This window comes from Sphaerodactylus townsendi, linkage group LG05 (assembly GCF_021028975.2).
Source record: "Sphaerodactylus townsendi isolate TG3544 linkage group LG05, MPM_Stown_v2.3, whole genome shotgun sequence".
Lineage (NCBI taxonomy): Eukaryota > Metazoa > Chordata > Lepidosauria > Squamata > Sphaerodactylidae > Sphaerodactylus > Sphaerodactylus townsendi.
The window spans coordinates 88,701,091-88,845,269 of record NC_059429.1 but is presented as its reverse complement, the minus strand read 5'-3'; the positions used below and the strand labels follow the sequence as shown (position 1 = coordinate 88,845,269).

At 42.7% G+C, this 144,179-nt stretch overlaps 1 protein-coding gene across 1 annotated transcript; it reads right to left on the bottom strand.

Moving 5' to 3' along the window:
- Nucleotides 1-29,613: 29,613 nt before the first annotated feature.
- On the bottom strand, nt 29,614-126,036 carry MAPKAPK2 (MAPK activated protein kinase 2). The gene is made up of 10 exons (XM_048497596.1): nt 125,414-126,036; nt 43,733-43,872; nt 41,831-41,895; nt 40,740-40,819; nt 38,485-38,611; nt 35,406-35,481; nt 34,036-34,160; nt 33,085-33,170; nt 32,867-32,947; nt 29,614-31,480 (listed from the first exon to the last, which is right to left on the bottom strand). Exons 1-10 carry the CDS (start codon nt 125,675-125,677, stop codon nt 31,337-31,339), a joined length of 1,188 nt encoding a protein of 395 aa, XP_048353553.1. The 5' UTR covers nt 125,678-126,036; the 3' UTR covers nt 29,614-31,336.
- Between the last annotated feature and the right edge of the window lie 18,143 nt (nt 126,037-144,179).

Sequence of the window (144,179 nt, the reverse complement as noted above, 5' to 3'; positions counted from 1 at the left end):
TGCAAAATCTTCGAAATAGAAGCCAACGTTACAGATATGTATTTATCTGATAATTCTTATCATTACAGTAGTACAGTGGTGGCGAACCTTTGGCACTCCAGATGTTATGGACTACAATTTCCATCAGGAGGCAGGGGCTGATGGGAATTGTAGTCCATAACATCTGGAGTGCCAAAGGTTCGCCACCATGGCAGTAGTATGATGGAATCTCATCATGCAGCAATAGTGAAAAGGGTAAACTCTATGCTAGCAGTATTCAGGAAAGGAACTGGAAGTAAAGCAACTGTGCAGAGATCTATGGTGCAACTGAATTTGGAACATTGTGTACAGATCTGGTCAGGCCACTTCAACAAAATATGAAATTGGAAATAGTGCAGAAAAACAGCCAAAAGCTTGGAGGATGTTTGTTACACAATTATGTGTGGCATTGAGAAAATGTCTTTCACTGTCCCATTGTGCAAGAACTCTGAGATATGTAATGATGTGAGTGGGCAATAGATTAAGGCCAGGCAAAAGGAAGTACTTCTTTGCACTGTGCATAATTATTTTGTGGAGCTTACTACACCAGGATGTAATGATGGTATGGCAATTTTAAAATGGGATTTGGTAAATTCATGGAGGATGCCTCCATTAATTAGCTTTGAGTCATGATGACTAAATGGAACTTCAGAGTCAGTACATCTCTGATTACCAAGGAAGATTTTGTCCTCTGTACGAGGCATCTGGTTGGCTAGTATAGGAAACAGGATATCTGACTAGATGGACTATTAGTCTAATCCAGCAGGATTGTTTTATATTCTTACAGAAATAATTATCTTTTTAATTCATCCTCAGCTGCAAGAAAAAGGCATCTACAAAGCTATAGGAGAATTTGATATTTTCATTAACTATATCGAAGAATATCTGATATTGAAGACAAGAAAGTAAACCTATTCACAACAGAAAAACTGCCATATTTGAAATACTGTTCTCTCTAAACTGATTTAGAAGGAAAATAGTGTTACCCATTTTGCAAAAAAAAGGGATTTTGGCAAATGACTAGCAATGGGAAATACTGTGGTTTTTGAAAACAAATTTAAGTATTTATTATTTCAGATACCTCAATTTTGTTGATGCTTGAGTTCACAGCCTTTTTTATCGAATGTTACATAAACTATTTATTTGTTGATATTTCAATAGTGTGTCTGCTTCTCTTTTTATTTTTGTCTTATTGAAGAAATGATCAGGGTTGTATTGTTCCAGTAAATCCTCATAGGAAGTAAACAACATCTGGGGGAACTTCTCTACTAGTTTAACTTTTATCGAAGTTTAAACTTGAACACTGTGATACAAAGACTTACAACATGTTGAGGATCTTGGTATTACTCTAACAACCTCTAATCAGATGCTAAGAATTGCTCGAGCCAGTTGACAAACATGGATCAAAATATTTTAAAACACAAGGCAACAGGTTTTCCCCATGCTAAATTTAGGCATATATTTGCAAAGCAGTAATGAATGTTTCCTTGAAGGCTATTGTTCCTTCTTCTCCTACTCTACTAGCACCACAGCCACACACATATATTCTGTTGTCTATGCTTTAAAGCACCATTTGCTTAAGTGGTTTTTCCACATTTGGGTCATTGTTGCTTAGACAAACATGACATAATTACTGCCTCTCTTCTCCTTTTAAAAAAGGAACTAAACATTTATCCTGCATCAAGATGACACTAAAACCTCAACATAAGTGACTAACCGTGCTTCTTATTAAAGAGCCTCTTATTTTTCTGAACATATTCTTCGTCATCAATGTATGCAGGAAACCTGGAGGGTTTTGCCTATGTCAAATATATTCTAACCTCATCAGGAAACTCTGTGAATGACATTAAATGTGATAGATGTTGCCTCTGCCCTCCAAATGGACTATTCAGTTCTCCAAGAATAAAAATGCACATGTGACCTAACATATAGAAGAGTTGAGTGTTGCTCTGTGCAAACTAAATCCAGCACTTGTGATACATAAAGATGCTGGGCAAAGTAGAGGCAAAATGCATTTTATTTCGCTCCATTCATCACACTGAATTCACTGTTATACACAGTATATCAACAGGTTAAGCTAAGGACAAAAATCAAAGGATTCTTGTGTACACTAAATGCAAACCTGTTATGAGAAGGTCTTTTGTTATCCCATTTATATGATCGAGGCATTTATCTATGTATGTATAAAGCACCACTATCTTACACAACATTAAAAAGAAAAAGACAAAATCAAAACAAAAATCCATGACCCTGCTTCAAGGAGCATAAAGCCAGGAGATAATAGCTATTAGTTTCCACCCGCACAAAACAGAATGGATTATACTCTACATTTCTATATGGAGGATGCAAAGGGAAAAGACAGCTAGTAGTAATCTTAATGATTCTGTAATCCTGGGCAAAAGTCCCATTTGTGGTCACAAAATCACTGCCACTGCACCCTGCCACTCCCCCGAGTCCAAGCACCAGGGGCAGCCTGGTCCAAGAAACATGTGGCTTCTGCAACTATCCCAAGGACTGGGTGCCAGCAGCTGCCATCACAACAAGCAGGTGGTTTGAGTCCTGAACATGATAGGTGCACAAGCCAGTGTTGCTAACAGGCAAGATGACACAAGCAGCCACTATCACAATCATACAGGCAGCAGCAGAAGAGCTGCTGTTTTGAACAGACAAGAAGCAGCACATGGATGGCCTCTGCAAACAAGTGGTCCCAGCTCCTGATCATCTTCCTATCCCCATCTAGTGGGGGGGCAGGGCTCCCAGTTCACCCTGAGTCCAATGGCTGCAGCAACCAGGCTGCTGCCCTGAAGCCACTACCACCACTATGCCTGCAGAAAGCATGGAAGCAGTGGTGGTGCAGCCACTGGGCACTAAGGTGCCATCATGGGGTGGACCCCTTGTGATGTACTGTCTCTCATAAAGGCTATATGACCCTTTTGTGACAATGTTCCCTGCAGAGGAGGACAAGCAATACCTCAGAATAGGGAGGGGCGGGGATGGCACTTCCATCATTCTTTTTTTCCACGTCCTTTGCTCTCACACTGTGCCTGGGCAGGGATAAGTCATCCTCCCTGACCTGCTGCAGATCCTCCTCAAATCACCTCACTAGGTTGGCTCCTTCCTTCCACCCATCCAAGATGTGTCCTGGAGGCTGGAGCCCTATTATAGTTGAAGCCACCTCCTGGATTTTCCTACCCCAAGCTGGGCTTGATGTTGTTATGTTGTGAGCCACCTGGCTGTTAAATTTGATTACTTAGCCCAAAGTCTGCATCTCTACCCTGCCTGTTTTGGAGGCATCCTAGTTTAGCTGAAGGCGGCCAGCTGTGTGAGACTATCCTCTACCAAGATGAGTTGCATTTTTGTGTTTGGGGTGAGTCCGGTAGCTGACACGCTGCAAGAATGAGCATTTAATATCCTTCTTGATCCAGCTTGTTATTTACCTTGATTAGAAAATTGCACACAGATAGCAGTCCAATAGTGATGTTGCATTTACCCTACGATACACTAACCTTTACAGTCACTTTATGTAGTCCTTTAATGTAAAGGTCAAACTAGATAAGACACTGGGAGATCTACTTGAGTATTCAAACTCTCTTCAGTGAAATAATTCCATATTCTAATCAAAGACATCTTTCATAATTTAGAGGTGAGGATCTCACTCATTTTCAGATTTGGTTCATCTTCTTTCCTTTTTTATTACTCCCTTTATTTTTGTTATTATGTTAGTGAGGTATGGTGGCTAGAGGGTCAGACTAGGATCTGGGAGACCCAGGTTTGAATCCTCAATCTATCATGGAAGTTTGCTGGGTGACACTGGGTCAGTCAACCTTACCAACTCACAAAGTTGTTGTGAGGATACAATGGAAGAATAATGTAAGTCATTCTGGATCTCCACCAGGGAGAAAGACAGGGTATAAATGAAGTAAATGCATAAATAAAGCATATATTTCCCTCTACATATTATTCATTTCCATTAGTTTCAGTAAGAAGCACAATTTTAGCTATACTTGTGTGAGAGAGAGAGTGTGTGTGTGTGTTTCATTCAACTGAACAGTGTTTTGAAACACAGTGCTTCTTCCCCATGAGATCCCATGTGTCAGATTTTAGTCAGATGTTTTATTTTAATCCTACTGGCCTCCCATACCGACAGTCATGTCAAGTTACAAAATAAAATATACATAAGCACAAATATTAAGAAAAATACACAACCCTACAGCCCCCAATCCAAATTTAATATCAGTAATGGACCACATGCATGTTCTGAGCTGGTGATGCTTTCTGTGATGTCACTTTCACAGGGCCACAAGAGCAAAGAACCCTTTCACTCTTGCCCTTCAACTTCTGCCCAAGAAAGCTCATAGCTCTGACCAAGCTCAGACCTTAATTTGCCTGCAAAATGGAGTGGAATAAATGCACAGTCTTATTAAGCTGATTCAGATGTTCCCAATTTCCTTCCTATTTTACAGAGAGTTTAAGGCAGAACTCATCTCTAGCCCTTTGCATTTCCCTAATTTGCTATGATGAAGTTATCTGGGATTTTACCTTCACCCAAGGGATTCTCCTACCAAACTTGAGGCAAACAGGAAATTTCTATTTGATAAGCCAAATACCCAGTAATTCTGGGGATGCCATCGCTGATGGAACACGATCCAACCATTAAATGGGTGGATCGGGTTGTGCAGTTCACTGACCCGCCTTGTGGAAGCCATGTACACTCCAGCCCTCCCTCACTTGATACTCCGCTGAGGGAAGAGGGGGTGTCCACTTCTCTGGAATGCCAATTGGGACCTTCACTCAGCATTCCCACGGTCTACCGAGATCTAAACCGGGTACCTGAGGAAAAGGAATGTGACAGCTTGGCTCTACATCGCAAAACTGATTGTAAAATTGAACTGATTCCTGGAGCCAAGTTTCCCAAGGTGTGGCTATACTCCATGAGCCCAGCAGAGGACTCCACCCTTCGGGAATTCCTGAATAAAAATTTGGATTGGAGGCTTATCCGGCAAGCTACTAGTAATTCTGCTGCTCCTGCATTATTTGTTAAGAAAAAGGATGGATCTCTCAGCTTGTGTACTGACTATCGTGGTCTCAATGCATTTTCCACTTGTAACAAATACCCCCTTCCTCTGATCAAGGACTTGTTAGCCAGTCTGGGAAAGGGGCACATTTTCACCGAACTGGACCTGAGGGAAGCATATTACAGTGTCAGAATAGTGGAAGGCTTTGAACATTTAACTGCTTTTAATACCCACTATGGTCAGTTTGAATATCAAGTAATGCCCTTCGGGTTGAGAGGAGCTCCCAGAGTATTCATGAGCCTTATTAATGATGTGCTTCAGGATTTGTTGTTTAAAGGAGTTGTGGTGTATTTCGATGATGTGCTCATCTACTCCCAGGATGATGAGTCCCATGTACAGTTGGTGCAGGAAGTGTTGAAAAGACTTTTAAAGAACTCTTTATTTGTTAAGTTATCTAAATGTGCATTCCACCAAAAGGAATTGGATCATTTGGGCTGTAGAATCTCAGCAGATAATTTAGAAATGAATCCTCCTAAGGTTCAAGATGTTTTGCAGTAGCAGCCACCTGTTACCCGGAAACGACTGTAATCTTCTCTCAGCTTTGCCAACTTCTACCAAGACTTTATTCCTAACTTTGCTGAACTCGCTCTGCCCCTCATGGATTTACTTCACATCAAAGGGAAGGGTGCAGCAGCCACTCAACCCAGGGCACCCCTTAGTGGGCTGATCATAAAAACTTAGCTGCGCTTAGTACTCCTGGTATACTAACAGTCAAACAACTCCGTTGTGCTGATTTTTTTCTCTCATTTCAACTTCACCATTCATTTCTTCCAGGGCAAAAAATAACCATTTGGCAGACGCGCTTTCCCACCTCCCAGAAGGGATGTTGATGGGGGTGGAGTTAAGGGCCCCTCAAATGATCCTTTCCTCCTCCCAGTTGGACTTGACAGTAACTACCAGGTCACAAGCCCGCCTTCACAATGCACCAAGTGCAACCCCGTCGGTCCAGCCTCCTTCCGAACTTCTCTCCGCCTTTCTAGAGATGGGTAAACAACCCATTCTGCCAGAGGAGGGTGGCGACTCCTTGAGCTTACGTGATAAATTGTGGTGGAGAGACAACCTGCTTTTTGTACTGCCTTCTCTTCACAGTGCAATCATCCAGCAGGGGCATGATTCCAAAGCAGCTGGACCACTTTGGCTTTGTAAAAACTCTCCACCTACTTAGGTGACAATTCTTGTTTTCCAAACAGGCGCATTTAATTCCCTGCTCATCCATTCCAAGTGCCCCCTTCATTCAACATATTTATCAACTGCACTCTGCCCTGGGCAAAGTTCTGGAGGGCATTCCTTAAGCTCCTGTGGGTGGAGCAAGCTTTATCTTCAGCTTATCATAGCCAGTCACACCAATCAGACTCTGGAACAGTACCTTAGATGCTACAGCAACTACCATCAGAATAACTGGGTGGATCCATTGCCATATGCTGAATACACCTATAATAATACGGTGCATAGCAGCATGGGATGGACCCCCTTTGAAGCAGTTTTGGATCAATCCACCAAGACCCTCCCTTTTGGGGGGCAGCCTGCTGTCAACCCTCCTGAGTTGAAGGAATGGATTCAGCAGATCGTTGATGGCTGGGACCCCAATCTTTGAGAGTTACAAAAGGCTAAAGACTCTCACAAAAGACAGACAGATAAGCATTGCCGTCCCATCTCCCTCGCAGTGGGTGATATGGTGTACCTATCCACCAAGAATCTTAGGGACATTCATAAGTACAAGAAGTTGGGTCACAAATACATTGGGCCTTTTCAGGTTATTCACAAAATCAATGAGGTGACTGTGCAGTTGGACTTGCCTAAGGCTTTGCATAAAATACACCCTGTTTTCCATTGCAGCCTACTCAAGAGAGCCGCCTCCCCTGATGTCTGGCACCCTGCTCCATCTCATCCTCCTCCAGTTCTGATTGATAGGGCCAAGCATTATGAAACCCAGGATGTGCTGGATTCTTGCATCTATAACAACCGCTTGCAATATTTGGTTTCATGGAAAGGTTATTCACCTGGACAGCTTCTTTTGGCATTCTTTTATCATATCAGTTATGTTTCCCTTGGTGTGAAAAACATCTTGCACTGGTATGGCTGAAAGGACTGAGAAATGTGTTTCAATGGAACCTCAAAGGCTTGCTAGGAAAAACTAGAATTTTGAAAATGAAAACTAAAGTAAGCATCCTTTTTTCACTGAGCGATTAACATAATGTGGAATCATAAGAACACAGTTATAAAGAAGGAATAAGCATTCAAAATGGAAGTGTGCTGATAAAAAAGAAAGCTACCGCTGCAACTATTGCATAGTGAGACTGAAACTGGGCATATCTCTTTTGTGCCTCACCAGGAAATCACAAGATGGGTGTAAGTGGACAGTCAGCACTAAAATTCTTTCCCTGTCTTAGAATTACTGTTACTGTCGACGTATGGAGAGTCATTTATCTGAGGGCATTCCAGCATGAAAAACATACAGAAAAATGACCCCCTTGTGTGTCTCACATCACCAATGCACCAAATGACATTTGTGTTGTTTCAGTGAACTGTGTGAAAACTAGAAAGATGAGGATGATAATGAATAGCTGCCAGATTTTCTGCTGAAGTGAAATTTTGGCTCAAAGATTGCACCCTCAACACACTTTATGTACTATTCTCAAGGGGGAGCATCTGGATGCGATAGTAGGAGAGCCACTAATAAGTATTTAGAGCAGGGGTAGGGAACCTGCGGCTCTCCAGATGTTCAGGAACTACAATTCCCATCAGCCTCTGTCAGCATGGCCAATTGGCCATGCTGGTAGGGGTTGATGGGAATTGTAGTTCCTGAACATCTGGAGAGCCGCAGGTTCCCTACCCCTGATTTAGAGCCTACTCAACCAGAACTTTCAACCACAGTTCAATAGAATTTTTTTACTTCTTGAATTACAATCGAATCAAAATAACTTTGGTTGCAGCTAACTCAAATTATTGATTTTAATGAAATTTAAACATTTTCTCTGAATTAGGACCACATTAAGCAAACTCAAAACAGAACTGCCTAGATGCACACACTAGACCTGATCCAAGGCTGTTCATCTTGATCTTTGGTTACAGCATGCAGTCCTTTCCATACAGCAAATGAGGAGTGGGGTTACAATGGCAGACCCCACTGCTGACCTCAGGGCCAGCCTCAGCATAGCCTGAGATGGAGCAACTGCTCAGGCTCAGTGCTTTTAGTGAGCCCACTGCCATCCCCCAACTGCTAGCCTCTCATGCTTGCTTGAGAGGCCTCCTGCCAGCTTGGCAATTGTCTCAACTGCACATGTAACCTTATCTTGTGGGTTTTGTGGGGCAGAACTTGGAATTAATCTTGCAAACAATTTAAAACAATTTTTCTGTTTACTTTTTGCTTAAGTCGTGTTTCAACATAGAACTTATACTCTTTTCCACGTAAAGATCAAAGTGAAATTGTAAATTAATCTGCCACATGCTGGACTGTCTTTGTTTTTGAATGCTCTGGCTTGGGTCTTAATGCCTATCAAGTTCAGTTAGATAATACAACAGTCCCGTTATGTCCCACTGCACCTTTGCTTCTCCATCAAGGGAGATTTGAAGTTCTCCCTGTGGGCAACACATGACAGCAGGCTTATTGCAAGGGAGGAGGGACTTGGAGATTGTTGCATATCTTTGAGGTCGGCTGGGAATGTTTTAAGTGTGGTGGAATAAACATTCTGTTGTAACTACATAGATGTTTTCAAAGCACTGTATGATCAGGATCTTTGTCTTGGTGACAATTACTTTTGGCCAGTGTATGATCTAAAAACATCTGTAATCCTGGCCACATAGCCTCTATCAGTAATTATATCCTAAGAACCAGTAGCACAGCACCTCTAATGGACAGAACTTTCCTCCTAATATCTACCCACATTGCACATTTCTGTAGATAGGGATGTTGTGGTTGAAAGCTAGGGTGCCAATATCCATAGTTTCCACAGAAATGTTCTCTATTTGCCCAAATAGTCATATCCTCATGCACTGTGATCTCCTATGAAAATCCTTCTGTACTCCTAATTCAGGCTAACCAACTAACCCTAACCTTGTGGAACAGTCCCTGGAGTGAAGACTAATATATTGTTGAAGGCTTTCACGGCTGGATTCAACTGGTTGTGGTGGGTTTTCCAGGCTGTGTGGCTGTGGTCTGGTAGATCTACCAGACCATGGCCACACAGCCTGGAAAACCCACCACAACTTGAAGATGAATAGTTTGTCACAGTCGGAGAAGGCATGTTGTCCTGTTCATTGATGTTGCTAGGTAACTGTTCCAGCAGGCTGCAGCAGAGGCTGAGAGATTTGAACAGCTGCAAGAAGAAGCATGACAGGAGGCCAGAAGCAGGCATGCATCCATGCTACAGCATAGCAGTGAGCAAGGGTGTCTGCACAGAGAGTCTTTGAGAGGGCAATAGGGAGCAACCATAGCCTGATGTCAGAAGTTGTCGAGGCCATAAAAACCTTAACTTGGATAATGGTCCAGAGGCTGTCACAGCAGACCATGCAACAACAGGACCCTGTAGCTAACCCCTCCGGACAACTCACCCTGGCCCCAATCCCATTAGCCAGAGACCCTTGTGCACTCTTGGCAGGGAAGCCTACTCTCCTGGAATCTGCCAACCAGGAGGTGGGAACACACAGGGATGCGCTCTGCCTCCAGGAGGTGCTCTATGCTTCCATAGAACACCTGGCTTGGCACTTTATCAGGTGAAAAAAGAAAGTTTATCCACAGGGATTCCCTTAAATGGTGGTGATTTCCCATTAGTCATGTTTGGAGATTAGAACAAAATCAGTTCAGTTACTCTTGCAACTCATCCATTGTTGAATACATGAATAAGAAGGAAATGAAACAGGTGACAACATGCATGCGCAGATGTCTGTATATCCTTAAAGGATGATGCAAATCTAGTGCAGAAAATCTCCAGACTATCTTCTAAAGTAATGACAACTGTACATCAGGCCTGCACTTGGGTCAAGTTCACTCAAGCAGCAGATGAGGAAGTTCAACCATTCTCGGAATGTACTGTTTCATAAAAAGTTCAGAGTGTCAAGCTGGTATGACTGTACAGTTCATACTGGGAGATGAAAGACCTATGAATGAAAATTGAACTCATACTATGGACAAAGGTTATACTAAAATTTCCATTCATTGTTATCTGGGAAGTATTATATTGTTGGGCTTTATTTGTAATGTGGGAATGCATTGCACCATTCGATTCTTTCAGCCACAGTCTTATGTGGAAACTGTTGAATTTCTTTCTCCAATTGTGCACAAAGTTCCCACCCTTCCTCTCATAAGAACATAAGAACAAGCCAGCTGGATCAGACCAAAGTCCATCTAGTCCAGCTCTCTGCTACTCGCAGTGGCCCACCAGGTGCCTTTGGGAGCTCACATGTAGGATGTGAACGCAATGGCCTTCTGCGGCTGTTGCTCCCGATCACCTGGTCTGTTAAGGCATTTGCAATCTCAGATCAAAGAGGATCAAGATTGGTAGCCATAAATCGACTTCTCCTCCATAAATCTGTCCAAGCCCCTTTTAAAGCTATCCAGGTTAGTGGCCATCACCACCTCCTGTGGCAGCATATTCCAAACACCAATCACACCTGCGTTCATTGAAGAAGTGTTTCCTTTTATTAGTCCTAATTCTTCCCCCCAGCATTTTCAATGAATGCCCCCTGGTTCTAGTATTGTGAGAAAGAGAGAAAAATTTCTCTCTGTCAACATTTTCTACCCCATGCATAATTTTGTAGACTTCAATCATATCCCCCCTCAGCCGCCTCCTCTCCAAACTAAAGAGTCCCAAACGCTGCAGCCTCTCCTCATAGGGAAGGTGCTCCAGTCCCTCTCTTGGGCCTTCAGATCACTTATTGCTGGTGGTGGTGGTGGCTAGGCTGTGGAATATCCCATAAGCTTTGTGTCACAAGCTCTTCCCCCCGCCAACAGTCTGGGACTCTTGCGCAGTCTTGGCAGGGAAGCCAGACTGCCAAGCAGGAGGTGGGAACCTATAGGGATGTGTCCTCCCTGCAGGGTTGGTGCAAAACATCCCAAAAGGTTTGTGGCAGCCCCCTACCCTCTACAGGCAGAGACCCTTGTGCAGTCTTGGTAAGGAACCCCAACTCAAAATCTTAACCTCAGTACCAGAGGGAAAGAACCAAAAGATTAAGATAAAATTGTGCCTTTTAAAATGGAAACTGCTATTAGCAAAAATAGACATGTGTTTATTCAAATTAAAATCAAAACATCATAGAAAAAACAGCCCCCCAACCACTCACAGAAACCCTTATCCCCTTATATTGTCCCATCCACCTATGCGTGACAAGTGGGGTGACCAAAGAACACACAGTTTTGCAAAACCAACTATTTCATTTAGCAATCTTCTTGAAAAACAGTTTCACAACTACAACCTAGTGCAAAATACTTTGTGTAAACAAATTTACTGTAACTGCACAGTGCAAACTGCAAAGCACACCTTCACACAGCAAAAGTGTGCCAGCTCAAGACAACAACAAACTCCCCCACCCACCCACTTCGCTATCTGGGCCTATTCCTGAAAAGGAATTATAGCAGAACATCCCTGACTGCACTTCTCGGCAATTAGTGTCATCTCTGGGGCTGTTATCGCTCAGGAGCTGGAGTTCTCACCACTGTCTCCTCTGTTCTGTGAGATATGCCAGGGTGAGTCTGGCTTCCCCCTCAGTCTCTGGCACCATGTGTCCCATCACTTCACAAATGTTATGAAGGATTATGCGGGCTGTCACTAGTGGGGTCACATTCTCTGGGGTGACTGTGAGCTTGGTGGATAGACACTGCCACCATGCCTTCAGTCTCCCAAAAGCGCACTCTCCCCCACAGTTCTTGCCCAGTTCAGGCAAATGTATTGTGTGATGGTGCATATGGTTTCATCAGCCACTTACAGATTGGAAAGGCACCATCTGCCAGGATGAGAGGAGGCACACAGATACCTTCCACAGTCATTGTTGGGTTTCCAGGAATGTAGGTGCCTGAAGGCTCAGGAGAAGGGAAAGGAGGTTGCATGCCTCAGCACACTTTGCTGTCTTTCTCTCAAATTGGTCTTGCTGCAAACTCATTCCCTTGCTGCAAACTCTCATAAAAATTCATCCATCCATCATTATAAATTCATCCATCCATCATTTGCCATATAAATGGAACCAATCTGAATGATAGTGAACACATTTTTCAGTACAAACGGGAGGAGGGTTAAAGACTAATCCCAGTTCACAATATGAAACATTGATCAGTGGTATTCAAACATTTTGACCATAGAGAGCTGAATTTGCTGAAATTGCATACATGAATCAGTCTACCTTTTCATACATATGGACACAAAACAGATCAAGAACATTACTTTTTGTCTCAAGGAAATGGAATAAATAGAATTATCACTGGTACTGAGGGCACAAAATCAAAGGGGTTTGACCAACTTGTCACACATCAAGATGCCTGAGTTTGTGGTCAAGAGGTCATTTATGGTCCATGTTTTTTGTACTATGATAATTAATCAAAGTGAAAAAATATGAAGATATAAAGATTGTACTATGATTTTCCCCTCAGCTAGTAGTGGTCTTTGCAACCATTTGCTGTACAAGATATTGTGGCATTATTTACACAAAAGCCTCCTTTCAGTTTCATAGTTTCATGTTATCACAAACTAAAATAATGCAAGAAGTAGTGACAAAAAAATTACTGAAAATGTGTTCCAGCATTTGAACTAGAAGGAGGTTTGTGCTTCTTGTGTATCATATTTGGTTCTATATCAAAGGCATTGTGGTAGCTGAGGTGTGTGACGGTAGGTCCGGTCTACACACATTTAAAAAGCCACTTCTCAGAAACTAGCCTGACTTAAATTAAATTATTTGTAATGTAATTTCTTTATGCACATTGGTTTACCTCAGCCACTGAAAGGCTTTTATCACATTAATAACTGAAACACAGAAGAAAGACTATTCTTGGACAGCTCCTCTGACCAAAGGAAGTCTCACAAAGCTAGGCCTTTGTGGTTGTTAGCTAATAGGAAAGTAACTTTTTCATTCAGAGTTTTTAAAATTTGTACAGGTGGAGTCACAATTTGAATATATTTGCAAAAAATTGGTATATCTAATAACTGCACTTGATTTTAATAAAAGGATGCAGCTGTAGAGTTTATATTTATCTTGCTTAACCAGATGATCAGCCCTTTCACATATTACCAGTGGAACTGGAAAGCTAATCCAGGTATACTTTAACCACAGCAGCAGCCATATCTCAAAAGTAATGTAAACTGACCTATACGTTGTTATTATTGTCACAGTTGCCAGTTCTTTAGCTGGTTGTTAACTTTTCATTACAACTTAAGCCTTGCCCAGAGGCCTAGAAAGTTGTAATGTATCAGTGTAGTATCCATGTGGCTCCCAGCAGGGCTACCTTCTGAATCTGACAGATGTTAATTTTGTCAATTTGACGATATTTCAAATGTTGCCCTGGTGTTTTCGGAATGGCGCCCAGGGTGCCGATTACCACTTGGATGACCTCAGCTGGTTTGTACCATAATCGCTGAATCTCGATTTTCAAATCATGGTATTTAATGATCTTCTCATGTTCTTTTTCAGTGACCTGGCTGTTACCAGATACCGCTATGTCGATCACTGTGATGTCCGGTATATTATGTGCCAATACTTTGTCTGTTTGGATGTGAAAATCCCACAAGATCGTGATCTTCTCATTTTTCTTGGCTTTCTCTGGACAATGTTTCCATCAGTTTTTAGCTATCCTAATGTTTAATTCTTGCATAACCTTCTGTGGTGAGTGACAAGGGTAGCCTTGCGTTCTAGAATCTCAAATCCCAGTGAACTGTAGAAACAAGGGAGGAGTGTCAATATAGGCCTTAAATTATGGATGATTCTCACATCTCTTTACAACAGAATGAATGCAAGGCTGAGAAAACTGTGTGCTGAGAGATGCACAATACAATAAAATACAATAACCTTAATTAGGCATAAATTGAAAGTTATTTACGATCTAACCAGAAACCTTTAATCAGAGGTGGCAGTAAATTGACAAAAGTAAAACAAATTATCAAAAGAAAATAAAAGTTAAATCTTCTATAAAATATTTTATATTAAAAATGGATAAAAGCATAGTTTTACAATGTTAAAAGTATAAAAATGTGTTAAAAGGTTATATCTCTTTTGAGGAATGTGCAAATACCTGTAAAAGAAACTTCACAACTTCTTCAAGAATGAATGAATGCAAGCATACACAAACATCCCTAAACTTCCAAGAAAGACAGCAAGTGCCTTCCCTGCTGGTCATTACTGGTAATGACAACTGGAAAGCATTTCAAGCATGCATGCTATCTGAGCCTTGGTCTACACCAGTGGCGGCGAACCTTTGGCACTCCAGATGTTATGGACTATAATTCCCATCAGCCCCTGCCAGCATGGCCAATTTATCAGCATGGCCAATTCATCAGCAAAGGCTGATGGGAATTGTAGTCCATAACATCCTGGAGATGCTCAAGAACTCCTCCTCATCGTCTGATAGTAAAATTTACCCTGCTCCAGGTGGTGATGTGGTCTTACAAGATTAATTGCCAGAAGTATTGATCACTGCACAAACTAATCTGAGTTGCATGCTGTAAGGGTTTTTTTTAATTCTCAACACACACACACACACACACACACACACACACAGAAAAACTCTAACATTCAGTCCAAAGAAGATGTATCTGACAATTCGTGGATCCCCTATTCTGGGTTATGTTACTGGGAGTTCCTCCTAAAGGAATCACTATTTCAAAAACTTCGTGTTCAAACTGAAATTAGTTTGCCAGCTAAAACTATTCCTTAGAAAACCTGAACTGGCTACTGTGATTCAATCCCTAGCAGCCTCCAGGCTAGACTATTGTCATGTGCTCTACATGGGCTGCATTGAAGACTGTTTAGAAACTTTAAAATGTTACATTTCCATGGTACTGAATGAATAAAAGTATATATTCTATATAAGCCCTTTGGGAGGCAAGGCAGCATGATATAGCCTGATCTGCTGGATTGCTAATTTCCAAGCAATAGAGATCAATTCACCTCGGGGGGGAATGGCTGGTTTTGAAGAAGAATTCGTTTTTATATCCTTCTTTTCTCCACCTTAAGGAGTCTAAAACCGGCTATAACCATCTTCCTCATCCCCCACAATAGGCAGCTTTGTGGAAAGGAATTAGATATTTAACCTTTCCAAAATATCTGACTATAAGGTTAACATGTACCTGCGTTATTAGCTGATCATGTTGCATAGGAAATCATCATCATCATCATCAAATCCATCATGCTAAGTAGCATATCGGGCAATAAGTGCTCTCTAGCATTTCTGGTCTTGGGCAAGGGTTTCAACCTCTTCCCATGCCTTCAGGCCTTGCTCAAATGTTCTCCTCCAGGTGTTTCAGGGGTGACCTCACTGTCATTTGACCTCATTGCCATTTTTGGGATCTGACTGTTCTCCATGTGAAGGACGTGGCTAGCCAGTCAAAGTCTTCTGTGTGTAACCATGGTATGGAGTTCGCATATGCTGTTCCTTTGGAGCAGCTATTAGTTAGTGATGTGATCAAAATATCTGACCTTCAGGATTCAGTGTCGAGCCTGTTGTTGATACTTGTTGATGCCTTTGAGGACTTGTTAGCATAAATGGCTGTCAGGATCACAATGGAGGTGAATAGGCGGAGCTTGGCCTTTAGAGTAATGGTTGGTTAGCACCAGATCTTGTTCATTCTCCAAAAAACGGCTGCAGCCTTCCCAATGCGGCACCTGACATCTGCCTCTGCATCTCCATTCTGGGAGATCACACTGCCCAAGCAGGTGAACCTCTCTACTTTCTCTAGCTGCTGTGATCCAATTATGATTTCAGGCTGTGGAGCTAACATACATGATCTTTGATTTATCTGTTCTTATCCTGAGGCCAATTTTGATCTGTCAGGTATTTGAGAATCAGTTCCCAAGCTGATTTATAACAGTCAATTTATAACATTCCATACTAACAAACTAATATTATTCCAGTTACAGAAGTCATCAGCTATAGTTTGACTCTCTGTCTTTTAATGGGATGAAAGTTTACAGTTTTCAGTGATGAACTTTTTTTCCCTGTACCTTCATTTGGTAAATTTGCGAAGTGCCATCAAGTCACTTGCCACTCATGGGGGTTTTTTTCTGCACAAGTTCCCAAAAACGTCGGCAAAATGTTTGCAGAACATTTTCAATCCCTCTCCCCCAATTTTCCACACTCACCTTCTTGGAAACACTTCCTGGCTGCCATTTTGTGATTGTTCCTTCTAAAAATATATATTTATAAATTTGATGCTTCAATGCCTCATGATGTAGTTCTCCACAGCTACAATTTCACCCCCCAAAATGAAAAAGAACTGTTGATAATAAACGGGTGAAATGGCCAGAGCAAGCTCAGAAATTGATTCTGAGGAGGAAGTCTGAGGATTGCAGAGAGGTGTAGGAAATGTCATAAGAGGTTGCACAGCAAGTCAAAATGTTTTGAAAACATTTCACCAAAGAATTGCTACAAAAGAAGATGTATTTAAAACATTTTCAGACTGGAAATAAAATGTTTTGGGGTAAAAACGTTGCAGAACTCCTCAGAGGAAATGTTTTATTTCCTGCCTCAAAACATTGTAAAGTGTCTGTGTGGAAAGGGCCATGGTGAGCCTATCAATAAATTTCCTCCATAATGTTTTATCTTTAACAGCCTTGCTCAGGTCTTGCAGACTGAGGGCTGAGGCTTCCTTTAAACAGTCAATTCATCTCATGTTGGGTAATTTCCGCTGCCTTAATTTCCGCTGCCTTCAATCTTTCCTAGCATTATTATCTTTTCCAATTCCTTGTCATCTCATTTTGTGACCAAAGTACAACAGCCTCAGTTTAGATATTTTAGCTTCTAGAGACAGTTCAGGCTTATATTGTGCTGTTGGTATAATTATCCTGCTAATAAAAATGGCTAAATTGTTTAAACTATAAGCCATATTCACATTTGATAAATTGTCTTACTAATGTTCTAATCAACATTTCTTTTATCTGTTGGAAGCCAACTTCTGTATCATTTCCATTGCCAAACTAAAACAAAGTTTCCTATTTACTTCTAATTGTTAAAGACACAAAACAGCATAACAATATAATTTATTTCTGTTATCTTCTGTTATCTTGCTCCATATAATCATTAACTTCCCACAGAAGGTAAAGACCCATGTTACAAAGTTCTTGTAACATGAATTATAGATCAACATGAATCCAAAGTACCTTGTGCTCCAACAGAGACAGTATCTTCTCATATCTGAAGGGACTGTGAGTCCTGTCAAACATATACACTCAAGCTCCCAACAGTAGCACTATACTGAATGCTGTCCCAGAAAGCCCTCCAGCCTTCATGAGCAACATTCTAGGGCAGGGGTAGGGAACCTGTGGCTCAAGAGCCGCATGCGGCTCTTCTGTCCTTGCACTGTGGCTCCATGAGCCGAGCCGCCGGCCCCATCTTTGCCCGCCCTGCAGGCAGCAGGGCGGGTGCACCAACTGCCCACGGTTGGCTGGGCCGCGCCGTGGGCTTCCCCTCTCGCCCGCCCCGTTGGAGCGGGGCGGGTGCTTTCCCGGCGGCCGGCGAGGCCAAGCCACCGGCTTCATCCTTGCCCGCCCTGCAGGCAGCAGGGCGGGCGCATCCATGCGCTTCTCAGAATGAGCGGAGTAAAAGGTAAAAAAAAACCCTATATATATAGTGTTATCTTTATTTTAAATGTCAAAAATTATTTGCGGCTCCAAGTGTTTTCTTTTCCCGTGGAAAACGGGTCCAAATGGCTCTTTGAGTGTTAAAGGTTCCCTACCCCTGTTCTAGGGGCACAAAGTGTTACAGAAGGAAAAAAGTCCTAGAAATCCCCTGTGCACACATGGTGCTTCTTTGGATCCAAGTCTGTTTAACGAATCCATTTACAGCACTGGTTCAGCGTGTTTAAAAGGAACCTTCAACTGCTTATGGTGAAAGCTGCCTCAAATCTGCTTTTGGAAGAAAGGTCGATAGAAGAGTTTAAATAAATGAATAAATGAATGAATGAATGAATGAATGAATGAATGAATGAATGAATGAATGAATGAATGAATGAATAAATGATTAAGCAATGAGTCAGAATTAAATTCCTGAATGTCAGCATAGTTCAGATTATCATATATCCTCCAGCCCTAAAACAATAATGTAAGGAGAATGCTTAGACTCTATGTCATTAATAAAAAATGCATCTTAAGGCAAATGTTTTCAGAGTCAAAATGCATGGCATGAATAAGTCTGAGGCTTTTTTCAGGTTTTCCAACAGAAAAAAATGGCATGTTTTGGGGAACACAGACAAAAATTCCTATGAAGTACCTGAGTAAAGCATTTCACTCATTCAACATATGTAGCATGAAATAGTCCAAGGTCTTTGATAGTTTTCTCTACGGGGAAACTGGAAAATTTGGAGAAACTGAAAAAAAAAACTTCTGTGATATTTTTCCCCTTTGGGGAATAAGTGAAATGAAAAACAAGGTTCTACTCAAAATGTGCAGCATAAAAAATTTAATCAAACAAGTAGATCTGACATTTTTAATTGACACAGCTAAACTGCAGATACTGGTATGTATATTTTTTTCACTTGATTTACTCCCATCCCTCAGCCGTCCCAATAAGTAGGGCTCAGAGCAGCTTCCAAAAAATGCAACAGAACTGTTAGCTGAATACATTAAAACCCCAGTAATAAATATACTACAAACATATACCTTATTCTGAATAGTAGTTTTGTTTAAATGTAAATTATTTTGACAATAATTAGTGTGCTATAATGTCAATATTACTATTACCAATAATAATATCTTAATCTTAAAGTGTTCAGTGTTTTTTCAATTTTGTATTTCAATTTCACAAGGTTAAACTTTATATCCAAATAAACTAATAGCCCTACCTATTAATTGAATGAAAGTGTTTCTGTTCAAATAAGTTTCTTTCATTTTCCTACATAATTTTTCTACCTTCAGCTTTTTTCCACCCACTCAAATGGGACACATTAAGATTTTATTTTATTTCATTTGGTTTGCTTTTCTTTTATTTGTAACCTGCCCCTCCTGACAAAGTCAGGCCCAGCTGTCAATGATGTTGACAGACAGACAGACAGACAGACAACACTACACTTTACAGCAACCGCCCCATTGTAAACACAGGTCTCTTCCACCCAGCTGAAATAAGATGTCCTGAGGAAGCAAAAAAGGTGTCCAAAGAAGGCACTTCACACAGCCTTATTCCCAAGATTTCCTCAGGACGCCTGATTTCTGCTCATCTCCTGCCTGGCTGGGAGGAATGCTCGAGTGGGGGGGGGGGGGGGGTCTTATGTTTCCTGCCTGGCAGTTTTGCTCTCTGCTCAGTTTCACCTACAGCTTGCGCCCAACATTTTGCATGCAACTGAAGGGATTCTCCCTGTCACCATTTGCTGAAAATTGCCCCAGGACATTTGCCCTGCCAGCTCTGATCCTGGGTGCTTTTTCAGACCAAAATGTACATAGTTGTACTCAGCTTGTCCTGCCGATTCCATCAATATATAGTTTACCTATTTCTTTCCGAGGAGCTATCTTTGTAGCTATGAAGACACGCATAAGATAATCTTAGCCTCTCAGAAGATCTGTCTACCTCCCATTGAAAAGCATTGGGTTGACCTGTCCTCTGCGGACCAACTTTGCTTACTGCATAGAAACACTAAGGCAACTAATAAATAATAAATAATAATTTTAAAAATAGGGAAACTGTATATTGCCAGAATTGGCAGGATCAGCTGAATGGAACTGTGTACTTTTGGGCCTGAAAAGGAACCCAGGATCAGAGCTTGCAGAGCAAACATCCTGGGACAACCTTCAGCAAATGGTGGCAGGGAGAATCCCTTCAGCTGCCCACAAAATGTCAGGTGCAAGCTGAGGGTGAAACTGACCAGAGAGCAAAACGGTTGGTGGGAAACAGTCTCTTTAACTCTCTGATACCTTTGCTGTCTGGAAAGCATACCAAAAGTGACCTCTTTTGGGTGCAAAGAGTGAAAAGAGGCATTTGCCTCTTTTTAAGATGTTCCACTATGTGGAATGGACCATATTTGTTCAGAAATAACACTGACAAGTAAGATTTATACCCAGGTATGTTTCAAGCTGTAGTAATAATTAACAATTCTAATTTAATTCTAAATTAGTATTCTGTTTCATTGTTAAATTATTTTTGTTTTTATTACTGTTGTTGTCATCTCTAAGGACTATTCAAGACGAATTTATCTGAAAGGATGACAATAAGTGATTCTTTCTGGATGAGTTTTGTAGAAAGAAATCCTGTACAGATGTAAATATTTGCCTTTTACAGCATGATCAGACTTCAAGATCAGGAAGAAAAAATCTCCCTGAATGGAGATGCAGACAAATAAAATTTCAAATTTGCGTTTCTGTCTGTTAAACATTTGTTAAAGTTACAAGAAGCCAGTCAGAAATAAGGTAACTACTACTGGGATGTTTTGCTTGCTTGTATGTCTGAATACTTATTGATTTTACCATGCTCTTTATATATCCTGGGGTTTTTTTTTGTTAATATTTTTATTTCAACTACCTGGCAACAGTGTTGACTAGAAATACGTGTTAAAAATTTAGAAATAAATAAAATGTGTATTTTCTTCTGCCTTTTGGATGCCCTAATCGTACTGTCACCTATATTTGAGTTTACCTGGAATTTTTTAATTTAGAAAAATATAACTGTGTTTGCTTTTGAGATCAAACCATTTGCTTGTGAGGTTTCCCTGCAAACTCATTGAATCTGTCAAATGAGCTCATCATTTCCCATTCATTTGTAAGTTCCTTTTAACAGCAGTGTTTTCAGAGAAAAGAGTATTTGTCACCTCTCTCTACAGGTGTAGGTTACTATCAGCTAAGACAAATCATGAGAAAAGGGGTGTGTTTCTCCTTACCACAGAAAGTTGCAACTTCAGGGTTTTAGCCATTTTGACTCATAGCTTCACTTCCATGCCGTGAAAAACCACACATAACATGCTGAAACTTCAAGCCTATAGATGTATGCTTTCTGATGTGACAACTAAGAACTCTCTTCCTCTTTATCTCTTTTCCTCCTGTGTAGGTACTAATCTGATCACCCTTACCAGGCTATGTGGAAATGGAGTTACAGTAAGGAGTACTACCACCCAGTGATGGGATCCAAAAATTTTAGTAACAGGTTCCCATGGTGGTGGAATTCAAACAGTGGCATAGCGCCAATGGGGTTGGGTGGGGCACGACGGGGGCATGGCCAGGCATTCTGGGGGCGGGGCATTGCTGGGCGGGGATGTGGCAAAGACGCAGCTGCTGCGCCGGTCCTTGGGTGGGAAACGAATGCACGCGGGCTGCCATGCACGCCTGTGCACCTCCTGCTAGACTCCTTCAAGTTCTGCGCGCTACTGCTGAGCAGCAGAGGCAACTAAGGCAAAAATCACGTGGCAAAATCACCAATTAGTAACCCACTCTTGGCACACACAAATAATTAGTAACCTACTCTCGGGAACCTGTGAGAACCTGCTGGATCCCACCTCTGATACCACCCGTCTTTACCTATTACATATGGAATAGAAGCAGCAGTCTTCCAACCAGTGCTTAACTATTTTACTGTACAGCCTCTGTCTTCTCTTTCCAATGTGATTAGATGCAAACCTCTTAGTTAAAACCTGAGAATAAAATAAACTAGAGCATGAAAAAACAGGCCTGGGTTAGGAGTCTACCATGTACTGTGGAGCTGTGGACATCTACATGGGGAAACACGAATCAAAGAGCATGAAAGGCTCTGCAGACTAATTCAGCCAGAAAAATCAGCAATAGCAGAACATGTGATAAACCAAGCTGGGCACAGAATATTATTGAAAACACAGAAATTCTGGACCACCATGACATGGTGACAACCACCATGTTAGACTACACAGAGAAGCCATTGAAATCCACAAGCACATGGACAATTTCAACAGAAAGAAAGAAACCACGAAAATGAACAAAATTTGGCTACCAGTACTGAAAAACACTAGAATCAAGACAATGACTAATGAACACCACCCAGACAAAGGATGTTTCCAGGCTGTTAGCAGTTAAAGGGCTACTGAACACCACCCAGAACATCACCCACCATTCTGGGCAGTAAGCAATCAAAGGGATCAAAAGGCCAGGCTACTACAATTCAGATGCCCTCACTAACTGATTATGCTATCTTCATGGTTACTCACATGCTAAATGGGTGGTGGATCCCACCCAACACACGCAAATCAAGCTTGCTAATTGCACCCTTTACACTTGTTAACAGGCAAATGGTTCTTTCTTTCTCCTACCCTGGACATTCCACAGGTATATATACTCCACTTGCTTTACTACCATCAGATCCTCTGAAGATGCCAGTCACAGATGCAGGCAAAACGTCAGGAGGAAATGTTACTAGAACATGGCCATACAGCCTGGAAACCACACAACACCCCAGTGATTCCAACCATGAAAGCCTTCGCCAATACATTGAACAGTATTAAGGGTTGGCAGGTACACTGATTTTCCCCATGGGCAAAATTCCATCATCTTAGTCTCTAAAATTGTGTTTATTTGTTTTCTATAGTACGCCTTTCTCTCTGAATCTCAAGGTTGATTACATAGCATAGTATAAGTCAATACAATCCAGAGGACTGGACATTCAATAAACAATGCAGTAGGGCTAAAATCTGAAACCAAGCAGAAATCTGAAAATAGCTGAGACAAAGCATAAGCATTAACATGACACATTAAACAATGCAGAAATTACACACTAGGATGATGAATACAGCAATAGGCAGTGCAAATTCTGCACAATAGTATACTCCACAGTCCCCAAAGCATCTTTCTGAACCGTCGTTACAGCACCGTACTATTATCTGTCTAAAAAGCTCTCCTGAATAATTCAATTTTGCATAGTTTGTGGAGTGCCACAGTAGTGCAAGTTTTTTGGCCTCATTAGGCAAGTTGTACCATAAGATGGAGACCACAACAAAATATGTGAGCGAGCAGTTGTTCATCTTGCCCATTTGCAGGTTGGCACCTGCAGAAGGAAAGCCTTGCTCAGATGAATGATGCTGGCATGATAAAGCATAGGAGCATAGGAAAGGTGGTTCTGCAGACAAGATGGACCAAGGCTATGAAAGACTTCCTCCTATGACAGCCAGCATCTTGAATCAAACCTGGTAACTGATGGGCAGTCAGTGGAATGACCGCAGAATGGCAGGTATGCTTCACCTAGCTCCTAATTCCCCTCTGAAACCAATAGCTGACCTTCAACAACTGGAGTCTCTGAGTTGACTTCAAGGGGAGACTTATGAAGAGTGTGTTATTGTAGAAGTCTCAGTGTTCCCACTGAGTAGATCCAGGTGGCCAGATTGGCCATGTCACAGTAGGAGACCATCTTCTAGACTAGACTGACTTTGAATACAGCATTTTTTGAAGCTGTGTTAACTTGTTTCTCCAGTTGTGGGTCCAGTATAATACCTAGTCCCGTGGTGGCGAACCTTTGGCACTCCAGATGTTATGGACTACAAATCCCATCAGCCCCTTCCAGGATGGCCAATTGTAGTCCATAACATCTGGAGTGCCAAAGGTTCGCCATCACTGACCTAGTCAGTTGAACCCCATCAAAAGTGAGAGGCACAAAGAAGCTCAAAGTTTTTCAGGATCTCTGCTTTCCAATCAATATTACCTTTGTCTTGTCAGGATTTTTTTCCACCATGGGCTGTTTAACCACCAGACTGAAAAGGGTCCAGAGCAGGTGTGTTATCCAGGAAGAACAGGAAATTGCCCACTCAATCATTTTGCCCACAAAGGGTGGATTTGAGACAGGGCAATAATTGGTCTTGTCATTTTTTTTGTAGAGATGGTTGTTTAAATAATGGATGGACAACTGCATCTTTGAATAGCCCAAGGAAGATGCCCTGAGGCAATGATTTATTTGTGATAAGATACTAAATGCTTGATCAGGTGGTGCATACATGAGTGTAGCAGCCAGGATAGAAAAGGATCCAGGGCACTCATAGAAGTCTTCACAGAATCTTTTCAACATCCACTACAGAAACTGGATCAAAAATTTCCATAAATACATGGAATAGCTTCGAGGAGTTTTACATTCCAAGTCCCACCTCAGTTTCAACAGAGCACATGTTTGGAATCTTAAAATTCCACAAAGCATAAATACATGTGGTATATTAGGCGGTCCTTCTGACTGACCTATGTTACAACTGGCATCTAGATCATAGTGTTTTCACAGCATTTTTATCATCAAAAAGCATTGCACAAGTATCATGAGTAATTGTTTGTTCCTGAGATAACAAAGGCTCAGATTTAAAAATAAGATGCCAAGCTGCCTTGAATAGCTGGGATGGTCTTTGAACCACCTGGTGCAGTGGTAGCAGAAAAGTAATGTTTCATTGCTACAGTCACCACTGGTTCATATGTCTTCCAATGTGCTCTACAGCACAGTCTGTCAGATTAAATTTGAGGTTTTTGCTGGTATCTTTCTAGATGTCTCCTAGTTCCCTTCAGGTCACTCAACTCCAGGGTGTGAGGTTCACCTCAGGGTTGGGAGAGGTTGATGAAGAGTTAAATAGCTTCGAGGAGTTTTACATTCCAAGTCCCACCTCAGTTTCAACAGAGCACATGTTTGGAATCTTAAAATTCCACAAAGCATTCTGGAATTCAGTAGGAAACATGAGTTTCCAAGGGCAACCTATTTTAACTGGAACCCATCTCTAGTGGGGTACAACCCTTCCTTGAGTAGATAGTGATCAGATCTGGGTAGCACTTGCTGAAATCTCAAAAGCAAGACAAGAAGACATGATTTCTAGCAGGAAGTGGCAAGGATTCAGTGTGTAATATACCACTTTGCTCCGTTTCATGTCAAGCAGAAGCAAAATTACTGCATAATAAGCAATTTTATACTTAATTTAAAATATGTATGTAGGTGCCAAACCTCTACTTTTCTCAGTTCATAAGTCTGGGTACATTCATTCTGGTTTTTCTTAAGAACAATATGCAATCTTCATATTTACAGGATACCCTAATGCTCTTTTCCTTGCATCTGTAAATACTGCCATAACAACATTTGATTTTTACATGCTGAATTTGCCGATCATCACTGCAGAAACGGATCTATGTTTTTGTAGCTCTGTGGGTAGCATTTTCTGCAAAACAAAGCAACTGAGGTACAGAACAGCATGTACAATAAATTAACATGAATGTTTGTAACACCAAGAAAAAGGTTTCTCTGGTTTCCTTTTGAGTCACTGTGAGATGACTGAGTATTTGCACCCCATGGTTCCCAAACTGACAACTGACTCTAATTGACAAATGCTGGTTTGAAATGTTCTCTCATAAACAACAGATTGAAGACCAAATAGAGACCTTCACTAAGGAAAAATTACACAAAAATATTCATAGTGGTTGTAAAGACACTTATTTATTTATTTATTTAGTTAGTTAGTTAGTTAGTTATTGGATTTATAGGCCGCCTCACCCCCAAAGGGCTCGTTGCCAACTTCAGTGAGCAGCAGGTATGTCTGTAGCAGCCTGAGAAAATCTCTTTCCATTGGTATCATCAGTATACCTAATTCTCAGCAGGGCTCCATCTGCAGATACTTAAATCTATGGATCCAGGCCATATGAGAGAAATATTTCTGCAAACTTAGAAGACCCCTCCCCCAAGTTTGCAAAATACCATGGAGGGAAAAATAAAATGGAAGAGGGGTTATATTCTCCAAATAATGTGCCTCTGTTGGCTGCTACTGGGAGACAGAGGAGAGGGAAATCGCATGATAGGTGGAAACAGCAACACTGAAGGTGGGTGGGAGAAGGGCGAAAGTAGGAGTAACTGCTATGCCCTCCCAATTGCCTCTTCCTGGAGAAAAGTGAAAAGGGAGATGAACAAACTCACTGCGAGGGGCTAGCCAGAGTGGTGAGGAGGGTGGCAGAGGTAAGGGGGCAAGATTCCCTCTTATCTACAGGTTTATCATGGGGGGGGGGGAAGAGAAGCAGGAGTCTGAGGGCAGATAGGCAAGCAAAGGGAGATATCTCATCTTCTTATGTTATATCAAATTCTCATCATGCGCCCAGCTGCAAATCCTTAAATCTAGAAACCGGGGCAATTTACAGAGAAAGAAGATTTGCCTAAGAACAGGGGGGTGGGGGGGATGCCCAGGTTTGCAAAAAAAAATGAGTCAAGTATTTTTTTTAAAGGTAGTTGAAATCAGAGAAGCACTGTCTGTGCTTGAGCAGATAACATAAAGGTATTGAGTAGTGTTAGGGAAGGCAGGCAGAGTAGCAGGTAGTCAAGCAGGATAAGGAAGGGAGGGCCAGATGATCAAGCAGGGCTGCACTGCTGCCCCTGGGATTCCTCTTCTAATTTAAGGCTCTTGACCAAAAGTTCTAGAAATCAAAATGCTGTCTATAAATTAAACATGATTGAAAGGGTCATGCAAATCCTAGAAAAATTAATCAGCTGTAAAGACAGTCCTTGCCTCACTCCCTAGCTTAAAAAATGTACCTCCACAGCAATTTAAGGATGAGAGAGGGAAGTCTGTCATGCTGGAGCTATCACAGGAGGCAAACAAATGTACTTTTAGGATGGTAGATTGCATTCATTCAAACCATTTCCACCATTCTCAAAATTTTACAACTGATTTATGTAACAGTTCCATCCACAAGAGAGGCTTCCCGGAGGGGTTGGGAGGCCTGCAGAGAGAAAACATCTTTCTGCAGCTGTACAGCCTCTATGGGGCTCCTCAGACCTTTGCCACCATTTTGGGAGGCTTAAGTCTGACTGAAATGCCAGCAGTGCAGCGAGGCAAAAGGCTGGGAGGAAGGAAATGTTGGCTCCTCCCCCAGCCATGCTCCTGCTATGCCGGCAGTGGCAGAGCAAGGACACAGTTGCAGCATCCTGCACTGTGTCCCAGTGCTGGGGAGGGAGCGGCATCAACCACACACCGGCAAAACTCACCCCCCCACCAGGGTAAGTTCCCAGGGAGCGCAAATCCACTGGTGTGGCTGTGCGCCATTTCTACCGGCAGATTCACCCACAACCAGATGGGGCTCTTAAAAACAGATCCTAGAAGAGGGTTGGACAGAAAGCTATCATGTCAGACAGCTGTAGGTGCAAGTGCAGTGAACAGGCCTAACTGCTACCCTCAATATCACATCTCAATGTAACAAATATTTCAAGTTTTGGTGCCCTTTTACATTGAGAAGGAATTACATTCTTGAAGTTTGCATGAGAAGAAAATACGTTACATTCTTGGAAGTTTGCATGTTAGCTAATCTCCAACATCATGTGCTCTATGTAAATCCAACACAATCTCTCAAACAAAAAAATTCAGGGGCTCTTTCAACCAGAGGTTTATTTATAAAACTGTTATGGGCTGTTATGTCTGAAGTGACGTATGTAGCCAGGTGATGTTATTTACCTCCATCCCTTGAAAATCTTCAGCTGCCCATTCCCTCATATTTAAGCCTCTATTAAAGGGGCAGGATATTTTCCTCAAATCCTTTGGCAACTGTATTTTTTCAGCATTTTTAGCATAAAACTACTCATTCACATATATTGACACCACAAGTGGAACAAGAGCTGTTTTTCATATTATGTATTACAATGATATTGTGACAGGGAACACATCTTTCTAAAGTATAAACCATCCCCACATCACTCATGTATTCAAGACTATGGAGCAACTGCTATGTCATAAAACAGAATGCTTTTATTTGCTGTTCCAGTCAAACAAAGCAGAAGTAGATGGATTGTTGAACTGGGCAATCATTCTATTGTTTTCTCCACAATCTTAGGATAAGGTGTTGATTCCACGTGGGAATTTTTCTCCACATGAAATATAGGAAGCCTCTGATTTACAAGACAGCTTCACCTTGATGTGGGGCTCATTCTGGGCACAAGTTGTGTGCCTACCTGGACTTTCCCTCTTCAACTGGATCACAGGAAAGCCTTCTTTGAATCAGATCAAAGGAGGAACTGTGGCATGGTGGAGGGAAGAACATCCTTGTGGACTTTCCACTGCAGCCAATCTGGTGAGAGGAATGAAACTAAGCTCATTTCCTGTCCCCATTTAACTGTTCAAAAGGGCTTTTCTTTCCCCAGATGACTTATGCTGAAGCTTGTTACCATGGCTCAACTGGGAACAGGCAAGGTGGGGAAAGTGGAGTTATCAGACCGTGGGGGCCCAGCCTGATCACTGCCATGTCTGTGGTTTCACACAGATGTAGGGGAAGAAAATGGGGGATGGGGTGGAAAAGCAGTAGCAGCAGCATAGGACCAGGGCACTCCCATCTGCTCCCACACTGCTTGCAGCTTTTGCTGGAACAAACGAATTAATATAGGCAAGGAAAAGATCTTTGTGGCATAACTCAGCTATATAATTTGAAAGACCTGTTCTCACAACAACTGACACCATTGAGAAATGAAGTAACTGAGGAAAATCTTCCCATTCTGGCTAAAATGAACCCTCGTCCACATTTTGTCTGTTGAGTATACCTGCTACAGTGTCCAAGCTTCACCACTTGGTATTTCACTTAAGCACCCTGAACTGGAGTTAACAGTGATATGCCAGTGACAGGGATGGGTCCACATAACTGCCTTGGAACAAGTTTAACAATTGAGAAATAGCACAGACCAGAACTATTTTATTAGTTTTAACTTTGGAAAACTGCCTTTTGTCAATGGGAAGTTGTCAGGGGAAAACATAAATAAATAAAATGCATCTGTAGCCAGCAAATCTCCCAACATTGGCCAGAGATACATGCAATGGTGGGATTCAGCAGGTTCGCATCACTGTGGCAGAACCGGTTGTTAAAATGGTGCTTGTAAACAACCAGTTGTTAAATTATTTGAATCCCACCACCGGAACTGGTTGTTAAATTATTTGAATCCCACCACTGGATACATGGCAGCACAGACTGATTTCCAATTCAAAATTCTTCAGCTCACCTGTTCACGATCCTGTGCAGCTTGGGTTATCAAAGGGAGATCACAGAGGAAAAAAATACTTGCGCAAAAGGTAAGATGAAGGGAATTGTAACTATATGTTTCTTCCTCTACTGTGCCTCCTCCTCCATTCCTACATCAACCACTAGCCACTTTACATATAAATGTGAATTGCTCAGGACTATCCATATTTGGCACATCTACATAAAGGGTAATCTTACAAAAAAGGATTGTTGGATTATATGTGATGTCTAAAGATTCCCTGTTTGTGCTGGGTTGCAAATTTTATTAAAGATGAATGCATGTGAAAAATCAAAAGTGTTAGAGTCATAAAAGCTGGACCAGATAACACTTTCTCCACTGACCTTTGCAGCCAGCTCTATGCAGAACAAAAACTAGTCTTCTTAAATGACTGATAGCAGTAACCCAAACCAGTAGGATTTCTTTGCAATGGATCACACAAAAACATGGTTTGATGTACTAGGTGTCTTTAATCCAAAACAAGGAAAAGCAGACCAGAGAATTTGTTTTCAACAAAGAGACACCAAAAAAAAATCTTCTCCTTGAACAAATTAATTTTTACACAGTGTCTAAAAAGTCATCTAAAAGCTACCATTCTTTTTTTTAAAAAAAGTGTTTAAAACATTAAAACCTTGTGAAACAAATATGGCAAAAGATATTCAGTCATGGATGAAAGATATACAGAAAGGAACAGAAAAATGGACTGACAACCAGAATGAGGCAAATTTTCAGTGAAGGGCCACTTTACCCTTTTCTTCTGTAACACAAAGTAAGAATTGAAATTTGTACTCAGGAGAGCTCAACTTTAGGCAAATACGTTGAAGAAGATGATGAGAATCCCAGCTGAAGTCTGCAGGTCACAGAGAAGCCATTTTGTCTCATTCAAACTCAGCTCAGGCTCTTTGATTTTCTAGGCATTACCACAACCAGTTTTGCCATTTGGCAAATGACACTGAAAGCCACAAAGAAACTCACCCAACAAAACCCCATTTTTATGGTGCTTCCATTTTTCACCATATTTTCCACTTTAGAATGGGTAGGTGGCAGATTTTGCCCCATGCCATGTCCAAGCTGAATTCCAGTAAGATGTATATCTCAGGTTTGCTACAAGCTCCAAACAAATAGAAGGTGTTGTTGTAGATAAGGACTGTCATGCTTAGCTACACGGGAAGACAATAGCAACAGTCACAACACAATGTTCGTTTGTGTGGAGATATGAGCCTGCAATATTATAACATAAGAACTTTTGAGCGATAACAAGGACATCAGCATGAACACTGAATGAGATGGTGAAGGACAGCAAGACATGTTCTGATGCATTTCTCCAGGAAGGCTGGGTCAGCTAATGAAAGTGCTCCATCATCAACATCTTCATTCAACACACATCTTCTCTCCTCCCTGACCTTCAAATACCCTGAGATCATAAACTGAATTTGGGGTGCATCAGAGGCCCTCCCACTACCCTTCAAACATTCAGGGTAGAAACCAAAAGTAGAGCCTTCTTGCACCTTTACTCACACTCAAGTTACATTCTACCATATTATTACATGTAATCCACAACTCACAAGTAAGAGGAAAGCATCCTATGTACACAAAATTCAGAGAGAAGACTTCCAGTTTAAAGGAGACACCTTTCACTTTTGGTATAAGATCACTGTTTCCAAAACCTTCCAATGGACCAAATAGCAATCCTCAAAGGAGCAATTTCTGATATTAAATTAATACAACAGCATCACCCGGAATTTCTTCAGTAGCCCTGGCTCTTCTCCGATACAAACTGAAAGTCTTCACCTCTAAAAACGTAGCACAGGACTCTTACTGTCTGGATTTCAGTTCTACAGTAGTTTTAAATATATTATTATTATTATTATTAACCTTTAAAATGCTGACCACAGGAATTTCCGTGTCTCTGAAAGGAAATTGGGGTAGAGTTTACCAAAAATATTTCCCTACAGGACCAAAGGGGGGAGTGTGTATTGTACAGAGAGCAGCTGTCTCCTGCCTGGCCCCAGAAAGGTGAGAACCACAAGTGGCAGCTAAAAAAATAACTAGTCTGGTACAAAGGTCTGAATTCCATGCGTTTGATATGACAGTCACCTCTGATTAATTAAAAAAAATATAGATATAGTTATTGCTTTCATTCACAACCACCAGGCTTGGCTCCACTGAGGGCTCAGGGAGAAATAGGACTAGGCTCAGGGGGGGTTGCTTTCTTCCGCCTCTTCATAAGCAACGGGTTAGATGAGTCTTCAATTTTCTTAATCTTGATTTGTTCGTAATCTACTCTCATGGTGGCCAAGGCACTGGTCATCTCCTCCTGGAAATGATTGAAAGAGGGAACATCAAATTTGAGACACAGAAGCAAAGCAAAACATCAGTTCTAGTGCAAACTTTACTACTGCCTCCATACACACACACACACACGATCCCAACCCATGCAATTGTGTGAAGCATACCTACAAAAATCTACTTTTTTTCTGAAATGAAATAAATAGACCAAAGTGCTGCTGGGCTGGACCCTTCTGGATTCCAAGACCCCAGTGAAGTGTATTCAACCCTCACCCACACTTGTGCTATGAGACAGAGATGAAATGTCAGCAAACTGAAGGTCCTATAAAAATCCAATAAGAATCTATCAACCCACTGATTTTAAGGAATATTATGACAATATGATAAAAGTCACTCCAGTTCTGATATTAAGTGAAATAATATATAGCAGTGCAGAAATTAGTATATCTTCCAGCACTTGCTGAAGCATAATATTTGCAAATAAAAAGGTAATTCTTGTGCAGGGGTCCCCAAACCTTTTGAACCTGCAGGCCCATTTGGAATTGTTACATGGCATGGTGGTTGCAGCAACAAAATGGCTGCCACAAAATGGTTGCTGCAGGAGGCGGAGCCAGCCATATCATGAGTGCCGCACCTTAACTTCAGTAATACAGTGAAGAAGAAGAAGAAGAAAAGAAGAGGAAGAGGAAGAGTTTGGATTTATATCCCCCCTTTCTCTCCTGCAGGAGACTTGAAGGGGCTTACAATCTCCTTTCCCTTCCGCCCTCACAACAAACACCCTGTGAGGTAGGTGGGGCTGAGAGAGCTCCGAGAAGCTGTGACTAGCCCAAGGTCACCCAGCTGGCATGTGTGGGAGTGTACAGGCTAATCTGAATTCCCCAGATAAGCCTCCACAACTCAAGCGGCAGAGCTGGGAATCAAACCCGGTTCCTCCAGATTAGATACACGAGCTCTTAACCTCCTACACCACTGCTGCTCCTTAGGCTGTGGTGGCAGCAGCTGCCAAAGCCACTTAAAAAAATCTGAATAGCCAATCGAATCATCAGTAGTCAATCAGAAACTGTGCTGGGCCAAAGATCCTTCCTGGCCCCATCCATTTTTTTCAAAACACTTGGAGGGCTTTATAAAAGGAATCAGTGGGTGCTCTAGCATGAATGGTCACTACACTAGAGACCCCTGTTCTAATGTGTCCCCAGCAAGAAAAGGGGTTCTAGATACAAAACAGGTATCTTGTTATTTTTCAGCTGTTCTGATCTTAGGTATTGTCAAGTAGTGAAACAGTCCCTATTCTTCTTTGCAAACATTCCAATAAACAGAAACCCTTACCACTAGGTTAAGTCTGAGACAGCTATCAGTTGCACCTGTCACTTCAACTTCCTCCAGGCTACAAATACAAAATAGATAAATAACTTACTTTGACATCTTCCCATAGGTCCTTCTCTTCTTTTAGAACTCTGCTAGTATGCAGTGGTGTCTGGGGCACCTGCATGGATTGCTGTGGAAAGACAACAAATTGAAAATAAACCATTATGTCACAGATACTCTAGACAGCTTGCTCTCATGCTTCCAATTTAGACTGGAAAGAATTTTGGTATGTTCCTTTTTTTTTCTTCCAGAAAAGAGAATTCTTACCATAATCCAGGGATGATTCATAAATTCTGTTATTGTCATGCGCTGCGTTGGATCTGTTTTCAGCAAATTTCGGATCAGCTGTTTGACTGCAGGTAGGACAATAAACAAGAGGATTTATTATTCTACATCTTGTCATCTCATCACAAAACTAGTATCATTCTTCAGGAGCATCAGACCAGCAAAAGGGAGATCACTCATGCAGGAGCCTAGATCTCAGGTGAAATATAACTTTATAATAGAATGTCAAAGTATGTTACATAATCCTCTAAAACTGTAAAGTGGGCATGTAGAAAGTCTGTGATGTCAGTCAGGTTATCAAACTGGTGCAAACACCATATTGCTGGGATTGATCACCACATTCACACATGGCAAGCATGTGTTTGCTGATGTATAATGAATGAAGAACACAAAAAATAGGAAAAAAATTACAACTCTATGGCATCATAATCAACATGCACACAAACCCCACATTGAATTCAGTTTGCCTGCCACTAGAGAAGATTAAAAATTGCAAGCTTATTTTCTCCAGGTGGTTCTTCTACCAGATAATTTGACACAAGAACTGACAGAAACTGCAAGTTATTGAAAGTTATCAAAGGACAAGCCATTCTCAAGCCTTACTTAAAGCACAAATGTGCCTTGATTACAGGCAGTAGTGCTTGCCTATATACGATCCTCATTCTAGTTACACCAGACAAGTAAAGCAAGGATAACTTGGACAGTTACTACTCAGGGCACACCACAATGGACCTACATCAGTGGTTTAAGAGAGCATCTGCCCAGTGCCTTTTGTGGGACTTAATTTACTAATCAACCCTTTTCAGTCACATAGATAGAAAAAAGATTGTGCAGTTCTCCCAATATGTGCAATTACCATTTTGTCTGAAAGGGGAAACACTCATATTTTCAGCCTTAATACAGAATAGAGAGGTTGCTCTTAAACATTTTTACCTTCTTCAGATACTTCAGACCACTCTGGATTGGGAAATTCATACTGACCCATCCGAATCCGTTTCTTCATGCCAGGAGAAATGGCCAGGCCGTGGTTTGAATAGAAAGGGGGATACCCACACAACCTGAACAAACACAGAAACAGTGCAATGATATGAAGAATGGAAGTCAGAGCTGGATGCTAAAATGATTCAATGCAAATATTTTGACCAACTCAAACTCTTCAGCTTATAATATAAATTCCAGTAGATATATTGCCCTAAACTGTCCTGAGAGCAGCAGTGGGGTAGTTGTTAAAAGGAGGTGTACTCTAATCTGGAGGAACTGGGTTTGATTCCCCCCTCCGCCGCTTGAGCTGTGGAGGTTTATTTGGGGAATTCAGATTAGCCTGTGCACTCCAACACACGCCAGTTGGGTGACCTTGGGCTAGTCACAGCTCTTTGGAGATCTCTCAGCCCCACTTACCTCACAGGATGTTTGTTGTGAGGGGGGAAGGGAAAGGAGTTTGTAAGCCCCTTTGAGTCTCCAACAGGAGAGAAAGGGGTGATAAAAATCCAACACTTCTTGTTCTATTTGGTAGGCACCAGTCTTAGAAATACATTTCAAGCCACACAAAAAGCAGATTGTACACAGACTACACTTATACACAAAGAAAATGGCAAGTATCCTGTAACAGTTTCAGCAATTTGCTATTCCATGGCAGGAATGAATTATCTATTGTGGGTTTTCTGGGCAATGTGAGGCTGTGGTCTGGTAGTTTTTCTACTAATATTTTGCCCACATCTATAACCGACATCTTCAGAGGCATGTCATGGTAAGATGTGTTTCTCTCATGGAATTTTTGTTCAATTTTGTATTCATTTCACAGGTGGAAGGGTGGGTGTGAGGCCCACACGTGCAAATGTGCCTCACACACACACACACACCTCGCAACTGTGAGATGGACAAACCATATACTCCACCGCACAATCTCTCCACACTGTGCCAAGGAGAGAATTGTATCTTACTGTGACGTGCCTCTGAAGATGCCAGCTGTAGATGTGGGTGAAACATTAGGAGAAAAACTACCAGACCATGGCCACACAGCCCAGAAAACCTACCACAGCCAACTTGATATTCACTTTGTGACCATCTTGGAAATTTTCACCAGTTTGACAATATATCCTGTACTTTTTATCCCAGCACTCATGGGAAATGTTCCTCAGCTGAATAAGGGAATGCTGACTCTAAATAGAAATGCCAAGCTTCTCTGTGTAGTGGCTCAGTGAATTCTCAGGTCACGGAATATCTAACTTTGGAGTGTTTTGCAACTCTGCCAACAATGCCAGGCAACACAGCATAGTTCTGTATAGCAGAAATAGCTTACTTACAAAATATACATGATGACACCAAGAGACCACATGTCACAGGACTTGTCATATTTCTCTGGTCCCAGCACCTCTGGGGCTAGAAGGAGGGAAATGAAAGACACAACATGGTTATAATTTCAAAAGAAAGAGAGATGCCACTAAGCTGTGAAGCCTCCTCCATCTTGACAAGGCTCACAGATGCAGAAGGGAGTGGCCTGACAAGTGAGGAAGATGGTGAAGGAAGAAGGAAATTATCAGGAAAGTCCATGAGGGCAAGAAATCCCTTTCTGCTACAACCCTTGACCTTCATGGGACTGGTGACTTACTCATGAGTCAAAATTAAGGTCCGTGAAAGAGGCAAGAGAGCTAGGAAATAGATATGCTTGGAGGAACACATGAAGAGTTAGATGCATGGGAGGGCTAAGGAAGTCAGAACTCACTGTGTCCCCACTGTTAGAAATAGAGGCTGGAATCTTGAAGGAAAAGAAATAACTAAGGCCGATTCCACACGAAGGCGGAAGTTTCCGACGCCGACCCGACGACGCTGGGACCATCAGACCCCGGTCACAGAAGCAACGAACAGCCTTCGGCACCCTTGAGGTACCGGCGCCCGGCCGAAGCATGTCCCCGGGCCTCCGGCGTGTCGCCGAGGCCTGGGGACACGCCCCAGCCCTGCAGCCTGCTCCAGCGGCGCAGGGCGGGGGGAAGTGTCCCCAGGCCACCGGCGATCGCGCCGGAGGCCCAGGGACAAGGTAGAATGCCAGGTGGGGGGCGTGTCGTGAAAGCAGCTGCCCGTTGGCACCGACAGCGGCTTCACGGCAGCGACTGGCACAAGAGCGCTTCTAAGCGCTCTGAGGGAAGCGCCGGCAGCGTTAGCGAGAAGCGGTGCCGCTTCATGCCTGTGCGAATGGCGGCCTGGAGACGGCATTTTTGCCGTCTCCAGGCCGCCATTAATTGCCCGTGCGGAAACGGCCTAAGTGTCTTTAAATTCCTTCCTGAGGTCAAAGAAACTTCAGACCTTTCCTTAGTTAAACTTTCCATTGTCCCACTGCAGAACATTTCACGTTTGCTATCACTGTGCTTCAACAAAGTCTTATACCTTCCTCCAGACTAAGGAATCTGTCCCGACTTACATAGATAGCTATTCTGCTGGAGGAAGAGCAACACACACTGGAGGAAAGCTCTCAACTTTGCTGAGTGGAATGGAAGGATACATGCCCATAGCTCTAGTATACCCAGTATGCTGCAGACAAAGCTATGGAGCTCCCTTTTTGTAGGCGCCAATGGGAGAAGAGCTCCTCTTTCAGGTTAGCAGGAGACACCATAATTATCACGAAAAGTCTTCCTGGAACCACAGGAGTGGCACAGCAAGAAGTGCTGCCTGGCAGATTAATAAAGCGGTGCCTTTCAAGAGCAGAGCATTTTTGCTTGCTTTACAAGAATACAATTTACAGAAATATGTATTGCAGGAGGACAAGCTGTCTATGCCTGGAAGAGCATATTGCCTTAAGCATATTGCCTGCAAGATCTGCAATTAGAACACGATTTACCAGGCACTTGGCTACCCATTATTAGTTGCTGGAAAAACCCATCACACTGAGACACTCAACTATAGAATGTTCCAACATTTGCAATCAAATGATACCAAAGAGACTAAGGCAGGCATCTAAAGCTTTGACCTGTGAAACTCAGTTGTGCAGCTTGTGTTCTAGTTTTTCTCTGAAAACCAGAACAGAACTTAATCTCAAAGATGTTTCAGATACTGAAAGTAACTGTTATTTCCTTCTATTTACACAATTTCAACTTTTTTTCAGAGAAAAAGCAGAGAGAGAGAGAGAGAGAGAGAGTAATAATTCAGTGATGTCTGGATTGATGATGAGGGGATTTCTCCATCTCTGCCCTGACTAGCATTTAGACCATCTTTAATTGACGTGTTTTTTTCTCCAATTATCTTCCTTCAAATTTCACAGAACTTTGATGAACGAACTCTAAGAATTGAGGGTGCTGGATTGGGAAAGGTGCTCCCATATATTACAACATAAACAACAATAAAATAACAGAGGTGTCGTCACTAAACAATTTTGAAAAACTACAAATATAAGATTTTCTCCAAGCAAGGGGATAATTTTGATTATTGGGGGTGGGTCTAGCATATTTGACTTCTACAATATAAGGGGGGGGATCTTGATAATTACAGCTGAAGGTCCTGTAAAAACCCCTTAAAGTGCTTTTTGACACTCACATGGGACATTTTGAAAGAATTTCTATTGCTTTTTCTGTTTGTTAATATTTGCAACACACAGTGTGATTTTTGTACCATTTCTGAAGCTCAGAGTTGCAGGTCTATATTGGGGGAGGTACAGGGGGAGGAAAATAAAAACATCCAAAAGTGCAAATCCCTCCGAGACTGGTCCCCAAATCTTCTACAGACTGAGTCTTGGTCTGAAGTTTAGCCAAACAGGGAAGGCCAAGATGTGACTGCAAATACTACCTCAATAGATGGGTTTTTGTTCAATTTTGTTGGATCTACTGATTTCTCCTACTAGTGCCTCCAAAGCAAGTAACAGATACTGCTCACTCAAGACCATTTTCTGTTGCTGCTCCCACTTTCTGGAATGGGCTTCTGGATGTAGCCCAAAAATCTCTGCCTCTCCCTATCTTTCAAAAAGATCATAAGGCTGTTCTGTTTGAGAGGATGTTTGCTTTAAGAGTATTCATTACACGCTGGTAACACAGGTGTTTTCCATACAGGGTCAGGGTTGTGTAATGTCCCCATTGCTGCTACAGTTGCTGATATACTGCTGTGGCAGTGGGGATTCCACATGGCAGACTTCCTTGTAGTGTCCTTGCCCTGTCACCACCACAGACCAATCCCCCAATTTCAGGTTTTGGACAATCAGCAGTTGTGTTATTACAAATTGCATATCTCGTCCTCTGAATTCCCAGTTTTCACCATCTGTAACATGTTGTAGAAGATGCTCAGTTGAAATTTTTGATTCTAGATTTATCTCTGACTATACACATGAGATTAGTATGCGGTCTGAAGCTCACCGTCCTCACATCGTGGAAAAAGGTGATGCTTTCCGTATGATGCACTTACCCACATAGTATGGTGTATAACATGGTGTAGCTAGGGAGTTATGTGTGGTGGTTTCTTTAGCAAAGCCAAAGTCTGTCAGCTTTAGTACAGCATTTGGCCTTTTTGAGGTGTATAGGAGGTTTTCTGGCTGCAAGACACAATAAGCAATAAGCCAAGTTAGGAGAATTCTGCTTTCTACATCACATTATAAACTAAGAACAGAATGCTCTGGTCATATCAGATGCCATCACAGAGAGTCATTTTATCTTACTCAAGTATGGATAAATGGGTCTTCAGTTTATAGAACAATTCACTGCTTACTTCTGGTATCTCTGCAGCACCTCTGCAGATTCTGTTTTAAGCTTTTAAGTACAGTATTAACAACACAACGTGAACTGTGCATACATATCCATGTTTATTACAGATGTACTTCAAAATTAATCACAACATCTTCCTGTCCCAAACTCATTTGTACAGTTAGCAATGCACTCATTTTATACACACACACACACTTGCAGAATGCCAGCTGTAACACAAGGCTATGCCTTGTTCTGCATGGACTCTACCTGGTCTATAACAAAAACACTCAAATATCACACCTGATAATTGTTAAGTGATAATGTCTGTAGTCTGTGCTTAATTGGCAAAATGATTTCATCGGCTTGTAACTATCACCTGATAGTAAGCTTGCTCTATAACTGTCTTTCAATAATTGTAATTAACCAACCCTTTTTCCTAATCTTTCTGGAAACTGCTCTATGCCAGCTTGCTTTTGCACCTTAGGATGATTTTTTTCTGATTTGCGTGCTACATGAAACATAAGGTTATGCTAAATATGGAAATAACCAAGGATGTCTATATATTACTAGTCTCACAGAAGTAAAAAGTCCTCCATTCTGCAATCATTCTCAAAGATAAACTCTTAGCAAGGACCAACTGAGTCTGCAATTCTTCTTCTGGGTAAACGGATAAACAACAGTTGTCTTCCTTAGATTACCGTATATACTCGTGTATAAGTCGACCCGCATATAAGTCAAGGCACCTAATTTTACCACAAAAACTGGGAAAACTTATTGGCCCGCGTATAAGTTGAGGGTGGGAAATGCAGCAGCTACTGGTAAATTTCAAAAATAAAAATAGATACCAATAAAATTACATTAATTGAGGCATCAGCAGGTTAAATGTTTTTGAATATTTATTTCAAAGAAAAACAGTAAACTAGCTCTGTAAGTGGAAAAGAGGGTCAACAAAAACAATATGGTCTCAACAATAACTTTAGAAGTACAAAAACCGTAGCTCAATCAGCAACCAAGCTAAAACACAAGAGTTAAAATCCTTCAAAACTGGATTTTTTGTCAGGGGAGGAATGTTTATATTAGCAGTACCAACATTTCAGAGCATCTTTAGGAGACCCTCCTGATGATACCACCTAGGTTTGGTGAAGTTTGGTTCAAGGGGTCCAAAGTTATGGACCCTCAAAAGGGTCGACTTATTGGACCCTTTTGGAAACAATGGGGAATGGGGCACTCCCTTTGGGGGTTCATAACTTTGGACCCCCTGAACCAAACTTTACCAAACTTGGGTGGTATCATCAGGAGAGTCTCTTGAAAGATCCCTGAAATTTTGGTGCCGCTAGCCTAAAAACGTATATGCAAGTATATACGGTATTTCTTGCTTATCCATAGTGGAATACCTCAATGCATTATCAACATTCAAATGAACAATCAAAACATTTGTAATCTGAGAACTATTATACACATTGTAAATCTTCTCTAATAATAATTCATCTTTATTTATTTATCAACTTGCAGATTGGTGTTAAATTATTGATGATGTAATTTGTTTTTGCCCTACAGTCATGTACTCTGTTTACTCCTCCATCACAAGACAACTTTGGAGGAGCCACTGTTGTAGTCATGCAATGAGTGCAATACCCCTGCTGGGAGGGGAGAGGCAGGGGGAGCCTTGCTGTTTTCCTCCCTAACTTTTTGGCTGGATGATAACAGGAACAGGAAATCAGATCAGGCAAAAATAGCTACTGCCAGAATAGTTATGGTATATTTACAAAAATCCCCCAAACAGCACTGCTGTTGAAGGTAGCTATGTACTTGATTGAAATGCACCACAAAGATGCCTCCCTTGTCCAGAACAAGGGGGTAAATAAATAAATTCTTAACCACTGTCTAGTACTTGTTTTTATTCTTCAATGTGGGGGCAGCCTCTTGAGGAAGCACCGCACATGCAAACACTGACTACGTTGATAAATTAAAAAGTACCTTAACATCACGGTGTGCAATGTTGATTGAGTGTAAATACTGAATGGCTTCTCCAATGCTCTTCATTATTTCAGAAGCCTCTGGAAAAGGTAAAGAACCAGTTTTTCTCTGTAGCTAAACAAGCAACAAACATCACGTATTCAGATGGAAGACACAAAATCACCATTCAAGTTTTGCAGCAGAGGTAATACAGAACTGCTGCCAAAAACTGGACAACATCTAAACAACTATTTATTGGGCTTTTCAGGATTCATTTCTGAAGCAACTGAGCATAACTGTCACCCTTCCCAAGATAAAATGTTGGTGTCTCACCTCAGTTATACTGAATAACATTTTACTGTACTTTTCCATTTTAATACAAAACACACATGAAACTGCCTTATACTGAAGCAGACAATCAGGCCATCAAGACAGTACTGGCTTCTGTATAAAACAACAGCTCTCTGGAGTATAAAACAGCAGCTCTCTGGAGTCTCAGGCAGATGTCTTTCACATCACCTATTGCCTGGAATTCAACTGGAGATGCCAGCAATTGAACCTGGGACCTTTGGGATGCTGAGCATAAGTGCTTCCATTGAGCCACAGAAAGTGGCTGAGCAACAAAATGTCACAACCTACTATCGGGTCCTGACCTAGGTCATGATAAGGGAAGCCAAATTCAAAGGAAAGGGCTTGGATTCTGGTTTGCTAATCTGGCTTTGCCACACAAACCAAACCATAGTAGGCTAGTTCAGATGCAACAACTGCAGTTTGCTGTGAAAGCCAAAGTAGTTAGCTCAAAGTGATGAGGCAGGTGAAGGAGGGGAAGACATGGCAAGAGTATGCCTAAAGTTCCTTCATAGGGTACCAAATCATAGTTTAGTGTTATATCTGAACGAAACCTGAGAGGAAAGCCTGAAGGTGGGGAGGAGGGAGCACAGAAGACTGTGTCTTATCCACAAACCTGCAAACCATGAAGGAGCTATTGTTTACTCCTGTTCTCAGAAGATAAATACTTTTGGCTAAAGTTTTTAAGACTTGTCTCATACAATGACCATGCTACAACCATGAAATGTACTAATACTTGTCAACTTTCAAGAACTCCTTTGTACCTCGTTCTGTGAAAGCTTGATCTCCTCTGTCCTGAATTCGACTGAAGAGTTCCCCGCCATCCAAACTGAAAGTAAGAAACAAGATCAGTTATAGGAACCAAGGGCATTTCTCAGGTCAAGACTATTACAGTGCAATCCAGAAAGTGGAGGGGGGAGGCAGTGTGACCTTAGTGTCAGTGTAAATGAAATTGTGCTGGGGCACTTACATCTGTGCTGGGGAGTGATGCAGGCATGGTGGCAGAACTCCCCTGGTGCAGGAGTTCACACTGCTAATGAAGGTGGCATTCCTGGGGACGGGGACAGCATTAGTTGGCTTCTTGAGGCCTTTTGGCTAGGGAACACCCCATCTGCCAGTGCAAATGTATACTGGCAAAAATAGTGGTGCAGTCCATAATGCTGCGTAGGCATTCATGGAGGAAGGAGGGGGGGTTGCTGTCAGCTTGCTGGCCACAGCGCAGCAATCTTCTTAGGAGGCGGCACAGCTGTACTGTGGCTGTCCTGTCCCTAGCCACAGCACAGCTACCTCTCTCTCCTCTGGATTACACTTTTAGTCCTTGTGTTCCTAATCTTACAAATGCATGGCTTTTCCAAATTCAATGTGATTTTGTTCAGTTTTGTACACTTTTATATAAATATTGGAAAAGCTGAGTGGCTGGTGGACTTCAACCAAAGCACTTTACCAAATTTTATAGTATATTTTAAAGAAATGTTTAATATTTAAATGGATGGGTTATAAATCAAGCTAATACTGGGGTCACACATTTATAGATAGTGTTGTTATAGCTGATTTGTTTTAATATATTGTCTTAGTATATACATATATAGACATGGTTTTTATGTATAGCTTTGGTCCAGATATAACTTTTGTTTCTTTGATATGGCAATTTTAAATTTGTTTTGTTTTTCATTCTGGTTATGGACTGTAAAAATTATTTCTAGACAGACAGACCCATTTCCCTCACAATGATTCGTATTGTACTGTATTTTCCAGTATCTGGAAACATTTGTGCTTGCAGTTATACACCCAGTCATACACATAGCATGAGAATTACTCAGTGTTTTTTTTTAAATCAAACGCACTCTGTACACAGGCTGAATGGGCATTCACTATAACTTGTGAACAGGGTTATAGTCAGCAACATTCTAGGGACTCAGGCAAAGCTCTCTCAAGCATTGCAATCTGCGGCCTAGAAATAACAATGCCAAGGATTGAACCTCAGTGGGGTTTTCTACATGCAAAGCACGTGTGCTGCCAATGGCAATCGAAGGAACAGCATTACCCCCCCCCCCCCCAATGAAATCACAAGGCTGTAAATACATCCAGTGGTGAGATTCAAATAATTTAACAACCGGTTCCGGTGGTGGGATTCAAATAATTTAATCACTGGTTTGTTTACAAGCACTATTTAAACAACCGGTTCTGCCGAAGTGGTGCGAACCTGCTGAATCCCACCACTGAATACATCCCATCATGCTTCTGGTCACCGTGGACCCTGCCTACTTCCATTCTAAGTTCTCTGGGGGCTCAGATTTTCCTCAGTCATGACTGTGAAAGTAGTAATTTATACCCAGTCTCCACCCATCACAATAATATGATCACCACAAAGCAGGAAGTTTTCAAAGTTCATTGCAATAAGACTCCATCACACAAGGGGAGAAAGTATGTTAATAAATTCTGCAAAGTTTATAGCTGGGGACAGTCTAAGGGAAAAACTGATATAATTTTGTTTTAAGTTCCTGTGGAAGGAGCCAAAAAGGAACAAAATGCCACCAAAAAGAGAAAGCATTTGTTATAATCCCTTACAAAGACCAACAAATTAATATTGGTATAGATTTCATACTTGGAAACCAAACCTCCAAATGTTTTGTTACACAGTGTTCCCATGGATCACTAACACTCACCATTCCATGACTATCAGGAGACATTTTCGTCCTTGGTAAAGATTTTCATAGACATCCATAATTTTCACAATATGGGCACACTGAGACGCCCTCCAGTGGAGTTCCACCTCCCTGCGAGCTTTTGGACAGTCTTGCAGCATCTGTAAAACAGACGAAAAAGGAATGTTTTCCAAGGATTTAAATGGCACTCTTGTTGATGTTATCTTTGACTAACAATTGGTATCCTTTAATTTATTGTTCCCCCAGGTTCTGCAGAACATGAGAACAAAGCTTTAAAAGTGTAACTGAATGCATGTCAAGATTTTCTGTGTGTTAACTAAACTTTAACCCTTGTGCCATGGTGATAAGGTAACTGATGTCCAATGCCTAAAGATCACTAAGCATACAAACCACTAGAGAAACTAGTAGAACCCTAAGTAAAAGTTTAGACAACTTGATTAATTTCTTTAAACAGAATTGTGAAGGTATCTCAAAGGTATCTCGAAGACATTTTTGTAACGTATGTCAGATTTTTAAAATTTCATACAAAACCCCAAACTATCAGATGAACATCTTCAAATGAATGGAAATATAACATAAATTGTCCAAGACGCAGAACAGAACTCATAGCTCATCAGGCATATGCCCAGACTTTTCAGTCTGAGTACAAAATTATTGTGCCACTCTTTAAATCCAATCAATGTTCCCAAGAGCCATGTGATGTGATTGCTCTGGTCATGGTGTCATGTGATCGCTTAGCACTTTAATGAGTCACAAAAATGTACAAACTCTCTCCATTGATAACTAAAGTGTGTGTCACAATATAGTGGTTCCCAGCTTGGGTACATTACCCACAGGGCAGTGATGAGATTCAAATAATTTAACAACCGGTTCTGGACTTCCAGTGGTGGGATTCAAATAATTTAACGACTGGTTTGCAGCCCTAATGACAGTTTTAAGTATAAAAAAAGATATACCGAAAGGTAGTTTATTACTTAAATAATACTTAATACTTAAATAAGAACAATAAAAGAGGTACACAATTCTAGATTATGTTATAAGAAAGAGTTTTAAAATATTAATTTTATAAAACTGCTTGAAAAACACGGATCCTCATGATTTTTGCACTAAGTCATCCCAAAATCACCAGCACATCACAACTCCAGCCATTAGCCACATGTCTGAACACAACAATCACACATCCCACATTTTGTGGTGCCACAGTGGCACAAAAACCTGCTTGAAAACCATGGATCCTCATGGATCCTCATGATTACCCCTTATCACTTGAACATCACAGTTCATATCCCTAGACATATGTCTGAACACAATAATCCTGCATCCCATGCTCTGTGGCACCACAGTGTGGTTAAAACACATGGATTCTCATGGATCCTCCTGATTTTTGCACTTGGTCACCCCAAAATCACCAGCACATCACAGCTCATGCCCCTGGCAATATGTCTGAACAGAACAATCACACATCCCACGCTCTGTGGCACCACAGTGGTGCAAGAACCTGTTTGGAAAACATGGATTCCCCATCAGTGGCGTACCTAGGCAAACTGGAGCCCTGGGCAAAACCTAAGTTTGATGCCCCCCCCCCCCCATGGGCGGCCACCCTCTCCCACCGTGACCAAACAATGATTTTTTTTCCCACCAGGTCATTTCAAAGTCACCATCACATTATAGAACATGCCCCAACTCACAAATCTGAACACAGCAATGGGTCATGTCATACACCAGAAATATTTTTTGGAAAACATTTTCAAAATGCTTTCAAAATGTTTTATTACTGCTATGAAAGCATTTTATTGTGTTGTATCCAGTCCCCCTAATTGGGGGAAACAGCATCACTTTCAATGTTATTTAAACTGGGGACCCCAGATTCTCCCTAAGGTGGATTTAAAAGGAGAATCTGGGCTCCCTAGTTTAAACAAGTGATGCTGGAATCCATCCCCAAACAGCATTATTTTCAATGGTGTTTAAACTGGGGAGCCCAGATTCTCCTTTTAAATCCACCTTAAAGGGAGAATCTGGGGTCCCCAGTTAAAACAACATTGAAAATGATGCTATTTTGGGATGGGTTACCCCCCCCCCACCCTGAAACAGCATCATTTTCAATATTTAAACTGGGGACCTCAGATTCTCCCTTTAAATCCATGCTGAAGGGGGTGGATTTAATAATAATAATAATAACCTCTATTAGGCATTGAGAGAATAAAAGAAAGAAAACAAGCACTGGCAGGAAGGGGGTGGATTTAAAAGGAAAATCTGGGGAAATTTAGGGGGTGCCTGCTGTCAGGGGTGCAATTATTAAGATAGCAGCACCAAAATTTCTGAGTATCTTCATGAGACCCTACTGATGATACCACCCAGGTTTGGGGAAGTTTGGTTCAGGGGGTCCAAAGTTATGGACCCTCAAAGGTGTAGCCCCCATCTCCTATTAGCTCCCATTGGAAACAATGGGGGATGGGGGCACTCCTTTTGGGAGTCCATAACTTTGGACTCCCTAAACCAAACCTCACCAAACCTGGGTGATATCATCAGGAGAGTCTCCCAAAAAATCCCTGAAATTTTGGTGCTGCTAGCCTAAAAACTGCGCCCTCTGCAAGGCAAAAACAGAAAAACACTGAAAATACCAAAAAAAATCCCACAAATGAACCTGCAGTTTTTTTGCCCCCCACAATGGGGCGCCCTGGGCAACTGCCCAATTTGCCCAATGGTAGGAACGCCTCTGATCCCCATTGATCCACGGATCCACATATCTGAACACAATAATCCTGCATCCCATGCTCTACGGCACCACAGTGGCACAAAAATGTGATTAAAACACATGGATCCCCACAGATCCTCCTGATTTTTGCACTAAGTCACCCCAAAATCACCAGCACAAAACAGCTGAAGCCCCTGGCCACATGTTTGAACACAACAATTATGCATCCCACGCTCCATGGCAAAAGGCAGTGAATTAGAAAAGAGTCAGAAAGACACACACACCCCTCTCAAGGCCGCATCTATGGGAAATCGTGCATGGGGCAAGCTCAAATCCCACCCCCCCAGCCATGCCACCCACCCTGTGTGCCCACGTTAGAAGACCAGACAAATATGAACTTAATCAAAATATATCAGACCGGTCAAATAATCACGGCAACCCCAACTGTTTCAGCTTGAGCATGCTCTCCCCCAAACAGAAGGATTCACAGAGATGTTTACTTCAATGGGAACTCTGTTCAGCAGTTACTGAAAAAATGAAAATACAAAACAGAACTCACTGTTGCTCCAGTGTGCCAGAGACTTTGATATTTCCCAGCCCCCAACAATGCAGAAACAAACACCAGCCACGTGGAAATTTACTCTGCACATGCTCGGTGGTGCTCGTTCCTTGCTTTCTCAGCCCGTTCTTGCCTGTTAACCTGGGAGCAGACAACTGGCTAATGAGAAGAAGGCTCATTTGCATACAGGCTCTGAGGACGCTGGGGGACAGTTTGGAGGAAATATCTTTTGGGAGGGTTAGAGAGGGATGAAAGGAGGGGCAAATTACAAAATAGTGATTTACATAGATGCCCTGAGGATGCTGTGTAGAATAAACTTTGAGACTCACCATAACTTAAAAGGTTTGCTGATTGTGGAGAGATAAAGTTCTATTTATATTAACAAAGTCCTGGCAATACTGAGTCTATCAGTGAAGCCACCTCAATAGGCAGGGCTCTCCCAGCCCAACCATGGGACAGCCTGACCATGGCATATTGCAAAAGTTCAATTAGTGGAGTTTCATTTGTATTGACTATTTGTCATATGCAACTTGTCATATTATGAACATATGTTTATAAACAAAACCTGGTGCAACCTGGTTTAACCTTTTTAAATCTGTGGGTCTGTTCAGCATTTTGCAGAGGATGCTGACAAGACAAAGATCTTAAGACCTGGTCATGAAATATCTGCTCCCCCCCCCCTTTTTTTTTTTTAAAACATCCAGAATGAAAGTTTTGGAGAACCTGAAAGGTTACACACTGTTGTCTGTCATTTAAGTAGTCTCAATAAAGGATATTACAAGGAATTTTGTTGTTGCTTAGGATCTGTTCAGTATTTTATATTTTAACATTCTACCATATCCCTCACACCTTACTTAAATTCTACAGAATTACTGTGTATAATTTAATTTTTTTCATGCAGCAACATGAAGTAGATTAAGCTGAAGAATATGGTCCGAGGCTGCTCTGAGATTTTCACATAATAAACATAAGTTTGAACCATTTTTACAACGGACAACCTAAACAACAAGCCCTAAAGTAAAATTCTCAGGGGACTGCTTGTGCAGAATGTATAACAACTGATCAGATGATCAAAGATGAATGCATACATTGCCATCTTGTGGTGAACTAGTGGAATTATAACCAGTTGGTTTTGGCACCAGAACTCTCCAGATGCACACCACCAGAGGCTGAATGGTTGTTTTGCCAGATTAAACATAATCTGGGAAAATTAATATGCCTAATGCAATCCCAGAAATCTGCTGGAGGACTGATTATAGAAACATTTAGAAAAACAGAACCTTCATATTTATATAATTAAAAGAACTGGGAACGTATTTAATATTACAGTTAATTTGCAATTAAATCCACTAACCAGAAAAAAGTCACACTGCAATCTGCAAATGGATTCAATTGTATTAGAAATAGAACAATAACAGGCAAAATATAAAGTGATCTGTCTTTGTTTGTTCCCAACCATCAGGAGACTAAACCATAAGAATTGGGTATTTTGACTTTGCACCTGAACTCCAAAGCCTCATTTTGTCAGTTGCTCAGTGAAGAGCAGGTAACGCCAGGGATTATTTTAAGCAGCTTGGTACTGATGGCCATCAGTGGCAGTTTAGTAGATGAGTGACTAGTTCAATAAAATGTTTAAATCATTACAAGTGTTTTAAACAACTAAATTAACATAATCCATTTGATTAGACTGATTTCATGAGGAGGTTTTGCCATACCCTATTCAATTTAGATTTGTCAATTTGATCAACAAAAAAGTATATTTATATTTTGCAATCCTTTCTTCTTTTGTAGGCCTAGAGTTCGACTTCCCGTGATATGCAAAGACCAAATTAGGAGGGGTAGCTAATACCACAGAGGACAGAGTCAGGATTCAAAATTACCTGGACAGATTAGACCTGGACCAAAACAAACAAAATAAATTTCAACAGAGATAAATGTAAGATACTGCACTTAGGCAGAAAAAATGAAATGCACAGATAAAGGATGGGTGACACCTGGCTTGACAACACTACATGTGAAAGGGATCTGGGAGTCTTAGAACACCGCAAACTGAACATGAGTCAACTGTGTGATGCGAAAGACAAGAAAGCCAGTGCGATTTTGGGCTATATCAATAGGAGTATGATGTCAAGATCAAGGGATGTAACTGTACTTCTCTATTCTGCATTGGTTAGACCTCACCTGGAATATTGTGTACAGTTCTGGGCACCACAATTCAAGAAGGACATTGACAAACTGGAACGGGTCCAGAGGAAGGCAACCAAAATGGTAAAAGGTCTGGAATCCATGCCCCACGAGGAGAGACTTAGGGAGATGGGTATGTTTAGTTTGGTGAAGAGAAGGTAAAGAGGTGAACATGTTTAGCCATGTTTAGATATTTAAAGGAATGTCATGTTGGTAAGGGAGCAAGCTTGTTTTCTGCTGTTCCAGAGACTAGGACCAGGAGTAATGGGTTCAAGGTGAAGAAAAAGAGATTCCACCTAAACATCAGGAAAAACTTCCTGACAGTAAGGGCTCTTCGACCGTGGAATGAGATACTTCGGAGTATGGTGGAGTCTCCTTCTTTGGAGGTTTTTAAAGAGAGGATGGATGGTCATCTGTCAGGAGTGTTTTGATTGTGTATTCCTGATTGTAGGGGATTAGACTTGATGGCCTTTGGGGTATCTTCCAACTCTATGATTCTATGAATTTTAGCCACACTTAACAAAAGAAAAATAATATTCTGAATTTCCTTTGGGAAGATAGAAATTTAACTTAGAAATGTAATATCAGTTAAATATGGAAAATCTGTATCTAATCCATTTTTCAAATGCTCTACAATTGATGCCTAATAATTCTTTGCTTGTTTGCATGTCCACCACATCCACAAATAGTATGTATTAGGTGTTTGTAAGTAAGGGATTTTTATTTTGTTTTTTGCCAGAGCTGAGAATAATGCTTCAAGAAGCCTAAAATACTTTACTCTCCTTGGAGAATAATGATGTTTTAGGATGTTCCAAAACAGAAGTTATGCTTGGGGGAAAAAACCCATAGTGGTCAAACTCTAATCAATCCCATGCTTTATGAGTGATACTGGCAGGGACCCATTTGATGAAACCTCAACTGACTAAGCATATTCTGTATTTATTCATTCTGAAGATGGACAAAGCTCTTGTAAACTTTTAGCAAGCAGATTCGCAAAAGGACAAACTGACACATATAACTGACATGAAAGTTCCCCACACAATTTTGTCAAAACAATTGAGTACCCAAACACTGGAAATGAACCAAATGTTGGAAATCAAATTCTGGAAACTCAGAAAATGGCTTCATCACAGGGCCAACAACGCCATCTAGTGGCCAAATAGCAGGATTAGAGTAACCTAAAAGCAAACATAACCATGGATTTAGTCACCTCTGAGCAACCTCTGAGCACTACAGAAAGCCACACAACTGCACACACTTCACTGGACTACAGAGTTTGGGGAGAACAACATTTTCAACCTTCTTTGTGCAAGAAAGAATGCTTGATGAGGGCAGATGGACTCAACCAGGGCATTACGCCCCCCCCCCCCCTCATACTGATTATATAATATGTTGACCAGTCCTTTTCCTAAGGGTGGTTTTCTCCTTCTTCCTGGCCTTCTAGGTAGTTTTTCTTAGAAGGCCAGGAAGTAGGAGAAAACCGCCCTCTGCTTCCTCCTGCTCCAGTCCTGCCTAATAACCAATCAGTGCTTCACAGAAAAGTCTTTCCATGTTGTACTGATATGGAGGGGACATAATGAGTCAGGCTGTTTCCTATTCCCTTTCTGATTATGCTACCTGAAGGATTTTCTTCCCAAGCAGCAGCCTGTTGCGTCTATCAGAACAAATCTGCACTCAAGACCCTGTTAGTATGTATGAATCATTTTCACCGGATTAGACAGACATTAAAAGTGTGCCTCTGCTTCCTACAGAACATTTTTACAATCCATTTTATTTTCATTGGTTGTTTTCTTGATATTTGCTGAGTTGTTTTCATTGCTTTGTTGGGGTGGGGGAAATCCCTTTTGAAAGGTGAAATATAAATTATTTAAATAAAACAAAACAAGTTGTACTTTCTGAAACATATGTGCCCAAACAGTGGCATGCTTCTCATTTTTCCACCATTGTGTCTTGAAACACTGCTGCTTATTTACTTAAACAACCAATTCCACCTTCCAAAGGTGATACGAAAGGCAACTTCTTTCTAAACAGAATCTTAGCAGCTTTTCCAGTATGACGAGCATATAGCTTTAACAAGACCACTTCCTTCGTTTTGCTAGGGAATATTTAATAGCTGTATATAAGAGAAAAGAGGGAGTCTCTCCTGGGTTTATAGTCTGTTACTTTGACAGCATAAACAAGACAGAGGTAATTAAACACAGTAGGCTTAAATACAGAATATCAAAGTATCCAATTTGAAAGCTTTTGTTGTCTGCCTGATTGCATGCAAGGCTTCTGTATTACATCTCCTGTTGTATTTGCCTTTTTAATTTTCTTACTCAGATTGTCAAGATTACAACCACCTGCCACAACATGGGCAAAGGACCATTTGAATGAGTCTCTGTTGACACATGTGCTTAATTTAAATACTCTGAAGTATGACATACAATCTCTGGAAAAGTTCCCAACAATCAACCAGTATGCAATACAGTGCTAAATTGCCAATGGATGGCTTATAGCTCTGTGACTGAATATATTCTTTCCATATATCACATCCCATGTTGGACTGGAAAGGCCTCAGAGAGCCACCACTAGTCAAAGCAGAAAAGTCTGTACTAGTTATTCTGATTGATTCAGTACTAGCCAGCATTGGATGTTCATATGTAATCCAGAGGATGGGTTTTAAAAGGGGAAAAACCCCACTGTAGGCTACTTATGCATGTCTGGTCACCTTTGCTCTCAGCATGCATTCCTGAGGGTTTGATTTTCATTAAAGCATGCTCTTCCACCTTTCCAGCATTCATCCCACTACAGATCTGAGAAGCCGACGGTTCTGAAGAGCTGTTTAAGTACAACTTTTTATGTCACTTAACAGGGAAAGAGCAACAGAACACATTGGTTTAAGCTTGTGTCAGGTTTTCTGGCTCCTCTCCACATCACAGTAGCTCTTCCCACCAAGCACGTAGGTAACGGGGGGGGGGGGTTCTCGGGTTTGAGCCCTCCCCATTCATGTCCGAAGCTCCGCCCACCCATTTGTGGGTTTTTAAAACATTTTAAGTGTTTTTCGATTTTTGGCCTGCAGGGGGCGCATTGTTTGGGCTAGCAGCACCAAACTTTCAGGGATTGTTTGGGACTCTCCTGATGATACTACCCAGGTTTGGTGAGGTTTGGTTCAGGGGGTCCAAAGTTATGGACTCCCAAAGGGGGTGCCCCCATTCTCCATTGTTTCCAATGGGAGCTAATAGAAGATGGGGGCTACTCCTTTGAGGGTCCATAACTTTGGACACCTCTGAACTAACCTTCACCAAACCTGGGTGGTAACATCAGGAGAGTCTCTTACTGATACCATCCAGGTTTTGTGAAGTTTGGTCCAGGGGGGGTCCAAAGCTATATAGACTTCCTGGTGTGCCCCATCCCCCATTGTTTCCAATGGGAGGTAATAGGAGATGGGGCTACACCTTTGAGGGTCCATAACTTTGGACCCCCAAACCAAACTTCACTAAAACTGGGTGGTATCATTAGGAGAGTCTCCTAAAGATACCCTAAAAGTTTGGTGCTGGTAGCTTAACAATTGCACCCCTGACAGCAGGCACCCCCGAAATTTCCTTTTAAATCCACCCCCTTCGGCATGGATTTAAAGGGAGAATCTGAGGTCCTCAGTTTAGAACAGGGGTAGGGAACCTGCGGCTCTCCAGATGTTCAGGAACTACAATTCCCATCAGCCCCTACCAGCATGGCCAATTGGCCATGCTGGTAGGGGCTGATGGGAATTGTAGTTCCTGAACATCTGGAGAGCCGCAGGTTCCCTACCCCTGGTTTAGAAGAAGAAGAAGAAGAGTTTGGATTTATATCCCCCTTTCTCTCCTGCAGGAGACTCAAAGGGGCTTACAATCTCCTTGCCCTTCCCCGCTCACAACAAACACCCTGCGAGGGGGGTGGGGCTGAGAGAGCTCCGAGAAGCTGTGACTAGCTCAAGGTCACCCAACTGGCGTGTGTGGGAGTGTACAGGCTAATCTGAATTTCCCAGATAAGCCTCCACAGCTCAAGCGGCAGAGCAGGGAATCAAACTCGGTTCCTCCAGATTAGAAAGCACCTGCTCTTAACCACTACGCCACATTGAAAGTGATGCTGCTGTTCTCATTTGTAGGGATAATCCAACTCTCAAAACAGCATCACTTCTCTAATGTTATTTAACTGGGGACCCCAGAGCCTCCCTTTAAGGTGGGATTTCAGTGCAGGAATTTGGGCTCTCCAGTTTAAACACCATTGAAAGTGATGCTGTTTGGGGGTGGATTCTAGCATCACAGCAGCTGCCCGGGGGGCAGGGGGGGGGGACTCAGATTTTGCACCGGGCTCCATTTTCCCTCTACGCCTCTTCCCAGAGGGGAGGGCAGAAGGAACTGCCAGCTGCCGGCTGGGAGCCCAGCTGGTGGGGGCAGAGGAGGGCAGGGCGGGGGAGTCTGCCGTCCCTGGCCTTGGAGAGCTGCTTTTATAAGCGCTAGGCCGGGGGCGGGGCTTGGGGAGGCGTGGCCACACCCTAGGGGCGGGTGGGGGTGTGGCCCCACCCCGAACCCCCCCCCCCATAAAAAATCTATACCTACGTCCCTGCTTCCCACTTTCAGAATGATCAGAAGGGCTGCTTGTTTTTTTTGTTTTGTTTTTAATGCTCTAGAGTACCCAGCGGAAAAAAAGGGGTTTTGCTCACCTGTAAGTCCCCCACAATTATCCTTAGTCAGTCTTGCAACAGAAGCTTCCCAGGATTTCACTGCTGGCCCCTGCTCTCCCCTCCATTTCCTCAGTCATACAGAAATGCAGAAGCAGCTAGGGAAGAAATGGCTGATTGCCTAGGCTGGTGATATAGGGTGAGAACAGGAATCCACAGGAAAACCCCACAGTGAGGCAAACAGCCACAGGGTAAGTAGGGCATGCATAAAAGGCCTATGTGCATATGTCTGCATGTTAAGTGCCATCAGGGTGCTTCTGACTTATGGTGATCCTATGGATTAATGACCTCCAAAACTACCTATGTGTCTGTGTTGACAAGTCACAGCTAACATACAGCAACCCCTGAAGGGTTTTCAAGGTAAGAGATGTTTGGAGGTTGTTTGCTATTGCCTTCCTCCAATGGGCTGAGAAGAGTTCTGAGAGAACTGTGACTGGTCCAAGATCACCCACCAGGCTTCATAGGGAGGAATGGGGAATCAAAACTCAGTTCTCAGATTAGAGGCCACCACTCTTTTATACCACACTGGCCCATCATACATGAAATACTTACCTCAGGCCTCTTAGCTGTGCAGTGGGGCTGTAATGGGGTCTCCTTGTGTTTCTCTGTTTACATGTAAGAAGGCAGTCTACAGCCTGCAGCGCAGCTTTTCTGCTGAACGCTGCAGGGCCTGTGCTTCTCCCAGTTTTCTTAATTTCACCCATCAACAGCCTTAAACGCACAGATCTCATCACATTCTGAAGTTTCAACACTATTTTCTCCTCCTTCCTTCCCATCCCCTCTCTCTCTCACACTGCTGCAAGAGAAGAAAAGAAAACAGAGTCTTGTCTGAAACAAAGTTTGTAAAGTTCTCCTGATCACCGGGTTGGCAGAAGCAGAGTGGGAGAGGGTAAATAGAGCCGAAAATATGCCCTGCTTATCCTGTTCCTTGCAAAAGCTCTCTCTGTTGTTATTACTTTGAGATATCAATCTCTCAATATATGCATTTAAGAGAAGATGAAAGCAGCCCGCAGCATGGAGGGAAGAAAGGGGGAAGATGTGCAAAGCGGTCAGAGGGAGTGGGAAGGTTGAATATGGGCAGAGGGAAGATGTCTAGGGCAAAGCTGTGCTCACTGGCAAATCTGCCCTCTCTGGCAATGAAGCAAATTAAAAGTCATGCTAAAAGTGGTGTTGCTTGCCATGGAGAGAATGGAGAGTGAAAGCAGAGCTCTAGGAAACAGTTCTATACAAGAAATCTTGCCAAGACAGACAGTTGCCCCCATCGCACAGCAGGCACACTGTGCATAATTGGCCACTGGGTCTCTAAACATCCCTGTAAATTCCCCACAGTGATCTTTGTAAACCTAAATGACAGTGTACCCCACAATTCTGATCAAAATTTGATTCCTAAAGTCTACCCTACCAGCTACAATAGTTAACCAGAATCACTATCTTTGATGTATTTCTGAATACCAGGAGCTAAGGGCGAACAAAAAGGAAACACAGCTGCACTCCAGCTTGTTTTTCCTCCATAAAAATCCTGTCCATTTTTCACTTTGCAGGTTTTCCCCAACAAAGAAAGGAAATTTTCCTTTTTTCTTAAACAGACAGCACCCTAGTAAGAATGCCTATTCGTCCACCTCCTAGAACTTAGAGAGCAAAATCATGGAATTCAAAGTAAGAGCCAGACCCAGGTGGGTTTTGCTACTGTCCAATCAGTTGCCAGGACCACTCAAACCTTCCCCACACAACAGCACAAATGATCATGTGTTTCTTTGGGACCTACTGCAAACTCTTTTAATGTTCTTGGTACTTTTAACAAATCCTAAAGTTTTTTTTTAATCAACCAGATTCAAAGCATTAATCTTGATTTCCTCCTTTGTTTAAAATGGTAGGCTCAGCCTGCTGTGTTCACTGTAGCAGAAGCAGCAAGTACTGCTCTAATACAAGAAGCCACTTCACTAAGTTCTGAAGAGAAGCAGAGGGAAAAAGAAGAGCTGCGTTCATTTACCAGAGGGCACTGCTGCCTTTTGGAGTTACACTGAAAGCTCAATGCTGTCAGCAATCCCTGCACAGAAGGCAGATGAAGAGGCTCCCTTGGAAGCCACACTACAAACAGCAATGTCAGACCAACAAGTGTATGACAGCTTGTGGAAAGAATGCAGCACGTGGTCAGTGGAGTATGCAAGAGAGCCAGCCACCAGGCATACACTTTGCACAGGGTCAAGAGGGGGAGAGTGGAAGGCGCTGGCTGAGGGAAGACACATTCCAAAAGGCTGTCAAAACCTATGCTGTGCAAGAAAGGTGGGGGTGAGGTCGCTGAGATTTTGGAATATGTCATAGTGGATAAAATTTTTAGCTTGAAAGAAGAAAAAAATGGTTCCTTGACATCAAGAGCTTATTCAGATGATCAGTAAATGCATGGTCTAATAGTATTTAATCTGTTGTACAATAATCCTAAAAGATAACAGTGTGATATCCAAGGTCATATATACTCTGAGCTTTTAAAATGGGCATTAAGTTTGACTCCAAGGATTTTGCCTCTTTTCCTATTTCATTATTCTTTCTTTCTTTCTTTCTTTCTTTCTTTCTTTCTTTCTTTCTTTCTTTCTTTCATGGGAGGTGCAAAGAGTTATATATATATTGAAACCCTGCCTACATTTGGCAAAAATCTAATTTTGCCTTCTATTTAGCTTCTGCGCATACATTCCTGACATTCTACAATACACTGCCACTGAACATACGGATGCCCATAAGTATATATGACTTTTACAGAAAATTAGATATATTCATCTATGGAACAGAGGTTCCTCAATGGCTGCTAACCATGAATAACAGAACCTCCATATGCACACGCCTCTGTGCAACACAGGAAGCTGGATTAGATGGACCACCAAACAGGTCCAGTAGGACGCTTTATGTTCTATACAGCCACAAGGAATAGTGACGTCCTTTTTTTCACAAGAAAGGCTGAATTCTGAACTTAGTACCCTCATACTAAACTAGTCTAGGTATCATAGCTATACTATGGTTTGTTTGGTGACTGAGACTGGCTTGCACAGTGTTATTGGTGACCCGCCAAAGTGGAGATCATACCATTTCACAGATAATAATTGTTTGTCTTCTCTAGCACGGGACACCAGCACCAACTTGAATTCACAAAAAGAAATGCAATCAAGATTATCACAAGAATGGAGGCCCTCTTAGTGGCTCAATCAGTGAGTCTCATTTAACTTAACCGAAAGAAAACAGAAACGTTTGTAGCATTCTTTTAAAAATATCTGGGCAATTAAAACAGGGGAGAGTTTCTGACTTATTGGGTAAAGAATGCTGATAGAGCAAGAGCTCATTATTATAATTAGCCATGTGATTCCCTGCCCAATGAGGGTACATCACAGTGACCAGGTAAGCAGCTAAGGGCCAAAGTACCTCTTTCCAGCTCTATCCTAATGCCGTTGTCCATTGTGAGAGATAGAAAATACAACACAGTGCTCAGGCAGATGTGCTCAAATCTCTCATTTCAATCTGTTTGGTGACACACAGCAGCACTATGGCAACTGCCACTCTCATTTCATCCCCTTGCTGGGGGTGGGGGGGTCAAAATCATCAGTCATCGCTGCAGAACATCTGTGGAGATCCTGGGTGAGCAGATCATAGAAACAACAGTTTATTGTGATCAAGCAATAGGGAGGGAGATGTATCTGTTTGTGGAAGAGTCTGTTGTAGGCTTCTTATCTAATCATGTGACTAGAACAACACACTGCATTTAGGAATAAAATAAATGCCAAAAGAGATTTATCACTGTGAATATAACAAACAGTATTGTTGGCATCATAACTGCTTTGAGGATAAGGAAACAGGAAACACTGGTCCTATAAATAGCAAAGGAAATAATAAAGTCATCAAAGACGTGAGGAAGTTACTGCCTAGTCTCCCATGAACAGCCTGTGAAACTGGGAGGCTCCCAAGGTGCCCACCCAAAAAAGTATGACCTTTAAGTCTGAAGGTCAGGCTGCTGGAATGGTTCTCTCATTATTAACAGCTTGCATGCCAAAGCTTTACTGCTGGACCTACCAGGCATTTGGGGTGGAGCTCTTACAAAGGGACAACAAGGTTTTATCATAGAGAAAGTTTCTCAACTGTATTCTTAACATATTTTTCCTCTCATAGACTAATAGAGTAGCTTAGTCTTACTGAAGCATTGTGCTAGGCCTTAGGCGTATATCTGAAATGCAGTAGAAATATCTCCAGTTTATTAGAGTTCACACAAAATGATCAAACCAAATGGCCTCACTGTCTGTTGCTTTCCCTCAAAAAATGGACATAATCAAGTTGATCAAGTTGGGTACAGCTCAACACTTTTCTTTTCAGAAGATGGATATGTGTCTTGGTTGCCCTCTTAAGAGAAATGAGTGTTTGCCCAGTTGGGTACAAACAAATAAATAAAGCATCACTCATTGGGGAGAGGGGGTGCTGAACCTCCTTTCATGGCTTTATCCTAATCTGAGGTAAGAAATCAGTAAACCAATGATAGGTTCTTGCAAGAAACAATTTTGCTGCTACTAGGTTCTCTACAGGAAGAATTCTGACAATGCCATTCTAAGTAATTAAGAAGTAGTGGAGCTCAAGAGAAGAGAATGGCTTCAAAATGCCCATTTTCAAAATGCTGTGTCAGGTATGCTAACCACTGTTAATGCTTGATTTAAGAGCTTTCAGGAGTCAGGCCTTTAATTCAGTGCTGTAGGCCATTAATTAAATATGCCACCGGTCACTGTGATGAAAAGCCGCACTATGAAATCACTTAAAGCTAGCTTGGCTCAAGCTACAAGATAAAATGTGGTTCAGTGGTTGAGAGGAATTTTGTAATATGGAAGAAACCACATTTCTGCTGAAAACTTATTTGATTTGTTTCTGATTCTAATTAAAGACTCCACAGTGTTTGACACTAGGTTCTTATCCCTAACTAGCCAATGCCCTACCAGAACAGCAGGATGTGTCAAACCTCCTACATCTACATGTGTTTATTTAAAATATTGTTGTGACAGGGACCCTGAAACCATGGCAACTGTTTATTTTCGCAAGAGAGGGAGAGTAAGAGAAAACAGCAGTGAAAGGAGCCAATTTGGCCTACTTGTCAAAGGAACTGATGAATGCACATCATAAAACCTAAGAGAGACAGCCATGGCCTACATGCCAAAGAACCTCACTGCCAGAGTTTAGAGTATCTCCCACAAAGGGCAGGATTCCTAATTCTGGATTGATGGATCACAACAACCCCATGAGGTAGATTAGCCTGGTCCAAAATCGCCCTGTAAGCTTCCACAACAAGATGGGGATTCAACCCTAGGTCTCCCAGAGCCTGCTCTGAAGCTCTAACTCACAGGTGTAAACTCGCAGCCCTCCAGATGTTATGGACTACAGTTCATGGACTCCAGCATCATGCTGGCAGGGGATGATGGGAACTGTAGTCCATAACATCTGAAGGCCCCGAGTTTGACACCTATGCTCTAACTACTACACTACATCGATTCCCATCAGGTGGCTGCTACTGAAGAGTAGCAAGCAGCCAGGTCTAGTTGAATCATGCAAATTGGATGGTATGAAGTCACCCGGAGGTTGCTGCCAGGCTTAGGGTTGCCAATGTCCAAAGGGGAATTACAGTTGAACTCCAGAAGATAGAGATCAATTCCCCTGGAGAAAATGTCTGCTTTGGAGGGTGATGTATATCATTATATGCATCTGAAACTTCTTCCCTTCCCAAACTGTGCCTTCTCAGACTCCACCACAAAATCTCCAAGAATATCCCAGCTTAGAGCTGGCAACCCTACAGGCCAGGCCTGGCACCAGTGAGTTCTCCCTCAAAGGCCAGAATAGGCCTGGAAAGGGCTCTGCCCCTCCTCCTTGTTTTTACTAATAGAAATGGAGCCACAGCATTGCCTAGCTACAGCTAATGAGGGAATGCATTGCTTAAAGCTACAGGGACTTTTTTACCATGTGCAGATCTTTTGAACTCCACAATCTTTTTTTAAAGATTTCTGATTTTTCTACAAACCTGGGGCCCTTTTCAGGTTCGTAGAAACATATATCTTGCCTGTTCACAGCTGCAGTCACAAGATTTGAGAATCTAAAGACTGATTTTGCTTTTAGAATATAAGATGTGTTTGTACATTCCCTGTCTACATTTAGAAAACCATTAAAGTGTGAATGGCTTCAAAAGGACTTGAACTCCCTTTCGGATTTTCTGTGATACACTGAAAGCAGTTTCCAAATATACAAATAATATCATAAATGTTGAAGTCAACAATAGAGTCAAACAAGACTTGTTCTTGACCTAGAATCAAATCTACTTCTGGCCCTCTGATACCTCAATGGTTCCTCTCTTATTACACTTGCAAGGAACTCAGCTGTTCATGCGTCACATCTTGTAGCTGCTGTTGGTGCAGCTGTTCTGATGTCACAACCTTTGGGGTCAGAGAGTCACCGGCCTCCCAGTAGGCTGATCAAGGGCAAGAGAAACCTTTGATTCTGTATTTCAAATCCCACAGGAGCAACTTTTGCTAGTTAAAAGTCAGTATATTTCTGCCATGAGTTTTTGAATGCCACTTCTCTTGCACAACTCAGTCTATGAGGAATTTTGCCAGAAAAGAATGGACTTTCTTGGCTGCTTCTAAAGACAGAATCATATGAGTGGATTGTAAGCTGAATATGACCTTCCAGTGTGATACAGAAGCGAAAAAGGCTAATGAGTTGTTTAAGTATATGTTTATGGCAGCTCAAAATGGATTTGCAGCAAAATGGAATTCAGAACAACCTCCAGGTTTAACTGAATGAATGAACAGGCTAACAAAATATGCAACAATAGCAAAGCTGACATCTCGGATATTTTGCAACTCACATCAGTACAGAGATTTATTTCGTTTACACAGTGAGATCACAAAACGGTGTGTCTGAAATTAAGGCATATGGCATAAACTCTAGCATCCCCCCCCACTTTAGAAATCAACCATTGGCCTCAACTGGTTCTCAAAACCTGTGATTCAGATAAAACAAATATTTAGACCACCCTCTGATTTCCTGTTGTGCTACAGGAATGAGTAACAGTCTGCCTGAAGGTAGGAAAGGGGTCAGATTATGCTATAAAAAGCAAGGTTGTGGTGATAATATTTTCAGTTGTTCATAATCATTCACTGAGCCCAAAAGTCAAGATGGAAAACAATTTATGCACATTAATTTCAACATCTTTCAGTCAAAGCTTTTGTTGCTGTAGTGAAAGGGAGTCCAATTGCAAAAGTCCTAAAAAAGTTGAAGGAAAATCTGCTTTATGAGGATGCAGAGATTATTTGGCCTTGAAATTCAGAGAATTAGTCCTGTATAAAAGCAAGAGAATTTACTGAAGTCAAGTTAAATACTGTACATAAGCCAGAACCAGAATTAACCTGTAGTGTAATGGTTTGGATATCTGAGAGTCATACCATGTAACCAAGCCCTGCTATGTGGCTACTGGCCAAGTCTCTTTGGCCCTATCTCCACTATAAACATATACTGGTTTTATATCAGTTTTCAATGGTCCTGGCTTCACTCAAGCAATTTTGGGATTCTCATTCCTATTCTTATAGATGGGGAGGAAGGGAATGAGTTGGGGGAGTGGTGCAGACCCACACCAACATATTTGCCTCCCCACCAGCATAAGTGGCAACTTACTATGCCGACGAGGAGGGCAAACAGGGTGGTGGGCAGGCACCAACACAGCTCCCAGCCCAGAAGAGGCTTCTTCCCCCCGAGCTGCATTGGCATAAAGGAGGATGCTGGCGTAGCTGAGGGTGCACTAAGGGGGGTTTCCTGGGGATGGAGACAACAGTAGTTGACAGCCACTGGGCTTTCAGCGCAGGAATGCCTCCAGTGCAGGCCTGAAACTTACACCATGAAAACATGTGGCATTAAGTCATTTTTTCAATGGACATTTCCGGACAGCATTGGGAGTGGGGCAGTTTCCCCACTGCTCACTACACTGCTCAGAGCTCCATTGGAGGTGCTGCCTCCCCAGCCACTGCAGACCTCCCCATCCCCATCTGGACTGGGCTATTAGTTTCTTTTCAGCCACAGTTCAGTCATTTTCCATTACCCCACCCCCATCCCGGTGGTCACTAAACACATCAAGTCATGAATCAAAAGTTAAAACAGGTATATTTCTGGAAAAGTCGTGGGAGACAGCCTTCACAATAACCTCAGACCACATCGATGACAGCAAATCCTAGCCATACCCAGCCTCCAAATGATTCACTGTGTTTCCTGCAAAAACCACTACATCCTAAACATTTGCATCATGAACTGGGAACACTGGGAGTGATCTAGTACAGGGGTGTCTATCCAACCACTATACCAGCAATGCAGTCCTAAGTAGAGATACATCCTTCTAAGACCATTTACTTTAGTGGACTTAGAAGGATGAGATTCTGTTTTAAGATTTCACTGTAATTTTTCTGTGTTTCAGAGGAAAGTCAAAAGCTCATCTTCAGGGCCGTTTCTGAAACACACGATTATGTAGCTCTGTGATACTTGTTCTTTTTCCTTCTTTACCACTCATTTTCTATCAAGTTGGACAACTTCTTCCCTGTGTGACTTTTTGAATTGTGTAGATTTGTATGGTTTCACATTTAATCAAATACATAGCACCAAAATGGTACCATTTTGCTTCTTCAAAATGCTCCACTTAATTTTCTCAGTAAAGGAGGGGCCCCGGCATCTCAGTAAAGCTTGACAATAAACATGCAAAGTAACCTAATATTTCTATCACAATATTGTATATTTTGGGGTGGTGTTGATGTGAGAGAATAGAGGAAAATTCATGGCTAAGAAGAGATTTGCATCCCTTACATCTCACATTGTTAGCAGCTACTCAATATCAGTTCTCAGAATATCATATCACAGATCAGCTATATGCAAGGTAGGCTTGTTACCAGTATTATCATGTTCTCATTAAACAACTGTGCCTGTACACCCAAGTCTGTTCAGACATAGATGTCATCACATCAAAAGAGGTCATAAAAGCACCAAGTGTCAGAAATAACCTTTCCAGTGAAGGGCAGATAAACAAAGGGGAAAGAGAATAAAAATGACACAATGAAGATTGACAAGTTTGTGTTTTAAAAAAATACAAGAAATTAAGTATTCAATGTTTGGTTTATTCCATCTCTGCTATTAAATTACGAAGGCACAATTGTACTGTGACCATGCCACTGTGATGATTTACCTGCAAAGCTAGTAAGTGATGGGGGGGGGGGGGTTGATCAAGATTTGAAGAGAGATAAGAGGATCCTATTACTTCTGGTTATAGGCCAGTGATGGCGAACCTATGGCACGGGTGCCAGTGGTGGCACTCAGAGCCTTCTCTGTGGGCACGCGCAAGCAGAGTGCCCCCTCCACACATCTAGGCTGGCCTGGGCCGCTGGGCTCGATTATTAGCATTAAACCTAAGACCTAGTTTTGAGGAAGAAGTGTAGGTAACCCTATTAAGCACTGTTAAACTAAAGCACAATCCTTTACTTGGGAGTAAGCTTGGTTGCTGGCAATGGGGCTTGCTTCTGAGCAAACCCTCCTAGGGTCGTGATTCACCTGTTGGAAGAGTTGCATGGTTGCTTCAAAGCAAAGCCACCGACTACCACCAAGCTTACTCCCGAGTAATGCACGCCTTGGAGCCAACCGTTTTTTCTAAACTAAAACCTCAGTATTCAGGTTAAATTACCGTGTTGGCACTTTGCGATGAATAAGCGGGTTTTGGGCTGCAATTTGGGCACTCGGTCTTGAAAAGGTTCGCCATCACTGTTATAGGCTATAAGGAAATTCCAATTTTTTTTCAAATAAGCAAGGCCCCCTCTTTGCCTTGAACTATTATTTGCACATGCATCTCCATCTTTACAGGCATCTGGATCTCATTGGGGCTTGTTTTTTCTACTACTATGACATACAGTAGTAGAAAATAAAGCAGACAGACAGACAGACAGGCAGACAGGCAGACAGACAAGCAGACAGACATATGCTATGATCAGGTCTTATTCTAGCCATAGTGTTCTTCAATTAGTGCCCCACAATTTACAGAGCTCATTTGTTTTGTTTTTAAGTATTATTTTAACCATTATAGCTGCATAGAAAAAGAAATCACATATCAGGAATGTGCACACACACACACACACACACTCTTCACCCAATTTTTCCTACCAGAAAAAAGGCTCTTTGTAATCAAAATCAAAACCACATACAGTGATTACTGAAGTTCAGTAACTGTTTATTTTTCCCAGTATATCGATTATGAAGTCACTGTAAGAATTTGATGTGGGAAGTAAGTCTCAAATTATTGGGAATATACTGATTTTGGAAGGAAGTTCTTTTAAAATAAAAATATTATTAAAATGTTTATATTCTGTATTTTCCATACAAAATGGGAGGGAGAGAAAAGAAGATCAAAAAGGCATCCCAGAAGCATCAATAACAAATGAATTAACAAAACTTCAAAACTCTAATAAGATGCAGCAATTAAAAATACTTCCAATTACATGATTGTTAACAGACAGCCCTCTTAAATTGAAGCCACTTTGTAAGCCTTCCAAAATATTAGTAAAGACACATTTCTGGTAGTGAAGTACTGCTCCACTAGACTGTAAGTATTGCTTGACAAGCCCATAAATGGGCTGAAACTAGTCTGACCATGTCGTTGGAAGAAGAAAATGATAAGCTTTTAATGGGCACATGGAAAGACCATCCCTCAGCTATACAGAAAGCTTTAAAAATATGAACAACAACCTTTAATTGAACCAATGATAAATGTTTTTAAACTGGTACAACATATACTTTTTTACCTGAAAGGAAGACTAGGTTTTTTCCCAGGAGCGCCATAAAAAAAATAGAGGGGTGTTTTAAATTTGCATACAAGTTTCAAGTATGTATGATAATAAAAACTTCCTGGTATAACCACTGGGGAGTTGTCTCACATTCCGAGTCTTCCTCCTGCCCATTCAGTACCAACTAAAGACATTTCTCAGTTGTCTTCAAAAGCAGTCCTATGTAATCATGCCATAAGGTTGTAGTAGCATAAACCAGCACTGTCAGATCTGCTTCATCTATGAAGGATTACAATCTCTATCCCATAAGTTACCACTAAAAGATATTTTTGACACAGTATCCTACTTTTCCATCTACAGGATGAATCTAACAGAACCACCAAGCTCTTTATTCAGCCAGACAAAGATAAAGTCAATCCTCCAGCAGGGGCAAAACAGTCCCCTCCAAAACATCAGCATTGCTCAATAGCGTCATGTTAATCTTACATGAATTCAACTTGTTCTCCTGAAGGCGGAGGACATCTTGCAGTGGGTGTTTCCTCGCCCCTCTTCCAGGGAGGCAGGAAAAAGTTTTTCATCACTTCCTGTTCGGTGACCAGACTCCATTTCCCCAGTATTTTTCTTGCCTCTCAGTCTCACTTAGTCATAACTGCCAGGTAGCTCTGTAATAATAATTTTGGTATGAATGTACAGGAAAGAATGAAACACTGCAGGACCATACTCTTCATCTCCACTCCTTGTTGTAACAATACAGAGCAGTTTATACCATCAAAGTCATATGTGGATGGAGACAGACATTATCCCCGTGAAAAATTTGGCAATTCAACATACCGCACCTTGAAAATGCCATGAGGAGTTTGCCATGTGAATACCCAGAACTACCGTATATACTCACATATAAGCCGACCCGCATATAAGCCGAAGCACTCAATTTTACCTCAAAAAACTGGGAAATTTTATTGACTCGCGTATAAGCCGAGGGTGGGAAAGATTCATCAGGAGGCAGGGTGCTGAGCTGGCAAATGAGCCACAGCTGGAGGAAAGGAGTGCCCCAGAAGCCTTTGGGAAGCTTTTTAAGGAGGGGCGAGGCGGGCGGGTGGGCGGGCGGGCGGGCGCAGGGAGAGGGAAAGTAGCTGAAGGCAGGAGAAAGCGAAGCAGAGAATGCCTTGTCCCCCTCTCTAACTCACGCTTTCTTTCTTGCAGGCTCTAAGTTTAAGGCGTAGTTTCAGGGAAGCTGCCGGCTTTCTTTCTTGCAGGCTCTAAGTCTACAGGGAAGCTGCCGCTCAGGGCAGCCTGCTTTATGGTTTTCTTAAAAGGGCAAGCACCAAGAACCATGAGGAATGCAGGTAAAAGAATAGGAGTAGTTGGGACACCCTCCATTAGGCTCTGCACACCCATGGGAAATGGCACAGAGTGTATTGGGTAATGTTGGCTACACACGGACTTCGTCACCATAAGGTAAATTTGGAAAAGTGAGGAGATCTTGGGCTTGCATATAGTTGGAGCACAGGGGCCTCAAGGGTTTGCCCAACGCTAATAGAACTGCTTAGAGATCTGTTGAGGTAGCCTTGTCTAGAAGTAACCTAATCCAAAAATATTTCACAACAAGATTTTTGTAATGTTAAACTGGGCAGGATATCTTAATAACATGAAACAGTTCTTGTAGAAGCAAAAGGAAGACATGTTTGTAATTTGGATCTTCCTCCCCAGGGAGATTTGTCTTCCTCTGTTGGTGGCTTCCGCCAGTGGGTAAACACTTTTTTGTTTCATTTGGCATACACTCAATAACTGTTATTGTTCCTTCTCTCTGATTCTGGTGTTCTTTGTTTGAGGGTTTTCAATTATCTATTTTGTCATTTTAATGTTTTTAATTGTCCAGATGTTTTAATGTTTTTATGTTTGCTGCCTTAGGGCCCTTAATCTGGTGAAAAGGTGGCATAAAAATGTTTTAAATAAATAAAAAACTTTTTACAAAAAATCAATCTTGGAGGGAGGAGCAGAAGAATCCCCCCCCCAATCCTCCATTCCATAGGAGCAGCACCTTTTAAAATGCATATCTTCCTGCCACCATCACCTTATTTTTCTCATACTGCAAATTTCCAAAGTGTTAAAATTCAAATATACCTTCAGATCTTTTCTAGTTATGTGATACCCATCATTTTGACTTCTAGTAATAATGCAATGCATTTCCCATCTGTAGACTTTAATATCTGTTTAATGTCATTCAATAAAGAAGCTCCATGTTGAATTTACTGTCATATTAAATAACTCTCACCACTGTTTTGGGTATTAACAATGAACATGAATCACAGCCACCGCTTTGCACATAACCAAGCATTAACAGAGTAGGAAAATGGATGTCCCACTTAAGAGTACAATTGGTTTGGTTACTTGAACTGTGCTGTTATGTAATGTAGCCTTACGCTTAGTACTCACAAACAGCTGAAATAAACGTATGTCTATTCTACCGCATTGCAGATTGTAAGTGGAGGTTCATATGACAAAAACTACTGTACCCCAAAAGCACCCTGCATACAGAAAACCAGCATCTTAGAGAAAAAGACGATACCCACACCCTTCAAATGCCTGTTGCCATATGCAGGAGTGTTGTGAGCCCCATCTGCAAACTAAAGTGGAATATGGTAGATTGTGTAAACTAAAGTCTCAGTGTAAGGCCTGATCTACAAGCTCAGCAGGAGGTAGTAGAAAGACACTCATATAGGCAATGGATCTGATTCCTGGAAACTGGTGGGAGTCTCAGTTTACTGGTGCTAAATGATTGCCACTGGTCTGCTGTCTCAGTTGTGTTATGTCGGGTCTACTTGGGCACTAAAAGGCTGAGGTTATAGAGTAGCCGTTTCAGACTGCAGATGGAGGATGTCATGTATTTAATGCTCTATTATGAAAAAATGAACTCTTCCTAAATTACAACACAGATAATCACAGGGACAGAGATATAGGTCTTAGACTAGATCGTTCTCTGTTGTGCCAATTTCCATATATAAGGATGCTTTTTTTAAAATGCAGTTTGCATTCATAAATAATATCCCTCACCTGTACTCTGAAGTGGTACAGTCCTTTCCCTATCCTCCTCCACATGCAGAGCAAGCAACAGGCTACAGGCAGTATTACAGTGACCATTTCTGTAATAAACCACATTATAATGAAACAGTTACACCCTCCAAGAAAACATGCTCCATGTTTCCAGCAGTGTATTTCAGTGGGCTAAAAACTGTGTTATGGCAAGGGCATCTCTCTGGCTAGCATCACTTGCAGTCTTTCCTTTTTTACCAGGTGGGGAGCTCTGCAGTATCCACCATGTAAAATAATTCACCCTTCATTTCAGCAAGAGCTGTAACTGATGACTAGCAAGTGGAGTAAAGCAAGTATGAATATATCCTAGTTCATTTACAAGCAAGTCATACTGATATCCTGGCTAGTTGGCTTCATGCAAAGACAGTGCCTAACATTTGGGGGATGGGCAAAGGCAGGAAATTGGTGAAACATGCCACATAAGTCTACATAGGAACCACCAAACGCAGAGCTCAGACATGAATCAAAGAACATGAAAGGCACGGCAGACTAATTCAGCCAGAAAAATCAGCAATAGCAGAACACATGATAAACCAACCTGGACACAGATTATTATTTGAAAACACAGAAATTCTGGACCATTCTGACAACCACTACATCAGACTAAACAGAGAAATCATTGAAATCCACAAGCACATGGACAATTTCAACAGAAAGGAAGAAACCATGAAAATGAACAAAACTTGGCTATCAGTGTTGAAAAACACTAGAGTCAAGACAGTGACTAATCACCTCCCCCCAAAGCCCCTTTCTGCGTGGGGCCAAAAACAGCGGCCCAGGGAAGGAAAAACACCGGTCCCTGGGGAACTGTTCGCACAGGCTGTGCTGCTGCAATGCAGCAGCGCCGTCCTGTGCGGCCCCGAGCGGTGTGAAGGCGCTGCTTTCCACCTCCCTTCCCAAGGGAGGTTTTTGGAAAGCGCCACCTTCCTATCGGTGCGGTGCGAACTGCACCATGCCGAAGGCGCCGCTTTCCCGTCCCCGCCCTCACCTCGTCCTCCAGCGTCGGTCTGGAGGGCTGCTGAGACCCTCCCACACTGCCCTCTGACCCCTGGAGGTCAGAGGGCAGCATGGGCGGGTCCCTGCAGCCCGATGCTGGAGGACGAGGTGAGTTGGGGGGACACAGAAGAGGCGGCTCCATGTGATTCCACCTGTAAAAGCCTTCGACAATACAGTTTTTAAATAACTGGTCTACAAGCCAGTGGAAGTGTGGTCAATTCATTCATGGAAACAGGGGTGTTCATTAGTTGATACAAGACTCTATTCTACCATGGAAGGAGCTACACTCTTCTTTCACACTGTAAAATGGGAATGAATGCACTATAGCTGAAGTTCTTAGTCACCTTAGTTGCAACTTCAAGTTACTGTCTTTTTGGGTCAGAAGCACAATCTTATGTAATATGTAAAAAAAAAGAAAGAAAGGCAAAGCACCAGATCATTACTGACCCATGGGGTGACATCACAACATTACATTTACTAGGCAAACTTTTTAGGGTGTGGTCTGCCATTGCCTTATTGATTCATCTACACCTTATCTCCAACAAGCTGGGTACTCATTTTACCAGCCTCAGAAGAAGAGAAGGCTGAGTCAACCTTGAGCCAGCAACCTAAAACTTCCATTAAGATCAAACTCAGGTTGTGAGCTGGGCTTTAATTACAGTACTGCAACTTACACTCTAGGCTACAGGGTTCCTTATGTAATACTAGGACCTCAGTAATGGCCCACCAGATAGGTTTTTGAATTTTCTGTAGAGCCATGAAGGAAAACTCCATAAATGTGAAGTGTTCCCAGCAGCAGCTATAGGCTAGTTGCATGTCTCAGAACCAGGCCAAATTGGGTAGAAAAAGGCAATGTAGCTGTACAGTGTTTATTATTGTAGCTTATTATTGAATGAATGCAGAACAAGATTCCAAGGCATAATAGTGTGCTTCTGTGTTAATGAAAATGGGACGGGGGGAAAAGCGATTGAGCAATTCCTGGTCTGATAGATTCATAGTCAGAAGGTCATGGTTTTGTTACCAGTTTTATTGCTTATCTGCCTGGGATAAGTACTTTCTCCTTCTTTATCTTTCTGCAGCTTTAACATTCTTGTCTATTTTATGGGTGGGTGAAACCATGCTAGAAATGTCTTCCAAGGCTAGTCTTCCAAGGAGTGCAACTAAAAGGCCACTCTAGATGTTTACACCACACAGTTTGGAATTTTTATTGACTGTAATAAATATGCTACTGCTCGAGATAAGTGGATCACAAAGTATATTCATAAATGGACTCCAAGTTCAGAAGTAAATTATTAGCTGATGTTGATCCTCATGTGACCCTTGCATAGGTGTAAAGTGCCACCAATCACAGCCAACTTATGGTGGCCCCATAAGATTTTCAAGGCAAAAGACCTTCAGAGGTAGTATACCATAGCCTGCCTCCATGTCACAACCTTCGTATTCCTTGGAGGAAGTGGTGAGATTCAGCAGGTTCACACCACTTTGGCAGAACCGGTTGTCAAAATGGTGCTTATAAACAACCAGTTGCTAAATTATTTGAATCCCATCACCGTAACCAGTTGTTAAATTATTTGAATCCCACCGCTGCTTGGAGGCCTCCCATTGAAATACTAGCCAAGGTCAATTTGACTGGCCCAAGGTCACCCAGCAAGCTTCCATGGCAGAATGGGGGTTTGAACCTTGCTTTTCCCAGATCCTAGTCTGCTATCTTAATTACTGCAGCAAATTGATTCCTGCAGTGGCAAAATCTGTGAGCATAAATAAAGAAGTGGGAAAGACAAAAAAAATTGGGGAGTTTACATTCATGACATGGGAGGCACTATTTACCATCCAGTATTGGGGAGACAGGTCCAGGGTATTCTTTCGTTTAGGGCAGAGTCACACAAATATTCATGTTACCAGCCCAACACAAAAAAACAACATGCTAGCTTTCTTTGTATACAATGGAGACAAACTTTTCAATTCTCTTGCAGACCCTCAATGGTCTTTACCACATTTCTGTTTTCATATTCCCTTCCTTCAATGAGTTCTGGGCAGTTTTATAAAGATTTAGAATTCATCATTTTTTTTTCACTCACAACTTCTGTGACTGTTATATAGAATAATGATGTTGTCCAGAAACACCTAGTAAGCTTTTTGGCTGAACTGGGATTCAAAATGAGACTCCCATCCAAAGTCCCAAATTCTATCCATGGCCACACCAGGCCGTCTTGCATCAGTGCTGCTTTTTGGTTGCTACCTTCCTGTCTCCAGCTGTGGCTCCCATACTCCCTAAGGTGCAAATGAAACAGGGGAAATTCTGGGGCCCTCAGCCAAGTAGAGCATCTGCTGAGTATTTATTCAAACACACGGCAAATGGCCACCCTTCAAGAATGACAGATGTAGCAGCTATTCAGCTCTTTCAGAAAGGAACAAAAGCCATCTCCAGGAGCACAAAGGCTGTAAGTAAGTTGTGCTTAAATAGGAGCCACCTGCCAGAGGCCCCTTGCCTCTCCTGCCCCTTCATTTAGCCAAATCTGCATCCCTGCATTGGAAACAGCTTGTGTAAACAAGTGAATACTTCCGCCCAAGCTGTGCTTTATCACAAAACTCATTAGTCTTGAAAAAAAGTAACATACTCAGATATCAAGGTTCCCCTTTCCAATCTTCTTTAAAGTAGCAGAGTACACACAATTCCAAACATATTTATGTGACAGGAGAAAATACAACAGCCACCAAGGGAACATTATGTTTCCTACTTTAATCAAAAGCAAAACAAAAGGACAAGGGTGATGACTGTAATGTTACTAGGTCAAAAGGTTCCATGTAGGTGGTATAGGAACTGTCTGGTTGTGCAGTGTTTTTCAGTGATAGCTGAACGGTCACAATGGTTGCATAAGGGGTAACATAGAAAATAGTTATGTCTTAATAAGATGTAATGGGGCAAGGCAAAGGTCTGGGGCCCAAGAGCTAGCTTGTTATTTTTGCAACACACTTCATTTCAGAAATCCAAGCTGTTGGGATATTACAAGTTGGCTTGCTGTTTCTCCCACGATCTCACTTATTTTTAATAAGATATTTAGATGCCATTGACTGGTCTTTTTCCATCCTATGATCCAAAAGGGGAGAAGGAAGAGATATCCACTCCAAGATGAGAGGGAGATCATAATCTCACAACTAGTCTTCTTTGCTTCAGGCTACTTGTACACTTATGGCTAACTGCTGGACAAGTTAATCTCCAGTGGTCAAAAAAAATCTTGCTGGGGAAGTTTTGCGAGATTTGCCATGCAATCTTATGCAGTTAGTTTCAGAGGATAACTGAGTTTGTCTCCAGTCTAAGTCCACTAATTCACTGTGCTTGCATTAGAACAATTTTACATGGGATTGCTTTGCTGCTGGTTTCTTCCATGCCCAATTGAGATATAAGTGCTTTCTGGAGTATATGATTCAGTGAGATGGCTGCAGGGACCTTGCCTGTAGGTTGGTGGTTTTAGTGCTCAAACAAAATGATTATGCTGATTACCCCCAGAAATCTATGTAAATATTCTAGCAATCCACTAGAGGTCTGATAGCTCAATCCATAGCTGTAATGTGGGCTGGCTCAGGGCCACTGCAATGCTGCCCTGTCCGCTCCGAAAGGGCTTTCCCACAGTGCGGGAAGCCCAAAAAGTTTTTCAAATTGTGGAGAGGGGAAGAGAAGGCAATTGTAAGCTGCTCTGAGACTTCTCAAAAGTTGAGAAAAGCAGGGTATAAAATCCAATTATTCTTCTTTTTAAAGAGATTCAAAACTGCTATTAATGAGGAAAATTGGGGTTTGTGCCTTTCCTCATGGCTCAAGATAGCTTACAAATCAGATGAAACTACTGGACTAAGATCTGGAACACCCAGGTTTGGATTACTACTCTACCATTAAGCTTGTTATGTGGCCTTGAGCCAGTCACTCACTCTCAGCCAAACTTACCACACAGGGTTGTTGTGAAAATGAGAACAATGTACCATCCACATTATTGTAAATTTACAACTACTTCCAATGCAATTTCAAGAATAACCAAAGAATTAGGCCAAAGTGGCCTGAAAAAACTACTGTTTCTCAAATCATCTTTAAACATCTCATAATGTCCAACACCTCTTGTAAGTGCCTTTTCCTCACAATTACTTTTTTGTGCAACAAGCACCTATTTATTACTCATTTCTTGTATATGGTGTACATGTCTTCCCATGAAGTTACAGTTCTATTATCTGTTCTTAAAGGATACTATTTCACATTGGAGAATAATATAGTGTGTTTATGGAAACTTTGGAAAATGCCTTCTTTTTTCCACGTAATACTGTGCAGTCAGGCCCCCTGCTAAGAAATTGACAGCAATGTGTATTGCATATATACAACTGAAAGAAATTTTAATCTAGCACATGACCAGTTCCATAAAAGTAGCCAAGGTGACCTGTTCATGCAAAAACAAAAATTAGTATTGTAGCTAGGGGCTGTATCCAACTATCTTTTCCATTAGCAAAAGAGGGAAGAGGGAGCTCCTTTAGACCACTAAAAAGGTTATTCCAAGGATAGTAATTTTTGTAATCTGCCTTGAGTTGCAACAAAAAAAGGTGTTCTGTAAGTAAAATAAACAGTGAGGGATGTGTGGACAAAAGTAATACAGGATAGTGAGTAAACTGATGAGGAGAAATGGGACAAATAAAATGGGAATGCTGGAAAGAAACAACCTCAGTCAAATCGCGGCATAAGCCTCTGTTGACTAGAACAGGCGTCATCAGATGCATTAAGTGCATCATAGGTGAGAAAATATGTATCCTCACAGTTGGAAAGAAAGTGCAGACAGTTGCATCAGAAGGCTATGAAACACAAGAGGTTCAGGCTGTTAACATGGGTACAAAACTCAAGTGTATACAAGATACACAGAGTGACCTACAAGGGCAATAAGTGGTGATAATACAGTTTCCCAGGTATCACTACAGTGATTAATATCTGTAGTAGGCAAGAAAAGCCTCACCTATTTTTAAGCCTTTATATTATTTATTATTATTGTTTATTTGGATTTCGTGGCCGCCTCATCCCCGGAGGGCTCTAGGTGGTTTACAACACAACACATAATATCCAACAATCATTTAAAACACAATTACAAGCCTTAAAATCAATAGCAGCGTACAGAATCCTAAAAACAGAGTCAACTCAAATTCCCTATGAGTGGCTGCCCCCCTCTCCATCCACAGAATGAGCTGGGTGTCATCAGCATATTTGTGACAACTCAGCCCAAAGCTCCGCACCAGCTGAGCAAGGGGTCGCATGTAGATATTAAATAAAAGCCGGGATAACAAGGCCCCCTGAGGTACCCCGCACTGAGCGAGCACCTTTGGGAGGCCTGGTCCCCGCACCACACCTGCTGATCCCTATCTCGGAGAAACAAGGCAATCCACTGAAGGACAGTGCCCCGCACTCTGGAAGCAGGCAGGCGGTGGATCCAAAGGTATATAAGTTACACTTACTGATAAATCCCGGGAACATTTTCCCCCATGGCCAGTACATTACATATTTTTTCAAAAATTATGAGCAAACATTTTGTGGAGGATCAGACTATAATCTGGAAGACCCAGTTCACATCCCTGCTCTGCCATGGAAGCTTGCTGGGTGACCTTGGAGCAGTCATTCAGTAAACCTCCGTGTGTCCCTACTGGGGAGAAAGAAGGGGTATAAATAAAATGTATCAATAGATTTGTAATGTGTCTACAAATACTCTGCCTAGAAAAAAAATTATTTTTGCTCCTTGAAAAGTCCCGTAATGCATGCTCCAATTGTTTGAATCCAAACATTTTTGTTGGGGGGAAGTGCAGTGAAAATTACTAAGACTGTACTTTGTACAAGATATAAAAGTTTTGAATGCCATGAGCTTTTTCAAAAGGAGGAAAGGCTTACTAGGTTCTCATCTGGAGTTGCTACATGTACAATGACATGTTTATTATAGAGAAGAGAAATGCCAGATATGGGTGGCTGAGTTACTACATTTCGTTTACAATTCTGCTCACAAAAATTAATGAGAGAAACAACACAGTGTTATCCTGTTTTTTCACAAGCAGAAGGATTCAGTACTTCATAGTCAAAATCTTTTGGTAAAAACCAGAGCTGCATATTAGAGAACTTCCCACATAATACTTGCAAGATTCAAAGTATAACAAACAAATAAAAATGTTCTTAAACAAGTACTTTTTTGCTTTCAACCCTAACTGCAGAACAAAATGGTCATAATTTTGTAGTTCTCACAAACCTTTTAGAGAATTCAAATTGAGACAGCCACCAATTACTTATACAAGCAATCTCTCTGTTCTTTGGCATGCTAACATTCTGTTGGTTCCTTGAATACTACAATTAACCCCCTTCCCAATTCTGGAATAAGAAAATTCTGAGTCAGTTTGGCAGACAATGACTTCCTCCGCATGTAGATAAGAGGCTAGGTTATATTGTTGCTATTTTACATTAGAAGTCGTGGAAGGGCAAGGACTACCTCGTCCACACTTTCTTCATTCAGAAGGGATTTGTTGGAACTCAAGCCAGTTTAGCAAACCTTCCTAACTAGTTCTGGTGGGTTTTCCAGGCTGTGTGGCCGTGGTCTGGTGGATTTTGTTCCAAATGTCTCACCTGCATCTGTGGCTGGCATCTTCAGAGGTGTATCACAGAGAAAAGTCTGTTTCACACTGTGTCTAAGGCCGTTTCCGCACGGCCACGCTCGGGGGTGCGTCGGCATATACAACGCTGACGGACACACACACACACCCCAGGACCGTTCGCATGAGCGGTCCTGGTAGGGGCAGGGAAGACAGTGCTGCGCCGTCGCCCAAATGACGTACCTTCCCTGCGACCTTCCAGCGCGTCGCCCAGGCCAGGGGACACACACCCCTGCCCTGCCCAACAGCTCTGGAGTCGCAGGGCAGGGGGGCGTGTCCCCAGGCCTGGGCGACGTGCCGGAAGGTCACAGGGAAGGTACGTCGTTCAGGAAAGGGGGGGATGGCGCCTTCCAGCCGCTGTTTCCAGAAAAGGGAAACAGCGGCTTCGTGCCGCTGGGGGGGAGCGAGGGTGGTGCTGCTGCAATGCAGCTGCGCCCCCCATGCGAACAGCTCCCTAGTGTTTTTGCCGTCCCTAGGGTGTTTTTGCCGTCCCTAGGGTGCTGTTATTGGCCCGTGCAGAAAGGGCCTAAGTGAGAAGGGAAAGTTTAGTGTGGTATATTGTCCATGTCCCAGGGTGGGGAACCAATCATTAAGTGTTTGGGTGGAACTTGCTGTGCAAAGGTGTGGTTGAGTGCATTGTATTGCAGGTGGGGTTATCAGTCCATTTTTAAGTAGTGGGAGCCAGGCTTTGCTAATTTTTAACGTCTCTTCTTTCTTATTGAAGTTGTCCTGGTGTTTGTGAATTTTCAGTGGCCTCCCTGTGCAAAACAAAATCCACCAGACCACGGCCACACAGCCCGGAAAACCCACCAGAACCAGTTGAATCTGGCCGTGAAAGCCTTCCTAACTACTTTTCTCCAAAAGCTCAACAACACAAGAGTTCAGTGCAGCAGATTAAACTCCATATGCCTCTTTGCTCATTGTGGGCTCGGGCAGGGATTAATGCAGTCAGGTCCTTTATAACCAGGTTAATGTCTGAGCTGGCTGGCTGGCAGGCATCCCTTTGCTCCAGAGCAATCATTACAGAATTTTGTGCCACATTTAAGGAAGGAAGCACAACTTCCTACTGTTACCCCTCTGGCCTACACTGTGGTTGCAGCTGACGACCAGGGTATACCATACACTTCCCTGCATGTAAGTCCTGTTAAAGAGAAAGCTCAAAGAACAGAAGTAAAACTTTTAAAGTCTCAATCTTTAATTTATTAGAGAACAACACATTCCAGACCTTTTACTCATTCCTCAGGGTGTTATAGCTTAGCTCCACTGTCGACTATTCAGGTAAAAATAAACAGAGGAGCCAACTACAGACTTTCCCCACTCACTCTCTTCCTGTGCTCCACTGCATGCAACTTTAAACAACCTGCAAGCCCTTCTGGCTGTTGTGGGTTTTCTGGGCTTTGTGGCCATGGTCTGGTAGTTTTTGTTCTTAACATTTTGCCTACATGTATGGCTGGCACCTTCAGAGGTATGATACTGTGATATGTATATCTCTACACGGCACATCTTGCTGTGACATTCCTCTGAAGATGACAGGCATAGATGCATGCAAAATGTTAGGAGCAAAAACTACTAGACCATGGCTCCGCAACCTGGAAAATCCACAACAGCCAGTTCATTCCAGCTGTTAAAGCCTTCAACAACACATTGTTCCCCTTTCCTCTAAAACACTATTAAACTGCAGTGTAACATTGCAATGTGTGATGTGGAAATCAGTTTGAGGACTCTTTGAAATGTACACCTAAGTAAACTCAAGTATCTTGGGTAGTAGCAAAGTCATGGGGAGATTATTTTTTTAAGATAAAACTTGGAGGAAGAAAAAAGCTTTAATCTTTTCCCTTGAAGGAGCAGGCAATTGCAATTTAAGGGGACTTCAGAGGGAAAGGGACACAGTACACAAAAACAAGGTGCTATGAGTCAACATATTTCAGAGAAATGATACAGGACACAGTGGGCAGAGAAACAAGTAGATCAGAGACAATTGAACTCTTCAAGGGAAAGGGAAAGAAGCTGCCTCAATCAAAGGCAGGAAGATTGAAGAGTGCAAAGTAACAGGTTGAGTCAGCTGGTTATTTAGAGAATCATAACCACAAAAGTGCTGAGCAGCAGACACTCTGAATGCCACGGTTTTAGACACCCATCTTCACCTGAATAATGGAAATGGAAACATTGCACAAACACTTGTAGAAGAAGTGCTGAGCTGCATTTTGATAAGCTCCAGTTTGGCCACTGTGACCATCAAGGATGGTACACTAATCAGGCAGGCAAGGCAAGGCTGTATATAATACCCACAAAGGCAAAAAAACCCATTCAAAAATGTATTTAAGCATCCAGCCTAAGGGATCTAGTACGTGAAAGTCAGGTGACAGCAAAAGATAGTTCTCCACATTGGTACACATATACAAGTAATTGTTTTCAGGATAGGAACCCTCTTTTATCATGTTGCAACATTTCTCTGGTGCCTTTCATCCTGCCAGTACCGTGTGTTTCATCTTATGTTCTTTAATAACATTTTTTTTAAAAAAAAAACCTAAGGCCATAAGAATTTGACTAGCTTAAGCAAGTCAGACATCTCCATTCTCCATTACCACCATAGTTGCAGACAGACATAATTGAAAGTTACAGTTGATTCCTAATGTTCCTTGGCAACTACCAAAGTAAGAAAAATACCTTTTTAATTAAATGCAGTTAGAGTATTTCACAGAATTATAAGCTAAGCGTTGTTAGTTTTCGCTATTCTCAGTAAGAAATGTATATTAAATGTGCTATAATTCTTTAAAAAGCAATAAATTTGAGAACAGAACTTTTAAAGACGATATGACTGTCCAAGGCAAAACAGCTAACCCACTGATTAAGGCAATAAAGTTCAAATCTATTTCCTATTTTGCAGCTTCCCAGTTCAATTCTGCCTCAGTCCCTCTTCTGTAATGGGTTCAAGATATTTTAGTACACTGATGACATCAACCAAGGGTTCATCTTAGTCCATCATCTTGTTTCCAACAATAGCCAGTGACCCTTCATTACTTAAAGCATGTCCAGAAACAGACCATGGTCATGTAAAATACAACAAGATGTGAATCTTGTGATAAGATTGGAGATCCTACTGCTTTCTGCAGGCATTCGGGCCCTGGAAACAAAGGGATTGGAAGATGGGGGTAAGAGGGTTTGAATGAAGGACAAAATAGGGCAATTGTTACTTTTTCTGTCATCAAGTTACAGTCATTTTATGGTGAACCTGTAAGATGTTCAAGGCAAGGCAGATTCAGAGGTGGTTTGCCATATCCTGGCTATGCGTAGCTGCCCTAGACATCAGTGGTAGTCTCCTATCCAGCACTAACCAGGGCTGGGCAGCTTAGCTTCTGAGAGCTGGGCTAGGCAATCCAAGTCAGCTTTTACATAGGTGGCAACAATGATGAAGAACATTGCTTAGAATGGAGCTAAACAAAGGATTCACTTATTTTGAACAATGGGGGCAGCAGTAATGCATGCAGATCTGGCATATTAAAGAACATTTGTCAGAAAAGGAAGATCATAGGGATGAATTTGTCTGTTAGACAAAGCAAACTAGTACAGGTGACCTTGAAGAACAGTCAGATCTACCTTAGCCATGTGGGTCTGTGGAAAGAGACCTGAAAGGCAGTTCAAAGACAACTAGAATCAAAGCAGTCTTTTAATGCAATCAAAAGAAATCCATTAAAATACCCAGTGTATTCTGATATTAAAGCTCGAGTTACTTAAACAGAATTCATTCTAGAATTTGCAAACTCTGTGGTATCTTTTTCTTCTTCTGATACATAGAAGACAATGAATGAGAGCATCATATTTCAAGGGGATTTTTTTTTTGCTTTTGAACTGACACAAGGAAGAAAGGAAAAGAAATCCATTCTTCAAAGCCAGAAAACTTGAGAAATTGCTCTTAGAGCAGCAAATTTCCCCAAATTTATCCTATGCCAAAACTACATTCCTTAGAGGCTCATAACTATTAACTGTTATTATTATTTGCCTGAAGCTTTGTAGCCAGTTAAAAGACTTAACATCTACCTGTGCTTTCTTCTAAAGTCATAACTTTTCATCCTAGAATCTGCCCTCTCCCCTCAATCACATCAATACTTTTCAGCATATTAGTTTGCCACCCCACAATACTGTAGGGACTGCAGAAGTTACAATTGGGCTAGACTGAACTCTCTTGTCAGGGCCTCATGACCATGGCAGCTCTGTCTTTTAACAATTGCCTTCTCATCATACTCCTCCATTCTGCCTTAGCATACAATCTTTCTTGACCTTAAGTTCTGTGAAGTTTCTTTAGTATCCTCTTTTAATTAGCCCCTCCTCTTATTTCCCCATCCTGTTCCTTATTACCTACAATCAACAATCTTTCCTGCAAGGATATTTCTTAGCCAAACCTTACTCTTCTGTGTTCCTCTGACCTCTGTACCTCTAGGAACTAAATTATTTCATTTATGTAATCCCAAGATCTCTAGCCAATCCTCAGCCAGCCAATGTGTAAGGTTTTAGTCTTAACCAAGCCTCCCTCACAGAAGCTGGATTGTTGAGTTCCCTGGGTAATTGAACCCCCATGCCATGACATCAGTTTACCCAGTGTCTGAGTCATCACCAACATTAGCATAATACAGTATAGAAGAGAAAGTAATAGACCAAAGATAGGATCTCAGCTTCCAGAGTAGGCTTTTCTTTAGCTGTTCTTTTAAAAAATAAGCAAACCTCCAACACAATAGTTTGTACTTTATTTGTCTTTGTGCATTTATCACTTCAACCTGTGCTCCCACAGCATCTGTACGGCCTTGATGCCCCGCAAATATTAAAGGTTTTTTGGTATCATCTTATCCTTCTCTTCTTTGGGATTTCTGGTCAACATTCTCACAGAGGACATATGTACTGATGGCAGCAAATGCCAGTCAAAGATCGATGGACATTCACTCCCAGCAATGTTGTTCCAGAGTTGTGCACTGAAATTCAGATCAATTTGGGACTAATTTTTTCCTCATTTAGTTGTGCTGATCAGAACCAAATAAGTTGTATATAAAACTGTACTCTTTCATCTACCAAAGTGGTTCATGGAGCAAGTCCAAAAAGAACTGTCACCTGCCACAACAGTCAAGCAGCAACATGAGACTTGTCCAAAGCCATTTATTACTGGAAATTCCAGTCATGTTCAGGCGGCTAAAAAGTTCAGTGTTTCAACTTCAATGTTCCTAAATTTTTTAGCTCTCATAATTATGTGAGAAACTTGTCAATTGCCTCCTCAGTGTAGAACCCCCATCATTAACTATTTTCTCAGAAGGCCACATTGAGAAAAAAGGAAGGGTGGTGGGTCAGGCCTTCAATCCACCCCCTTTAGAGCAGACTGCCAAATAGTTCTGTTTCTACTGATGTAACTTTGATTATATTTCATTTGAGGGTAAGAAGGCTTGCTTTAACTAGGCCCCCGGTTATCATTGAAGACAGCAAATTGTCATTTTTTTCTTTTTACTTTATGAGAGGAAAAACATTATCTGGATTTTTCCCCACAGGCACCAAATGGCTTAGCCAAGTACAAGAAACAAACTCTGCCGCAGATGCACAAATGGATCACAGGAATTGGAGAAAAATGGATTTGCACTACAGCTGCAGCAGTAGACAAGGTGCTCTTTGGGATTCACATGTAAAACGTAACACCTTTTTTTTTACACCTTCTGTTTAAGAATTAACTTGTATTGTAGCTACACATCCCCAGAAAGCACAACACTAAGAAGACAGGCAGAAAATAAGCAGTAGCCCTCCTGTGGCAGTTTCACAGTGATATTTTGTTGTATTCCTAATTAAGAAAACAATCAACTGGAAATGTTCTTCATCTTCCAGGAGCCTCAGCAAATAGAGTGAAAAATACTTGCACGAGATTACAGCAGGTTTCTGCTGGGTCTTCAATATGTGAAATGAGATTTACAGCCCTATCCAAAGGGGGGGGGGGTGAATCCGTTCATGGCAGTGGCACACATCCGTGCCAGTGAAGGGGTGACTCTGATGTGACTGCTGCAGCCCTCCCTGGTGCTGGGACATGGTACTGAACACAGCACTGTTGTTCCAGAACTCCTGCTTCTGCCACTGGCATAGTTGGGCTGGGCTGGGGCCGTGGCTAAGTCAGGAATTCAGGCTTATGGTGCACAAACAGGTGGCGAAAGGCTATGAAGCCCAATGGAGGCTTCTTGGCAGCAGGGAGTCTTTTTTAAGACTCCCCACACTGCTGGAAAGCCTCTATGGGAATGGCGTAGCTGCAGTGCTGCGGCCATCTGCCTGGCCTCTTGCATTAGCATATTTTATATGCCCGCATACACACTCACAAACAACAGCTATTTTAAACAAATTAATTCCATCTAATGTAGCTTCTTTCTATTGGGTCTTGTTGAACTGGCAACCCTAATTTAAATGCAAGAACATATCCTCATAAACTGAGATAAGTCCAACACAATATAGCCAAATAGGCAAAAATCTTTAAAAGTTAAAGGACTTAACGCTGCAAGGCATTAGTAGTAGTAGTAGTAGTAGTAGTAGTAGTAGTAGTGGCGGCGGCGGCGGCGGTGGCGGCATAGGGGGAAAAGGGTGTCCAAACACCATCCATGTGGTGCCCCTCCAGCACCCCACCCCCACGCCCTCCCACTTACCCTGGTTCAGCTGAACTCCAGACTGCTCCAGGCTTCTGCCAGGCCTGGCAGGGCGGGGGAGAGGTGACCCTAATGATACCTGCCCGGGGCACAGGCCTGGAGGGGCGGGGTGGGGGAGAGGTGACCCTAATGGCACCTGCCCCCCACTTGACCCTAATGAAACCTGCCCGGGGCACATTGCCCCCCATGGCAGCTATACCACTGAGTAGTAGTAGTAGTAGTAGTAGTAGTAGTAGTAGTAGTAGTAGTAGTAGTAGTAGTAGTAGTAGTAGTAGTGGTGGAGGAGGAGGAGGAGGAGGAGGAGGAGGAGGTGGTGGTGGTGGTGGTGGTGGTGGTTGGATTTATATCCTGCCTTTCTCTCCCCTCCCCCTCCCTTACATGCCGGGCCCACTCCCCACCTTTCTCTCCTGTTTACAAACTCCCTTTCCTTCCTCTCCCCACAACAAACACCTTGTGAGTTAGGTGGGGCTGAGAGAGTTTAGAAGAACTGTGACTAGCCCAAGGTCACCCAGCAGGCTCCATGTGTAGCAGCAGGGAAACAAATTCAGATAAGAAACTGCCACTCATGTGGAAGATTGAGGAATCAAACCTGATTCTCTAGATTACAATCCACTGATTTTAACCACTACACCATTCTAGAGTATAATCTACACTACTCCAATCAAGAGTTTAATCAAGGCAGGGGTGTACCTCCTAGAGGGACATGTGGGGTTACATGTCCCCAGGCACCACCCATTTAATCACGTGGAAGGAGCAAAATCACCCCCCCCCCATACACACATCCCACTGGCGGAGAGGCACCCCCACCCCCTGCAGTGCCTTTTAATAAAACCAACCAAAATAAATGTCCTCCTCTGCGAAGGCGACGTTATCCTTGCAGCCACTCCCCACTGCCCTTTGACTCATCGAGGTGGGCTGAGGGTGGAGACACCACCTGGGCCCTGGCAGGAGCGGCGGGTGGGCAGCCTAGAGACACGGGCTGGGCTGGCTTTCCTGGCATTCCGTCCTGGTGCCTCATGTGCGGGGGCCATGATGCTGCTGGCAGGCTGCCTGCTCTTGGGCCAGAGACCCAGAGGATGGAAGCGGGGCGTCCCTGGCTTCTCAGTTCCGGCTCAGCAGCACGGACCACAATTCCCAGCAGCCAGCCTGGCACAGGCAGGCAGGGAGGGAGGGAGGTGGGGAAGTGCAGAAGGAACTGCCGGTAACAGAGCCTGCCCCTGTTGGAACTGTACTGTACCAGCCTAGCCACCTCAGAAGCACAGGCCCTGCCGGTGCCCCAAACCGCTCCTGGGAACACCAGGGGGGAGGGGAGGCCGGCGCAGGAGGAGCTTCTGCCTTCCTTCCCCCCAGGGGCCCCAGCTGGCTTTTCGCAGGGGGGCATGGCGAAAGAGCCTGTGAGGCACGAGTGGTACATTTCAGAGCACAAACCCAGGTGGAGTGATTGAAGGATGCGGCAATTTAACGCACAGTGGCCAATAAGTAAGTCTCCACAGCAGTGAAGATTTGTAAAGCAGGTATTGTTTTCATTAATACTACCTTCAGGATGGAGAAAAGAGTATGCAGGCTTTTACTGAACTCTTCATCGTGTGGAACAGAAAAGTAGCAATGTTCCAGGGTTTCTATTGGGCAAGGTCAATTACACCAGAGGCATATCTAGAAAAAATGGAGCAGGGGGAGGGGCGCAAAACTCAAATTTTGCACCAGGCTCCATTTTCCCTAGATATGCCTCGAAATCAAGATACTGTACTATCAAAGTCTTCAAGAAAATGGAACTAGCAGAGTGCCTAAACAAGAGAAGAAGGTATTCCTGTAAAGGAAGTATCAGGCCATTAAAAGCAACCACTGTGAAAGGATAGACACTTTGCAAAGTCTATCACTGGGCAAAATGTCAAAACAGAAAATACAAGTGTAAGATGATCTCCCTCCCCATATTGGCAGCATAGGCTCGGTCAAGCTATGGGTTCCTAGGTCTTGATGAATAAGTTTTATTTTTTGCATTGTTATTGTATTCCTTTTAAAAGATATTTACTATATTGTATGCCTTCATCTTTCTCATCTGCTACAAGAGTCTATTGTTGATTAGTCTGAAGGGAAATAAAGTTTTAAAATAGATCCATGAACGAAATAAGAGAAAACTGGAAATGTGTAGAATCAAGACAGGGCTTTTTATTCTTAGGCAGCTAAAAGTCCCTGTAATTGAGCTGCATAATATTTACGTAGTTCTCACTGAAAATCAGATTTCCCCCCCACATGATGATAGCAATCTTCACTAGCTTCCTCTCTTCATTAAAAGGGGAATACATCACTGCTTCTTATTTGTCCAGCATAACCTTCTATAACTCAGAGAATCCTTTACAGCACTCTTCTCATGAAGAAGAGTGGGAGAATGGCAATAAATCAACTCTTTAAACACCATATTCAACTGATTTCCTCTGGTATACCCATTCCACACTCTACAGGAGATGCTAAAAACAGCCATCCTGCATTGTAATAACATTCAGTCATAACATTTAGAACTGCTTGCCACATGAATTGTTGCCATCATACTGACAATATTCGTGCTTTGGACAGCAGCCTCCAGGAATTGTAGATAGGTAACATTATATTGTTATGGCCTTTGGCCTCACACAACAAACAAAAACAACTGCCCAGGCAGTAATAATTATAATAATAAAAGAAAGTTCAACAGAATTTTAAAAATATTAAAATTGTCAAAACCAGGGCATAACATAGATTGCAGAATATTAAACAACAGGATGAGAGTTTAGCACAATTGTTCTTGTCTGCCAGTGCACACAGAGGCATCATATAGGTGACATAATGGTGATGATCAGATAAAAGATGTACAATTTTATCTGCCACTGAATGCAGTGCTACCCTAGCTACCGGTAGAATGGTTGCAAGGAACTTGGCCCTGAGAACTCAGTAAAAGATCACATGACATAAAGGTCCTCCAATTCCAGGGATTCACAGATGTATACTTGTTGGGCACCTGGTATATGCTAACAACAGCCCTCTCCCATGGCAGTTGTCATTGCTTGAAATCTGAGGGCTGTAAAGGATTCTCTGAGTTATAGAAGGTGATGCTGGACAAATAAGAAGCAGTGATGTGTTCCCCTTTTAGCAGTTTAAACCATGGGGAAATCTGGAGCTAATATTGATACCCCTACCTAAGGTGGCATCTATATTATATATCTGATCCCGAGTTTTAAACTCATCCACAAGAAAGCCCTGGGCATCAACAGGTATTGGATAATGGCAGAAGAGTCTGTGATAACTAGCAACCCAAAAGGTATCCTTCTGAAGATGGATAAAGCACTGCCTAGAAAGATTACTCAAGGGAGAATTCCTCAGCTTTGCTATTTAATGGACATGGGCGCTTATAGAAAGCCAGCAGGACAGCTGGAATGCCCTGAGACAAGATAAAAATCCTTCTTAAAAAAGACTTTTCTATCATCTCCAGCAGCCTCCAGGAATGACTAACAGGGGATCTGGAGAATATGATGGTCTAAAGGTTGGAAATCACAGTAGGGCAGCATTCCCTTGTAAAGACAGTGCAGTTTTATTAGGTGCATCATTATTTATACAACACATTTCATAAAGCACTGAGGATTTCCAGTAGCTATCATGAACTACTCTATGCTTCAGCGTACAATTTGGAAACTACTGAGTTATTATTAAAGTTGTTTGCTTATTTAATTTATTACCCACCTTTTTCCCCTGTAGGGACCCAAAATGTTATTTCTTCCACTTTACCATCACAACAACCCTGTTAGGTAGTTAGGCTGGTGACTGGCCCAAGGGTGATTGGCTACACTTATTTAAAATTCAGCACACACAATTATTTTGGCCCAGTGTTTGGAAGCCATGGCAGGAAGCAGGCTGAAACTAAATCCCTTGAAGACAGATGTCCTGTGGCTAGGATGAGGGGATTCCAACTGCTGACATTAGACAGTGAGGCTTCAACATCTGCCTCTTCTGTAAACAGCCGGGATAGTGGTCCTGGGATCCTCCCTGTCTATGAAGGCTCAGGTCACACTTACTACCAGGATGACTTTCTTCTATCTTTGCCAGTCCAGACAGTTGGCCTCCAATTTGTCCCATACAGACTTGAACACAGTGACCCATGTAATGGTAATCTCCAGGCTAGACAACTGTAACTCATTCTATGCTGGTCTACCCTTGAAACTGTTCTGGAAACTGCAGCTGGTCCAAAATGCAGCCATGAGAATACTCACTGGGACACCAGTTAAAGAGCACATTAGACCTGTGCTCTACCAGTTGCACTGCTTGCCAGTTGAATTCCAGATCATTTTCAGGGTCCTGGTACTAACCTTTAAGGCTTTGAGTGGTCTGGGACTCTCGTATCTTTGGGACTGCATCTCCCCATATCACCCAGGGATGGTCCTCTGATGGTAATCTACTGTTGGTCCCCTGCCCCAGGGACATTCAGCTGAGTCCCTAGGACCTTTTCAGCCCTGACTCCTGTTTGGTGGAACTTGCTCCCAGTAGATACCAGCCCTGTGGGATATAAATCAATTCTGAAGGACCCGGAAGACTGAAATGTTCCACCAGGCATACAACTGAAGAAGCAGATCCTATACAATAACATATTGGTCCTGGAATTTACACCCCCTCCACTCTCACCCATTATTTTTAGGACTGTGGTGAGTGTGGGAATGTATGTGGGTAACTATGATTAAATCTGTATGCATATTTATTATGTATTGGAGGATTTAAAACTTTAAATTATTTACTACTTGAACTTTTATTATTGTTTTTAAATATGTCTGTTAACTACCCTGAGGCCAGCCTCTGGGGAGGGAGGGAGCGGGATATTGAATCAAATCAAATACAAATAAATTAAAATACTAGTTGAAATTAACTACAAGTTCTTGTAGGCACAAAACAAATCTCTGCCTCTCTTTTTAAGTGTTCAACAACATTTTATGTTCCCCTGTCACCTACCCTGTTTCCCCGAAAATAATCCCCTGAGAATAAGACTTAGTAGAGGTTTTGCTGAAGTGCTAAATATAAAGCATCCCCTGAAAGTAAGACAGAGCAAAGTTTTTGTTTGGAAGCATGCCCCTCGAACAGAACACCAGAGCATGCAGCTGTGGAGCGGAAAAATAAGACATCCCCTGAAAATAAGACATAGCGCATCTTTGGGAGCAAAAAATATAAGACACTGTCTTATTTTGGGGGAAACACGGTAGCAGTCTCAACTGGAATCAACATCTAGCCACCAGAGGCTATTAACTTCAGAAATTCCAATAAGCAATGCAGCCTTCAAAAATAAAAACCCTCTGACAGATGGCCTTATGGAGCTCAATTAATTTTTTGCACTAGCATTCAACATTACAAATTGTCCCAAGAGGTTACATACGGCAACAAAAAGATGCTCACAGCCTTGGGGCACAAACCAAATGCCTCCATAGCTGATGAAGAGAAAACACAGATCTTGTGTTGTAAGAATTTAAGCTTCTCCAAGCCACATTATACAAGAAGCATTATGAAAAGAACTTAGGGTCAATGGAATGTCAAGTTCAGCCAACATCCAAACAATCCTGCTTCTATGGGCTTCTGGGCTTAGTCTACCCTTTTCAGGAAGCTAGATTATATTTTTCCTAGCATATACAGGGTCAACACAACCACATAACAATTCCAAGTGACTGCACAGAGTTACATACTTCTAGAAGCTGCCCTTTCAGCAGGAGATGGTTGAAGGAAACAGATGTAACATTTGATCCAAGTACAGTAACCCAGGATCTCTGGAGTTACCGCATTCTGCTTTCGCTAATGGCAAAAGTCAACTACTGCAGCCTAAAATCCTATGCAAAGATTCCCAACACCTCTTGAACTATGTGCTGCAGCGACGTGAGGACAAACATGTGTTTTAGCGAGTCCAGGAAGCATCAACAGCGCCAGGTGATGCTATACTATTAATGAAGATCACTATTCTCTATTATTCAGGCTGACTTCCCAATCTACAACTATGGGACCTATACTTCCCTGACTGTTTTAGACTTCCCCTCCATATAGCTTCACCTCTCCAAGGAGCCCAGGGTAGGACATACAGATCTCCCTTTTCCGTTTCACCCTTGCAACAGCTCCATGAGATAGATCAGGCTGAGACAGTAACTGGCACAAAATTACCCAGTCAGTTTCACAGACAAAGGGATTTGAACCCAAGTCTCCCGGGACTCAGTCCAGCACTCTAAGCATTACACCCCACTTGTTCTTAGTGGTATGCGTTTGCAGAATCTGACAAGGCAGCTGATTGTAACCAATTTCTATCAACATCTATTATATATTTCTTTTATACCACATTTTTTTTCTCTCCAGTGGAGACCCAGAGTGACTCAGAACAATTACACCCTCCTTTATTTGATTCTCACAAGAATCCTGGGAGTTCAGTTTATCTGAGAACGGGTGGCTGACCCAAGGTCAACAGTGAGCTTCTATAGCAGAGTGTCCATATAAAATTGGGTCTTCCAGATCCTATACCCTGTTCTACATAAAGACCTAAGTAAAAACCTGTTACATAGTTGCCAAACTTTCTGAATGTGAGGACACATTTTTATAGAGGAGTAGAGCTGTGATGTAATGGGTCAGCTCAGGAAGTGACCTGTATTAAGGATAATGCATTTTTATTTCAGTTCATCACTATCGGCTGGATTGTATTATGGTATTTTATCAGGAATCTTTGATGTTAGACTCAAATGTTATATTTTGTATACGCTTGAGGAATGACTGAATAGTTCTACCATACCTGAAATCCACTTTGAATTCCAGTAAGAAAGCCAGATTGTAAATGAAAATAAATAAGATTTAGTGCATACTATTAAAAAGTCAGTAACTTAGCAAGATGACTGAATACTTCTCATTGGTTTTTAAAAATCTATGAATTTCATTGTTAGCTACTTCTAATTCTGCTGCTGCATAAATCAGCAGTAAAACTCACATCCACATTACTGAGCAAACATAATTCCTTCATCAGAAAACTGTGTTAGCCCAACTTGACTTCTCTAGTCTGTTCCTTTTAGTCACTTCCTTGCAGCTTCAAATATACAAGACAATTTTTTTACAAGCAAACTACAGGTATCCAGCTTGTTGATCCAGTGAGTTCCTAATATGACCTGGCAGAGTGCAGCCTTTGGTCATCTCTGACAGACACTGAAGGGCATCACTTGTCAAGTGTGGAATACAGCACCATTTTGCAGCTGCAACACTAAACAGAGGCATTCACTGTGCAGGATGAATACAAGATGCTAAAACACTTGGGGAAGAAGAGTATTTAGGACAATCACCTCCCAAAGCAGGGATCTGGAAATCCTCAGGGCACCATTACAGATTAAAGATGATGGGCAGTGCAAAGAGGTTTTCAATGATGAAGCTGAATTGCACAAATTTCACAGCAGGAGGCCTCGTTTTGGATAATTCAGGAATGTTGTTTCTAAAACCATTTTGTTTCTGTGGTTACGAGACTTAAAAAGGGTACCCCTGAGAAATAATTACGTATGATTTGGAACACACATGATTAGTGCACACAAGGTTGCCAAGAGCCACCATGGGTTCCCAGACAAAGATTTCATCCATCCCCCTTTCATCCACCAATATTACCCTGATCCAAACCAAACATCATAACAAAACAAATCACCTGACTGGCTGCTAACCTGAATCTAGGATAATAAAAGGATCTGCATGTCTAACTGTCCATCCATTTGTTGCAGGCATAACTCATCAGAAAATAAAACTAGGAATCTAAAAATTGGCCACCAACTTTAGGGTGCTTGAGAGACTTCCAGGGCCAAAAATGAAAGGAATTGGAATATTCTGGCCCAAGGTATAGCCAGACCTACACCCCCACCCACCCACCATACTATTCACAATGGAAGCTAAACTTGCATAGTGGTTGAAGTATCGTATTAGGATCCAGGAAGTTTGGAATTCCTACTCTGCCACAGAAGCTTACTAGGTCATACTCATACTTGAGCCAGTCATACTTATTCAGCCTAAACCACCTCACATAGTTGTTTTGGATTAAATGGAGGATTAAATGGAGGAAAGGAGAATAATGTAAGCTGTTTTGCTTCCCCAGTGGGGAGAAAAGCAGGACATTAAAAAGTAAACAAATAAATAAGTTCTAACTTCTGTTCCTCGTTAGTTATTAATGAGGCCAATTATCATGCACATAAAGGAGGGAAGCATTCTTTTACTACTTTGATTGATTATGGAGAAATATTAACTCCCCCATTCTGCTCATAACATTAACAAAGGTTTGTTGCTACACTGTAAAATACATTCTAAGTTGTCAACCAGGAATTATGAGGAGTTGAGACTGCAAAATAAGACTGGGGGGATTAGACATGAGGATGAAGGAATGTCAGATCATGAAAGGAAGAGACCAAAATGAAGGAGAAAAGGAAAGGCTGTTGTTGCTGTTTTTAATTTTGCTACCACACCCTAACAAGGTGCTGGATATCATGACTTTATTGGGAAGCTGCATCCTGCAGCTTATTCTGACTGGTCTTGCCTTGCTCCAACCTTGGCTTGGCTGCTGGGTTTAGCAGGATCTGAGAGTCAAGGATTTCCCGCAACCTCCTAGCAAATACTGCTGAAAGGCTTGTAATACTTTAAAGATCTCTGCATTCCCTGTACCCCCAATGGCAGAAATTAGAACTACACTAGAAAAAAATTAAATACTTTCCGTGACCATAGCATGATGCAGACTTAAAGGGTCCTCCAGCTGACTTGCCCCCCCCCATGTTGCCCCTCCTCAGTCGCCTCCTCCAGCAACCCTGAATACAAAATCACCCAGTCCTCTCTAACTTGGGGCTGCAATCTCCTGGTTGTGGCTAGGGATCTCCTGCTATTACCTTTGACCTTCAGGCCACATAGGGTTGCCAACTTCCAGATAGTAGATGGGGATCTCCTGGGGTTACAACTGTTCCCCAGGTGACTGAGATCAGTTCATTTGGAAAACATGGCCACTTTGGAAGGTGGACTCTATGGTATTATAACCCTCTGAAGGTGCTGCAAGTTATTTCTTCAGTAGACAAAAAGCCATATTCCAACATTAACTTTATGGGTGAGTAAACTTGTAATGCACAGATATCTGCTCATGTATTCAATCACAAGTATACACATGAATGAAACTCTGGAAAATCAGCACCCTATCTCATGGCTATTATTTATGTGCAATGGCTATATACATGTGTGCCTTGCTGTACATGCAATGTGTACAATTTGGTCATCCATGGATCTGACAAAGTAGTTGGTATTATATAGTATTTTCTCATTTGCTGTTTTTTTCAAGATTGTGTTTTTTAAAGTGTTTGGAACAAAAACCTGATCCTATGCATCACTGCATTGAGTCCTGCTGTGTCTTTCAGTTCATTTTAAAGCAAGTATGTAAAGAGGCAGTTTGGACCAGGGCTGCAATTTCATAGTATCGTCATTGTTCCCCAAGCTGCCCTTAACTTTGGTAGGAAAAAGCCCTCCACATATCCACACAATCAGGTCTAATAGCAGCTTGGGGGGATTTCTATCCATGAAACAGTTGGAAGGAGGAATTACACTCTTCCTTAGAAGTAGCTATTTTAAAATACACTTGAAGACATCAAAAGATCCTGTCATGGATCGCTCACTTCTCATCTAGTTTACCATGGAGATATGCATACACAGTAGCCATACTATATGGCACAAAGTTGTGAGTGTGTGCTGCCACCACCACCCTTCCCCCATCACTTTCAGTCTTTAGAAGGTAGCTGAAGACTGTTTTATTTAGAACGGCATTTGACTAATTTAACTTTTTTAAATTTATTGGCAATCCTAACTGTGATTCTAAAATGTGGTCTTCTGGGTACTTTTTATAATTTTTTAAATTTTATACACAATGTAAGCCACCTTGAGTTCTGCAAGGCAGAAAGGCAGCTAATAAATGTTGACATAAATATGTATCCAGGATATGAAACAAAAGCAGGACACAGAAATTCCAAAATCCAATTTAATAAAATCTTGTTATCAGAGCGTTCTAGGATTTCACACTGATGTTGTTTAATTACAGGAATTAGTAATGGTGATACCATTTCCCTGCAGCACTGTCTTCCTGTATAAATATCTTCCATTTCAAAATATCAGTTGCAAAGGGAAAACCCATTCCTAGCTTCAAAGACTGGATATCTTTCTATTCAACACAAGCCAACCCAAGCATTTCCTTCAACAGGGAGTGTTTGTAGCATCTAGTGCTGAGGAATCAGACACCTTTCTGGCCATGGCAGAACAATGCTAAATGTTAATTTGACCACAACCTAGAAGCAGAATTTTTACAGAGAAGAGTCAATGAAGCAGCATGGACAAACTCAGAGAATACAGACTAAATAAATTTAGAGATAAAAGAATGGATATGGGACTTGTAACCTAGATATTCTGCTTTGCTAAAAGTAGAGATGGCTGTCATTGAAGTCAAGATAAAATATAAGATTTATACAGATTATGCCCATGTAAGATTTCCTGAAACTACACCTTTCACCTACGAGTAACAGATCAAACCAAGTACTTGATGGCTAAGCACTTTCCCTAGGCAACCAAATCACACCTAAAGTTTTGTCTTTAATCAAAGGGTTGTGGATATTGACCACAGTTTTCTCCCCCGAAAGGAGCAGTGTTTAAGACTGTTTAAAGGCTAAGCATGGGCATTCACAAAAAAAGTGTTTTAATTTTAGTAATCTTTCAGGAATGTATTCTACATATTTCTAATCTATTATGCACCTTTGGGTTTGGGATCCTTACTTACTAGTTAGCAGGAACACACCACACACACACAAAAAAAAAACTAGGGAAGACCTGGTCAGAATATCCTACAGGATCCTTTAGCTGTTCATCCAAGAAGCAACATGGTAAACTCATAGTAAACTGATTAGTTGCAGGCCTGCTTTGAACAGGTGATGACAGTTCACTTCCAAGGATAAGATCCCAAGCTAATAGCTCCCCAGAATTGTTGCAGTCACCCCCAGCTGAAGCATAAGCCTTTTATAGAGTAGGTTTCTTTCAACTATCTGGTGAAACAACTGGCAAGAGGAGGTTATCTGTATCCATCCAAGGCAAGCTCTGTAGATTTTTTTTGTCCAGAATTTCAAAACTTGATGCCAATTTTTGCCCCTACTCAAACAGGGAAGTTTTCATTTCTCAGTGCTCAAAGAAACAAGAAGATAGGGATGCCAGCCTCCAGGTGGCACCTGGATCAGTTTCCTGGAGAAAATGAATGCTTGGAAGGGTTGCACCCCACTCTATTGCACCCCAATGAGCGCACTGTGCTCCCCAGGCTCCATCCTCAAATCTTCAGGCATTTCCCAACCTGGATCTGGCAACCTTACCCTGACATCCCCCACGAGGAGCCAGGAGGGACCGCAAACCCTGCTAAAAAAGAGCTTCCTAATGATTAGTCTATACACAAGTACTTTTCCAAGACCACAGAGCATATGATCAACTGCAAGCAGTTTTTTCTCTACTGACCAATTCTGCCGGAGAAACCCAGAAAGGCAGCCTCTCTGTCCAGTTTCTCGTACCACTAGGCATTGACCTTCAAAATAAACTCTTGCTAAACCAATTAGCAAGAAGAGTCAGCTCAGATCACTCAGCCGCGACTCTCATTTTACCCATTCTATGCAGGGCGGGGGCATAGAGATCATCTGATAGTATATTAGAAGAACCAAAAATAGGACCTTGACTGCCCAAGTGATTCCATGAGTGTAGCAGAGAGCAGATCAAAGTACTGCTATCAGAAATGGAAACACCAGAGTCTACAAAGCCTAGTTCACTTAAGAACTTCCAACTGTATGTTACTGTTGCCAGAATATAGACACTCTGCACAAGGCAATTCCCGAATGGCTTTCTCATCCACAATGCCAAGTCAGTCCAGTATTCTGGATTCCTTTCACACAATTATAGCAGCCAAGCACATCAGCTTAAAAGCCGCTGAGTCACAACTTCACTATGATGTCGTCATTCAGATAATTACACAGCTGCTCATACTGGCAAGCTTTGCTGGAAACCCGCATGGCTCACACACAGAACAGCTTCAGCGTTTGGCTTACTCACTGAAAAGGACTTGCTTCATAGTCCTGACGGCTTCAAGGAGATATCCCAATTTGAAGATTACTGGCAGGTCATCTTTCTGAAGTGGTGGGGAGGAGGGATGAACCCGGATTGGTGCCAGCAAGATCTGGCAAGAGCATTCGAGGCTTCATTCCATTTTCAGCTTTCAACAAATGAAAAAGGAAACTGGAAGAGCATTACAAAAAAAGAGGGAGGGAGTTCAACTACTTATTTGGCTCTGCAGGACACTGCCAATGGCTTGTTGCAACAGGCAAGGCTCTAAGGAGACACAAACTGGGGTTATTTGCAGCACCTTCTTGTCAGCCATTTGCACAGCTGTGTTTTCGGACAAGCCATAATACTGAATGCCTCCTATCAAACAAAACGCATCCAAGTTTTTAAAAAAATAAAAATCCAAGGCACCAATACCATGGTGAGAAACCTGCTGGAAAAATTTACCCATTCTGTATTTCCCCAGAATAACAGGATTATATACCAGGCCACTGAAGGAAGACAATGTTTAAAAGGAGTTTGAGATTCTGGGAGTCTCCCCCATCATGCTTGGTTTCCAAGTATTAGCTGGTACCAGTGATATCCCTGTTATGCACTAAGAACCTACAGTCCTCTGGCCAAAATAAGCACAGCAGAGGAGATCTTCAAAGCTAGTAAGAACTCATGGTGAATTTAGATAATCTATATATATAAAAAGCTAACAGTGTTTTTGTTGATGATAGTATAACTCAGTAACTGCTGGGCCAATTCCTCTGAAAATTCCCAGCCACTGTAGTCAGCCAGGCGAGAGTGTTTTTAGATGTTCACATACTTGAAATTTCACACCTGGCCCAGGTAAAACGCCTTTTTCCTGGCGCTCCATGGTGAAGGACATGCAGCTGCCTGTGTGTCACTGTCATCCTTAGAATGTTCGTGCTGCTTAGAATGTTCACTCAGACGGCCAGATATGAGCAGTGAATACAGTACATAGGCAGTAACTCAAGTGGAAGTGAAACACATACACACACATACACACGAGGGAGAGGGAAGGGAGGGAGAGGGAGGGGTGGCATGCAAGGGAAGAGAGGGAGGGAGAGGAAAGGGACAAAGGGGGAGGCATGCAAGGGAAGAGAACTAAGAGAGGGGAGGCAGTGAGGGGTGGCATGCAAGGGAGGGGAGGGAGGGGCCAGGCAGCCTAGATTCTCTGAATACTGTGGTTACAGTTAAGAAAACCAGGCACACATTGCTCAGGAGTAAGCTCGGTACAGCAACCGTGACATACTTTGAATGGCTGCATCGCACCCCTCAGAGGGTTTCCTCAGAAGCGACACCCATTGCCACCAACCAAACTTACTCCCAGGCAAAGGATCATGACCAGCCAGCCTAGATGTGTGGGAGGTGTGCCTTTCCATTCCCCCCCCCCCCAGGAATGCGGGCACACACATCAATGACATCATACAGTATCAGGCTGCGTGTTTGCATGAGCACGTACTGCTGACCTCTGCAATTGACTTGCTGCTACTGTTCCTTTCCCATTTCACCACAATAAGCCACAGCAACGCGTGGCCGGACCCTGCTAGTACTATTAAAAAAAAAACTCAGAGTGGGTGTTGTTGCCGCTCATCTGAAACACTAGCCTAGTAAGGAAACTCTAAATGTGGATCTAAGTATTCTGTTTGGCTAACATGAAGAGTTGAATGGAAACATTTTTATACTATTTCACATTAGTATTGATGCTGAATCATATAGAGAACACTTACTGAGGTACTCAGGTATATTCTATTTTGCAACCAAAATCTTGCTGAAATGTTGAAAGCGAGGAACAATTCATCTGTAGAACCTACAAACGGGCAGCTGAATGGGGACACTGCTTCACACTCACAACACATTTCCTCATTGTAGTTCCCTGAAAGCACATTTTGCAGAAATTTTATAGATGTCTAACTGGCACCCACATACTTCAAGGAAGCTCCTGAAATGTTCCCATTGAGAAGTCTAGCACTACTCACTTCACTTCAACTGGCATCCTGTGAGACTGAGTACCTAGTTAACAGCCACAGAATGTGCAGAATTGAGTGTCTCATCCCAGTACTTTATCTGTCAGTTTCCTTGTCCCCTTGTGTCTATTCCTTTTCAGCTTTAAGCCCGCTACTTTTAAAAAATGTGTGTGCTATATTTACCTTATGTTGGTTTATCCTGGTCTATGACAGTACTAAACATTCTGATTCTTACTGCCTTGTCCTCTTCTTTAGCACTGCCAGATGACAAACTTTGCACCTCTCCCCATCTTGGGACATGGGCCTTCAAGCAGTGGGACCCACAGTACAAGTATAGGTATACGGGGAGTGAGGAGGCAGATAATCACAAAGGAGAAGAGGCAGTCATTGTGAGAAACCCAGTTTGATCTGCTCTGTTTACCATCTCTACCGCACATTGCTCAACTGCCACAAATCATCAATTTCTATTTGTGCATATAGAGGACACACCAATAGGGCCTCCACCCAGCCTTCATTTCCTTCTATTTTGTATGTCCAACAGCCAGCACAGCATTTGGGTCTTTTTGTTTTGCAATTCAAGAAAATCCATTTCCAACTAATTTAGGCCTCTCCAAGTTATTAGCAGCACCTTCCTTGGAGGCATTACAGGAAAGACTGGATTTAAAAAAAATTAGGCATGCTTCAGGTCATCCCACATGGTGAAGGAGGTTGGAATGAACAGTCCTTAGGCTTCTTCCAACTTTCTGATACTATTATTCTAATCTTTTGTCTTCATTGCATTTGAAACTGATCTCAGTACACAGAACCATGCTTTGACTAAAAGCCCCATGAAACTGCTTCTTTGCTAGCCCAGAGGTTTGGTGCTGAAACAACACAGCAGCAGATGCTTCCAGCCTCAAGCCATCATCGAACCCAAAATGAATCACCTAGGCCAGGGGTGGGCAATTATTTTTTCCATGGGGCCGCATAAGAAACAGAAAATATTGTGGAGGGCCGGGCCAAAACGCAGGGGGGGCGAGGTGGTTTTGAAAGCCCACAGAAGCCGGCAGCCAAGGCAACCGGCTTCTGCGGGGCTTTCAAAGGCGCCTCACTCCCCAGCAGAGGTGTATCTATGCAAACTGGAGCCCGGGGACAAAACCTGAATTTGGCGACCCCTCCCCCGGTATGGGCGGCCACCCTTCCCCACCACGACCAAACCAAACAATGATTTTTTGCACCACTGCACAAAACACCCCCCCCACCCCCAGCAAAACATACATGGCTCTCTCCCCACCAACTCTCTTTCCTAATTTTGTCCTTACACCAACCCTGTGAGGTAGGTTAGCCTGAGAAACAGCTGAGGTAGGCCTGAGAAACAGCTCCAAGCCAGTTCAAGGGAAAATTAACTTTTAAGCATGTAAATCTCTCACAAATCACCCCCATCAGAAGATTTACCAAGCAAATGTCAGCAATATCTCTCACAGATCACCCCCCACCCCCAGCAAAACATACATGGCTCTCTCCCCACCAACTCTCTTTCCTATTTTTGTCCTTACACCAACCCTGTGAGGTAGGCTGGCCTGAGAAACAGCTCCAAGCCAGTGCAAAGGGAAATTAATTGTTAAGCATATAAATCTCTCACAAATCACCCCCATCTGAAGGTTTACCAAACAAATGCCAGCATCATCATCAGTTCTGTTGCTGCTGGGATCCAGCTCAGCTTCCCCTCTCCTGTGCCTATCGGAGCCAGTCTGCCTAGAAGGCTTGTGAGTAAGGGAGAATAAGGCACACTGGGTCAGAGGGAGGGGAGGCGGAGCGCCCCAGTCCTGCTCCTGGGAGCACAGTGGGATTTCTCCCCCGCCCCCTGGACACTCCAGGCCACCGTACAGAGTGGGCGGGGCTACAACAGGCACTGGCAACAGTCCCTGCCTCTTGCTAAGGCCTACTGAATCAGCTTGTGTGCAGGGACGTTTTGGCGCCCCCCACGTGACCAAAATGGATGCGCCCGGGGACAAGAGGTACTGTCCCTAGGCAAAAACGCCTGTGCTCCCCAGCAAGGCAGGAGGGCCGGTCAGGGTCATCTGGCGGGCCGGATACGGCCCGCGGGCCATATAATGCCCAGGTCTGACCTAGGCTGTAGCCTAGTACAGGGCCCACCAGCCAAGGGAATGATTAGGGTAGCTTAGGTTGAAAGCATACCCAAGTGCTTCCAGGATTAAACCACCCAAAGACCCCACTGGCCAAAGGATTGGGAGTGGCCTGAGATTCACTGAAAGCCAATCACATACACCATCAGCTCCAAAATGGCCTGAAAATCCCACCAATCAGCTTGATGGTCAGGATGGTGCGGAAGACCTCACCAATCAGCTTGATGGTGTTTGTGCAAAGCTCAGAAGTCTCACAAAGAGCTTATCCAGGGGCCTTAAATTCCTTAAGGACAGCCCAGCCAGCATCAGATTGCTAATAATAATTAAGTTGCCAGTGATTTGGCTTAACCTACCCATGCAGAACAGTGGTTTGTGATTAAAGTTTAAATAGCAGTTCAGCAAGTAGCATGGCTATGTATCTCTTGGCTATGAAATCAAGGAAATAGTTGATTCTCTCACAAAATCTTATCATTTTTATATTAAACATTTATACCCCACATAACTCTAAGCCAAATCTGACTCTTGATGTAGCTTGAAATGAAAGGAAAAGAAAAGGTAACCTCTTAAATTGTTACAATATGCCAATAGCTATTTTGAGCTTCAGGGTATGGCAATCTGCGGCCTTTCTGGACAAGCTTTTTATCAGACATTATGACGTTACACCAGGAAGTACTCCAGTTCTCCACAGTTGCTGGGAAACCACTATTCAAATTGCTACATTGCAGCTGCTGGGAAACAAAAAAATCTTGCAGCAGCAAGCAAGACAGAAGCACATGACAGAAGCACATGTTACCAACTCTAGTTCCAGTAATGGTTACAAAGACCATTGAACAATGCCCTATACACCACTTCCAGGCTTTTCACATGCCCAAATACCTGCCTAACAACGCCATTTTGGCATACCTAGCAAGGTGAACTTTTTTGCTGTCCCTCCCTTGGAGGCTAAGCATTCCGTCTCCAGCACTTTACTGTACATGTCCTACATTATGGGCTTTCTCCTTTTCCCCAAACAACATTATTCTCTGGCAGTCCTTTTTCTTTCAAATGCATTATTCTCTGGCAGTCCTTTTTCTTTCAAAAGCATTCCGTCTCCAGCACTTTACTGTACATGTCCTACATTATGGGCTTTCTCCTTTTCCCCAAACAACATTATTCTCTGGCAGTCCTTTTTCTTTCAAATGCATGGGAATATGGGATACAGACCTGTGACTAGCACTAAATATGGGCCGTATTATTTCAACATGTGTAAAGTAGCTGAAAGCATCCCATATATTATAAAACATACCATTAAAAAGTTAAATGAGAGTCAAAGGCCGTTTCCGCACGGCCTCCCTGGCGCCTCCACGCCGGCAGAAGGAGCCGCCTCTTCCCTCTTCCCCGTTCTACTCAGTGTCCCCGTCGTCGGCCTGCTGGCCGTCGCAGCCCCGCCCACGCTGCCCTCCGACCTCCAGGGGTCGGAGGACAGCGTGGGCGGGGCTTCGACGGCCAGCAGGCTGACAACGGGGACACGGTGAGTGGAACGGGGAAGGGAAACAGCGTGTTCCCAGCGGTGCTGTTCGCACCGCGCCGCCGGGAACACGCTGTGGGGGGGGAAACAACCCTTTAAAGGGTTGTTTTTCAGGGCGGCTTGACGCCGCCCTGGGGGAGAGGGAGCGGAGTCAGGTTGCAGCAGCGCCGCCTGTGCAAATGGCTCCCTGGGGACGGCGTTTATCCCGTCCCCAGGGCGCCATTAATGGGCCGTGCGGAAACGGCCAAAGTCTTTCAGACCGAGTAAATAGAGCTTTATTTTTTTAATGTTTGTTTTTTGAATCGTGGGTATTCTATCCCCCCCCCCCCCTTATAGGGAGCCCAAATCAGCTACATATAGAGAGCAAATGTCCTTCACGTATGCATGTGTCTGGTTTTGAAGGGCTTTAAAAGTAAGAACCTGCACCTTGAAATAAGCCAGGAAACAGATAGGCACACAGTCAGGATGTCTAGAATTCAAACACTACATTCAAATTAGCTCATTCCAGGCAAAAAATGAGTTGGCCAAACCAAAAGTTTCCAAGTTTTCTTTATTGGTAGCCCCACAAAGGGCTGGTGGCCACAATCAAATCTCAGGGATACAGCAGCAAAGCGAGATCAGCTGTATCTAGAAGGAAGAAAAATTTCTATGCCAAAATGTGACTAGGAGAAAGGACTCCTAGAAACCACATTAAGTTGCTTTACCCACAACAGAGATGCATAGAGGACTCCCCCTTTATGAAACCATACCCCAACCAAGATGGACAACAATCCCTTGAATCTACCTTCCCCTCCCTCTGCAGCCCAAAATGGCCTCCCCCAAAACCTGCTCTTGGAGTGGAGTCTGAAGAAAGTGGGGTTTAGGGACTTCAGTGGGATACGATGCCATAGAGCCCACCTTCTATGTCAGTGATGGCGAACCTATGGCACGAGTGCCAGAGGTGGCACTCAGAGCCCTCTCTGTGGGCACACACGCACAGAGTTCATCATGTGGGGGGCAGGTGGAAAATCACCCCCCTCACACACACACACACATCTAGGCTGGCCTGGGCCACTGGGCACAACACCCTGCAGCGAGCAGGAAGGACTCGGCTGGCAGGCCTGGTGCCTGTGCTCCGGGTGGCTGATGCCCAAGGGGGTGCAGAGGAGAGAGATGCTAGAGAGGTGCAGAGCGGTACACATGGGACTTGCTGGAGGCTAGAGCAGGCTGCCCCTGAGCGAGTGGGTTGGAGGCACTGGAGCACCGCAGGACAAAGCGGCGGGTGTACGAGGGACTAAAGCCTCAATATTCAGGTTAAATTGCCGTATTGGCACTTTGCGATAAATAAGTGGGTTTTGGGTTGCAATTTGGGCACTCGGTCTCGAAAAGGTTCACCATCACTGTTCTATGTTATAGAAAAGATGTCCAAAACAAACATTTTTTTGTCTCTGTCACTAGAGGGGGAAAACTCTAATACAGTCATCTGTTTGGTTGATTTGAAATTTCTATAACTGGATGGGTGCTGCTAGCATGAGATGCAATCTCTTCTACGTTTCTATGCAGAATCTGCACTTGGTGCCAGCAGTGATATGAAAGAAGTCATGGGAGGGCAACATCCTTGTTGTCATGTGTACTCATGATGTGCATCTGAAAACATATGAGACACTATGCAAAGCACCAACCAGACTTCATTTGACACAAAGTTCTCAAATTATGATTGGCCATTGCTGAAAGCACCTTCTACAATTGAAACTTTTTGCCTCTAAGGAAACTCTTTCTGCCCCTAGTCTACAAGAGGGAAGATAATTAAATTACACAACTTGCCCAGCAGCAACTCAGACTGAAAATCAGGGCAAGAATCAGCACTAGAACATTGAGTTTAAGCTTTAGGTTACCCATGGCTTAGCCATCCGATCACACACGCTGGCACTGCAGAGATACATCCAAAGGAGCCTGAGTTTTCTTTCAAAAACTAGCAGTAAGTAGCCCCACAGGACAGGATAGTATTTGCTTCAGTAACATGGGATGTTGGAGAAATGTTTCCTTCTGAAACTACTCTAAGCCATCATTGAGGGCATCTATGCACAACTGGTTACAGAAAGATGGTGTGGAATTAACTCAAAAATTCTGATACAGACACCACAGAACATCCCACTTCAGTTTTGCCAACACACTACAAATGCCTTAGCTGACTTCAAGCAACTTCATGCATCTATTTTATGCTGTCAGAAATTACTCCCTTCACAGTGATTTACATGCAATCCTTTCCCATCTTACCAGTAACAAAGTTCTTGCAAAGAGAGATGCTCAAAAAACTCAACTGATTCACTTCAAAACGTTATGCTCCATCACTAACATATCAAGGGACATCTGTGCCTTGTTTGCATCCAGTTTTATTCCCAGTTGGCACCCAAAGTGGTTTACAATACACAACAGAAAGAGAAGGGAGGCTGAGTACAAAACAGATGTTCCTCTTTCTTCTGATTGGTTTTCCTGCCAGCTCAAAATCATGACCCTCAAGCTAAGAGATGAAGGACAATAGTCCTTTGGCTCCTGCTCGTAAGCTTGTCCCTCTAAACCTTGAACTTCTAAACCCAAAGCTCATAAGTTAGGATCTGAGAAAAGATACTATAGCCTTCCCTGAGATACTGATACAAAGGTGTAAACTCCTATTCCATTCACTTCACAGTATGCTAAATACAGCCATTACAGTAAGAAATCTTTCCTGATTCCTTGATAGTGATGGCACTGAGCTTCTCAAAATTACCCCACACATACACATAAAAGAAGCAATACACCCACACAGCTTTTAGAAGGGACCTCATTTCATTTCCTTAGGGACAAAACATCCTTGCATTTGAGATTTTAATTGGGATTTTGTTTTCCCACGGCCAAAATAAACTGTGTTCATTATACTGTCAGATCTCTTGTTATGGCTAGGCAGGGATCAGGCCATACAGTAACTCTCGGAATCCATGGTGTTAACTAAAGCTTCCTCAAGCAAAGCAACCTGAATCAGAATAAGCACTAGCGGTGTATTTTTGGATATTTCTAAAGTGAAATTAGGAGCCTCATGGGGTAAACTGTAGTACTGCAGTTAAAGCTCTGTTCACAATCTGAGTTCAATCACAATGGAAATCAGGCCCCTTCTGCACAGACCAATAAACACGGGTGTCAGATGCTAATTAACCCAATTGGGGGGGGACTTCACATAGATCCTGCCCCCCCGCCAAAACAAGTCTGCCCTGTGTTATTACACCCAACCTGTTTTTTTTTTGTAATCGCTAAACAAGCGAGTCTTTTCAAAAATCCCAGGTTGTAGCCACTTGTGAGCAAACAGCCAGGCAGGAGGCTCTTTATTTGCCTCCCTTTTCTTAAAAAAATTTTTTTGCAGTTTGCATTTGCATAGCTATGCAGGTGCAGATGGTCTATCATGGGACATCGGCATGGCTGTGGGTGTTCATTTGTGCATACCTGTGTAGCTATGCATGTGTTGGAAGTGATTTAAAAAAAACAGATGCACAAATATAGTGTGCATCTATAACAGTGTAGCTTCCGTGGGCTCCAATCGCTGCCTGCACTGATGCATGTGAATGTGAAAACAGGAAAATGGGCTCTTTTATCCCAACTGCAATCCATTATGCATTTGCTGTGCAGAAGGGGGCTCAGTTTCAGGTAACCAGCTCAAAATTGACTGAGCCTTCCATCCTTCTGAGGTCAGTAAAACGAGTGTCCAGCTTGCTGAGGATAAAAGTGTAGGTGACTGGGGGAGGCAATGTCAAGCCTTCACCAAGAGCTATTGCTGGCCGTCCTTACTCCTTCAAAGTCAGAGAAGAAAGAAGCCTTGAGTCCAGATGTGGCAGCCACATATTTTCCAACAGCTTACTCCACATGGCAAGTTAGTATGATCTATAACCATGTAGCTTCCCCTAGTTTCAAGAGAGAGATTTGGATATTCTTGGGGCACAAACCAGCAGCCACATCCCATGTTTCTGGGTAGACATTATAGCACACAACTGGGATCACAAGCAGTACCCCCTAAAAATTAAAGACAATTTTCCCCTTGCAGTTTGTTGCTTGCATAATCTGCAGGAACTAGGCCATGCAGCTTTTCCTACTGATGGCATTTTACAGGTGATTAGGGTCTTCCATTATATAGAAAGGAGAAATTTTAAAAGAACACAAAAAACTCATTAGTAGGTTTAAGCCACATTTAAACAAGTGGGAAGACTAGTATGGGGCCCTCACTAGAAACTTCAGAGAAGACAAATGGGAGTACAATTGAATCAAACTGCAAATATACCATTGAATAACACATCACCTGACAACTCATAGTCAAATATTCTAATTGCCTCTAATGGAAAATGCTGCATTTAGTCCATGTCAGGTAATATAAAAGCTCTAGCTTTGGTATCCAATCTGTAAAATCTTTTAATATTTAGACAGTGCTTCTTCTCAATACTCATCAGGTGATCAATATGCCTGTGCAAACTTGATACAGATTTACAGCAATTTAACAGCACAGGTCTTGTAGTCCTTATCAACTTTACAGGCCAGTGGAGAAGCAAAACAAGATGGGTTATAGGGACACACACAGAAATGCTTAGTCCCACTCCCCCAGATTAGAGGCGTTTGTTGGCTTACCCTCCAACAACCATTTTGCCCATTTAGTGATGCATTTTCTGCAGACAGCTATACGTAGGATGAAGAAGCATTAGCTGAGACATATTTATTTTAAACGTGTTGCCATTCATGTTCTCTGCAACCTCCTCTCATACATGCTATGACATTAAATTAGCCAATTAATTTTATTTTCTGTTTAAGTTACAGCTAGGGTACAATTAATTATTTACACTTTAAACTGACGTGTGAGACTCTTCAACCAGAGAAACCTTAAACCACAATACACTCCTACTATTTATATGCTTATATCACTCTAGTATAACTTCCTACTCACAAATGTACCAAATACCTATAGGATTATTTACTGAAGCTTTCCAAGCAGGACTAAAAAAATGGCATGCAAGTCTGAGACTGTTCAGCCAGAACACTACAGGACCAGTGTCACAAGCTACTCATCACTGCTGTAAACAAAGAGATAAATAAAGGGAGGGAGGGAGGGAGGGGGGAGTGCCACAATGCTGAGGAAAGGAGGATTCACTGCACACTATTTTTGGAACCTCAACTGAAGCAGCAAGTGCTGCCAGAGTTCAAAACTGTTTGATCACAAAGTGAAAAGTCAACCAATCAAAACATCCTATCTACTTCCATATCAAATGCTTTGCAGCTAATGACACTAGAATCAAGGTCTAATTCAGTCAACAGATCAGTTTTCCACCCCTCCAAGAAAGGTCATCCTTCTCTCCCCTCAGGTCTTCACTTAATACCCAGTTTTAAATAATGCCTGCGCCACAGGTCTAAACTCATTCCAAACTTATATTAATCAAAACTAGCAATTTTGGAAATTGCACATTCAGCTCAGATGGTTGGTTCTTCAAACTATTGCTATCTATAAGGACCAGCAGCATCTCTTTCCTTCTAACTAGAAACAGAACTCTGCTACTCTCTTCTTTTGTACTGTTGAGCTTCGAAAGAGTTGACACAAAAGAGTTGACTAACTCAGAGGAACTCACAATGCAGCACCCCCAATAATCATCAACTCCAGAAAAATACTGGCATAAGATCCTTCATTGTGTGTGGGGGTTCTTACATTGTTTTGATGGGGCAGTTGCATTGCTGGTGCATCTTTGTGGCAGAAGCAATGTGAGTTCTAGGACTTCGGTTGCAATCTCAGAGGCCCCTTCCGCATACGCAAAATAATGTGTTTTCAAACCACTTTCACAACTGTTTGAAAGTGGATCTTGCTATTCCGCACAGCTTCAAAGAGCACTGAAAGCAGTTTGAAAGTGCATTATTCTGCATGTGCGGAATGAGCCTATGAATGTAATGCACCAAATGCAATGGGATTGCTCCCAAACATGTGGAAAACCAGGCTGAAAATACTTTGTGGCATGGGCAGGAGTTTTTCTTTGCTTTGGGGGTAAAGAATCTGTCTTACTCAAAGAGTCTGGAATACTCTGGAAATAGTAGTAGTTTAAAAAAAGCTCTCTGCATTCTTCTGTCTGCAAAACACTTTGGGTTAAAGGCACTATATATAAACCCCATATTTTTATTACCTATGAACATGAAATTCAATGTCTGAATGCAGCTGGAATTACAGCAATGGTCATTGTGCGAGGTTTTGTTCAATCCAGAAATCTCTCTTAAAAAAACACAGATCTGTGCTTTTAGTATTTGAGGGCAATGAAGATTTTCAATGTCTATTTTTCTCATAGTAATTCAGAGGAAAAACGAATAAAGGCAAAAACTAATAGTGGTCTTTTATACATCCTGGAAAAATGGGTGGAATAGAATGTCTCCTTGGTAACTGATATAAGTAACTGAATGGAAGGCAGCTTTGGATGTAAAACAATCCAGTTAAAAATGTTAGATACATACACAAATAATCAGACATATTTAGAACTGGTATGCTTACATAAGATGACCCCCCGTTTTTCTTTGATGGCACACCAGTGGAAAAACTAGTCATGCATTTGTGTAGAAGCTTCAACTTCAAGTTTGTTGTAACTGAAGAAAACAAAATTTGTTGTGATTGGAGAAAACATTAACAGCTCCTGTTCAGATGTCATAGGCAATAGAATAAGGTTAATTGAATAAACAGTCACTCAAAGCAATCTGTCATTCAATCACACTACTAAAATGTGAATAATGAAGGAAGGAACTCAAATACACAGTTTTATCTGAGAGAATTTCTATTTTATACACACAAATTTATACGAGGGTTTTACCCGAGGGATCTGTCTCCACAACAAGCACAGCACCCATAACATGTGTGCTTTACAAAGCTCCTTATCACTTATGACATACTGTTTTTTGCATGACTTCCTGCTACAGAGCTTGTCCATGACTAGCACCTCTGACTTTCACAAATTATTAATTATTATTTCACTAATAATAATCTCAAAATATTAAAAGTAGATTACCGGCCAGTGGATTTACAGCCAAATACAAGCCTAAAAATCATGTACTACTATACTTACAGGCCAAAAAAAAAAAAGTTAAATTCCCCACCCACATGGAAACTCTCTACTATCATCCACCTCCAGAAAACCCACACCTTTCAAAATATTCACTTTTCATACAGAAGATCTCTGTTCCTATCATCCCACCTTACTATCACAATCACTCTCCTGGAAAACATTTGTATCTAATCCGTAACCTTCCCCTTCTGCTCTGCACATCATCACATTATACATAGAATTTCCCACAACATGTGAAATTACCAGACCCAGTTTTCTTCCAGTTTTCCAAATCATTCTGCCACCTGCATGATACTCCAAACTCAAATAAGGGCCCTGCAGTGTTTGGGAACTTAGTTCTGAGCAACTGCCTCCTTAATATAAGAATACCAGAGCCAGTTGGGGGAACCCAGACTATACTTACAGAAAAAGAAGAGACATGATTTGATCCTTAATACATTAGGAAAAAGTGGGGGGGGGGAGTCCTCACAACAAACAGATAACACTAGGGAGAGGAAAACTACATAAAGTGGTTTGGGTTTCCATCGGGGAGAAAGGTAGAGTACAAATGAAGTAAAATTAAATACATAAAGAGAGGAGAATACACTGATATAGAGGTAAGTAGTATTGGGATTCAGCAGGTTCGCACCACTTCAGCAGAACCAGTTGTTAAAATGGTGCTTGTAATCAACCAGTTGTTAAATTATTTGAATCTCACCACCGGAACTGGTTGTTAAATTATATGAATCCTACCACTGGGGATAAGAATCCTTTAATCCAGTACCACTGTATTTTCCAGCTCCACATCTAATTCACGTAGCAAGCATCAAAGTCAACTATTTTGGCAAGGAAGAAGATAAAACACAATAGCATAGTCCCATCCTAACCAAGAATGGTGTGGATAAGTTTGCAACTGGGACAGGGCAACATTTTTTACCCAGTTCTGCAAAAGTGTGACTCGAACACAATAACTCATAACCCATCCTGCTTACTATCCTCTCTGCTCATGACCAGTGGGACTAGATGAACATATTGGAGATCAAATCCAATGCCTTATTTAGGTATCACCTTTAGTCCTGAATCAGGTGGTTCCTGAAAAGTTAACATTTGAAGGTACATTTGTGGATACTCCTGTTAGGAAAACACTTTATATTTAAAACAAAACAAAACAGAGAGGACCCTTATGTTATCTTCCATATTACATAGCTTGTTTTTTTTAAGTATCCAAGCCCTGAAAACTAATTATGCCTGCAAAGAAACTGCTAGGTCATATCCCACAATACTTATTGTATCCTAGCCCATGACTGAGAGAGGGACATGTAGATGATAAATATAGATGGCTAAAGAAGGTTTCTGTACTCTTCAGATGGCAGGTCAGTTGGGTATGGATCAGCTGTCAAGTCCAACAATTCTGTATATAAATGGCAGAATGAATTCTAAAATAGTATTTGTGTGTGTGTGGGGGGGGGGTGTTGGACCTGAACCTGGCCCAAGAATACAGACCAAAATATCTGTAAAATCTGTGCATCTGTTAAAGAAATTGTTTAAAACAACAGTTAAAGTTAACGCAACAAATTCCATGAAAAATAATTGTGCAGATAAAACAAATTTCCTTAACCACTAACAAAACTACAGTTATAAAAACACCATGAAAAAGGGAGGGAGAATCGATATGCAAGAGGAGAAATGGAAGTTCATAGCACATTCCTAATCTGCCATCAATAATTTGGACATCAAGAATATTACATCTGAATGACACATCAACCCAGAGTTGATTTAAAAATTCAATTTAAAAAAACCTGTTTTTAAATTTACATTTTTTTTATTTAAATCCTATTTTTAATCAAACGCTTTCAGAGGAAAAATCTATCTAAAGATAGTTTAAATTAAATAGCTTTCTATTTAAGATACATTATAGTCCACAGGTTATTCACCATGACATAAGGACTATTTGTTAACTGTGTAGCATGAGACTGTATATCCATTGTAGTAATGCACTGCTGATCCAGCAGCACCGTGGTAGAACGTTGGGACGCCTATTAACGGACTCACGGCCTTTGCTGGTCGCGACCGCACGCTCCCCACTCCTCATCCCCCCCATGAGTCCACTGGTCACTTGAACTGCTCTGCCTAATTCACCGCAGGGACAATGGTCTGCCCCCCAGGTGAGGATTAGGCTCAGATCGCTTGCACGCTCCTCCAGACGTAGCCAGATGAGCCATCATGCATCACATGATGATCTCCCGACCTCGCCCGCTCTCCGGAACTCCCCGGTCCTCCCTCCTACACTTCCCCAATAGGGATAATAATAAAAGGTGCCAGGGAACCGCAGGACGGAGACTCGCTTCGGGAACACCGCGGACCTTGGTCTCCAGCTGCTGGCCGATCTCCACCAGATGTTATCTCCGCGTCTGCGTCTGGTTCGCTCTTCGCTGACCCGGCGTGGAGTGCGACTACAAGCTGGTGCGCCAGGAACCCGAATCCTCGAACCTCCACCCTGCTCACCGTCGCTACCTGCTGAAGCGGCTACCGATATCGAAGTCCGGCTGGATCGGCGAGATCCAGGGACCACTGCTTTCAGACATCGCTATTTCTGTCCTCTGGATGCGGCGCGATCCAGAGACATCATCGCCCTAGGACACTCTCTCGCCCGGACGGAACATCGGTGGTAGCCGGGAGCATTTTGCAAAAGCAGGAGCTTATGATACACGCTGACTTTAACTGAACTGGCGTTTAATCGAAACGCGGCTTAGGGTCCCCAGTAAAGAGAAGGAGCGCAAATTGTGAGGTTGAGGAGATTGAAGCTCAGTGTCCATATGGTACCCAGAGGGGGGACATTGAATCTTAAGGACTGAACATCGGGCTTAGCACTCTTCGCGACAGAGCATTTCGTAGCGCCCGATGTAAGCTGCTGCCTGCACTGACGTGGAGACAATGTTTTGTCGTCATCAGCCTGCAGACCTATGCCCCCTTTGCCGGTATCGCCCTCCGCTTTCACTAAAGTCTTTCACCTTCAATTCCCCAACCTCGAATTTTCTCTATCCACTAAATTGGACGCTTCGTCCTCCTTCTGCCCCCATCAGCCTCCCTCACCCATTTCCAAACTCTCCAGCGGCTCAACCGCCGCTCAGCCGCTTCCTGCTCGCGCCTTCATTTTCCGAAGCCATCTGCACCTCCGCCGAAGCGCATCAGTAATGCATGCTGGTTTCAAACTTTCTCGGCATAGGAACGTATTAGCCACTTCCATCTGCAGAAGAAAGAAACCCTGACGGAAGACGATGCCGATATCCTTTTGCATTGTGCCCCGGTCCACTTCATAGATACCGTGGGGAGGATGGCATAGATTCGGCTGGCTGTCAGAAAATCTTGAGCTATAATATATCCTCACGACTCCGCCAAAGCGGTCGCAGCGGTCGCGATCGATGGAGTCACTCAGCCCCTGAAGCGTAAGCGGAGGCAGTCAGCGAGGAGTCACCTAATGGTTCCGACTCCACTGGAAGACCACCTTCCTCGCGATGCTCCTGGAGCCCTGCACAATTTGTGATCTGGGAAAGCCGAAGTTGCTTCGCCAGCAATGTAACGCCTTTTAGCAGGGCAGCAGCCTCCGGCTTCGCCTACACAACGGCCTTCAGCTTTCTGACTGGTCTCGATGCTTTAAGCCAACCCCAACGCATCAGATTGTCCCTTATACCTGAGGCCACCTGCCCTTCACGGTAAGCCTCTGGAATTAGGCGCAAGGCATTTATCAAAGTCCCCTAATGCCGACCAGCTAACCCAGAGTTTCTCCACCATCCGGCCAAAACCCTAAGAGCCCTATGTCGAAGTTTGTGGAACAGGCTCCAGGAGGCCCTCAAAGAGGCAGTGGTTGACAACGGTGAGGAGGCCTGTGGGCGAACTCCTTAAAGCCAAAGCAACTTTGCCAAGGATGAACGCCTCGGCTGAGTGCTGCAAAGTTTATCCTACAGAGCCTAGGAAGGAACCCGAAGCTGGCCGACATGCTCAAAGTTTGCCAGTGATATCGGGTCTTTTCGCTTCCATCGAAGCTTTGCAGCCTTCTAGTCAGCTGCTTCTCCGCCAGCTGCTACCGAGCGTTAGGCAGTTCCCGAGACGAGAGTGTTTCACTTGCGGCATGTTGTGATATTTCCGGAGGAATTCAGGCTCGCCAATGGAGATTCCTACAACCCACAGACGGAGGAGGGTCTCTCTCCCAGGAGGGCGGCGAACCTCAGGAAGTTCCAGTCGGCGCCCACGTTCCGCCGCTGGAGGCCCGGTCCGGGCAATCTCCCCAGCCCGAACCAAGATCCCAGCACCTCAAATAACCCTTCCGGAGACTCCTTATGAGATCTTCGCCACGTTCCAGCTCTAAGTATAGTGATCCCCATCCCCACGGAGACCATTAAGGTTGGTCTTTGCCAATAGCTTCCGCCCGGCTGAATACACAGGGGTTGTTCATCATCCCAGGGGTCATCGACCAGCCCCATGCACCAGGGAGCCATCCACATCCAAGTATGGACAAACATCCCTTGCAGTTCGCCAAGTTTCACCTGAACACCCTGCCTCGTATGCGTTCCCCACTTGAGCCCATAATCTAGAAGTTCCAGCTAATCTAAATCTCGTTGCTTGCTCGCTCCTCCTCTAATGTACGCCTATACTTCCTGCTCTTGCTAGCGCCCTTCTACTTCCAAAGTCACCATGCCTCCATGCCTAGTGCTCCAGAATGGCACGCATTTTCAAAATCTCTGCAGAGTCCACAGTCCACTGAATTACCGTCAGCAGAAAGAAATGCTGTGAGGAAGAGGATCGACTGCCGTTTTGAACCCTCCTCAGAAGTGCCCCCCATAGCCAATCCACCGGGACAATGAGGCATGTGGAAAAGGGAAGATATGCTCACAATGGCCTAAATGCGGCGCCAGCCGAGTCCTTCATGAAGAAGAAGCCCCTCGTCTCTCTCCAGCTGTTCAAAGGTTCCAAGCCAAATCCTCATAGCCTCTCGCGCCTGTGCAAAGCCCTAAGCTCAAAGCTCCCAGTGGCAGCAAAATCTCGTCCAGGTGATTACCTCAGAGAGAGCAAGATCCTCAAATCAGAGTTGCCGATATATCCCTCCTTGTTACTTTATATGTGGCCGTACTGTAATGCCTATGTATACCAGTTCTTGCATGAAAATCTTGCCCCCCTTTCAAAGAGACATTTCTAAAAGTTTTTTTTCCCCTCACTTAGGGGGAGGATTTTCCATTAGCTTCCAAGCTATGCTCTTTGTGCTTCGATTAAAGTTTTTCCCCTTCTGATTATGTTGTGCTAATGTTCCTTTGAAAGGCTTCGCTTCATTACAGCATCCCAGCCTTTAAACGGGATTTTGAATAGCGTCGTATGCGTGCTCCTCCACCGGATACCGATGGGACCTCGCTTCAAGCCGCTTCCATCTTAGTTTAAACCTTCAAAAAGCGTTTCTTCAAACCTCTCGCTTCCAGAGAACCTTTTCTCAGCCGTTCATTCTGAGATTTACACTGCCACATTGAGCGCGGCGCATAGTTTACATATGAAATAGCCAAAGAATCATTTTCATGCTCCCACATTACTCTTCGCTGAGCTCCTGGCTAGCGATCACAGTGCCAAGGGGGGGGGGTCTCTCAGCCATTACCTATCTTACACAGCCTCCTCGCCAGGAAGGTAGGAAACGAAATTAAACCCGGCTAAAGTCCCTTCTACGGGGAGGGGAAGGTAGAGGCCCCTGACTTCCAAACCTGCTTCCCCCTGCCTTCCCTTTCTGCACACCCTCCCACCCTCTCTTTTCTAATGGGCTGACGCGACTCCCACTTCTAGATCTTAGGATCTGGATAAAGGGTTTTGCAAAACCCCTCTCGAATTTGCTCCTGTGATCAAACCTCAAAGCCCAGGGAACTGTTTCTTTTGCATCTTCTCCTTGTATCTTTCCTATATTACGATGATGACTACACTGGCAGAATTGTTCAAGTTACTTTTGTGCCGAAACCTACACCTTAGAAGCGGTGATTGGGATCGCTTTTACAAACAAACATCCAGGTAATCTGGATATGACTCCTCCCTTCTCCTAAGCCTTCGGCAATTCCACTGCCTTGTGGTATCTCTTAACTTGGCAGATATGTTGCAAAAGTGATGGATTTAGTCAGAGGAATGGGCCAGCTTCATGCTTTAACGAAAGCTTTGGCCAAAAGCAACGTGAAAGAGAGGGGAGAGTAGTTCCCCATTGACCCAATCAAGGTCCTTAAATCTCATCCTCTTCTCTAGCAGACCATATCCAAAAGGTACTCTTGCTCTATTCTCTCTATCTCAAAAATTGCCCGCCCCCCCCCACTCAGGGCTCGAGGAGCCTTCCATTGTCATCTATAAGGACCCTAACTCAGCTACAGTTAACGCATAAAACCCTAGGGGAAAAGCGTTGCTTGTCTTTTTTTCTCTTCCATACAGTGAGTCCAGCTCGCCATGCATGCAGACCAGCCCCATCCCGGGAGATGGAGCGGGGCCTACCTGGAGGATCCGACCCGCTACCGCCCTGTCGAGGGAGGGCTCGACAGTTGCCCCAGCCTGGGCCGAGATGGGAGGGATCTACTCTGGAGCCAGCACACCCATTCTTCCATTAAGCGATCACAGCTCCCCGCCAGTTTCACCCCTGGGGAACGTGCAGCCTGGGCCAGCTGTGGCTCAGAGGTTGATACCCGCCGTGTTGCTGCTGCCTCATCTACAATCGCTATTCTCCTCTCTCCCTCTCTGCCGTCACTTCGGCTGAAGCTTGGAGTTGCAGCCAGGGACGGTATTCCTGATAGACCAACCCTTGGAACTCTCCGGCTGTTCTCAGCGGCTAAAGATCATTGTTGGAACCGCCTTCTCTCACAGCGCACCCCTTGCATTGAGGAAATCACTGGAACCTGCAATGCCTACTAAGCACTATCCAGTAGCTCTCCTCACGGCTCTTGAGAATCCATGGACTTCTAACGCCATGCAGCTCTGTAGCTTTAGGTAGTCAAAACCAGCAAGAGCCATGCATTGGACGGTATTGTGCAAACCACGGGTTGCCTTCCTTCCGCCAAGAGCATCATCCAGCCCTATGTATCAAGTAGCCATGTTTTATTGTTTAAATTTGTGCATGCCCTAATTTTTTGAAGTTATGTTATTTGTTATTGCTGCATTTCCGCCTGTCTGTCTGCTCGGGACTCTCCTGCTACCCCAGGCTCCACCCCAGGAGCTCGGACGCTACCGCCAGCCCTTAGCAGCTCCATCTGCCTTTCCGATCCCTCCTGTTCGAAACAGACGCTTGGCCGGTCTGCCTCTCAAAGCCAAAGGCGAGCCTGTCTCGCAACTTCCCTTGTGGGATTCCCGGACTTGTTTCCCGTAACACCAAGACTATTGGCGGCTGGCCTGTGCCCTTCGCTTGAAGCCCATCAATTCTACCTCCATTGCTCTGCAGACGCCTCTGGCCTCCTCGAAAGCAGCAGGCAACTCGTCCTGCTTAACCCTAGACGAAATCGTGCAGCCATTGATTACTTTGTTGTTGTTGGCTAAGCACCACCAAGGTTGTGGAGAATGTACCACATAATATGTGCTGTTTTAATAACTTCTGATGAATTTCCCAGTTGATTCACATGCTGAAAGATGCGCGAGCTGCAAGAAGTTGTATCTAATCTGAAGTATGATGTTTTGCCCTATTGGTGGTCAGCCCTCTGGAGCTTTGGCTGTCAGGAGGATGGTTGCAGTGCTATTGGTACAGCTCTGGCACTGGTTTAATTGATGCTTGCCCTGCGCTATGGGATCTTGTTTCATTCAATGCGTGTCTTAATATTGCCTGTAAGCATGTACAAGAAGCCCCTCGGAAGTTTCTTTACCCGCGGCCCAGAGTTGCCTCTAATGTTATTAGCCAAGCAGCTTGGTCAGTTTGACCAGACGGGCGGAGGAGACAAAAGCGTCCCCTTTAAATCGCGCTAGTTTCGCCCCTTTTCTACAAAATGTAAGGAGGAGATGTAGTAATGCACTGCTGATCCAGCAGCACCGTGGCAGAAACGTTGGGACGCTAACGGGACTCTACGCCTTTGCTATCGCGACCGCACTTCTACCTTCATCCCCCCATGAGTCACGAGTCATGAACTGCCTGCCTAATCACCGGGCGCAGGGACAATGGTGCTTGCCCCTTGCAGGTGAGGGATTAGCCTCGGTAGACGCTTACGCCTTCCGCGACGCATTAGCCAGATGAGATCATGTATCACATGATGATCTCGACCTCACTTCTCCCGGCCGAACTCCCCGTCCTCCTCCTACAGCTTCAATAGATAACAATGCGCGTTGCCAGGAACCGCAGATGGAGACTTAAGCTAGAACACGGACTCCTCCGGGTTCTCGCTGCTGGCGCATCTCCACCAGATGTTATTATCTCCGCCTCTCGTCTCGGATTCTTAGCGTATTTTCGACCGCTAAGATGGGTCAAATGCTACAATCCATATTGTGTTTAATTTTTTTTTTGGTAAATAAACTCCATTGTCATACTCTTCCAGAGGTTTCTGTAAAATTGTTTTGAACAGTTTTCCCAACTAGAAGATGCTTGGTTTTGCGGTTCTCAAAACTGTGAATTTGGGTCTGCAGAAATAACATACCTCTTTCTCACAGCACAAATATTATAAACTAAACAAAGTTGAGAAAAAAACTTTAATCTCATTGTTCCTTTGCAGACAGAATCAATCCCTTACCTTAAGTACTAAATTCAATAGTTGTTTGAGATGGAAGAGATCTGCACATAGAGTGCAGTATGAGGATGCTAAGTATGAGGATGCAGAGGCAAGCAATAAAAATTAAAGTTTCTTTCTGACCAGAATATTCCACAAGTCCTGGGATCTTTGTGTGTATTGTTTGAAGTTTATCGTATTAGTCTTTTCTGAGGTGTCTTTCTGAGGAAAAAAATCTGTAATGGCAGCAGGTCATAAAAGAGGCCTACCTTAGGAATATTTTAATGAAATTCCTCTATTCATTGGTAAGGCAGACAGATATGCAAAATGCAAAGACTGCAGCAAAGAAAGGCAAGGCATAATGGCCTGAATGAAACTGAAGATAGTTCAACTTGCAATAATTGTATAATTATCTACGTATTTCTGATAGTATAATCAAATCAGTAATTTTTATATAACTATAAAACTAATCCGAAAAGTTATTATTCTAAAAATAAAACCTTCATCTGGTACTAAATATTAAGATGATACAAGCAAGAATTAGACTTCCTGACTAGTGATCAATTTGTACTGACTAGTGATTTAAATAAATCTATCCCGCATCAACCTGATGGAAAATGTCACAAAATGTACTGTTATCGCATCTAATTTATTGTTATTGCCATCTGCTATTGTTAGGTTTTAATGTTGGTTTTAACTATAGAATGTGATTGCTTGAGGGACTGAATTGATGTTTATAAGCTGCCCTGAGCTGGGCTTTGCCGCGAGAGGGCGGGGCACAAATATAATAAAATAAATAAACAAAACATGTAGTTATATCTTAGGCTCATTCTGCACATACAGAATAATGAACTTTCAAACTGCTTTCTGTGAAGCTATGCGGAATGGCAAAATCCACTTGCAAACAGTTGTGAAAGTGGTTTGAAAACACATTATTTTGCGTGTGCGGAAGGGGCCTTAACCTGGCCAAAACAGAAGTCATTTTTACAGGTGGCAGCTTAAATAAGTTCTTATATTTTCCTCAACATTTCAACCTGACAGGAAACTATATAGGCAAGTAGATATATTTTCAGTTCAAAACGGTTCTTCCATTTTCAGTCAAACATTAACAACTTCCCTAAGTGACAGTCCTGACCAAAAAGGCATTCTGATTTTCTCTCGGGAAAACACTCTGAGATGTAAACTGGTTTAATTCCCTTTAAAGTGAATCAGAATAAATCCCCACTTAGAAATCCATTGGGCTGGCTGCCATTATGCAATGTATTAAAAAACTAAAGAAGAACTGTGTTAACCATATCAATGACAAAAACCTTTCAGCTACATCAAATTGAGTTCCCTCAAGGAGCATAAGAGTATACAGCCAAAGTAAGTATCTGTTCATTTCTGTTCAAGAGGAAAGTTGGGAGAAAAGAACTGCAACTAAAGACCCTGAAGACTGCCATGCTTGCAATGGGAGGATTTTGTTATTCCACCATCTGTGGAGAAACAGAGAATCCCCCAATGTATTATTTATGTAATTGCAATTTTTAGACACTGATTTTATTGTATTTTTCATCTGATTACTGTAAAACTGCCTTGAAAATTAAAATAATTGATCAGGAGATGTACAAATATTTTAATAAATTAGAAAATATATCTTAAATGTTTCCACAATGTGGAATGAAACCTGAGATTTCAGCCATACACTGAATATTTGTCTGAAGATATCCAAACCATAATAATGAGTCACATTTCACCCCTGACTGTACCACACTTTATTATCTTAGATGGAGGGCACACAACATAGAAGACCTCATAATACAAATAGTACACTGAAATAAATAAAAGCTGCAACCATAACAAGACTTTCTTAGTAATAACATGGGCCTTACTTCTGAGTATACTTGCTTAGCATTGTTTCTAAAATTGCTGTAGAATGGCTTTACCATCTTCAGTGACAAACAAAAGCCAGGCAGAAGAAAGCAAAGAGCCATGTACAACACCTTAGAACTGTTATGTTACTGCAAAGGTTCCTTACAGCCTGTAAACTTGTTATCCCATTGCTAAAAAATCAAATACGTGCCACCCGGTACAAAGCAATATGCCAAAAGGACATCAATTTGCCTACCCCATGTAGGATTAACATAGCCTCAATTATCCTCTGACCAACCCAGGCTACTTCACATTCCTTTTATACAAAGTTTTGTAAGAAAGCCCATCACAAATTGATACTGGATTTCATACGAAGCACGGGGGCAAACGAAGGTCAGGAAGGAATTTACAGTAGATGTTGTTTTCCGAGTTCCTAGTTCTGTTGTCTGTGTCACATAAGGCTAGAACCTCAGCTGCTATAAACATCCAAGTCAAGTTAGCTGTGACTCTGGATAATTTGTATTTTCTTCCATTAAGAAACTTCCTCCGCTTGAGTGAAAGCAATGAAAGAAAAGGCAGATCAGGTCCCACCACCTTCTATCCCCAAGCAACGGACCACATAGGTTAACCTTAAGCTTCATGGTGCCAACGAACAATGGCCATAGTCTACATATCTTTTCACAAATTTTGGCTGGGTGCAGGAATTTTTCATGAGCTGCTTACTGTTCTCAATGTCAGAGGAAGTAAACAGTTCCCTACTACTTAACAGAATTGTTTTCTGGAAGAGAAGAGACCAAGTCAGAACTGATGCACAGAACACATGCTGGACTACTAAGTGGTTTTCCAATTTCATTTTGTACTGTAGAGATTTGTGGTCTGTCAACGTTTTTTCTTACATTACCTGCCAAATTCCATCTGTATTGCTGAGTTCCAGATCTTTTTTTAAAAAATTATTAAAATAACAAACAACTGCAGGAACTATAAAATACAACGATACATAAAACAGATAACCATTCCTTCTCTTTTACAGGCGGGGGCATAAACATCCTTGACTAATGCAGGGCAATATGACACAGGCAGCTCAATCCAGAGCGCCCAGCAGTGGGATGCAGCATTGTGGTGGCACTGCCTCACCACCTCTAGGAATGCTTCTTGGTGGCACGAGGAGGTAAAAAACAGAACAAACCTTCCCGCTACCGAAAAGCCCTCCATTGGGCTTTAAAGGCTTATGACACCCATAAGCCCAACCCCTGGCACCAGTGTTCTTGTAGGCAAAGGCCAGGTGGAGGCCAACTCATGTCAGCTCCGCCTCTGGCCACATCTCTGAAACGCCCCTTCTATGCTGGTGGAGGTGGTAAGTGTGCAGAGCGCTGACATGACACTATGTGCTGTGTCTACCCACCACGGAAGGCTATTACGGACACCCGCCAACAGATTTATTCCTTTGCCATAGTAAGTGGCCTGGAAAGGCCAAATCTGCCATCACAGCCCTGCATCACCTTCATAGGCAGGTACCACCACCACTACCACCCCTGGATTGAGCTCTGATTCAGGCTATTCCATTGCAAGTTTCATTCTCTGGATGGCTGAGCTACAGTTCTTTAGCAGATAAAGACTGCCCTACACTCCAATTACTTACTCATTCAGGTAATTCACTGGGTTATGTTTAAATAAACATAGATGGATTGAATGGGAAGAACACATCATTATTTATACAACTTCTTCAATTTACCTGAGATGAGTCTTAAAGTAAATGCTAACAGAGGAACACCTAAAAGAGGGATACATTTAGCAACCAGCCCTTCATACAGAATTAATAGTGTTAATACAAATTTCATGAGGTTTACAACTGCTTTGCTGTTTAAGATTATATTGTATTAATATCCACAGCCGGTGAAAACAAAGAATGCCAACAGAAAGAATCAGATGGGCAGCGTAGGCATCAAAACCAAAACATACCATTGAAGGGAAAGTTTCTGTGTTCACTCCTGGCAACAGCTCAGTCCAATGCTTTGCGTCACCGGAAATAACTAGCCCTGTTGCAATCCTTTCCTGATAGCTGGTTTGTTCAGTTACTGCTGGAGGCTTTTTTATTGTTTTTTCTGTTTGCCTTGACGTTTCTTAAGAGTTCCTTCAGCCATACGGACACATATTAGTGAGTGAAAGACAAAAATGCTTTGTTTTCACAGACTAACTATGAAAGGTATACCTCGTTTTTCAATCCTTATCAGCTGAATGATCTGAAATGTAAACTTCCTCTGATTATTTAGGCAGGAACCTTTGCAGCACTCAACCTTCAGCCTAAACTACTGAACAACCAGTGTCTTCTAGAACTTTCCAACAAAAAGAGTCAGTTACAGATATCTTGTACTTGGAACTGAAGCCAATATACTTAGAACATACCAAAATTCATTCCTTCCTGTGTTGAGAGGGAGAGGAATGGAATGTGAAAAATGTTTTCCCATGGAGAGAAGTAGGGAAAATAATACACCATCAGGAATTTTGCTAACCTCTCCCCACCCCAAAGGTTACTGTCCTATGCCCAAGCATGTTTGTTACAATCTTAAGTCGATCCTGTAGCAATAGGAGACTCTAAGTAAGGTGATGGAGTAGGGTGAAAGGCTAACAGACTGAACTGTGAAAGAGAAGGTGCCTAGTTCAAATCTCACTCTTGCCATGAGCTCATCGGGTAGCCTTAAACAAACCACTTGGATTCCAATTGAGCCTCATTTGAATAGTATCTAAATACCATAATTTAAAAGATGGGAGCATACATGAGATCGGTAGGCTGATGGGAGCAATGGAACTCTCAAAACCCCAGCTCATTGGATGACCACCACATTTGGCCATAAACATTCTATCCATATGAAACAGAAGATCTATGATCTAAGCCATGGGTCTGCAACCTGCGGCTGTCCAGATGTTCATGGACTACAATTCCCATCAGCCCCTGCCAGCATGGCCAGCTGGGGCTGATGGGATTTGTAGTCCATGAACATCTGGACAGCCGCAGGTTGCAGACCCCTGATCAAAACACAACGTTTAAGAGCCTGCAACTTGTCACCCACCCAGGTTGTAAACTCACTTTAATTAGATTCAGATGATTAAAAAGTCACAGATAGATAAAGAGCAAGCCTGGGGCATCCTGGTCCACTGTCGCCAAGATAAATGGCACTGTGAAAGCAGCTCTTCTTATCGGGCTCTATATTTCAATGCAGGGTGGTTATGGAGATACCAGTGCATGCCCTTTCTTCATCTGCTGAAACTCTCCTGTTCTTTCTCAGGGGGGGATGTATTAGAAGCTGGCAATTTAGAATGGCTGAGGAAACTGCCAGATTGATTAAAAGCACTCTGTCAAAACAGTAGCTGAGCCCACTCATTTACAGTTTGGAGAGAAAAAGAAATAGCACGTCTCAGACATAATAACAGTGATAAATGTGCATGATCTCAGACAAAATACAAGGAGCTGCTATTCAGCTGATTAAGTAAAAGAGTGGTTTGTCTTGGAGAGGGGAAAAACTTTTTTATAGTATAGTCTTTTTAATGCAGCATTTATGGCCACACAAAGATTACAATGGGAAAATAACCCAAGAGTTGTCTATTTTTTTTCAGTTTCTTTTAAAACAGATTTGTTTGAAAAGGGGGAAATAAGATTTAATTGTAACAGGAGAGTTCTTGTTTTTGATCTCTGTACTTAATCAGATAATGTGCAGCATTTCTAAACAGCTAAACGTGTGGGAGAAATTGTATGTTTAAGATGCAAACTGTTCCCTCTTCTGGAGTTCATGTTATTCTTCCAAAGCCATTTTAGGTGAGAAAGTCTTTCCCAAATGGGTTCGTGTTCAACTTACACACACACCACTTATACTACAATAACCCTCTACCAAACTGCATCAACTGTGATAGTTTTAGATCAGCTATGAAAACTAGGGGTCAGTTAGAAATCAAGAACAGTCAGCCAAATGCAGCAGATGGTGGATTTTGTCCTCCTAAAGTCAACATTTTACTATCCTGCCTTTTCATAATTTGCACATCCACATAAACAGCCATGTCAGGGAATTCCACTGAAAGCGAATTATCAATAGGGAATGTATTTTCTTAGTTGTTAAAAATGCATTAAGTTACCTCTGCTTTCTGTAAACTTTATTATAAAAGATCTCAGCCAGGTCAGGCCAGGTGTAGCATAAAAACTGAAACAAAATAAATAAAATTTTGGGTTCAATTTTAGTTATAGCTGATAATGGTTAATTTCTTCGTTCATGATACAGGGAGATTCTTAATGACACACCTTAGTTACATTGAAGACATACAAAGAAAAGCCAGCACCTTTCATTCAGTAGGAAGTTGAAAACCGCATGCCATCCTCACACAGTAATGTTTGCAGGAAAGGCAGAGACAGCTGGAGCAGAAATATGACATAACTGTTAGGGGTGAGAGGGTGCATTTCAAAACAAAGAACAACCCTGAAGATTTATACAAGGTGTTATGAGATCATTCAGAACTACATGATCCTAATTTCTGAAAAAGTTTCCATTGGAGATCAGTCATGGAAATTTAAGGTATTTATCAATGTCAGGAGATGGGGCACTACAGGATCATTTTTAGTGATCACATACTGCTTTGCAATTAAGGTTATCAAATGCTGCTTTCACAAGAACTTCCTATATGAACCCATGCTTGTAGTGCCTCCTTGTCTCCACCTTCACATCCCTCCTCTCTTTTTTCCATGCAGATTTTGGCTTCTCACCTTGATCCTCATTCTAGCTGTATCCAAGCTTTAAGGACAAAACTATTTATGATGGTAAGAGATCTGTCATTAGATTGCTCATGTTTTGTCAAACTGTGAATGGTAGCTGTGGGAGGGCCTCAAGCAAATCAGGCACTAGCAAAGCTAGGGGCATGAACACCTTTCCTGCATACCACTTTCTGTTTTACATGGACTTTTCTTCCTCCCCAAAAAAATACTGTTGGTGGGGGAAGGGGGAATTTAGAGGTAGGTATGTAGTAAGATTATGCTCAAGGGAAAAACAATAACTTTAGAATGGCAAACCATTCTTTGCCACAGTCAGGTCTCCCCACTGTTGCTCTTAAAACTTGGGAAACTGGATAATAGACAATGTACCATAATCATGACTATTTTGGCCCTAAAGACATGCCAGTGTATCTGCACATATTCCTTCTTTCCTAGTCCTGTACTTCCCTTCCTTCCATCTACTGTTCCCGACTCATCTGTTCAATATGATACGGCTATTTTTATTTCAGACATGTGAATTAAGATACCATCACAAACCAACCTAAACATCTCACAGAAAGAGGTGCTAAATCCAGAAAAATAAAAGTGTACCTTTAAAACTTGCAGGTAGCGCTGCCATTTTGAGAAATTCTCTGTAATTTGAAAAACCTCACAATTGTACAAAATACTACTTTCTGCCCCAATCCATTCCCTGTTGCACCTGTTTTAAACTCATGGGGGGGGGGTTTAACTGGTTGTGGTGGGTTTTCTGGGGTGTGTGGCCGTGGTCTGGTAGATCTTGTTCCTAACATTTCGCCTGCATCTGTGGCTGGCAAGTCTGTTACACACTGTGTCCAGTGTTTTTTTTTAATTGGCTGTTACATATAAAAGCATACTTATGTCCATCACTCGTGTCAGTAGGGGACACTGGAACATTTGAAAATACTGTCAACAATGGCAATTTGCTCACTATGAATAACTGTTCAGCCACCCCAGGAAAATGTTCCTTTTAACTAAGGCCTGGATATAATCCCTCATCTGGTCTTCTAGATATGTTTCCAGGACTGACTAGACAAAGTCTTATGGGCTAGCGTTTGTAAGTGTTGCAGCTATTAGTGTAACACAGTACTGAAAACAACAATCATTTGTATCTTGTCTTTCTCCAAGATGATGTACCTTGGACTCTGCCTGCCTCTCAACCAGCCTTGTGAGGCAGGTTAGGATGAAAGATAATGAATGATTCCTCTAAGGTCTATCAGTCGATTGCACAGCTGAGAGGGATTTCACTGTTCCTATAAGATACAGTTACCTCTTTACATTTTTTAATAGCAGCCATGGCAGGGGTGAACTGGATTGGAAGTGATGGGCCCTGCTCATTTCCCCCAACGTAAATTATTCCTGAAGCTTCTCCTTCTGCCAGTGTAGTTACCTAATAATGGCAATCAGCAGCTTTAGGGAAATGTGGGTTAACTTACATTCAGAGAACAGCATAGTGAAATTATGCAATCCTCCCCTACCAGTCACTACTGAAAGAAGCATAAAGAAATAGGAGATTCCTGTCAAGGGTCTCCAATAACTCAACAGGCTCAGTACTTAAACTGCTTTGCAATTTGAATGCAGAAGCGTGTTCACAGAATACCTTTGAATCACTTGCTTTATATATGAATGTTGCCAAAGATGGATAAAAGCAGAAAGGGTACAACTTTACACCTAGTGTATAGCTAGTGCTAGAATATACACTATAATATACAGGTTAGCCTAAATACCAAAAAAAAGTGTTTCTAATGCCATCTCTGAAAAGCCCTAATGACTATATTGGATTTCTTTTTAGGCCAATCTCTTACGCTTTCTTTCTGACATTAACAATAATCACGTATGCTGAGAAGGGAGACTCCGAGGAGCTTTTAGAGAATGGATATGAAAAATGAAAAATGCATAATAAAAGGACCCCATTAAGACAGCAGCAACAAAGTGAAACCACCTTAAGCTTCGTTTCCATTGTCCATGATGAGAAACAAGACAGCTCTCAACCAGCACTTTAAAATGACAATTTAAGAACCTCCATGTCCCTTATCTAGTGTTACGGTTCTGATTTACAGTCTGTCCCTTTTGTAAGCTGATTACTAGTCCTGGGCAGATACATTATCAAGGCCCTTCCCTGCTGTAAAACCCCCAGCAGACATGTCCCCTTTACTATCAAGCGGAAAACTGTTGCTGGCCAGTCCCGCCCCCTTGCTCGGAGAATCTGGGCGGGGGAAGAGGCCCCAGCCAGTTACCAAACCATGGCGAAACTAACCGTTTCTCTAAATTCCAGGAACTGCACCTCACCAACACTTCTGGGGGAGAGGGAGGGTTTTAGAGAAGCGGGTCTAAAAAGGAGAGGGGGAGGGGGAAGAGGCACCAGGGAGGTCGGAAGTCACAATCTATGAATGAGGGTGATACGTACAGGTTCAAACCACAACTCAGTCCGAATCCCCAACGAGGTGCCCTCTACTCTAGACTTAGGAGTCCAGCGACCCGCCCGCCCCCCACCCGAGAAGATGCTGCGCGATCAAGGTTTTCTCCCCCTTCCCCTTAGAGAATCGGACCATATTCACAACACATGAAGATCGAGGCGCCCCTCCGCCCTGCTTTGGTCGCCCGCTCCTAGCAAAGTGCCGATCTAACACACAGAGAGAGTTATGTTCACACGTTACATGCTGTGGCGGAGGTCAAGAGAAAAGGATTTACAGCACTGGGCCGCTCTTGGCTCTCTGGGGATTCTTTCCACCACCACACCACCCCCCTGGGCGCTCGCTGGGGAACTCCTGATTCGTTCAAACGCGGAATTTGCCCAGCAGGGGGGAGGGGGGAGAGAAGAATGGGAAAATCCACGGAGGAATGACATCATCGGCTGCCCCCTCCCTTAAAAAAAGATAGACAGAGAGAACTTTACAACATCGATTAAAACGAGAACTTCTACACAGCACGGAAAAACTTCTTTTATTGTGTTCATTTTTGACCAGACTCAACCACCCCCGACAGGGAGACGTCACACACACACACGGATCAACTTTTGTTTATCAGCACCGGTAGTGACCGATGTAGTATTGGGAAGATCACAGAAAGCCCCTCTCGTCCGCCCTACAGCCACGACCCACATCGTATTTACTCGGCAGCCTGTTTATTTCAATTGGCCATAATTTCTAAGTCAAACTAATCTAAACTTCTAACATGTCCAAACTTTTTAAAAGGCGGTTTACAAGTCAATAGACTCAGCCTCTCATCCACCCCCAAAACTTACCTTCAGAGCAAATTTATCCGAGGTTCTCTTGTTAAAGATTTCCAAAACTTTCCCATTAATCCCCAGCCCCAGCACTTGAGTGGTGACCTTGTAGTCATCCGTGATGGCATTTTTCTTTATTTGAAGGCCGGACTTGATATGGAACTGGGGGAACTGTTGCTGCTGGGCCATCTGCGGCGGCTGTGGCTGGAGGGGCGGCGGGGGAGGAGGGGGTGGGTTGGGAAAAAGTACCTGGGGGTTCTGGTTCTGGGAGTTAGACAACATCGTACCGTCCGTAGCCGAGGCAGCTGGCAATAGTCCCTTCTCCGGCCGCCTCACCCTTCCTCCGTCCCTTTCTTTCCCCAATAGTAGGAAGTTTGCTCACGCGAGCTAGATCACAACTCGGATCCTTCCCGCTTCGCTGTTTGGAAAAGACACAGTTTCTTTTGAGGCGATTTCCCCGGGATCTTGAAAGAAACTCCACACTTGGAAAGCCGCCGGATCTCACCAGAACAGGCGGCGGCCGCCCCTTCTGAGGACAGCCCTCCCTTGCCCCAGCCCCAGCCCCAGCCCCAGCGTGGCCCCCGCGCCCGGCTCGCTGGCTCTCCAGATCGGCGAGACAGGAAAAGGAATCGCTGCAATGTATCAATCTCGTTCCTTTCCCCGGGTCGGCTTCCCTGCGCTGATGTCACAGCCTCGCGTTGACTGGCTGCGCCCCGGGTGTGGGCGGAGCCTGAGGTGGGGCTGCGGCCAGTGACGAGCTGGGGAGAAGAGTGGAAGGTTCGAGGGGGGGAGGGCGGAGGCGCCCAGGTGCGTTTTAACGTGGTCAATGGAAGATTTATTCTTCTTTGTTTGTAGACGTTGCCGGGTGAACGTCGGACGCGGCAAGCAACTTCGTTAAATGTCAAAAGAGCTCTGTGTGACTCTAAAGTGACTTCTAGAATTGCAATTATTAGCTGACCCAAATAAATGCATGGAGAAATCTTGAAAGAAGTGTGGGTGTGTTAAATGCCCTTGAGTGGGTTCCTACCTATGGCGACCCTATGAATTATTGACTTCCCAAATGTCTTATTGTTAACAGGTTTAACCTAGTCTTTTAAAATGAGAGTTGTGGCTTTACAGAGTCAACCCACCTCATGTTGGTTCTTCACCTTTTCCGACTGTCTTCAACCTTTCCTAGTGTTATTGTCTTTGGCAGCGAGTTTTGTCTTCCCCTAATGCACAGGTGTCAAACTCGTGGCCCTCCAGATGTTATGGACTACAGTTCCCATCATCCCCTGTCAGCATGATGCTGGCAGGGGTGATGGGCACTGTAGTCCATAACATCTGGAGGGCTGCAAGTTTGACACCTATGCTAATATGAGCAAGTAGGATATCCTCATTTTAATTTAATTTTAATTAATTTTAATTTCAAGAGAGAGTTCAGGTTTGCTCTGATCTAGAACCCACTTATTTGTCTTTTTGGCTGTCTGAGGTGTCTGTAAAACTCCTAATTTGATGCTCACCCCCACCTGTTTTAAATGCAACCAGACAGATAAACAAATTTGGGCATGCAACGGGCAATATGGGCTCAGGCAAGGTGCCCGCTCATGTATGTTAAAGATTTTTGCCTTGGACCATTCACCTCTTTTTCATATTCAGGATCACCTTACTGTGATATGCCAGTAGGCTGGTGACTTTTTTAAGAAATGGAAAGAAAGTTGAATTCTCAAGCAAAACTTGAAATTAAAAAAAATTAAACTAGTGGACTATAGATAAATAACAAGAATAGGGGACAAGCAATGGGAAATGTATTTACTACACTGCCCTCAAAACAGTTGTTTAAAATCTTGAAGATCAAAAATGTTGGTATATAGCTATTAGTAAATATCCTAATCAGAGTACAAACCTAGATGGGAAACTGTTCTAATCTGACTGGACTCTAGAAAAATCAAGAGGTAGTTTCTAGCCCATTTCAAGTGGTGGGTTGAGAGTACACAGTTTCTGGTGTTCAGCCAAATAATAACATAAATTTCTTCAGTCTGTTTTAATAACACAAGGCAAATGTGACTGGGACCTCAGAGAAGTCTTGTGATTTTGAACCCACCAAAGTAGTTCCTTGCAGATTTCAAATCTATTTTTATGGATCTAGAATGTAATTGTGTATGTAAATATGAACCACAAGTGATCCAAACCTATAGAAGCCACATCATCACACAAGTAAAAGTAAAGGGATTACACCTGAAGTGTCCAGATATCCATCAGTCCCAGTGACTAGGGTTGCCATCTCCAGCTTGGACATTTCCTTGAGATTTGTGGGCAATGCCTGGGGATGCTGCAGCTTGAGAAAGAGAAGGATTTCAGCAGAGACTGATGTCACTATAGGACTTCCATTTCTCAGAGTCCACCTGTGAAATTACCATTTTCTCTGGGGAACCTGGTCTCTGTACTCTGGAGATCAGTTTTCATTCTGGGAGAACTTCAGACCCAACTTTGATCTGGGAACCCTACCAGAGATGGAGAGCATACTAAATAAGAAGGGAAATGTGACAATTGCTACTGACTTTGATGCTCATAACCTCCTGTGCCAGATGAAGAGAAAGGTAGACAGTCTTTGAAGTAAAGGAATATCACTTTTTCAAAAACTGAGATATGTCTGGATGCAAGCAACAGGACAAAGCCAAAAGACTGTTTAAAAGGATATGTAATAATTGACCAAAATGAATCAAACATAATGTTTTTCCAGTGCAAATAACATAGACCCAGTTAATACTTACCTACATCATAAATCATGTCATAAGAGAATTATACAATTGTCCTTGGATAGAGAAAATCAGTGTAATTGTGCCAATATCTGGTACACAGTCAATCCCAGTCCTTTAAAAATGTGCCTGTGGGATTTGGGTTCATTTAGAATTACAGAGTTGGAAGGGGCCATACAGGCCATCTAGTCCAGTGATGGCGAACCTCTTCGAGACTGAGTGCCCAAACTGCAACCCCAAACCCACTTACTTATCGCAAAGTGCCAACACGGCAATTTAACCTGAACACTGAGGTTTTAGTTTAGAAAAAAATGGTTGGCTCCGAGGCGTGCGTTACTCAGGAGTAAGCTTGGTGGTAGTCGGTGGCTTTGCTTTGAAGCAACCGTGCAACTCTTCCAATGGGTGAATAACGACCCTAGGACGGTTTACTCAGAAGCAAGCCCCCTTGCCAGCAACCGAGCTGACTCCCAAGTACCGGTAAACGATCGTAGTTCTTCACATGAAAATCAGTGGGGTTTAACAGAGCTTGACAGGGTTACCTACACTGCTTCCCCAAAACGAGGTCTTAGGTTTAATGCTAATAATCGAGCCCAGCGGAACAGGCCAGCCTAGATGGGGGGGGCACTCTGTTTGCAAGTGCCCACAGAGAGGGCTCTGAGTGCCACCTCTGGCACCCGTGCCATAGGTTCGCCACCACTGATCTAGTCCAACCCTTGCTCAGTGTAGGATCAGCCGAAGCATCCCTGATAAGTGTTGATCCAGCTGTTGCTTGAAGACTGCTAGTGAGGGAGAGAGTTCACCACCTCACTAGGCAGTCAATTCCACAGGTGAACTACTCTTGCTGTAAAATTTTTCTTCCTAATAATAAACCTGTAATTTAAACCCATTATTGTGAATCTTATCCTCTGCTGCCAACAGGAACAGCTCCTTGTCCTCCCCTTAATGTCAGTCCTTCAAATACTTAAAGAGAACAATCATGACACCCTTCAACTTCCTTTTCTACAGATTGAACATTCCAAAGTCCCTCAGCCTTTCCTCACAAACTCCCTCAGCCTTCTGCATGCACTCTGTTCTGTCCACATCATTTTTTAAGTGCGGTCTCCAGATCTCATATAGCATCCCTGACTAATGCAGTGTATGACACACCTACAACATCTTACGATTTGGATGTTATGCCTCTGTTGAAAACCACATTTGTCTTTTTTGCCACTGCATCATACTGACTGCTCATATTTAGCTTATGGTCCACCCAAACCCCAAGATGTTGCTCTTAAACACTGCTACCCAGTCCAGTACATGTGCTTCTTATTTTGGTTACCCAGATGTAGAACTTTGCATGTATCTTTGTCAAGTTGCATCTTACTCACATCTACCCACTTTTCCAGTGTGTTCAGATCTCTGTGAATTCTGTTTCTGTCTACTGGGGTGTTTGCCACTCCTCCCATTTTGGTGTAATCTGCAAATTTAATTAGTCCCTCCACCCCCTCATCCAGATCATTTATAAAATATTGAAAAGTACAAGGCCCAAAGCCAAGCCCTGTATCACCTCTCTCCACTCAGATGAAATGCCATTTCAGTGCTTTGAGTGTGGTTCTCCAACCAGTTCTCTATCCACTTAACTATCATAGAGTCCAGTCTGCATTCCTCCCGTTTATCTATCAGAACATCATGGGGAACCCTGTCAAAAACTTTCCTGAAATCCAGGTAAACAATGCTGATGACATTACAACAATCCCATGCTGCAAAATTACTATGAGAGTAATGAATATCTGAAGTAATGGGAGACTATATGAACCATGAAACGGGCACAAAATTTTTGGGATCCCATCAATACTAGCGCTATCTGTACCCCTCTATTAGATATAACAGTTTGGGTTTTGATTGGAAGCCTTTGTATGTTTACTCACATGTTAATTGTCTTTTCGCAAAGTATAAATTGAGCTCACATGTGAATCTTTACTACTATGTGTGTTTATTAAATTAAAGTTCAGCACTCGCAGCACTGTGTTTTTAACATTCATTACCTGTTAGTTTACTGTGTAGCCTGTTATAGTTGTCATTCTTTTTGATTCGATTTCTGTACTACAAATGTTTTTCTGTGGTTTTGCTGCAGTTCCATAGGTCATCTCGCCTTCCCTTGTTTGAAGATAGGGATAACATTTGTCCTCCTCCAGTCTTGTGGCACATCTCCCATCCTCCAAGGGGTCTTGAAGATGATGGACAAAGACCGATTCTGCAAACTCTCTAGAACGTTATTTGAGCAATCTTGGATGTACAGCACCTCATCAGGGGGATAAGTACTCATCCAATGCAGCCAGGTACAACCTCTCTGTCCATGTTAACCAGTAGCCAGGATCCCATGCCTTGTCTTGCCTACTACCATCAATAGATGAGCCTGTTTCCTTCTTCAGCAACTTCTCAGACCACCATGTCAACCAGTAGCCAGGATGAGGCAAAATAAGGCATGGCTCCTTTCTGCTTTGTCTCTGTTGTCTTTCAGAGTTTCTCCATTCTCATCCAACAGTTGGCCTATTGCCTCTTTTACCTTGCATTTGCTCTTCACATATCTGAAGATTTACTTCTTGTTGTCAGCCTTCCTGGCCACTGTGAGCTTTGGCCTCTTTGGTGGTTGACTTACAGTGCCTAGCAACTTGTAGATACTCTTCTTTAGAGGTATGTCTTTCCCTCCATTTCTTGAACATTTCCTTTTTCTTTCATAGCTCATCATGGAGTTCTCTATTCATCCATCTTGCATTCTTGAATTGCTTGATTGGCATGAATTGGTTCTAAGGTTGCTTCATTGGCTTCACGAATTGCTATCAACCGACAAATATAAAAAGAAGTAGAATGGGCAGTGTTGTCTGAGTCAATAGCAATGGCAAAAATATTCTCTACATATAATATACTGATTAAGAAAACTGTGGTATTTGGTGCAGAAAATGCCAACAATGACTGATGCCTTCCTTCTGTTCCCAAAAAGCAAAGGCAGAAGGAAAATTTGAAGTTGATATCAGGCCAGCCTTTGGTATTTATGAAAGGCCATTTTTTTAGGTTGATGGGAGGAGGGATAGGAGGTTGTTGTCATCACAAACATGAAGCCTTTGAACTTGTGCCTGAATAGCTGCCAGCTGGCATGCAAAAGAACACACTATTTGCTCTGAAGATGCTCTCTTATTCTGGATCATGTGCCAGCAACAGGGAAATTCTGATTAGGGTACAGGTGGTCCGGAGACATTACAGCTGAGAAGACCAAACACAGTCTCCTAAGCTATGCAGACAGTTCAGCTCTAAATATTTTTTTAAAGAATGGATATAAAAAGACATAATCATAAGCACAATTAAAAGCACAAGAAGAACAACACTAAACTGCGCAGCTTCTGCCCTAGGCTGCATTGAGATGATAGTGTATATCAGGCCAATGCAGTAATGTTTTATTGCAGATACAGCCGTGTGAAAGGGGCAGCATCAGCTTTTACCTATTAAAGGGTGACTCAGATAGAACAACATTTTTACACAGAAAGCCCTCTCACATAAGATATAGTATACAACCCACATGTACACTGCTACATGTGATTATTGCATGTAGCAATAATTATTGATATCACTGGCCTTCTCTAACCACTAAAACAAGAGGATATTTTTGACAACCTTGTCATGTTGTGATGCTAGACTAGTCAATCATTTATTTTGACTGATGTTTCCCTGGCACATACAAGACTGCAAAAATCCAGTGGTGGGCTCTCACCCAAACAACCTTAAGAAACCCTGTCTAGATGGCTTCAACACAGGCTTAGTCAAACCATACATGACAAGGCTATGGCTATAGTGTAGGACATGTTAGCGAAATGGAACCTCTAAGATCAAAGATAATATCATTTTTAGGATAGGGTTGCCAACTCTATGAATTCAAATCCAAGCTGAGCTCCCTCTCCTCTCAAACCCTACTTTCCCCAGTTCTGCCCCTAAATATCCAGGAATTTTCTTACCCACAGTTGCCAACACTAACCTTAGAGTATTGAACTAGGAGGACTACAGTGGCATGGCCCAAGTTCAAATCCCCACTCAGTTAAAAAATTTCATTGGATAACCTTGGGCTTGTTCCTCTTTCTCAAAATCACCAACCTTGCAGGGTTGTTGCAAAACATAAACAGCTGGAGGAGGGCAGGACCACCATTCTTTTTTCTCTCCCTTCTGACCACAGGTTCTCAAGCAGAAAAGCAAATGTACAAGCCTTGGGCGAGCCAAGTAGTTATGAAAAGGGAGGGGTGAGGGGAAAGGGAAAGGAGAAGATTCTGCCTTAACCAATCCACTCCCTTCTTTCCCAGTCATCTGTCCCCCTGAGCAGAGGTAAACAGCACAAGCATGAGCTTGCATGGGTAAATCATGCTGCAGCAGAGAAGAGGCAGGAAGACAGTCTGAAAAACAGTCCCTTAATCAATCCACACCTTGTTCAGCATCCAGACCTAGACACCAGACATACATATGCAATTCATATGATGTCTGAACGAAGAATAAATAGGTAGCTGGCTGAACTGTTGCCTATTCTGCTATTGAGGACACTTGTTCAGCCCACAGCTGCCTTAGGTAGATGAAAAAGTCTGGGGCAAATGCATTGATTTGGGAAACTAACATTATTGTTTTTGCTTCTGTTAATTATATTTACAGCTAACCTTTCTCACTGAAACTCAAGGCAGATTACAAAATATGAAAAGTAATTCAATCAAACAGCACAGATCTTAAATATTATCTTCAGAAACAGTGTCATAAAATGAATTAAACTTAAAGGCTCCTGTGAGTTAAAAAAAAATCCACACCACAGAGAGACAAGAGGCTGCCCACTGCATCTCTGCATGATTTCATTCTCTGTCACCTCCAAAGATTGGAAATACGGTAGTATTTCAGGAGTGATTGGGTCATTCAATCACTGGTATGATTATACATCAGAACTCCCTCCCCTGGTCTGAGCACTTCAATTGCGTTTCTGTGGGAATCCCTCCTCCAATCAAAAGACACATTCACAACAGTGATTCACGAAGAAACCTCAGGGTTGGTCTCCTTTGAGAGTGAGCAATGCATACTTTTTTACATTCTAATAGGAAGCTTTTGGGGGTATAAGAATAAAGTGTGCCATCAATTTTAATTTAATAAAAGGTGACTCAGCCCTCAGGTCTTTTGGAAATACTGTTTTATAGGATAAGTTCTGCACACTTCAAGACAGGAATGTGTGTGTTGTTGCTCAGTATTCCATGGCTGAAAATACCACGATGGCAATTTTCCTCTTACCAGTGTACATATTATACTTGCGAGAAACATATACAAAGATGGTAGTATATGATGGCTCAACCTGAAAACTTCTTTTACATATTAAAAGCCTCCGCGTTTCTTTAAGCATGCCAATAACACTCTGCTGACCAATGTGCAGTCTCAGATTAGGGTTGTCCACACTGGACTGGTATATTCCTGGAAGTTTGGGAGTAGAACCTAATAGTTTTGTTATTTTGGCAGATATGCCTCTTCACAGGCTCTCTCTTCCGCTGCGTGAACATTCAAATGCAGACTGCCATTGTGCTGTTTTCAGTGAGGTGGTTTTTTCCACATTTTCTCTATGAACTACAGTTTTTGTCATCCGTTACATTTAAAATAAATTTCTCAATTCCTGTATTATCAGATATTAAAGATTTCATGTATTAATAAATTACATGTCAGAAAATCAATGTATTAATTTATGCAATGTCGTTTTTAAGTTAACTAAGTATTAATTTGAGCTAATTGTATCTTTTGAGTTTGAGTGTAAATATGTGTGCACGGTTTGTTCCTCTTATTATTCCATTTCTTTTAATCCCATCATTAGACCAGTAACAACATATACATTTGAAATAAAGCAAATACATGCTAATATGGGAGTACAGTTTAGGAAAATGGGTTGCCAAGTGGTACATGAGTGGAAAAAAGGTTTGGAACCACTGCCATACAGTCCACCCCACAAAGCAGTCATTTTTTTTCAGGGCACAATCTTTGTAATCTGGAGATCAGTTATAATTCTGGGAGGTCACCAGGCTTAACCAGAAGACTGGAAACCAATAGAATGTTATAGGCACACAACAGTTGCTAGCACTCAGCAATACAGTACATGAAAGGAAGCATTCCTGGAAAAAGCAGAAGTAATGGCCCCTGGGATATTTAGCTTCATTAAGCTGCTTCTTTATTTATTTTATTAAATTTACTATTCCGCCTTGACCCAGTCAACACCAGGCTCAGGACAGGAAACAATGTAATAACATTTATCAAACAATTGTCAAATAGTTGACCTGATTAAAATTGAACTTTAAAACACTATAACACAATATCAATGGCAGATAATGGGCCCACTGTGACTCCACCACCACCTAGCCTGTTAGCTGTGTGGACAGTCAGGGGAGCAGTAAATATCAAGAATATATGAATAGTGAGGTTTGGATCCGGGGTACACACATGGTACAATAGCACTGCATAATTTAGGCACAGGATTCAGCATCCCAAGAGCTTCTCTTTTTTAAAGCAGCATTCACAGTGTGAAAGAGTATGAGTCATGGGTGGTGAAACAGAAGGCAATGGAGTTGGGGGAGGGGAACTAAGCAGGAAGCCAGGTACCAGGTGCTCCAGGACTCCACATAAATGACTCTGCCCTTTCACCTGAACAGATGAACCTGTCAAGACAGGCAATCTGTAGGCCACACTGTGGCTGAATTGGGCAGATACTTATCCTCCTCCCTCTTCACTACTTTCCCACTGTAGAATATCCAATATATGTTTACCTTCCAAACACATACCTGTGAATCGGGGTGGGGGGGGTGAGTGGGGGAGGAGTCAGTGGGATGCAGTTGTGGGAGGTCTCAATGGAAAAACAGGAGGTAGAGGAAAAGTTAAGCATTCTACCTTCTTACTGCATTTGTGCTATAAACAATCCCTTTCTCAAAGCTATTTAGCTGGAACCCAACTCACGAGTAAGCGTGGCTTACTCACAAGTAAGTGGGACTTACTTGCAAGCAAGCCAGTTACAGGATTCTCTGCCTGCATTCATTCCACCCAGGCTAATACTGAGCTTCCTAGGTAAACCTGGCTACTGCCCTTTCCTGCATGCAGCCAGTTTGTTGATATGGTGTCCAGCTGCCTCCATGGGACCTTGATGTTTTTCCTTCCTGTCTACCAGACTAGAAAACCTGCTATCTGTATTTTCTGCCAAGGTCCATCAGTAGTGACCAAGTGTTCCAGTCTTTCAAGGATGAGAACAATATTAGTCTGTGCTATTTGTCCATAGTGTGCCTGAAACCTATTTAACAAAGGTACAGAACATTAAGATAATAGCCCACTCAACTTTGCTGTTTTACTAGCTTAAATAAAAATTACCAGGAAACCTCCGTACAGGGAATAAATCTTTTCTTCCACACATAGCTTCACTCAATAAGTCTCAAAACATTTGTTCCAGGCATCCCTAATACATACGTCAAGTGAAAGCGTCAATGAGTTAATAATTGCACAGACCAAAGCACCCTCTGTTTTCTGATGAGAGTTTATTTCTAATCAATTCCCATGAAGAGCAGAGACATGAATAACAGAGCAGGGAGCCTTAGTGTCAAAGAAAGGCCAAGGGGTGAGAATGCGTTTTACAAAGAACAAAGCACATCACAGCAGCAGCAAATTAACCTGGTATTCCATGTATGGCTCAGAATCTGTATGGCTCAGAACTGGACTGAAAAGATAAGGGACAATCAGAATCTATTTATCATTCAACAACTTGGCATTTGCAAGGGACCAGCGCGAAACCCTGTGCACCATGCTCAGGAGGATAGGAGAAAGGGTCTTCAAACACTAATAAATATATCATGGATGGTATGTTGCTCAGCAAACGTAAAGAGCATTTGAGAAATAGTAATATGTTCACACAGTTACTAGTAAAATGCCACGCACACAGAAGAACCATTGTCTATGAATAGGCTTTCTACTATATGTAATACATAGACATTTTATTCAGGCTTAGATTTAGTTTGTTTTATTTATTAATTTTTTAATTCTTTAATATCATAATGGCAAAACAGAACATTTCCAATAATATAGAAAATAGGGATTACCTCCATTTTTGCCAAGGTTTTAAACCATTCCAGTGGAAAATCTGGAGATGTTGGGGAGATTAGGAAAATCTCCTATGAAGTATTTTCTATTTTGGAATGAGTAAAATGCTTTGTAAGACAATGTTTGACTCACTGAAAGTGTTTTCCAAGAACTTGGTAATAGAAGATATTTGTGCAATATAATCACGTCATCAAATCACAATTGCTGTGTAAATATACTTTCAAAAATATGTTTATCATTAGAGTTGATTAATTTTGTTCATAAATATTACATACTATTTGTATGATGATATTACCTTCTGCCCCCACCCCCACCCCTCTTGGATCACACCTTAACATAGTGATGGGGTTTGTGTATGTCAGTGAAGCTGAGAACAGTACCCTAAATAGTTTAGACTCTGTCAAGAGGCTAAATTCCTAGCCGAGTCACTCAAGGCAGAATGATCACAGCTGAGACACCAGACTAAGATGCACCCACCCCGTTCAGAGACCAGGGGCCACATCAGCAGAAGTGAATGGATAATCCCAATTGTTATGGGAGTGGAAGAATTCAGCTAACTCTGGCTCATACTGTACAGAAGAAAAAATGATAAACCACTTCTTTCCATAATATTTTTTTCAATATATACAGGGGGTAATACAGAAAGAAAAAAAGAAAGACAATACAAATGATAATTGCATCTACATTATTAGTTTGTTAAGTTAAAGAAATATTGATTACAGTTTAAGGTAGAAAAGAAAAATATTGATCATTAGTTTACCAACTGCACAGACAGACAGACAGACAGACAGACAGACAGACAGACAGACAGACAGACAGACAGACAGACAGACAGACAGACAGACAGACAGACAGACAGACAGACAGACAGACAGACAGACAGACAGACAGACAGATAGATAGATAGATAGATAGATAGATAGATAGATAGATAGATAGATAGATAGATAGATAGATAGATAGATAGATAGATATGTTAAGAAGCATAATCAGAAGCAGAAGATGGAGAAGGTCTATTACTACTTCTAAAAAAAGACCAAGAGCCGATTGTGGTATAGACCATGAATTGTTAACATTAAAATTTAGAATAAAGTTGGAAAAAACACCAAAACATACATAATGCCAATATGCAATTTTAGTAACATTCCTAAAGAATTTAAAGACCATGTGAAGAACAGATTTGCATTACTAAGTTCCAGTTAATGTAACTAGGAAAACTATGGGTTGGAACCAGAGATATTACCAAGGAATAATGCACAAGAACTACTCTTGTAGCCAAAAGAAATGAAAAGCCTTGAGGGAAGACTAATGTAACTCTTAAAATTGCTACTCGTAGAAGGGAAACAAAAGTAAAAAGTGACAGAATTAGAATCAGAAATCTTAATGCAGCATTCCAGTGAATTGTACATAGAGACAGAGATAATTATAACTAGTATAAAGAAATATAAAAGAATAATAAAAAAGGGAGAACAAGAGATCCATTCCACTAGATCCAAGAAATCAAAGGAAAATTTAAAGCACAGTTAGGAATGCTGAAAAATTAACATGGAAATACATTAACTGAATGGTATAAAATTTTTAAAAGTTGGGAACAATAAATTGAAAAACTATACAGAAGAGATTAAAGGATTACAGATTTCGTCCAAGAAGAATGTTTTGAAGAAGACAGTTTTAGAAATAAAGTGAAAGCTGCACTGTGAGTAATTGGGATAAATAAATCACCAGGAGTAGTTGGGATATCAATAGAGCTATTCCAAGTCATATAGTCCATCAAAATCTGGATTCAGAAAAAGAAGAGATACTAGAGATGGGCCATATGAGAAAATTTCAGAAGAAAATCAACTTGTGTTTCATAAATTATAGCAAAGCATTTGACTGTGTGGATCATGAAAAGCTACCGTTGGTTTGAAAAGAAATGGATGTGCCACAAAATCTGATTGTTTTGATGCACAACCTGTACTCTGCAGAAGAGGCTGGTGTTGGGACAAAATATGGAGAAACAGAATGGTTTCAAGTTGGCAAAAGTGTCAGACAAGAATTATTTTTTTCTCCCTATCTCTTCAGTTTATATGCAAAACATGTCATAAGGAAAACTGGATTAACTTTAGATGAAGGTGGAGTGAAAATTGGTGGAAGGAACACTAATGGCCCAATCCGGGGGGCGGGGGGGAGCTGAATCCATTTGTGGAGGTGGCATGTGTCTGCACCAACAAATTTGCTCTCCACAGGGCAAACATGCCTGTGAACGAACACTGTGGCCCTGTGGCGTGTGTGAGAGGGGCAGAGTGAGAGTGAACTCCACCCGGGGTGCGCACATGCCCTGCGCCCCTGCCACAACACCATCTGTTCCCACCCCAGAACGCTTCCAGAATTCCCCGCCACACCTCTGGAATGCCCTGGCCTAGGGCGTCACGCTCCACCTGGCCCCATTGGCGCTACACCTCTGGTGTGTGCATGTGTGTGCGCTTTTTCTGCATCTCCACACCATTGGAAAGCCCTCTGGAGGCGGTGGGGTGACAGTAGTGAGATAAAAAGCCTATATCCTTATTCAGCCTTGGGTGGAAGTGTCTATTATTCTGAACTTGCGAACTGAGTCGGGCAATCTCACATTGTAATTTCCCTCTAAAATGTCTTTGTTTGAGGACAGCCACTTTTAGGTCAGCAAGTTTGGGTGGTTGCGTGGACCACAGAGGGGTGCGGTCAGTGCCTAGACTGGTGAACCCACAGTGGGCTTGCCCAGCCAGATCAGGAGCAGAGTAGGTGGCTGCCTAGACTAATGAGCTCACAGTGGGCTCACTGTGGGAGGTGAGGGGTTGCTTCAGATAGCTTGCAGGCCTGATAAGTCCTCTCAAGGGGCTGGATCCAGCTTCTGGACCGAATGTTTGACACTCCTGTTGAAGACAGTGGATCTTTTGTGTGTGTTCACGATAGTGACTGGAAGCATGTTTGCCAATTTGTAATTTCTGGTATAAGGTGATTTTTGTGCTTCCATTATGTATTTGTACAATGATGTCTAGAAAATGTGTTGCTTGTGGATTGGTTCATGGTCGGGTGGATGGTAGGGTGGAAGTTGCTGAAGGTCTGGTGAAATTCTCCAGTGTTTCTTTCCCATGTGTTATTAGACTGAGGTGACATTCCCAACTGATGTCATCCTAACCCAAAGAATCTCCTCTGCCAAGCTACAGGCAGAAAAGTGAAAAGGATTTCCATTTCAAAATTAAAGTTCCCCTTGCTGATGAGGTATGAGAAGACACAGGGATGAGTTATTTTCTGTCCTTTCAGGGCACTGCGATCTTGATGCAGGTGTGGACAGTGTGTGGGAACTGTATTTTCTTAATTTGAATGCTAGTAACATGTAATCCCTCTGCCTCCAGTAAATAAAACCCATAAAAGAAATACTATTTCAGGGAAAGATGTCTGGATCCCCTCCAGTAAATTACTGCCAACTGCACAACTGTTGTGGTATGAACTGATCTATCATCTGATCCCTCAACTTCTTTAATATCTTTTCTATCAATGTGGATTGTTCCAAGATCAAAATGTTTGTTTCTGGTTTCAGAGTCAGAGCAAAAAATCAAGTTGTGTTGATCATGCTTTTTAATATCCTGTGCCTCTGTATACATCTTGTTGTATGGCCAGCCAATGCAATCACTTATGTGCCTACAAGCTGCTCACGACACAGATGTCAGAAATGACAGACTGATAAGCTATCTGTTGGAGGCAGCAGCATCCATCAGATATCAAAGTGATTGAATCTATCAGTTGCCAGGCAGCATTACATCTATCTATATATATAAAAAGCTGCGGATCATTGGATCTGCATGGACATCTGTGTGGGTTGCGGACTGTGATGAGAAGGACAATTGCCACAGCAACGCGTGGCAGGGCCCCGCTAGTATATATATATAAAGCAAACAGTGACTTTGTTAGTCACTCCCTAACGCCGAAACTGCTGGACGGATCACCCCCTAATTTTCACATGATGTTCCTCCCTGTTGCGGGCAGGTAATGGGACCTTCAAATCGCCGAAAGTCCATACCTGAGCCGGGTAAAACGTCTTTTTCCTGGTGCGCCAGGCCCTGAAGCTGCCTGTGTTTAACTGTCACCCTTAGAATATTCGTGCAGCCTGTCTGTCTGTGGCCTGAGGGCTTGGGATGAGGGCTTAGAATGTTCTTGCAGATGGACAGAGATGAGCAGTGAAAACAGTAAATAGGTAATACTGGTAGGTAATATGAGTGGAAGTGAAACACATACACACTTTGCCATGTGAGACGTCAGGTGGGGTCTCCCCCCCACACAGGTAACTTTCACTCTCTGTGCCACACCCACTGCTACCACACAGTACACATCCAGCTCATCCTCACACAGCTCACTCTGCCCTCTCTCACATCCAACCACCACTTACCCACTTCCTCACCCATATTTGCCACAGCTCTCTTTTACTAAAAGCGAGCTGGAGTTTGCCTTTTTCTTCTAAGAAAATCCGCGGGGTGGGGGCGAACCAACACTACTGGCTCCGCTTCTTTTGCACATGGCCCTTTAAGAATCCAAGGAGCTGGCCTCAATCTGAGCACCTCACCACCCTGCCTCTGCTGCCTGACTGGGATAGCCTGCTTGCCCCAGTTCTGCCTTACCCAACCCAGGACTGTGCGTGTCAACCAGCCTCATGGACAGCAGGATTCGCACTCTGGACAGTTCTGTTGTGGAATGGAAAGGGTTACATTATACTAAAAAAACAGGACACCACCATATAACAATGTGAATTGAAAAGGGAAAGAGGGATTCCATTCCATTCCATTCCATAGCCCAAAAGGCTATGCTGCGGCTCACTGGACCTGCATGGACATCTGTGTGGGTTGCGGACCGTGATGAGAAGGACAATTGCCACAGCAACGCGTGGCCGGGCCCCACTAGTATAAATTATAAAACCCTTTCCAGAGAATCTGCTTCGAAGCACTTGAAATGTGCAGAACAGCAGGCACTTACTTCCTATTTCCAATTATGTCAAATTAGTGTTTTGTAGTAAATTAATATTTTAAGCTACCAAGAAATCTAATTAATTGCAAGATTTGAAGCATGTCAAGAAACCTTTGTTCTAATTAAGGTTATTTCCTGCTTCTTTTGCCCTGATCATCGTGAGGTTTGAAACTATACTTGGGTAAGCGTACATGTGGTTGGTTGGTAACAATCCAGCTGTAAAGATGGCAACACCTTCAATGCAGCCATCACATGGAATAACTGTATAGCATAGCTTGTCCGCTTTAGACCTGAGGCGAATTTCGAGAAATATTTTAGAGCAAAGGAAGCAGTACTGTTCCTGAAATCCTTCATTCAGAAAATTCAAGCAAGATCGAGTCCTACACTAAGGAATGAGGAAACATAGAGCTCTTCTAGAAGTGTTTGGTTTTGGGATCTCTTATGGAAAGGTTTTAAAAGAATCAAGTATTTAAAAAGCCAGGTTACCAAGGAAAGCTCCACAAAAAAGGGTTCAAAGATGGACATCTTATTGCCCCAAATAGCCACATCACACAATTCAAAAGATGTCCCCCAGGATCACTTGAAATGTCATAGTGGATCCTATGGTAAAATTCTTGGATCACATACTGCTTCATTATCTCTCTAAAAAAACATTGCTGTCCTAAGGTCTCTGTAGATTGTTTGCGAAGCTGACACACCCCTGATGCTAGGTTAGACAAGAGCGTGGAAAGGAAAGGGACAGTAAGATGGCTTATTAGTTTTTGTTCAGAGAGTTCATCAGGAGGTGGGTGAAACTATTAACTACCAATTATCAACATGCTCATTCAATTGAGCACGGCCACCGCCACCACCCTATCTTGAGATGGGGAGATGTATATTATAGGTTGGAATACTGTCATTTTATCATTCGCCATCTGTAGCTATGTTTAGGTTTTAGTACTACTATTATGTGTAGTCATCCCCGCAGGGTCGTCGCTAAGGAAGAGGCGAGACGCGGAGGTTTCATCTGGTGGAGAGCGCCAGCAGCGGGAGCGCGGGTGTCCGTGTTCCTAGCGACTCTGCCGCGTGCTGGTTCCTGGCACCTTTTATTATGATTCTAGCGGGGGCGTGTAGAAGGGCGGAACGGGGGGAATTCCGGGAGAGCGGGAGAGCGGGAGACTGAGAGATCATCATGTGATGCATGATCTCACCTGGCTGCTACGTGCGGAGAGGAGCATCAGCGTCTGGGCCTAATCCTCACCTGGGGGCAAGACCATTGTCCCTTTGTCCGTGAGCCAGGTAGTTCATGACCTGTGACTCATCGGGGGATGAGGGGTGGGGGAGCGGTGCGACCAGAAGGCCGTAGGAGCGCCGGTGTGCCAGCGCTCTACTTACGGTGCTGCTGGGTCAGCAGTGCATCCCTACATCTCCTCCTTTTTTACATTTAGAAGGGAGGCCGAAATGTTGGGGGGTGATTTAAAGGGACGCTCATCTCCTCCGCCATTTGGCCAAGCTGGCCGAGCTGCTTGTGCAACATTAGAACTTGGTTGCGATGTAAGGGAAGGTTGAGGGGTTTCTTACACATGTTACAGGCAATATTAGATATACATTGAATGAAACAAGATCCGACGATGAGGCACACAATCAAGCCAATGCATCTGGCAACTCATGCACTTTCATATGAATCAACAATGACAAACAATCAATGGCGGCACGATTAGAATTGGTGAACTTCGCAAGGGCACAGGCCAGAACGGCCGATAGTCTTGGTGTTACAGGAAACAAGTCCGGGGATTCCCACAAGGGAAGTCGCGAGGGAAACATACTCCGCCTTGGCTAGAGCCGCCGCGTCGCTCTGGCAAAAAGGGGGGCCGAAGGGAAGGGGGAGCGACGGCGGCGCGTGGGCTTCCGAAAGGGGGAATGAGGCAGGACGATGGTGAGGCGGCAGCAGAGAGTTCCGGCAGACGGATGCAACAACAACAAATAACATAACTTCTAAAATTAAAGCATGCAATAACTTCCATGATCAGCTGGGTTACAGTACTCAATAATTCCTTTGGAGGTCGGCTCCAAAGGGCACTCATGTAGATGGAAACAATAAAAATAGCTAAACAATACAAAGGCTAGGTGATGAAAGGAAAAGGGGCAGCCCATGGCTGCATAATTGTCCAATGCACGGCTCTTGCTGTTTGGCCACCAGAGCCTTTAGAGCGATGGTGGTAGAGTCCATGGATTTCTCAAGAACGTAGAGAGAGAGCTATTGATAGTCTTTAGCATTGCAAGTTCAGTGACTCTCACGAGCAAGGCTGCGAGAGAAGGCATGTTCCGATAACAATCAGGTGGCTGGAAACAACGGAGAGTTCCAAAGGTTACCCTATCAGGAATGTTCCTGGCTGCAACTTCAAACTCCAGCCAGGGGCGCAGAGAGGGAGAGAGAATGGCGGCTGTAGATGAGGAGCAGCTTAATAACACAGCGCCAACCTCTGAGCCATAGCTGGCCCAGGCAGAAGGACAAAACGTTGGCGCGGCAGCGAATTGCTCCCAGATGTTGGTCTGGTCAAAGCTCATCAGGGGGTGGCCGACTGCCACCGGCAGGGAGGCAGCAGAGCAGGCAGAGGATGGTGGCCGCCGAGTTGGCAGTGATGATTGCAAAGAGGCGGCACAGAGATCCTCGGACGTCTCGGGGTAGCCTTGCTGGCGCAGCAGCTCTTGAGCTTGGCTGGCGGTCGCCTTGACATCCCCCCAGGTCATCCGGGTCTTTGGACCGCCTGGGCGTCGGTGGCAGCGTTTCCGTTGAGGCCGCTGGGCGGGATCCTCCAGAGAGATTCGTTCCATCTCTGGGATGGGGTTGGTTTTCCTGGCGCCATTCCATGGGCTGGCCTGTCATGGCGAAGTCGGGATCCACAGGAGATCTGTAGGAAGAAGGACTGAAACACACCCCTTCCCCGGGTTATAGGAGGGGGCCGGGTCCTGCCAGGCTT

Excerpts from the sequence above, each read along its gene's own strand:
- MAPKAPK2 (XM_048497596.1), bottom strand. The coding sequence starts at position 125,677 with ATGTTGTCTAACTCCCAGAACCAGAACCCCCAGGTACTTTTTCCCAAC. Across the intron at positions 43,873-125,413 it reads CGGATAAATTTGCTCTGAAG|ATGCTGCAAGACTGTCCAAA; the intron begins GTAAGTTTTGGG and ends TCTGTTTTACAG. Across the intron at positions 41,896-43,732 it reads CTCCTGATAGTCATGGAATG|TTTGGATGGCGGGGAACTCT; the intron begins GTGAGTGTTAGT and ends TCTTACTTTCAG.